Source organism: Leuciscus leuciscus, assembly GCF_965113295.1.
Source record: "Leuciscus leuciscus genome assembly, chromosome: 5".
Classification (NCBI taxonomy): domain Eukaryota; kingdom Metazoa; phylum Chordata; class Actinopteri; order Cypriniformes; family Leuciscidae; genus Leuciscus; species Leuciscus leuciscus.
In genome coordinates this window covers 40,655,800-40,778,727 of record NC_138729.1, presented here as the reverse complement: position 1 = coordinate 40,778,727, position 122,928 = coordinate 40,655,800, and the positions used below count along the sequence as shown (strand labels likewise).

General features: G+C 36.9%; 4 protein-coding genes and 2 long non-coding RNA genes across 52 annotated transcripts; 3 read left to right on the top strand and 3 right to left on the bottom strand.

The window, feature by feature from the left end:
• Positions 1 to 5,603: 5,603 nt before the first annotated feature.
• Positions 5,604 to 30,059, bottom strand: LOC309498661 (tRNA (32-2'-O)-methyltransferase regulator THADA). The gene is made up of 31 exons (XM_082169505.1): positions 29,849 to 30,059; positions 28,940 to 29,120; positions 28,758 to 28,844; positions 28,651 to 28,678; positions 28,409 to 28,557; positions 28,176 to 28,298; positions 27,962 to 28,082; positions 25,143 to 25,285; positions 24,975 to 25,059; positions 24,752 to 24,879; positions 24,340 to 24,537; positions 19,706 to 20,423; positions 18,736 to 18,888; positions 18,403 to 18,512; positions 17,184 to 17,344; positions 16,586 to 16,719; positions 16,303 to 16,461; positions 16,050 to 16,207; positions 15,328 to 15,462; positions 15,085 to 15,189; positions 13,938 to 14,138; positions 12,988 to 13,138; positions 12,652 to 12,889; positions 12,172 to 12,411; positions 11,788 to 11,989; positions 11,525 to 11,713; positions 9,889 to 10,136; positions 8,588 to 8,758; positions 8,140 to 8,406; positions 6,599 to 6,801; positions 5,604 to 6,389 (listed from the first exon to the last, which is right to left on the bottom strand). Exons 1-31 carry the CDS (start codon positions 29,977 to 29,979, stop codon positions 6,151 to 6,153), a joined length of 5,556 nt encoding a protein of 1,851 aa, XP_082025631.1. The 5' UTR covers positions 29,980 to 30,059; the 3' UTR covers positions 5,604 to 6,150.
• A 62-nt stretch (positions 30,060 to 30,121) lies between these two features.
• Positions 30,122 to 33,108, top strand: LOC309499207 (retinol dehydrogenase 14). Its single transcript, XM_082170377.1, has 4 exons — positions 30,122 to 30,347; positions 30,619 to 30,861; positions 32,249 to 32,551; positions 32,718 to 33,108. The coding sequence occupies exons 1-4, from the start codon at positions 30,227 to 30,229 to the stop codon at positions 32,975 to 32,977; spliced, it is 927 nt and encodes a 308-aa protein (XP_082026503.1). The 5' UTR covers positions 30,122 to 30,226; the 3' UTR covers positions 32,978 to 33,108.
• Positions 33,109 to 37,825: 4,717 nt separating this feature from the next.
• camk2b1 (calcium/calmodulin-dependent protein kinase (CaM kinase) II beta 1) lies at positions 37,826 to 103,396 on the bottom strand. 41 transcript variants are annotated; one of them, XM_082170265.1, is made up of 25 exons: positions 103,121 to 103,396; positions 99,355 to 99,449; positions 93,089 to 93,148; positions 92,918 to 92,972; positions 90,374 to 90,439; positions 85,060 to 85,132; positions 73,246 to 73,348; positions 73,021 to 73,104; positions 71,656 to 71,750; positions 70,452 to 70,574; positions 70,261 to 70,344; positions 70,138 to 70,180; positions 68,261 to 68,356; positions 63,406 to 63,443; positions 60,638 to 60,670; positions 58,237 to 58,305; positions 52,886 to 52,930; positions 46,811 to 46,859; positions 43,719 to 43,811; positions 42,959 to 43,099; positions 42,606 to 42,773; positions 41,136 to 41,211; positions 40,940 to 41,034; positions 40,616 to 40,850; positions 37,826 to 38,797 (listed from the first exon to the last, which is right to left on the bottom strand). In XM_082170265.1, the coding sequence occupies exons 1-24, from the start codon at positions 103,180 to 103,182 to the stop codon at positions 40,618 to 40,620; spliced, it is 2,079 nt and encodes a 692-aa protein (XP_082026391.1). In that variant the 5' UTR covers positions 103,183 to 103,396; the 3' UTR covers positions 37,826 to 38,797; positions 40,616 to 40,617. The 41 variants fall into 41 exon arrangements, with proteins under 41 accessions (XP_082026391.1, XP_082026380.1, XP_082026402.1 ...); XM_082170254.1 differs by lacking the exon at positions 85,060 to 85,132 and adding an exon at positions 77,611 to 77,683; XM_082170276.1 differs by lacking the exon at positions 85,060 to 85,132 and adding an exon at positions 77,611 to 77,683 and having other exon boundaries at positions 63,406 to 63,440.
• On the top strand, positions 46,869 to 50,367 carry LOC309499246. Its single transcript, XR_014206167.1, has 2 exons — positions 46,869 to 47,991; positions 49,218 to 50,367. It is a non-coding gene; the product is annotated as an uncharacterized lncRNA (long non-coding RNA).
• On the top strand, positions 79,694 to 84,811 carry LOC309499257. Its single transcript, XR_014206178.1, has 2 exons — positions 79,694 to 81,117; positions 81,192 to 84,811. It is a non-coding gene; the product is annotated as an uncharacterized lncRNA (long non-coding RNA).
• A 2,001-nt stretch (positions 103,397 to 105,397) lies between the features above and the next one.
• LOC309499147 (protein transport protein Sec24C) lies at positions 105,398 to 121,739 on the bottom strand. Of its 7 annotated transcripts, none has more exons than XM_082170228.1 (22): positions 121,547 to 121,739; positions 121,432 to 121,472; positions 120,874 to 121,126; positions 120,675 to 120,754; positions 119,581 to 119,649; positions 119,358 to 119,469; positions 117,887 to 118,014; positions 117,552 to 117,687; positions 117,358 to 117,461; positions 116,467 to 116,579; positions 116,140 to 116,331; positions 115,958 to 116,051; positions 115,744 to 115,848; positions 115,476 to 115,643; positions 112,566 to 112,662; positions 112,110 to 112,258; positions 111,392 to 111,530; positions 109,900 to 110,021; positions 109,161 to 109,340; positions 107,873 to 108,070; positions 106,324 to 106,413; positions 105,398 to 106,059 (listed from the first exon to the last, which is right to left on the bottom strand). In XM_082170228.1, the coding sequence occupies exons 3-22, from the start codon at positions 121,103 to 121,105 to the stop codon at positions 105,922 to 105,924; spliced, it is 2,646 nt and encodes an 881-aa protein (XP_082026354.1). In that variant the 5' UTR covers positions 121,106 to 121,126; positions 121,432 to 121,472; positions 121,547 to 121,739; the 3' UTR covers positions 105,398 to 105,921. The 7 variants fall into 7 exon arrangements, with proteins under 7 accessions (XP_082026354.1, XP_082026355.1, XP_082026351.1 ...); XM_082170229.1 differs by having other exon boundaries at positions 121,558 to 121,739; XM_082170225.1 differs by having other exon boundaries at positions 121,297 to 121,739.
• Positions 121,740 to 122,928: the final 1,189 nt, after the last annotated feature.

The window sequence follows — 122,928 nt, the reverse complement described above, 5'->3', positions numbered from 1 at the left end:
ATTTATTATATTATTATATATATTATTTATCTCTCTCTCTCTCTCACACACACACACACAAATAGTGGCTCGGTGGGTAGGAGGACAGAGCCTTTTCTGTATGGAGTTTGCATGTTCTCCTTGTGTCTGCGTGGGTTTCCTCCGGTTTCCCCCACAATCCAAAAACATGGATTTAAAAAAAAAAAAAGCCAGTAGGTGTGAATGCGTGTGTTGTGACTCAGAACTAAAGCCATGGGGAGGGTTGGGGAAAGATGAACCCACACTTATTTTATTAATTATTCATACTTTTTATATAATATATAAATATAATTTGATATAATAATATATTATATATAATAATTTAATTATAATTTCAAATAACACATATTCAAATAATATATTTTTTTAAATGACACTACTACTATTATTGTATACAATGTATAATCAATTATAATATACCATTATTATGATCATTAGTAATTTCATTATTAATGATACTACAGTTACATATTTTTTATTAGACCATCTATGAATTTTATAATGTTTATAATGTGTTTTGATTCCATTCTCAGATGACACAACCGGACCTCTTTCAGACATATTTCCTTAGCTTGGCAAATTACAATTTGAAAAAGTCATATATATGTTATTAGCATCTTTTCTGACGAAAGCTATGTGCCAAAAATGAGCTTTCACTCAACATGGGTTTGAAAAGAATGAAATAGGCCAAAACCTGCACACAAATTCATCACTACAGCACTATCAGTTCATTCACGTCATCTATCCTTGTTAAACAAATCTGACAGAGCAGAACTTCATTAGGAGATCAAGGAATATTAACAACGAGCGCCTCTATTATTTACTAGGAAACAAAAGGTCCCCTGAGGAGACACGGTGTTGATCAGTGATGACACAATCGGTGTAAGCTATGCGGCTGTCCTCTCAGAATAGATGGAAGACACATATACACACACCTGCTTTGGTCATAGTCATGCTCTTTTTGTTAAAAGTTTCTGAGCGGTACATGCCGGATAACTCTGACCTTTCCCTTTGTTTTAAGTGCGTTCCCTTTAAGTACAGTACACAACTTTATTAAATACAGCTGTCGGTTTTCAATAGTTCTGCACTGTTCAGCACAGTAAGATCAGTGTCATGTTTTCTGCTGAAGTTCACCATAAATCTCGAAGTACCATCTTGTTTTCTTGTATCAGATCAGAATTGTATGAAATCTTGGAAATTATGTCAAGGTTTTTATGGCATTCTGAAGCATGGAAGCAAGCAATCAGATTTAATTAGTGCAGATAGTTTACTTCCTTTCCATGGTACCGGTTAACTGACCCACTTTTATTTTCCAAAGTAATTACACAAAGTTTCCAAAGTAAAATTGGAGCCAGGTTGGCAGCTTTTTGGGGGGGGGGGGGGGGGGGGGGGGGGGAGTTGTGCACCCAAGCAGATGAGTCATGAGTGTGTAAGAAAGATTGGATATTCAACTGTCTCTGTTTTAAAGTTTGTTTATTATGTCTTTGCCATTTTTAACACCCAGCCCATACTCATGATTGATTTGGGAATCCTACCTGTTATGAAGTCCTGTTTGACTGGTTTGTTTTAAAAATGTTCTTTAGACAAAAAGAAAAAAAAGAGAACCTTTTGAAAGGTTTCAGAATGCAGCACACATGCATAATCATACTCAGGACAGTGAATAAACATGATAAAAAAATATCATGTTTACTCCAAAATAGAACTAGGGACAAACATGATTCATTATTCAAACATTATTAATTCAGCACAACTCATGTTCTGTCCAAAGATTCATTAAAATCAAACTGCTGTGACTAAAATAAATGACTAAACCAGCGTCACTTCTTCGTTCAATATTGGTGCTCCATGTAAGGCAAACAGGAAGTGAAATGAGGGTTTGTATGGCAAAGAAGGGAGATAATGAGTGGAAAAAGCCCAGACAAACAGATCCCTCTGTTGAGTCCTGTGAAAAGACTTCCGTATATTTCATTTGCACCCACAGGCATCTCACATTAAACAACTGTCTTTTAAAATAGATTGAATTGATAAAAAAAACTGAAATTATGAGCTTTTTTTTTTTTATGGCTGGTCAAGTAAAAAAAAAAAAAAAATCCTAAAACAAATTCTTCATAATGTTTTAAATATTTCTGAAATTATTATAAAATGTATATTTTCTTAAATAATAAAACAAAGACTTCACACAAGATTGCTCTTGCATGTTTTTTCAGTTTTTATACATTTTGAAATGGCCCCCTCCAAGAAATCCACCTTAATTTCCTCTAGACTCTAAAATAATCAATATGTCATGATATAATAAAAGCATTCATAGAGGAGTGCGAATCTCTTCAGCGTTCGCTGTAAAATCAGACCATCTGCTCCCCTGATGGCTACCGGGAGACCCAGCTGCGTCCTAACACTGTTCTGTGACACGCAGGCGTGTTGCACAGCAACTGAGTACATATTCCAGACATGAATCATCAACTAGCCCTGTGCTGAGGGCAGAAAATGGACACTTAACCTGGGAGACGAGCCTCTAATGTGGCATAAAGCAGGCACTATTCCCCAGCTAATATGGTAGGGCAACTCCAGAACATTCTCATTTACAGTTCCATGCTGGTGGAACGCTCTCCCCACCCTCATCCGGAATGCAGAATCCCTGACAACATTCAAAAAACAGCTGAAAACCAATCTCTTCCGTGAGCACTTAACCTTATAAAAAAAAAAAATTAAAAAAAAAAATTAAAAAAAAAAATCCTTTCCCTTTGAAACATCACTTATCAGGCTTATGCTACTCTGAATAATACCAGAACTTCGTATTTTGAGCACTTCCTGCGTTGTTGTTGCTTTTGCCTCTTTATGATGACTCGCTGAACTTAGTCCTAATTTGTAAGTCGCTTTGGATAAGGGCGTCTGCTAAATGACTAAATGTAAATGTAAATGTAAACTCTACTGTTGCCGCAAAAACCATTACATCACTGTTTGATGCATTTACCCCTGCAGTGGAAACCTGAGAAGAAGTGGCTTACGCAAAGAGAAGATGAGGATGAGAAAGGGGGTACAGAGTGAGAAAGAAAGATGTAAAACAAAAACAGTGGAATAAAACAATAAAATATGTATTGGACATAAAAGAAAGGATTAAGGCATGAAAAGGAATAGGTTCCACAGGAAAAAAGTGAACGAGTGCAGGTAAGTTCATACTATCAGTCCAAATCCAATTATTTGTGTATCCGATTGGAATCTGATCTAAATTATTGACTGTCCAGATCGAAATTTTGTCTCCCGTGGCAGTCTCTTGTTTTTCGGAATATCTTCATTAGTTTCTATGGGAATAACACTGCGTTGGTAGGTATACCCCAATAACAACAACAGCAACATGGAGGGATTTGAAAAACACATGTTGTCTTTTTAACTGGACTGCTATTTCTTCTGAGGCAGCAGCAAACATGTAGGAGGCTGGTATGCGCATTTATTCCGTTGTTTCCAGTCTTCAGGTTTCTATTATATTGTCATTTTCTGCTCGACCGGCACTTTGCAATAACACAACCCTGTTTCTGCAGCGACTTTCATTTTTCCGTTTTCCGTGGCGTGAGAAAGTGACAAACCACGCGCAATCCAATTAGAGCGGTCAGACAGAAACCGATTTACAGAAATTCGATTTGAATAGGATTTCGAACCACATTTGAATGTAGCTCAAAACACATTTAAAGAGAGAAAAAAAAAAAGAAAAAGAAAAAGAAATCGGATTTGGACTGACAGTCTAAGGCTAGGTTCAGATTTCAGCAAGTGTGAATGGCAAAAAAAAAAAAAAATCGATACAAATCAGTTTCGAGCTACATTCACATGTGGTTTGAAGTCTTTTTAAATCTGTTTCAGTCTGACTGCTCTGATTGAATTTAGCGTGGTTTATGTGACTCTCACGACACGTAAAATGTGAACGTCAGACGTTGTTATAGGAAATATGCTGAAAGTCTCTGCAGAAACAAGGTTATGTTGCTGCAAAGTGGGACGAACAGAAAATTACAATATAGCGGAGACATGTTTCGAAACTGGCGGAGACGACAGCACGGAGTGCTGAGGCTCTGCCTCATAAGACGCAGTAGTCTAGCGCGGCGGCTACACATTGTCATGTTGTAAATAAGACACCATCTGTATTGCAAACCCCTCCATGTTGCGGTTGTTGTTGTATGCCTACCAACGTCATTGGCATCATTGGCATAGAAACCAATGAAGATATTTAGGGAAATGCAAGAGCGGCATGGACAAATTGAATCTGAATAGTTGCGATACACAATGTGGATGTCAATCATTTTAGATCAGATTTCAATCAGATATAAAAATAATCGGATTTGGACTGACAGTGTGAACGTAGCCCAAACGAGGCTTAATTGCGGCTGCTGTTTGTGCATCAGGAGATGCTCTGAGGTTGGTATGAGGCAGCTTTAACCAGTTTGGGCTTTTGTAAAGTGTTATCACAGCCAACCATGCGCCACCACTCCAAATCGACTTGGAAGGCAAGCCTGCAAGGTTCGCAAAAAAGCATAACGTCTGCAAATCCTGTGATACGCAGAGAAGGAGATCAGAGGCGGCTTTAAAAAAAAATTTTTTTTATGGATATCAATGGAGGAGAGGCTTCAATACACTACTTGCTTTTGTGGGAAAACGGCTTATCATTTAATGGATCGACAGCCCATTGGCTAATCTTCAACATTCAATTTGGATTTATCTTTTTTGTAGAGTTTACACCAAAGAAAAAAAAAATGCTACTTTATAAGGAAAGTCACAGACAATTGCGCAACAGGTATGATTCAGTTTACGTTTACGACATTTTTATGGTACTATGGTACTAATGTCTATGGTAGACATTCATTTCTATGGTATCCGCAAACAGTGACTGTCGCACAACTCTGAACGAAATTCAATGACATCAAGGCTGTAATGTGTTTGGTTATCAAGGCACATGATCGAAGTTAGCAGTTATGCTTTCTCCAATAGAAGAGCCACAGACCCTCGTATCTCCCAATAATAAGACCATCTCTGACTGCACTTCACATAAAACCAGTGAGCAGGGTTGCCAGGTTTTAACAACAAAACGTGCCCAATTGCTACTCAAAACTAGCCCAATCGCGTTCCAGGGGGTAAAATCCACGTTTTTTGACGGGGTTCCTGCATTTCGGGAGTAAATATTGTGCTAGTGGAGTCTCTCAGTTTACAGAGATTGAGCACATGAGATTGGCTATCAAAACATCAATCAGCAAAAAAAAGCAGCACTTGATTTTCTAAACAGGACAGAGTATAAATGTTTGTTATTGGGGTTACAGATCAGTGTTAGACAGGGTTCTAAATGACACCATTTTCTTTGAGAGCTGCTGTACAGCACAGCCGAAATGAACTCTGTTCGAATAATTGAATAATTTTCCTGTTGTCACTGTAATGCTGCTTTGAAACAATTTTGTAAACCACAGCTTTACAGTGACAACAGGAAAATTATTCAATTATTCTAACAGAGTTCATTTCGGCTGTGCTGTACAGCAGCTCTAAAAGAAAATGGTGTCATTTAGAACCCTGTCTAACACTGATATAAATAAAGGTGACTTGACTAAAAAATTATTAAATCTTTATTTATTAAATATATAAAACACATCAATATACAGGCATATAAACACAGTTGATAAGGAATGGTTCAAAAGAGAGATTTGCCATATATATATACCATCCTCAGGGTGTTAAGTGGGTGCAGTCAAACACATGAACATGCATCCACATTCACAGAGACAAACACATGCTCGCTGATTCGTTGTGGCGCTGCTGTCTGTCCCCACTAGCAGTGTGCTCTATTTCAGAAATCACCAGCCATCCCGAAACAATGGCTTCTTTCAGCCGTTTCAGATTTAGATGTGCTACAGTTACAGAGCTACTGTCATCGAGAATTATCTGGAGTTGGTGTTTCATTTTGGCTGGTAAAGTAAACAAGCAAAGGTTTTCTTTATTGTCTCTCTTGTATTGCACAACAAAGGACTTATTCTTTTGAATAGCTGGCACTCAACATGACGATGAAGAGCCAGCTTTTCCGGATCAATAATGATTACTCAGTTTTTTGTGCTTAATTAAGCCTGTAACTGCAATAATGCAACCCTGATCTCTGAAGGCACTAGATTAATCTGTCCTTAGTGCATCAATGAAGACCTGAGGAAGGAAGACTCCATTTAGGACAAACCGTCTCTGAATATCCTGCAGGTCGGTGGATAAACTCAAAGGGTCAAGTAGGGGTCGTATGGAATCACACTTCTTGAGCAGCTGGAGTAGTACAATCGCCCTACTGAACAGGCCATAAAGAGCGCCATGGAAACGGGGATCTATTAGCAAACTCAGCCAATCAGGATTCAGGACATTCCCTAGACAGCAAATGAGAGACATAATGACATAATTAACATGTGTAAACGCACAACAACGACTACATACAAACCATAAATAAATATAACAGATCATATTATACGGTTTTGGATTCAATTATAAAAGCGCATCAGGAAGTTAATTATTGATAATTAATGGAAGAACAAGGAAAATAAACAATCATTATGGAAATCTGGTAAATCTTACATACCTAATTGAAGTTGCATACAAATTGTGAGATTCTCTTTGACAATGACTGCAGTGTTTCGGGCCCAGTGCTCAAGGTTCTTGGCGAGAGTGGAGGATTCTGGGTAATGTTTAACTAGATGCAATAGGTACGGCAACAGGCACTCTGAGATCACAGATGGCTCTGCATACACATTTGCTTCATCGCGCTCATACAGACTGCGGCATCTGACCAACAGAAAACACAAAAATAATGATGAGGAAAAAATAATGACAAAGGAAATCAGGAAGTTTCTATGCATTTCCTTTGTGAAAGCCAGGCAAAGTATAATAAAAGATATAAAGATTAAAACCTATATAAGATTTTTGAAAGCCATACAACAGTTCAAAAGTATGGGGTCAGTAAGGCTATTTAATTTTGAGAGAAGTTGAAAGTTTATTTTTGTTGTTGTTGAAAGAAGCACCTTAGGCTTAACAATAGGTGTGGAACAGTTCACAAAATCCCCGTTTGTATCACGGCTCTGTGGTCATGGTTTGCGGTAAGATTCGGTATACGTTGTTAATGTTTTTTTTCCTTTTTAACACTTTAGAAATACCATATTCGCATAAAATATATAGCCTTATAATCTACCATTAACAGTACGCTATTAGTAATAAAAAAATGAGCCAGCTTGATCTTAGGAATAGACACATTATTCACTGACAATCATAAATTAAATCTGTGAGATTCTGATACAGCGAGAGGGGAGATGTTCATTTCAACAGGCTTTTCAACTGTTGGCCTTAAAGAAATTGTAGCCTAGCTGAGATTGAGAACAAAAACACTTATTGTCAAATTTAAAGAACATGCTTTCTTGTCACTGTCAGTGCCTACATGTATTACACCGTGTCCTAATCATAGCCTGTAAAAAAAAAAAAAAAACAGCCGCGGCACGCAATAAAAGGTATCTTTTCCATGTTAATCCGAGTTTTTGTCCTAAACAGCCGCAACAGTGACACGTGACGATTCTGTTTTAGAAACGGGAGTCATCTAGTGACTTTTTCGGAAGGCGTTGTAATTTCGGAAAGCGAATTGAACGGTTCGGATTTTTTTCATGAACCGTTCCACCCCTATTTTTTTCTATTTTAAAATGTCATTTATTCCTGTGATGGCAAAGCTGAATTTCAGAAATCATTCTAATATGCTGATTTGGTGCTCAAGAAACATTTCTTATTATCAATATTAAAAACATTTGTGCTGCTTTATATTTTTGTGGGAACCGAAATACTTTGTTCCATTCATAAACCAATATCATCATTCAAAATAATTTATTAGAAATAGAAATGTTAACTTGTAGCAATGAAAAAGTCTTTACTGTCACTTTTAATTAATTCCATGCATCCTTGCTGAATAAAAGTATTGATTTCTGTCAAAAGGTGGTAGTGTATATTTAATAAAAACTCTCAAACTGAATGTGGTCTGAAAACAAGAAATAAAACAATGACAAGAGTAAACAAAATAATATGCACAAATAGCAATAATGACTGGCCTAAATAATGATCGTTTCTGTATGTGGATTGACATACTGTGTCTCTTTGGCCTCCTTCAGCAAAACATTCAGATCACAGTCGGGTAAGTGGCACACTAAGGCCTCCAGAGCACCACTTGCATCCCAGAATTCCTCCAAGAGCAGATCCAGCAGTGAGCGCAGAGCCTGGTTCACCTGCATGTAGAAGCATCTCCGGGGAGCTTCAGGCCGTCGAGAACAGAAGAGCAGAGAGGCGAAGACGGCTCCCTTTGCTCTTACCTGTGGACTCTCATCCTGAAGCAGGTAGATACCTGTGCTGATCAAGCTTCAAAATACAGCGGGATGAACATTTCAGATAATAAACAGCAAACATATCTAAATCCAAAAGCCTGGACTGTTTTGAGTGTTAAATATACCAGATGCACAAACCTGAGTTGCAATGAATCTGCTAATCTATGTCAATCGTACTTGCTATCTAGTTATCAAAGCACAACTCTTTATTATACCTGGTACTGAGCTCTGTGAGGATAAGGCTGTCCGCCAGGCTCCTGTTCACCACGGAGACGCCACACAGACACAGGGCCTGAGCACAGGATATTCTGAGGGCCTCAGGAGCTTCAGGACATCTGTGTTTCTCTAATAACTTACACCAGCGTAGGAGCAAAGACAAGTCCACACTGAGAGAGAATGAGAGGGAGAAGGAGAAGGAGAGAGAGAGTGTGTGTGAAGGGCAGGCAAACAAAGTAAAGATTGTGAGCTCCAGGAAATCCATGAGCCATCTGTACAGTCCCTTATGGCTTTCTCAGAAACAACAGTAAGTCGACATAAAATGGAACACACAATTTAGAAATGTGTCTATATCCCTTCTGAAACAATGTCAGCACCCACTTTTGAAGTTCATGAAGCATCACAACATACACTACCGTTCAAAAGTTTGAGTCAGTAAGATACTTTTTTTTAACAGATATTAATACTTTTATTCAGCAAGGATCCATTAAAATGATCAAAAGTGACAGTAAAGACTTTAACATTTGTAAAAAAAGATTTCTATTTTAAAAAAAATCCTGAAATTTTTTTAATCAAAGTTTCCACAGAAAATATGAAGTTATAATAAGAAAAGTATCTTGAGGACCAAATCAGCACATTAGAATGATCATGTGATATCATGGATCATTTATCAGCACAGAAATAAATTATGTTTTAAAATATATATATATATATATATAAAAAATAAAAAAATAATTGTAATAATATTACCGTTTGTACTGTATTTGTAATGAAATTAATACAGTCTTGATGGAAATAAGGAACTCAAAAACATTGCAAAATATTACTGACCTCAAACTTTTGAACGGTAGTGTATATAAATGGTAAGGCTTCTTATTCAACCTATTAAATATTGTTATTTGCTATTATTGCTGTAACATTTATTAAAACCCTTAAATTAACATGTTAACTATTGACAGGACTTAAGAAAGATTACATTGTTTTAGACGACTCTTAGGTAATGTTTAAATAGCAATTTTTCTATTAGTCAACATTATTTCCCCTGGCAAACAAGAAAGTAGTTTCAGAGGAGAAGAAAGATATTACATTTTGATGAAAGATCATGAAGATAAACATTTGTTTCTTTAGAATAACATGATGAATCATGCACAGTAAGACCAGAAATGTTCATTAGAAAAGTAAATTGGATCAATTTTGATGCAATGTTGACTTTGACAAGAAAAACTGAAAGGAAAACACATCAAAAATATCTAATAACATCAAGCTAAACATATTAATGCATGACATGATGTGAGTGTACCTCTGGGAGAGGAGCAGGCTGACTGCACATAGAGCTGTGGAGATCAGCACAGGTCCTCCTCTATCTGACTCCAGATCAGTAAACAGAACCTCCACACACTCCTGCAGCCATTTCTCCTCAAGCTTTGGAGGACAGGGATTGGGCAGGGCAAAACTTTCTTCCTCTGGGGCCATAACCTCAACAAACGCGGTCAAGAATGCTCCCCTATACTCCACGTTCTGATCCAACAGCGCCTTCTTCAGGTTGGCCTGCAGGTGATGGACAATGTTATACAAGTGCACCCTTTCCTGACATTATAAAAAAACACACACACCTAACTATTATTCTTGCAATCATGATATTTTCTTTTCTTTCGTATGAAGGGATTTATAAGGCATTAAAAGATTGTGGTATATTTCATCTTGTGACATGTAGAGCAGCTCCATTGACCTCATATGAGGGCTGGGCGGAAATCCTTTCCAAGTCCAAACCCAATCTGTTTTTAAAGATTACTGAATACAATGACTTATACGCCCCCTTCACACAAGAAAACGAGCAGTCTAATAAGATCTACAGCCTGATTTAAGGGCAGTGTTTTAAACAGCTCTTGATTGTTTTAATTTCCTTCAGTTGTATCTAGCTGACATTTGGGACTGGCTACAAGCCAATGATAGAAAGTAACACTTTAGCAGTACTTTCAGGGAAAATAAAACATATTTAAATAATATAAATTAATTTATAAATACCGCTGACCTGTACGGTACTACAGACAATGCAACAAAACAACCCAAACTTATCGAAAGCAGGCGACATAAAATGACTTTCATAAACAGTCAGACAGAGCTCAAATCAATTGAACAAATTGCAGGTGCATTTATAAAAGTTGAAAGATTTTTTATTTGACATTTTAAATATCGCACACTGGCAGCAAGCCTTGATGCGGTGGCCAAAGAGGTCCATCTACCTAATTTTATGTACAAATAAACTAGATGGATGTCTTTGGTCGCTGGACTGTCTTGCTGACCAACAAAAAACAGAGCAGATGGAAGGCAAGAATGCATCCTGAGTGAACAGGCCCTAAGTCCTAACTTAATTTTAAAATGGATTTCTGTGGACTTTAGGCCAGTGATTAGCTCAAGAAGAATATATTGTATTATAAGCCTCTTTTTGTAAAAAAGCAAATATTGACACACCACTGCTTGGGGTCAGTAAGATTTTTTTAAAGTCTCTTATACTCACCAAGGCTGCATTTATTTGATAAAAAATACAGTTAAAACAGCAATATTGCAAAATATTATTTGATGCAATATTAAAATATTATAAAACCATGACAGATTTTTTCAGGAAGTTTCATGAATAGAAAGTTCAAAATAACTGAATTAATTTGAAATGGGAATCTTCAGTCTTAATTGTCACTTTAATCAATTTAAAGGGTCCTTACAAAGTTAATATCTTTTTTTTTTAAATCGTACAGACCTCAAACTTTTGAACGGTAGTGTAAATGCAATTAATTCTCAATTGATAAAAAGGCTATATATTTTATCTGTGTTTTGTATTTTTGCATTAAAGTGTCATCCTACAGTAATAACATCAAAATCAACTGACCATATAGAGAGGCAGTGCAGTAGTATAAGTGCAGTGCTATAGTAACACTAACCTGCAGTGCTCTCTCAATAACCTGCTGTAGGTCTGTTCCTCTCCAGCCACGCCCCTCTATAGCACACTTGACCAATGAGAGCCTTACTACTGAGTTTCCATTGGCCAGACTCTGCCACACCTGACACGCCCACTCAGGATCCCCACACAGGAAATCCACTGCACTTTGGTGGAATGTAGCAGAGCCAACCTAAAGACAACACGTTACATTCACAATCAACACTATATTTCACTTGCTGTGTCGAACAGGACATGAAGGAGCACCTCTAGGATGTTTGGAGTCCTGTGGATCTCCTGCAGTAGTTGAGAGGACAGCCGAGTGAGGAAAGCACCAGAGCAGTGGCCTCTCATCAGACTCACTATATCCACATATGCCAGCCGCACCAGCGGGCACCGTTGCCTCGAAGATGCCAACCACAGTCTGGACTCAAACCTTGTCACTACCTCACTGAGAGATGACTGACTGCTAAACAAAAAGACTCAGATTAAAATTTTATAATCACTGATTATGACTACTGCTTTTAATATTTATGTTAAGATTTTTGTGCATTCAGTGAGACAAACTAATCACAAACAAATGACAAAAAGTGTCAAAATATTAAGCTTATGGTGGCGTTTCATTCATCGGATACACTCCTTTACTCTTACGTGTTTGTTTTCAGTGCCCTGGTCAGTACGGCTTCTATCTGTAGGAGTTGACCATGCACTCTGTTGTGACAGCACACAACGTCTTGTGATTCCGGCAGCATTTCAACCAACTGCAGGACAGTCGCCAGATATTCACTTAGCGGAACCATAGCAACTAGGGCTCTTGATGACATCACTCGTACACCATAGACTGGGCTGGCAGCTAGGAGGAACAGCGGAGGCAGAAATTCTGACAAAGCCCTGAGGAAAACACAAAGACACCGAGCAAAATTAGAAAAACAAGGAGTGGATATGAATTATTCAGAGGAAAAGGCATTTGCCAGATTTGAATATCCAAACTTTTGGGAAATAATACATCACATAAAAATCTTTAATATAATATAATATAATATAATATAATATAATATAATATAATATAATATAATATAATATAATGTATTTGGGTGTACGGATTGTTTGCATGACTGTGCACCATCATACCGTGTCTGTTCTTCAGCACCAGGCTGTAGTTTGGCAAGCAGAGTGAGCACAGGGTAGAGGGAAGGATGTAGGAGAAGGGTGGAATCATGCAGGTCTTTAGCTGCACTTTCCAGCGCCCCCTGGAGGAAGGGCTGGAGGGCTGGGTAGAGGTTAAAGAAGGAAGGAGAAGACATGCCGGAATGAGTGGAGCCCTCTCCACCAGCTGGCTGTTGACCTAACATTCTGGTGCAGAGAGAACCTATGACAAGTCAAAAGTGAAGATGAGGTCAAAGATCGACATGTGACAACTTCGCAATGGTTGAAATTAGAACAATAGTGAGTGTGATTGGCTCGTACTGTAGAGCTGCAGGGCTGCGTTCCTCATGGCCCAGCATGGCGAGCTGAGGAGTGTGAGCGACAGAATGGCCACCACAGGGGTGTACTGTAGAACAGCTGCACCCAGACTGGAGCCCTTCACCAGCGCTTGAAGGGTGTGAACGGCACACACCTGTGAGAGAAGCAAATTAAGGACACTTTTTTTTTTTACATGTTTGATCCAGAATAATTTTAGATATACATTACCATTTAAAAGTTTGGTATGTTTTTTTTTAAGAAATGTTACTTTTATAAAGGAAAGATACATTAAATTGATCAAAAAGTGACAGTAATTTTTTTTACATGGCTTGACAATAATTACATAAGGGCTCAACAATAAGGACTGCCTGGGGCCAGCGTGAACGATGCTTGGGACAGTTGACAGACGTGTCGGGCCAGTTTATCATTCGCTCGTGTTTTTAAGAAGTATGTTTCTTGTAGTTACCGACTGTTTACTTGTCTTTAATAATATTTGAAATTTATATTAGTTAGGCTAGTAGTTTTTGTTGTGGTATCAAAATTGGAATCAAGAATTGTGAAATTTCACAGGTATCTGAAATTTGGTGTCATAACCTTATTTATTAAGGTTGCATGGGTCAAATACAATGAAAACAATAAGTATTTTAATTTATTAATTTATTATTTGTGGTGAGGCCAGTGAAAATTGTCAAAGCAAGTACATTTTGGTCCAGTAGAAAAAAAATCCTTAGTACTGAGCCCTGGTAATGGCAGCTGAAAATTCATATTTGACATCACAGGAATAGATTACACTTTAAAATATATTAAAATAGAAAACAGTTCCTTTAAATTGTAATTTTCCGTATATTTTTGATCAAATAAATGCAGCCTTGGTGAGCATAAGAGACTTTTGATCTTACCATAGCCAAGCTTTTGAACTGTAGTGTATTTAATGGGTAGATCACTGACTGTACCTGTGGTAAGTCGAGGGTTTGGTCCCAGTCCTCGGGCACAGGTGCTTTGGCTGTGTTCAGAAGGGTGTTAATGGTGTGGGCCAATACTGGGCGAGATTTGCTAGAGTCCTCAGCAGCCAAGACACCCAAAATCAGCATAGGTAAACCGGCAGCACGCCGTGTCACTGACGTACTACGGGGCGACTGGAGAACAGAAAGGCCCTAGAGGGAGAGAGAAAGAGACTTTTGTTGATAAAGTAAAATCAAGTCAAATAAAATATTTCATGGTTACTTGAATAAATACATGGCTACTTAAAGGACAAGTTCGGTATTTTACACTTAAAGCCCTGTTTACAGATCGTATCTGATGAAATAGAACGGTTAAGATAAAAATTTGGACACATGCTCCTGTCCCGAGAATTTTAGGTTTATTTCGCTTTTGTGGACCTATTTTGCCAAACGCGTCACACCCGTGATTCTTCCGTTGAGCGCTTGAATAATAGACACTCCAGCCCAGTTGGTGGCGATAATGCACCTTTGCCAATTGCAAGCAAACCACGGGCATTTCATTGAATACACAGAAGAAGCAGAAGAAGAAGCGGCGGAGTAATACCGTAAAGGTGCTGCGGTCTCACAGCACGTCCTATTAAGTCAATGGAGTTGGACAAAAACTACGATAAAACCTGTTGGAATGCATCTTTTTCAGCGATTTTTGAGTGCACATATCAGTGAACACCCCTGACCACTCGGTGAGTTTCACGTCTTTGTAAACGAAAGTTTAATGTGTTTTCAGGACGGAATCTTCCAGTGCACATAGACAACCATTGTGGGGGTGGGGGGGGTGAAGCGAAATAAACCTAAAATTCTCGGGACAGCAGCATGTGTCCAAATTTTAATCTTAACCGTTCTATTTCATCAGATACGATCTGTAAACAGGGCTTTAAGTGTAAAATACCGAACTTGTCCTTTAACAAATAAACAAGTATGCAATATAATAGTCTTATAATGATTAATATAATTAACAAATCAATATATACCACTGAATAATATGAATGACTAATTTTCACATGTAAAAGCAGACTAAAGTGTTGTAGTTTGATATTTATTATGGTATTAACATTTCAGAATCTCATGAATCCCTAGTTGAGAATGAGGCCTGCTCTTCTACCTGTTGTAATATGAGGGGAGGGATCTCCTTGATCTCTGGATCAGAGCTGCATAGGAGAGCCCTGCAGAATTTAGTGAAGCCAATACAGCAGCCCTCTACTGCCCCCTGATGGAAGATGAGAGAAAAAGACATGATCACAAACAGACATGACATTACTGTGAAACAAAGTGTAGAAAAAAGGTGTTTTGGACATCAGCGTGAAAAGAGCAAATCTGACTTACTTAATGCATGAATTGTGCTTACCCAGTGTCTACATTTCAGAATGATGTCTTTAAACACTTTGGAAGCCATTCTGAGTTCCTCCACAGTCAATGCCAGTTCTTTACAGTGGAGTGACAGGATTCTCTCAACCAGGGAGCCCAGAAAAATACCAATTTCCTACCAGGAAAGTAGAGAATCACACATTATATCTTAGTTACACATAATAATACTCGTTGTAAGCTAAAAAAAAAACGTATATATGCAACCGTGTTATTTTAGTATCATTGAGAAACTATTCAATTATATAGTTAAATATATTAATTTTAATTTAGTTTTTTTTAGTAGATGAAGTTAAACTAAATGTAAAGGGGACATTTCTTGGCAACTAGCTGAAATAGAATAAGTTGATTTAAAAAAAAAGATATTTCAGTTAACATTAATTTTATTTCAAGTATAATTTTTTTTATGTTTTTAGTTTTAGTTATTATAATAACCCTGACACGCAATACTTTGACTTTTGCGTAATTTAGGTCTATCTCTAGTAAAATAACATAAAATAAAATATATATATTTCATGGCTCCTTTTGCTTCCTGTCTATCTACAGTAAAATTAAATAATATAACATAAAATATTTAATGTTTACTTACATTAATAAAAAGGGACACAGTACTTTTCTTCCTTTTGGTCTATATTTAATAAAAGAGTATGAAATAAAATAAAGGCTGATGTTCTGTTATTCTTGTAGATGATCGAGCAGCTTTACCTTCAAGGAGACCCAGCAGCAGGTCAGCACCAGACTATGTTCCTCAGAGAGCAACACATTCTCCTCTCCATCCTCATCAAGTCCCGCCTCATCAACCCCACCCTGACCAATTAGAGAACTGATTGCATTCCCCATGTCACAGAACGATGGAAGCACATCTGTGATTAAAAAAAAGTGTCCTCTGATGATAAAATCTCTTCAGGGATTTTGTTTCATAATAATTTGATAGATCACATCTAGAGTTTCAGCGTACCTTTCTCCTCTGTGTCCTGGTCTCCATACAGCACACCTAGCAGCAGTAGAGTGAGCTTTTCTAGTAAAGAAACAATGTCTCCTGCAATGCTGTGTGTTATTGACTCCACTAGGACCCCTGGCACCTCCAGCAAGCCCCTCTGCAGAGCGCTTACAATGCCTGAAGAGATAAAATACACTGTGGATTATTCTTATTTTACCATATATTTTAGATATATTAGTAATGAAACTTCCTCTTAGTGGTGATCAGATCTCTAAGTTCAGCTGGTTTTATTCGCTTCTACCGTGAATAGGTGTTGTGCGAGCTGCAAGCAACATGTCATTCCTGGCAGTGAGGTAATGGTGCTGCAGTTTGGTCAGAAGGAACGTGATCAGTTTAACTGACTGTTTCTCCCCCTGTTCAAATGCTCTATCCACCCTATGATACAGAAATGCACACACACACAAATATAATAAATATTCAAAGTTAAGAAAATGTTGACCAAGATTGACCCAATAATAAAATATAATTAAGAGCAATAAACAATAAAAATATTAAGAAGCACAACTACTTTCAACTGTGATAATAATAGGAAATGTTTCTTGAGCAACACATCAGCATATCAGAATGATTTCTGAAGGATTCAGAAGGAAGTAATAATGCTGGAAATTCAGCTTTGCCATCACAGGAATAAATTACATTTTAAAATCTATTAAAATAGAAAATAGTTATTTGAAATAGTAATAATATTTCATAATATTAGTATTTTTACTGTATTTTTGATCAAATAAATGCAGATTGGTGAGCATAAGAGAAAAAAAATTGAAGGCACCAAACTTTTGAATGGCAGTATATGTGTATCTTCTCATAATCAGATATAGAGATAAGAGATGTCTGCTCACTTCTGCAGTAGCAGTTTGATCATCAGTGCCCCCATCTGGGCCTCCTGGACCCGTGGGCTCTGGAGCAGCCGTTCGGCCTGGCTAAACAGCACAGCTGTGACATCATCAGGGAGAGATGGGGGGAAAAATCGGAGAAGTAGCTCTGCAGACAGCTCTCGGATCTACAGTACAGGGACAACATATCAGGCAACTACATATTACAGAACAACTGGGGCAAGGGTTTCAACTGTGCATAGAGTACCATTCGAAAAGTTTGGGGTTGTTAAGATTTGGGGAAGTTTTTTCTTTTATGAAGTCTCTCATTTCAGTCAGGACCACTATCATCAAATACGATTGACAATTAGCCTACAGTTTGGATTGGCGGAATGGATCTGTTAAGGGCAAGAACTCCCTGCGCATCCATGCAGCCTAGCATGGATAAGAGCAGCGAGAGCAGCAATAACCCCCCTTAGGGTAAACAGAACAGAACCAACATGAATGTATTGCAGATATCATTCATTCAAGATTTTAAAGTACATCATAATTTGAGAATTTATTCTGATTCAAGGGGAATCAGAATGCCAAATCCTGACTGACGAGAGGAGGAGCTGGGGATGGAGGAGGGTTATTAGCTCTTAGAGGGTTATAGAGAAACGCGATAGCTGCTGGTAATACTGAAGGAGTTTATATATGTATACAGTGATAGATGTCGTATTCCTATAGGTACACTTGGATCGGCTGAGCGTCAGCTGATGCGAGCTTGACTAACGTGACCTGCCAGAACTGACGCTAGGCTTGATGTTTACCAAGGTTGCATTTTATGTTAAAAAATACTGTAAAAAAAATTATATTGTGAAAAATAACTTTTTTATTTTAATAATATATTCTAAAATGTCATATATTCCTGTGAAGACAAAGCTGAATTTACAGCAGCCATTATTCTAGTCTTCAGTGTCATACGATCCTACAGAATTCATACTAATATGATCATTTAATGGTCAAGAAACATTTCTTCTTATTATCAATGTTGAAAACAGTCGCTTAATATTTTGCTTAATATTTTTGTGATATTTCAGGATTCTTTGATGAATAGAAAGCATTTTTGTTACATTGAAAGTGTCTTTATTGTCACTTTTGATCCGTTTCATGCACCCTACTGAATAAAAGTATTAATTTCTTTAAAATAAAATCTTACTGACCCCAAACTTTTGAACGGTAGTGTATATTCATTTTGTTTTACCTCATTGGTTGAATCCTCCAAACATCCAATCAGGACCAGCAGGTTTGACTTTGAGAAGAAATCCCACTTTCCCCTTACTTTAGCCCAGTTTATAAGAGTAGACATATTGGCTGAAAGAAGTAAAAAAAAGAATTAAAAAAAATACATCCCTCATATCATATCATTGTATTTAGCAATGAACATAAAATATCAATTTGAAGTTAGTGATCAATAATAGCTAAAATATCACGAATTCCACTAAATGTATTCAAAGGCACTTCAAAAACCTGAAACATATTATTACCCAATACACGATATTACCACGGCAAGTTTTTGTAAGTGTTGTTTTATTACCAGGTGGTTGTCCCTTCTTTCTGTCTGGACTCCAGGTGTCTGTGCATGTTTCCAGCACTGCAGACAGCAGGAGCAGAACAGTCTTCTTCCTCTGGTAGCTGCTGTCAGGAGTCAAATAGACCAATGACAACTGGGAGAGCCAATCAACAAACTCTTGAGGGAAAACACACACAAAATCCACACAATTTCACTTCTGTTCTATTGATTAAAAGTGCACTACATTTTATTTGCTAAAACCTTTATACCTAAACAAAAGGAATGATACATCTGACAAATGTTTAAAATTTGATTTATTCTACTTATGGGGAACCCTCCACATATGGTGGCGGCCATTTTGAGATCAGGTGAATACAACTGACTTAAAGGGGTTGTGACATGAGAAATAGAACTATTATATGTCAAAAGATCAAGAAAATTTGTTTGTATCATTAAAACATCCTAAGAGTTTCAAAGCTTAAAACATCCTCCTCATTATAAACAGCATTTATTTAACCAAACTCCAAAAATGGTTCGTTTGGATATTGTAGGATCTGTGACATCACATGGGCAAAAACATTTGCATATGAATGCCTCTAGAGCAAGACATTGATGAATAGATTCATCTCACCAAAAGCCCCGCCACTTAACAGCTGACACCACTAAAACGGATCATTTCAGGAGAGGGTCAGAATGAGGGTTAAAAATAATCATTTTTCTGCAAATATATTTGCTTTTTTGTGCAAAAAGCTTTATTAATATTATAAGGGAACCTCATGGGGCGTATTAAAATATGTCATGACCCCTTTAAATATCAGTAACCCCCTTAGTATCTGACACTTTGGTTTATCATTAATCATCATGGGTGAAGAATACACCTACAAACTTCTACAACGGCACCGGAAACGTTGATCCACACCAATAGGTGACCGTATGAAGTCAAAGACCATCATCAAATATAAAAATACATAACATTAAACAAAAAAATTCTTACCAACTCCTTCTTTAAGCTTCGCATCCTCTTCCTCTGTGAGCCCTTTTTTACTAGTATGACCCTTAACGCTTGCCATGCAACTGTCTCTTATTCTCACCAAGAACTTTCTCAGTGCTGCCTGAAGATGCTGACGGAACGGTGACGATTCGCTGTTGAGATTGAGCGGGATGAATTCTCTCAGAGAGGAATACTCTACTTGTGATGGGGCTTCTTTAGTCTTTGGACTGCAGCAGAGGAGGTTCAGAGCTGCAAGCCGAACACTGTCATCCAGAGAGGAGAGGGCAAGATGGAGAGTCTTGAGAGCATGGGGGCTGTCTGCACCCCAGAGGGAATGTCCACTTGTGATCCGCTGGGCGCTCATGACACAGGCCCATGCATGAAGGTGACCGGGAGCCGTGGGATCCAGAGCTGACAGCAGACTGTTAAAAGCACCTGGAAACACGCGTAGTGTTGATGGTAGAAGATGACAAGAGGCATTATTTTGAAGTAGAGTTAATTCTGAAGTCAAAGCCTCCAGGATGACTGGTTGCCATCGCCGAGCCCATTGATTGGCCAAGTCTTGGTCGGTGGGCTGGGGTTCTTGGGATGCATTTATAAAAAGCTCACGTTTCTGTTCCTGAAGGAGGAATTTGTAGACTTCTGAGGCACATGGAGAAAGGTGATTGTTGGAGAGGCATTTCAGGATGTGAGAGGGAAGGGCTGGATACAGCTCCAGAACCTTTTAAGTAGAGAAATTGCACTTCAGTAACATTTATTTACATTTTATACTGAAGGAAGATAAAAAAAGAAGAAGCTTATTTTCCAAATCATGTAGTATTTACCTAAAAATAACATTTCTTATATAAAATATATTTATTAATATATAATATATTATAATTTATAATGTATAATTTATATAATTTATTTTATTGAAAAAAGTTAATTAAAAAAAAGTGTGGGGGGGGGGGGGGGGGGGGGGGGGGGAGTTGTAGAAGTTATAGAAGTTTATTATTATGAAAAGTGCATAAAATACTATTTATTTTTATTTTTATATGAAATATACTCTACATTTTCCAAAACATGTTTTGCTCTAAAGCTGTGAAAAATCAAAGCCATAAATCTAAACATGTTGTGTTCCATATTTTAGGAAGATATCTTATGGAGACTTTCTTATAAATTAGCTTTCAGTAAGATTTAATTGGCTTCCCATTCATCCAGGTCATTTATAACTGTGAACTACGGTGGCCGAGAAGGGTCACAACACAAACAAATGCCACAACAACTACATATTCAGAAAACACCTCCAAATTCAGAAAACACATGCAAACGGCGCCACAACATCTACATAATCAGAAAACACCTCCAAATTCAGAAAACACATGCAAACGCCGCCACAACATCTACATATTCAGAAAACACCTACAAACGCCACAACAACTACATATTCAGAAAACAACTCCGTCGATTTCACATCACGTACACTGTAAACATTCACAGCACGAGCAAATAGGGAAACGATCTGCAAAGACACAACGGAAATGTTTCCAGGGGGGCCATAATCAGTGACGGCTAAGTAAGTGTTTCCAGAGCCCGTCTACGGCCTTATTAGACATTCTCTGGTGTTTCTCTTTTATTATGACAGACTTGTCGATGTGCTCTGATACCGAAGTGGTTTGCAGCACAAAACGGACAGAACATTTCAATCTGAAAAATAAATAAATTGTTCAGATATCAGGACAACAATATACAAACGCCGGTAATGCATCCATTTAGTGACCAGCGAGCTAGCCAGCTAGTTTCCAGCTAACAACGTTGGCAGAACGTTTAACAATTATCTGCGTGGACTAATACGTTATGGGGACAATAACTTAATATGTTGAAAACACACAAAACCACTTCGGTATCAGAGCACATCGACAAGTCTGTCATAATAAAAGAGAAACACTTACCTCTTGTAGCCGTCACTGATTATGGCCCCCCTGGAAACATTTCCGTTGTGTCTTTGCAGTTTGCAGTTCATTTCCCTATTTTCTCGTGATGTGAATATTTGCAGCGTACGTGATGTGAAATCGACGAAGTTGTTTTCTGAATATGTAGTTGTTGTGGCGTTTGGAGGTGTTTTCTGAATATGTAGTTGTTGTGGCGTTTGTAGGTGTTTTCTGAATATGTAGTTGTTGTGGCGTTTGTAGGTGTTTTCTGAATATGTAGTTGTTGTGGCGTTTGGAGGTGTTTTCTGAATATGTAGTTGTTGTGGCGTTTGGAGGTGTTTTCTGAATATGTAGTTGTTGTGGCGTTTGGAGGTGTTTTCTGAATATGTAGTTGTTGTGGCGTTTGGAGGTGTTTTCTGAATATGTAGTTGTTGTGGCGTTTGTAGGTGTTTTCTGAATATGTAGTTGTTGTGGCGTTTGGAGGTGTTTTCTGAATATGTAGTTGTTGTGGCGTTTGGAGGTGTTTTCTGAATATGTAGTTGTTGTGGCGTTTGTAGGTGTTTTCTGAATTTGTAGTTGTTGTGGCGTTTGGAGGTGTTTTCTGAATTTGTAGTTGTTGTGGCGTTTGGAGGTGTTTTCTGAATTTGGAGGTGTTTTCTGAATTTGTAGTTGTTGTGGCGTTTGGAGGTGTTTTCTGAATATGTAGTTGTTGTGGCGTTTGGAGGTGTTTTCTGAATTTGGAGGTGTTTTCTGCATATGTAGTTGTTGTGGCGTTTGTTTGTGTTGTGACCCTTCTCGGCCACCGCAGTGAACAGCAGTGATGCGCGGGTTGATCCGAAATGAGCGGGTGCCTGCGGTCACCCGCGGTTACCCGCGGTTACGAGTCATCCAAAAATATTTTTAATGATATTCGGGTCGCGGTCGGTCGGGTCGTTTGAAATAAAGATGCCAATTAAACCTTTGTAATTTATATAGTAGTATAGAGAGCATAAGCGGAGTGGAGCGGTAAGAATCTTCGCTCATCGCTCACGGAACTGTCCACCCCTCCGCTCCCCCGCTCATCAGGCCGCTCCGCTCATTATCGCTCGATCAGCGCTCAACGCAGTTTGATCCGCGCTCCACTCAAATCGCCCCCCGCTCGCTCCAAAAAGGGGAAAAAAAATCTACATGTAGCCTATATCACTGTAGCTTAGACCACAGCCTTACCTCCTAAAGAACTAATGAGCAACAACAACATTTTTCAAATAGAAATGTTTTATTTCAAATGACAAATTAGGCCTATGTAAGAAGGAATATAGCCTACACAAAGTCCTGTAAAATTAAACGAATAAATGGGCCTAATAATATAAATATGAATAACAATTATAACAAAAATATAGCCTACATAAAAAATTTACTATTAGGCCAGAATTTTGATAAGTTAACTTTTGTGCAACGCGCACGATTAAAATTTAAATGGGCTTATATCCATTGTACACACAAACTGCTGTAAAATAAAACGAATAAATGGGCCTAATAATATAAATAAAATTTATATAAACAAAAATATAAAATAAATATACATAAACGTTTTAAAAGTAGGCCTAGGCTAAATTAACTATTAGGACAACATTCTTATAACTGAACTTGTGCGCAGCGCGCAGGATTAAAATTTAAATGGGCTTGTATCAATTGTTTGCATTTTACGCTGTATTTAATTTAGGCTACACTTTAAGTTACCGTATTCAATTTGCTAACCTTTTGCTTTCTTCCCAGCGTGTTCACATATCACACTGCATGTTTTCGAGAGATGTGTCTTTTTAGATTCCAAAATTAATCTTTAGGCCTACTGACTGAAACGATGTCGTTTTCTTCTACCACATAATAGTTAGTTTTACACCTGTATGACTTCTTATTTTCCTTTTTGAAGTAGCCTACTTTTTGAACTCCATTATTGAGCCGAGTTTTGACTGAAAATAGAATCCATCTTGCAGTGATCAACAGTAGACTGAGTCAGGCTTGACTGAGCATGCTTCAGAATCTTGGTGTGCGCGGAGCGAAATTGGAGCGGGAAATAGGGCGACGCTCCATCCTTTTAAAAATGCCGCTCTGCGTTATGTCCAATATCCGCCCGCTTGCTCCCGCTCCACTCCGCTCACATGCAATTTTCTATGAAATACATAGGCCTACACTTTATTGGCTGAATAACTGGCGCGAACATGACGAACGAGCTCAGTCTGCAGGTAGAGATGGAGGCGGCAATAGAAAAGGTGAAGACTGGGGAGTGGAAGCTCCGCAAATACACAAACAGAAAGAGCAAAGTTGCCGAAATAATGAAAGATAATAACCAAAGTGCTGGCTTTGTCATGTGTATTTCTTGCTATGCATTTACTAGCCTACTTTTAAAAAATGCGGGTCAGGAAGCGGGTCGGGTACAATATTTTCTTTCTTTTTTTTTGCGGTCCGAGTTGCGGGCGGGTTAGTTGAAAACGTCGGTCGGGTATGGGTTGTTTATACATTGACCCGCGCATCACTGGTGAACAGTACAAGTGTGACTATTTTTTTCAGGAGCATTTAATCTTTTCGAATCATGTCCATGTTTGTGTGTGTGTGTGTGTGTGTGTAGCAAGTGCCAAAACCTTTACCAAGTTTCATACAATTTCGATAAAGTAAAAAATACAACAAAAAGTAAAATGTAAAATCGAACAGCACCAGAGGGTTAAACAAAAATGTTTAAGTTCTTCTTACCTTATCTGTTCCTGTGTATGGTAAAACCGCTGTAAGTAGTAAATACTTTGCTTTGGATTCCCAAGGCAGTTCTGACATCCTGTTCAGTAACTCCACATAAAGTCTTTTCTCTGTGTTCCCAAAGTGCGAACAATCCTTCTCATATATCTCCATAAGGAGACAGAAAGCACTGCGTGCCACCTCTGCAACACCATCCAACTACAATAAAAATAATAAAGAAAACACCAGCTGTATGGATGTTTTTATGTTTCTTATGGTTGATTGAATCATTTATTATAGATTTGTGTGTGAGTGTTTCTTGCCCGTGCTAAAAAAAAGCCCATCTAACCCAATACTTAGTGCTAGTGGTTTGTTCAGACCCATATACCTTAAAACAAAGAATATTCTGCTTCATAGTAAACAAAAGGCTTACCGGGCTCTCTGCATTACTCCAGATGATTTGTGTAAGATGCTGTTGGAGGTCTGAATCTAAAGGAGCACCAGTAACTTCCCAAACCTCACTGAGACACTCTTTCAGCCTCTTCAGCCAGATAGTAAACACTACAAAACACATATTCATTCAACCACTGAAATGGCTTTTGTCACTGCGGTCATGCACAGACCCAGTAATCTGCAGAATGACAGAGAGCTTGTACCTTGAAAAACATAGTAATGACAGTCAAGCTTTTCTTCACAAAGTGCTGAGATGAAGGGGAACAACCCATTCAAGAGAAGACAAGTCTGATAAAACAAAAGAAAAAGTAAGTAATTATACGCTCCACTTTGGATCATTCTTGGTGAAAGCAGTGTATGTGATTTCGTACCCGCTGGTTGCCATGGCGACTGATGAGAACGTCATTTCTGCAGCAAGTTAACAACCCCCTGCATACAGCCAGTCTGTCCACTCCGTCTTGACGTCTGGGACGGCAGTCCACCTGTAGCTCACCTAATGTCAATCTCCACGGTTCTGAGATGCACAAAATTCACATATTTTGAGAAGAAGAAGAAAAGAAAAAAGATTATATATATATATATATAAACTTTTATGTTAGATGTAATTCATCGATTTGACAGCTCTAATATACATATACAGTACAGATCAAAAGTTTGGAAACATTACTCTTTTTTTAAGTCTCTTATGCTCAACAAGCCGGCATTTATTTGATGAAAAATAAATAAAAACAGTAATATTTTGATATATTATTACAATTTAAATGAATGGTTTTCTATTTTATGCAAAGCTGAATTTTTTTCAGCTATTACTCCAGTCTTCAGTTCATGATCCTTCCGAAATCATTCTAAAATGCTGATTTATTATCAATGTTGGAAACCGTTTGTTTAGGCACAGCAGCATGTGAATAATTCACAGCAATTTTGTTGTCACCACGTCTTCTTAAAGACATGCAGAAAATTTGTCCAGAATACCACACCTCTGGAATCGAGTGTTTCCACAGCCTCATTCTGAAGTTCTCCTTCAAAGGAATGTTGTGCTGGTAAACAAGATAATGGATTACACATTTAGTGCTCCTTACTAAATACACTACAATATTGTAACCTGTAAAAACACATTTGTAACTCATTATAGTTATCTTAAGTCATGTTAGAGATTGTTTCATTATAATATTGATAAACTTATTTTTTTTCCTTTCGGACTACAGCTTGCTGCGATGCATTATAGTGAAAATGCAGGCAGATCACAGGCATCCACTGCAGCTGGTGATCTGCGATACTCAATCGTTTTCCCAAAATGTAAGCATGGAGAATTCACAGCGAGAGCTCTGAAGAGCAATCCATTATATTATCTATAATATACATTTATTTTTTATATTTATTTATTTATATAAAATGTAACCTTTCTTCCTGGAACTAACCTGTTTATAACTGTCTCTTCCATCTCACCATATAACTGGACGTAAGTGCCATATACAGCTTGTAACACATAAGGGTTTAGTGCTACTGGCTCAAAGCCAGGATGTGCTGTTACACAGCCCACTCCACCAATCTGGTCACACCTGTGTACTACCTACACAGCCCACTCCACCAATCTGGTCACACCTGTGTACTACCTACAACATGAGAATGTTTATTACAACTTTGTTAGGATGATTTATTTAATATTTGGTATGTGGAGGTTGTGTGTTTTTTCAGGGTTCGTACAAGGTGCTTAAAATGCTTGAAGTACTTAAATTTGACTTGAAATTTATGATTTATGAAATGGAACTTAAATTACTGAAAGACAATATATGTGAAATTAGTGTTTAATTTTATTGATAAAGCTATCTTTTCACACAAAATTATATCTTTATCAGATAGGCTGAAGCTTTAGAGCATGATACAGCTTTCATTCTTCAGGTCAATCATATTCATGATGTGGAAAATCTGTTTGAATGCGATATCTTTGTCATAGTAAACTTTCAATGGTTAAAGTTTCCACAGTCATTGCATCTGCTGCACTTTATTTTGTACCTTTTTGTTTATTTTTATTTACCTTATCTGTATGAACCCTGGTTTTGTGTATAGTACTTTAATAAATTAATTAACTGGACTTAAAACTCTGGTCTTGTCATATTTCATAGCTATACCTCGGGTATCTCCCTACAACAAACATTCTCTACCAGGGACAGTGAGCTGCAGTGCCCACAGGTGCACCTGTTGAGACAGAATAATTTGTAATTGTAGAGGGAGACTTGACATCTCTGTTTTTCACTTAATTATTAACACTAAATCACACCAAAATTAACCTAAATGCAGGGGTTTTAAATTTTTGATAGTTCGTTAGCATTTGCTATGAGCATTAGCCTAATTTAGCCATAAAGCTAATGTTTTACCACACTGGCCCCATTCTCCCTTGTGCAGCTGCTTCGCTAGCACTAGGGAGTTAAAGGGATACTCCACTTTAAAATGAAAATTCTGTCATCATATACTTACCCTCATGTTGTTTCAATCCTTTATGAATTTCTTTCTTCTGCTGAACAGAAAGGAAGATATTTAGAAGAATATCAGTAACCAGACAGTTTCTGGTCTCATTGACTTCCATAGTATATTTTTTTCCTACTATGGAAGTCAATGAGACCAGAAACTGTTTGGTTACTGACATTCTTCTAAATATCTTCCTTTCTGTTCAGCAGAAGAAAGAAATTCATACAGGTTTGAAACAACACGAGGGTGAGTAAATGATGACAGAATTTTCAGATTTTTTTTCAATAAATCCTGAAAAAAGTATCGCAGGTTCCAGAAAATATCAAGCAGCACAACTGTTTCCAACATTGATTTCTGAAGGATCATGTGACACTGAAGACTGGAGTAAGGAAAGATGAAAATTAAGCTTTGCATCACAGAAATCAATTATATTTTAAAGTATATTAAAATAGAAAACTGTTCTTTTAAATTAAAATAATATTTCACAATATTACCGTTTTTTTCTTTATTGTTGATCAAATAAGTTCAGGCTTGATAAGCATAAAGAGACTTCTTTCAAAAACATTAAAAATTGTAATATTTCACAAAATTACTATTTTAACTATATTTTTGATAAAAAATATATATATAAAAAAACCGTTACCGAGCCCAGGTTTTTTTTGCATTTAACAGTCTTTTAGCAGAAGGTTATATGGCTTTAACTGCAATTAAATACTAAGTTCACCTGTGTTGGTGATTTGCAGGAGACTCAGGGCAGCTGACCCCGCACACTCACTGTCTGACAGCGTGCTGAGCAGCATTGCAACCGCAGTGCCTGCCAACAACCGCGTATCTCTGCTGGAAACCTGAGACACACCATGAAATTACACAAAATTAGACTGCTAGACAAAACTTTAGATTTCCAAAAATATACAGTAGTTGCGACCACAAACACAAACCTCTCCTAAGATAATGTTCATCAAGAACTCCAAAATCTCTCTCACACTCATATTTACACTGTCCTTACTGTAGACCAACAGGGCCACCTGCCTTGGCAGCAGCTGAAACACCTGCAAACAAACCTGAGACACAACACAACAAGTCCTATGAGTATACAGATCCACATCAACTGTTGTTTCATTAATGCAGTAAAGCTTCAAAAAGGTGGGTGTTACAAGAACTAGATTTCGACCTTGACAGTCTGGTAGCACAACGGTCCATTTCTGGCTTCTTCATCTGACATAACAACAGGAATCAGCTCAGCGACTTTACAAAGCAGGGTGGTGCATTCTGTCTTCAGAACCGCTCGTCCCATGGTGCTGTCCTCCAAGAACATGCAGGCTGTCATGGGACATACACAACTATTACAACACAGCAGATATGACTACATATAAAAAGCTCTGTAAAATAGAAGTGAACTAAAGCACACGCTACCTATTTGAAGATCTTTTAATGAAAACACCTGCAAAAAAAAAAAAAGTGTGTTTATATATCAAAATTAATTGATTTAATATATGTTATATGTATATATTATTTCATACCTGTTTTAGATGCAAAAAGTTCTGCAGGTATTGTTTGACTTCTTCAAAGACAATGGAGTAGTTTATTTCAGCAAAGACCTGCAGAATCTGTAAAAACAGAGTTACGAAGGTGTTGTTTTAAGGGAAACCAACAAACAGGAATAAAAAAAATGATGTCCTATTAAAGTGAAGGTGGAAATTACTTGGTCTAATTTGCGGCAGGCAGATGAAATGGTCACTGCCTCTAACTGTAAGGCCAAAAGTAGCTGAGAAAATTGGTGAAGAGCAGCAGACTGTAAGGAATGAAGTGCTTCTTTTGGGATCTTCTGTAGGATCTGTAAAGCCTCCTCCAGGGAGCGCTCTCTGCTTCGTTTGCCTGTACTCCTGCCAATAAAAATACCATCTCTCATCATACATTTTGCAAGTGCATTACAATAAAATATGGGCGTTTCTTCAGATATGGGCTCTTTTTTGCATTGTGATTAATGGCATCTAGAACACTCTTGTCTTGCTAATGCTGATTTCATAATAGTGTTGCTTATAATTATATTGACTGATATATCAATTCAAATCACACAGAAACTTTTTATCAATTTAATACATCATTGCTGAATAAAAGTATTCATTTCTTCTTTTTTAAAGAAAGAAAAAAAATACTGACCCAAAACTTTTGAATGGTAGTTGATATTGTTCAGTAATATTTCACAATATGATGTTTTTTCTGTATTTTTGATCAAATAAATGCAGGCTTGGTGAGCATAAGAGACTTCTTTCAAAAACATAAAAAATAGTTATGTTTCCAAACATGGACTTCCAAACTTGGACAAGACTGGTACTGTACGTGTGTGTGTGTGTGTGTGTGTGTGTGTGTGTGTGTGTGTGTGTGTGTGTGTGTGTGTGTGTGTGTGTGTGTGTGTGTGTGTGTGTAAAATCACAAAATTAAGTAATATTTTGAAGCTTTAAGTTACAGGTTGGAATGACAGAGAAATTCAAAGCAGGTTTAAAGAGCCACTCATTCCAAATTAAATTAAATTAAATTTACTTTATCAAATCATATAACAACATTGTAAAATGTTATTAAATGTATCATCACTCCAACAATAGCTCCTTACCTGGCATTTTCTGTGAGCTTTTGCAAGAAAACCCTTAGCGTGTCTTTGACATCAGATGATATTTGATCCTCTAAAACGATAGATTTCATAACCGCATCAGCTTGCCCCAAAGAAAGGTTTATAATCGTCATAGTTTCGAGTGTCAGACTTGTCAACTCAAAACGGTTTGCACAGCTCCATGTGTAAACTCAATCTCATTCTACAGTGAGATACAGGGTAATCTACATGATTAGCGCACGCTTGCGCCCCCTACCCTCACGACTGTATGGTAAATCTAACGTGCGTAGCTAATGGCTACAGTATCAGACTGTGAACACAGTTTCTGATGCCACCGTTTAAATAGGACAGATTGTTTTATGCTGGTTTAGCTAACAGAGCATGTATCTGTTATATACTATAATATCCGCACTTTTGTGCTTTTTGATATTGAAATGGATGAAACGGAGGAGGTATTACATGGATGTGAAGAGGTTAGATGGAAAAACGGTTCTTATAACAGGTACGTGAGTACTTTTGACTTCATATCTCTGGCTATGTAGCATCTCTTAGTGTAACGTGATTGACAGTTTATATAGGTCATACAAGTAATATTTATTGTATGCCTTCTTTCCTTTGCATATTAAAAGCCAAACCTTCATGTAAAGCTAAATCGCATTGGTTATGATATGAATCATGTGTCACTTTGTGTTATTCTGGAATCTGGATTTTCCTGTATGGAAAGGCCATTCATTCCTATTATGAATGAGAGGTTTGAGACTTGTATGTTTCAGGAGGAAACTGCGGGATTGGGAAGGAGACTGCTGTGGCACTGGCTTTACGAGGTGCTCGTGTGATCATCGCCTGCAGGGATGAGGAGAAAGCGAGAAAGGCCGTGCGAGAAATCAAAGGCAGGAGCCACAATATGAATGTGCTATATATGGAGGTCGACCTGGCCAACATGAGGTCCATACGAGAGTTCTGCAAAACCTTCCTACAAAAGGAGAAGCGGCTGGATATTTTGATCAATAATGCAGGTGATGATTGATGATTTTGATGATTGATCTCTCTCTGTCTCTATATATAAATATACACATGTTCACAGTATAAATTAAGACTTTCTTTATGCATAAAAAATTATATATAACTGTCCCTCGCACAAAGATGATCATATTTTGGGATCTGTGGCATCTAAGGGTGTGTTCACACTTGTAGTTCGGTTCACTTGGTTTGTTTGGTCCGGACCAAAATACAAAACACTTTTAGTCCTGGTCTGCTTAGCGTTCACATTGGCATTTTTAACACCGAACCTAAAGGCACTGGGATATATTCACAACCTGATTGGTCAGCTTTTATGACGTATATTTTGCGAGTGAACTTACCGAACATCCAAAACGATGCTGTGTGCTGGGATAAATGTGCTCGCTGTATACGCGTAGCCTACATATGATGGTATTTTGACCAGCTGAGAACTCGTGAAGAGCTGATAAAATGTGTGAATGAGTCAAAACAGCGGCAAGAATCCCTCCGTCACACACACAAACGAAGATCTGCTGCGAGCAGACACGGTTCTGACGCCTGTACCGAACTGTGATGGGCAACATCGTGACTATGATGAGAGAAAATAGGTATGAGTTAGAATATTTTATCTCTATTTATTGTTCCTCGTGCCTCATTCTCAGTCTTGTTCCTTTTTCATGGATTGAAAAGAATTACAGGCCTGGGAGAGTCAGGAACATGAAGCCAATTGGTGTTCACCGACCTTCTCTGCTTTTACTTGCAAACATCAGCTTTTATACAAGGTTCAGGGGGGTGTAACATCCGACCAATGAGAATATACATTACATTCTTATAGAATGTGAGACAAGTCCATTTATGCCCACTATCCGGCTGAAGGCAGCCCTTTCGGGCCCTCTCTCCTACACAAAAAAAGGGACCCTTTCTAGGCTGCTTTCCAAGAAACACACTCACATACATAGTGTAGCCTACATTAAAAGAGATGTGTGCAGAGAAGCAAGAACTTCTCTCCACTCCTGTAGCCTCAAAGACCAAAAAGGAAGAAAACAGGGTGAAACAGAGATAGAAAAGTCAGGCTTATTAGATTTATCTTGCAGTATGCTTGAGCATTCTGTCCTTAGGGTTACATCTTGTGGCATCATGTCCCGTTTTTGGCTCGTTACACGTCTTTGGTCCGTGTTGCATTCATATTTCATTCGAACCGCACCAGAGTTAATTTGTAAGCGTGCTGAGACCCATCTTTTCAGTGCTCTCGGTCCTTGTTTGGTGCGCTCCAGGGTTCGGATGGCAGCGTTCACACTTATTCAAATGAACGGAGCAATGGAACCAAACATGCCAAGTGTGAACACACCCTAAAAGATTGAAGACCCCTGGTCTGAATGGCTCAAAATCGGTATCTCCCCTCAGGTATCCCCAGCGTTCTCGACTGGACCGATGACAACTTCTCCATGTGCTTTGGCGTGAACCACCTGGGCCACTTCTTACTGACGAACCTTCTCCTCCTGCGGCTGAAAGAGAGCTCCCCGAGCAGAGTGATCAATCTCACCTGCTCCAGCTACAAGTACCAGAGGCTGAACTTCCAAGATCTCAACTACAACCTGTTCCCGTTCTTCACTTACTGCCGCAGCAAGCTGGCCAACATTTACTTCACACAGGAGCTTGCTCGCATGACGGAGGGGAAAGGAGTGACTGCGTATGCCGTTCACCCTGGTGAGATATAAAATATTGCCTGACTTTCTCATTTTACAACTGTGAAACAGATTGCTAGAGTGTCCCTGAGTATGCGCAGTAATAATAGTGATCTTTACCTTAGCAAGGACCTCTAATTATCTGAGCTGATCAGTGTGAAGGTCATTGTGTCTTTTGTCTCTTTCAGGTTACGTTCAGAGTAGCTGGACCTCTCATTACTCGATTCTGTACCGGATCCTTGTGCAGGTGGTGATGTTCATGTTTTTTGTCTCGTGCGAGGCTGGGGCGCAGACGGTGGTGTATTGCGCTGTATCAGACGAGGTGCTCCCGCACAGCGGAGGATATTTCACTGACTGTCGGCCGGCTCCTCTGCGAGCCTTCGCTAGAGATTCTGGAGTAGCAAAAAAACTCTGGGAGGCCAGTGAGAGACTAGTTAAACTGGCCTGATTACGATTTACAGATACGATAGAATGTCTTTTTGTTGTTGTTTTCATGTTTTATAAGCAGATTCTTATGTTATTTATGGAACACAGTGTTGTGAGAATGCGATTTTTATGACAGACTGGTTTGAGTTTTGACTTTGTGTGTGTGTTTTTTTACAGCATAATTTATTTGGTTGTGACTGATGTGGTTATGAAACATGCAGTGTTGAAAGGACCCTTTTCACATTTCCGGGTTCTCAGAAGCGGAAGTCTTCATAGTTGGGTAAACTTCTATAGCGGTGAATGGGAGAAAACAGCAGATATCATTTTTGTATTTCCATTTGCTCCAATAGCAAATGTAAAAACCCATTAGCGTTTCCACAACTTTCCAAAAGAGGGAAGTCTTTGAAAAAGGGTCCATTGCCTACATTTTTATTAATTGCTTTAATTAGCAAAGACTGGAAACAGTTCATCACAAATTCCATTTAAGATGGAGGTTGGCCATTTATAAATGCAAACAAATCAAAGCCTGAAAGCACACAAATCTAGCAGAACCACTAATGTTCCATTAATGCATTTGGTGGACACTTTAATCCAAAGCAATTTACATTTTATTCATACATTTTATCACTTCATGTCAAAGGTAAAAAAAAACTAAAAAACAATGTTCATTTTTCCCCAGGGTAGACCTTTTAATTAAAATGTGTACACAGATTGAAAATAAAATTTAAAAAAGTGATTGAAAACGCAGATTTTCATTTGCAATACAGTTTACTTAGTAGTTTACAAATGTCTTCCTAAATCTTCTATGGACAGACTGATGCTGACATGCTTGCTGGTATGATGACTTCTACTCAAGCACAACACAACTTTCTATGATTTTTTTTTTTTTTTTTTTTACTTTATCCAGGCCTGGAAATGACAGTTTTAAAACTCCATAAATATAGAGTGCAACAGTCGGGTTCTGGAAATAATCATGTTTAACAGTGGAATTCATGGTGAAAAACGACATTTCCCATGATTCTGCAAAGGAATCTTAAATAACTCTATAACGCCCATGCTCTCCCATGAAGCACTGCAAGTCAGTCCCACTACGCCCTCAAACTATTTTAAATATTTGTTTACGAGTCATTCTATAATTTAGGGTACATTTCACATCAGTGTAAAAAATGATATGGTTTCAGTTTATATATCTTATCAGTGTAACTTATCTGCTAGTTGCAAAGCTTAATCATTAAACACCATTTTGATATTACAAAAAAAAATATTTTTCCTGGTTTGTCAACTATGTTACGGACAAACTATATTCCACTCATACACTGATTAAGATTGCTACATTTTAAGTGACTCAAATATTCATTGTTTTTTGGTCATAATGTGATTATTTTAAGACTTCTAAGTATTTTTTTTTTTTAAACAGTTACATAAATCTACTTTGAAAATCATTTTGATAGTTTCAAGAATGTTATGCAAAACTCCAGTCCGTGTGGATGTCAACTATACCCTAAAATATCAAAACCAGCAGTCTAGATATTTAAAATGTAAAAAAAAAAAAAAAATCATTAAAAACATAGCTGACAATGACAGTTAATCAGTTGACAGATATAGTTGACAATTTCACCAATTTGCCTCATAATTTCAGTGGCAGGCCTTGCCTGGGCAACCAAATGTCATTTTCTTGATCAGGTTAACATTTTAATATATATTTAAAATAAAAACAAAAAATATTGCAAACCATTAACAATGGACCCAACATAGTTGCCAATTAATATACTCCTTGACAATAGGTCATTGGAGATAAAATATAGAAGGAATTGCCATAATGCTGCAGAAGAAAATCACATCACATGATGCTGGTCGCATTGTTTTGTGAAAACCATTTGTTTGTTTTCGGGTGTTTGGTTAGTAACATATGCACATTAGTAACAGAATTTTTGCAGAAAATAATCAAATGAAGTATTTTCTTATTTTAATGAAAATTACATTTAAACTCAATTTATTCATTTAGGTTGTGGAAATAAATTTAATATAGATCATTCTGACTTTAACATTTATTATCCATTATTTTGAACTCAAGACCCACTTACTTCAAAATGCAGACATAGCAATAACGTAATTTAAGGGACACAAAGGCAATTTCAAGCAAACTGAAAAAATAGGGTGGATAAAATATTGGTGTGGGATTATTGTATGCGTCCTCTTAAATTGATAAAATAAGATTTTTCGGAAGAAAATTGTTTAAATTTTTTTACCCTAAATTATAAAATGACCATATTGTTTCTATATTTATAAAATCTTTCTAAGTGTTTAAGTCGATAGTTTTATATTTCCCCATCATCTGATTGTCATTCACAATGCTTCATGGGATTGTAGTTCTTTCTCTCATAAAAAAGCCACACTCTCTTCTATCTGTCTTTTTTTTCAAATACCTTTTTGCTTTATTTTTAAGTTGGTAATGTTGTGATTCACCTTTGGTGTACTGTAACTCTTTAACAAAGACCTTTTTAAATCCCTATGGAAAAAAAAGTTTCCAAAACCAAGGTCGCTAAAAAAGTGGATGGCCACTGTTGCAGTCTTTTCTCAGTTTTTCTTAGGATGGGGAACCCTTTCAAATATATTTCTTATCAATATTCAAGAAACATGCACACGATTCTTCAGTATTTAAATCATCTCATTTATTTATATCTTTTGAACACATTTGCTTAAGTCAGGGAATACACAGAGCATGTTTGAGAACAGAGCAATAACAAGAGTAAGAATCATCAGAAATCAAAGAGAACATTATCTTATACAGAAAAACAAAACTAACAGAGGGTTACTGTGAGAAAACTCAACTTCAGAGAAACTATCCGGTACTGTTTCCAATCAGAGAAATGACGTGACGGGTGGAATGGAAACAGTCCTGTGCTTCAAGACGGACAGGGTTGTTGGTGCAGGTGGAAATACTCTGGATCTCTGTTATTTACTGAGCTGTAAGTTAGTCGTAAAAGACTGATAAAAGTCCGAAACAATTGGCCATTCAGGTTTGGTGAGCATCCGCAAAGCACAAATAGCAGAACTATGTCACTGCCGATACAAATTTAGCTTAAAAGTGATTTTGAAAAACTCATGCATATTTAGCTAATATTGCAAGTGCTTCTCTGAAGTCAAGCAGTCTCATACTAATGAGTAATCTTATAGTCGTTAATATAAATATCAGTCACCCTGCATTGACAACAATGAGCTTAATACAAAAGCATGCCGTAGAAATATCACCATTTCCATAATCTTAATATCATCGACATTTTGTAGCTATAGTATTCGTCATTTACACTGCCATTGTCAGTATCATTTTGGGACAAAATATTATATAATATTTTATATATATATATATATATATATATATATATATATATATATATATATATATATATATATGCACTTAACAAAGCTGGTAAAACAGATAAGAGAAAAGTTTAGGTAAACCAGCATTCAATAGAAAAATGAAATCAAAAAGAGAAATAACACCAAACCTAGTGTTCAAGTGACTATCATGCAAAGAAATTCCAGCTGAAATGCAAGTAAACTACAGTTTCAAAACTGTGTGTCCTGTTTTAATAGTGATGTGCACTTTCACTCGTTAACATGTTTATTTTCATTGCTAAACACACAGAGAACAGTAAACTTTTTACATGCTGTTTTATTAATTTTTTTCGTCATTTTGTCTTTTTTTTTAAGGGAGTGGACAGGCGTGAAACTTATATAAACACAGGTGAAGTCTTGCATGAGATAAAGCATCCAAGAATGAGACGCAACTGTAACAGAAGCAGAACGCCGGAGCACAAACACACGTACACGTGCCTCACGGGGGTCGCTTTGTTTGGAAGAAGCCTTTTTGATTGGATTTGAAAAATTCCCTATTTTTATCCTCGTGAAAGGCGTTTCAGACAATTTCTTTCAAATAATAACAACAAAAAAAGATCAGTAGTCATCATCGATATGACATGTAGCTCAAAAATAGTGAGATTGACCATGAAACAAAGTGTGCGACGCACACAAACTTAAAAACCACGTAGAAAGTTGCGGTAATATAATCAAATAAATACAACCTGAGGACACAATTAGTATACGAGTCTATATAAGGGCAATAAAATAGTCACATGACCAGGTGATGATGTCACACTGTCACGTCCGTTCACCATGATTACAAGCCTTCAAAAATAGACTGAAACCAGCGTAAAGTTGCTCGAGGTGTGACGTACACTTCATAAACTATTTCTTACCATCTTCTGAAATATAAAACTATTGCTGCCGATTTTGACTACGAACCTTCGCATCATTCTTCAAAAGGTCTTCACACACCTTGCACTTTGCCCATCCAAAAGGGTAAACAATCTTTAAAAAGGATCCAAGGTAACAAATTTCACTCTCCTTAAAAGTCTTGCACACTGACGACAAAATATATATAAACTCTCAAAAATAGAATGAGTAATATTGATAATAGTTAACACCATATGTTGCAAAAAAATATAAATTATGAAACACAAAAAACCCCCCAAAAACTCAAAAGAGCAAAAGTATGCAACTCTGTACGCTTAAACCTACCAAATTCTTCAGCTTCTACCAAATTTCGTGAATTCATTGAACCAGCTGCTTTTTAATGGCCTCTAATAACTCTAAACCTACACTAAAACAATAGCCACTTTGCAAACAAACTGAATGATGCCATTGGACGTCCATATCTTTCCATAGTCCTAGAAAACACATGAGTGAGGAGGTCATCTGGTTTGCCTATGATATTGGCATGTTCAGCTGAGGTATGGTTTTTATTCAGGTTTGATTCAGTCGGTCCAACTGTAGAGGAGCTATTCTAATACCGCTGGTTCAGCTAAAAAAAATTAAAAATAAATTGCAACACTAACATCTAATACTAATTTAATGTCACAGGTTACATATAGAGCATGATTGTGGCTTTCCAAAAACCAGGAATTGCTCTTTCAATATAAAGTACGCCAACTGAAATCCGATGAATTATTTCAAATCTGTGCTAATGATGCGAGAAATAAAGCTGGAAGACCCCGAACGTCACGCCGTTCTCGATTAGGCTCTGGTGGGATCTGCCCCAAAACAGACACACATACCAACATATGTCCACTTACGTTTGAACACACATGGACAGACGCATCGGTTGGATGTGAATCACATTGAGAAGCCTGTACATAAACGCCGACCATTATTTCTCCATATCACCACGGAAATGGCCTCTGTGGATATACTGAAAATTCATGCTCTCTAAAAATGTTTAGAAAAGAAAAGTCTTATATAAATTAAAAATCATTGGCATTCAGAACATGAATGGTATAAGTGACAATTGTTTTTGTATTTAATACTAATAACAACAGTAAGAACAATAGTAGTAATAATAATAATAACAACAATTATATCGCAAATCTACACTTTAAATGAGGACGGCGATTCAGTGTAACATTATTCACACTGGGAAGGTGCGACGGAAAGCGTGGTGTTTCACAGACGACTCGCTGAGGCCTTATTATCCGTACTAATCAAAGACTGTCCAACTCCACACAGCACATGTGCACAACAGGGGGAGTCTCTGCACGGGTGTAAAGATACAGGGAGGGAGGGGGTAAAGTTGAAGGTAAGACAGAAGACGACGCACAAAAGTGATTGGCAGGTGAGGTGATTGACAGGTGAGGGGGCCGGACCCAGTGTGCAGACTCACAGACACCCAGCACTGGGCTCGCTTTCCTTCCTCCCTCTCTTCAACTCTCCCCCCTCCCTCACTCTTGCACTCTCCATTTCTGGCTGGACACTCTTGTTAAGATGTGGCTACAATGAGCTCAACCTGAGGGGAAAAAAATGTGTTGTTAACTGTGTGTCTTTAGTTTGTACAACAACAAAATTGTATCCGAGATATGCATACAAAAATACAGAGGAGCTAGTTGTCATAAGGGCTATGGGCCCTATCTTGCACCCAGCGCAATTGACTTTGTGCTCCGACGCATGTATCATTCCTATTTTGCACCTGCGCAAAGCGGACTTTTCCCTCCACAGAAGCACGTCGGTTAACTCCCGGGGGCGGTTCAGCGCAAAGAGGAGGCGTGTTCCGGCGCAAAAGTTCCTTCATGCTATTTTGCAGGTTTAGAAAACAATTGCGCCACTAACCAGGAAAAATTTTTTTAAAGTCAGTGGCGCGTTGCGCATGTTATTCATATGCTATTTTAAGGGCGCATGCTTGGCCATAATCAATGTAGCGTGTGCACAACGCGCACTTTGATTCTCTCATCTACACAGAAGCAGCAGTTTTCATTTTTGCAAATCATACATTATTACGATAGATAGATAGATAGATAGATAGATAGATAGATAGATAGATAGATAGATAGATAGATAGACAGACAATTTATTATAAAAGCATACATCTAACTTACACATTTACCCAAATTATCATACGCCTGTTTAACCGAAGTTAATTTGGGTGGGTTTCTCCATCCCCAATGTCCCTGACGAGAACGTCGGTCTCCTCGGCTGTGAACCGCTCCTGGTGCGCGCCTGGCAAATCCGCCGTTATAATAGGAATCCGCTTTAGAACAAGCGCGTCTGCTCTTAAAGGGAATGTGAGATGACGCTCTGATTGGTTTATTTCACGTTACGCCCAAACCACACCTATGAATAATGAAGCTACTTCAGACCAACCCCTTTTAGATTTGCGCCGGGCGCAAGAGGCATTTATCCCCCCCGGGAAAATAGCAACAGCGCCCAAGACCCGCCCACAAAGTTACTTGCGCTTTGCGCTTGAAACTTGCGTTTCAGATCGTTAAAATAGGGCCCCTTATCTCAGTACCGGAAAAACCCCAAACAGTGGTGAATAATAATATTCAAGGGACAAGACAACTATATAATGAAGATTTTAAGTTTTGTTTCCCCTAATGGGGCAAGTTGTCACATGTGCTTAATTTATTTTATGTTTACTTCTGTTTGCAATCAATTTGAATTTATTATTTTAACTTTTTCATTTGTGCTGTTTCTTGAATTCATTTGTTTCATAACTGTTATTACTGTTAATTGCAGAAAAGGCATTAAATAACATTCAATTAACACATTTTTATGATAATTATGTATAATTTACATTTTAAATAAATGTGGCTAAAAATGGCTTTAAATAGCTATAAGCACATCCCAGCCGGGTTCGTCACTTATTGGGGTCCCCTGGAAACATTTCCGTTGTGGTCTGTGTTATTTGCAGCGCGTTTTTGTATTTGGTTTTGTTGTGAACTTTTGCAGCGCGTTTCTGTATTTGGTTGTGTTGTGAGTATTTGGAGCATTTGTGAAACTGATGAAGATGTTTTATTAATTTGCGGGTGTTTTTCTATTTGTATGCGTTTTCTTCAGTTGCAGTGCGTTGAGCTCTCTTCCACCGTACATAAGAGACTTTCAAAAACATTGAAAAAAATCTTACCAACCCCAAACTTCTGAACAGTAGGATTTATATAATATTTTCTATTAACCTGTAATTTAAATAAAATCAACTCCTCGCCCCGATTGAGAAACTTTTTCTTTTGTCTTTGTTTGTGCTTTATCAACATGCAGTAACACTAGTGTTCAAAATACAAAAGTTCTCACTGATGACGCATTTGAGACCCATGTTATTGCCCAGGTGTACCTTCACTGGAGAGGGGCGGCCGGAGCTCCCGAACAGTGGAAATGGACATTTTGCCATTTGGAGTCCCGGCGATGCCACACCCTCGTCTCTTCTGATTGGCTGCTGCGCGGCCGGCCCTGCCCGTCCACATATTGCGTGAGGCGGATATAGGCAATGCAGGCGGCCTCCTCTCCAATCAGGTGCACGTGAGGGTTCAGGATGGTGGTGTGGATGGGCTTACTGTTCTTAGACAGCACTGACAGAGCAAAAACCAGCCACACTTTAGAACATTCTATACATCATGACCAACAGGGTAAAAGTGAACAGCAATTCGGCTCAACTTACAGTTCTCGAAGTAAAATCTGTGGAAGTCCATCCCCTCCACCAGGTTTCCCAAGGCCTCAGGTTCAAAGCAGGTGAGTCCAGGGTCGCAGATTTTACTGAAAGGAATTAAAATAGTTTCAGTGCTATAACATTTTGTATTTACGGTCAATTGTGGCTAAATAAAATTAAAAATACACCTCACACACAAGCAACTTACGCATAGGCTTCAAAGTCGCCATTGTTGATGGCCTCAATAAGCTGTTCTGTGATTTTGATGATCTCCTGTTTGCGTGCTGTAGGAGGAAGTCAAGTGTCAGGAGCCAACTTCTCAAAATTCTCTAGTACGAGCATTATTTGTAAGCAAAGTTGCGTCTTTTCAAACACACCAACATATACTCCACAGGTTTACTCGAATTCATTCAGCAGACTCGTTTCTAATATGTCTTGCTGCATCAGTACACACAAGCTGCAGTGTTAAACCAGGCAGAAGCACACAAATAAAAAACAAAATCCACCCAAACAGATTTCAGCCACCTACACTACATGATTTCACACACACCATTTCCTTTCCAGCTCTGTTAGTCACAGGACTAAAACAACTAAATACCACAGCTCAAATAACTGAAGGTTAAAATAACACTCAATCACTACAGGCACAATAAAAAGACTCTCCGTATAACTGTGTTTACATCTGATATTAAGATCAGTCTCAGATGGTCCGATCACAATTTGTCAAGGGGTTTGTTTAAATTATTTTAAATTTTGCATATAAGAAGTGTATGTGAAACGAAGCAAAAATAAATAGCATGTTAAAAAGTTTCCAAGGTTTAATGTGATCTTCATAAAACAAAAAGTTATTTTTTATTATTAATCAATCAATATATTCATATAAACTATACATTACATATGCACTACTGTTCAAATTATTTTAAATTAATCTCTTTATTCAAAATGGATGCATTAAAATGACCAAAAGTGATAGGAAAGACAATTCAAATGTCACAGAAAATTATATTTCAAATAAATGTTGTTCTTTTGAACTTTCTATTGTTCTAAGTATCAGTTTCCACGAAAATATGAAGCAATAGAACTGTTTTCAAAGTTATAATAAGAAATGTTTCTTGAGCAGAAAACCATAATATTAAAATGATTTCTTGAGGATCATGTGACACTGAAGACTGGAGTAATGATGCTGAAAATTCAGCGTTGACATCACAGGAACAAAATATATTTTAAAATGTTACTTTTTTTTTTTTTTTTACACTTTTACTGTATCAAATAAATACAGCTTTGGAAGCAATAAGAGACTTCTTTCAAATACATTTAAAAAAAATCTTACCAACCCCAAACCTCTGAACAGTAGTGTTTATATATTTTCTATTAATCAGTTATTTTAATAATACAACCCCAAATTGAGAAACTTTTTCTTTTGACTTTTTTTGTGCTTTATCAACATGCAGTAACACTAGTGAGAGACTCAAAAGTGCTCACTGATGACGCATTTAAGCCCCATGTTCTTGCCCAGGTGTGAGCGATGTGATCGAATGACCAGAGACATCCACACAGTGTGCATGTTAGTTCACTAGCATCATTGCTGCCTTTTTACACTCCCAGGAAATAAAAAATAAAAAAAACTCATGCTGCTGTGCCAGTAATGCCAGCACAGACACTGACACCACATACTCACAATGTGCTGAGGGCCGGGGGCTCGAGGATGGCTGGGCAGGGGAAGGGGAGGGGTGTGATGGGACAGATACTGGGGCAGTAAGGGCTCTGCTGGCTGCTGATGGCTCACTGTCTGTCTGGGGGACTGTAGGTCTGCGCACACTGCTTACTAGATCAGTCAAACGTGACACTGGAGTTTGCCGATGGCATTATTGCCAAAGGCAGATGACAGAAAAAGAACATGCATAAACAGCTAGTTGCTAGAAAACATGATGAATCAAATATATATTGAGTGACAGGTTTGCAATGAAGACAGACTTGGCAACTTCCTTTGTACAACCTATCTGCATACTGGCCCATCAGGGAGGGACTTACTCTGTGTGGGAATGTTGGGGGTCTGGGGAGTGGAGGGGGCAGAAACTACAGCTGGAGTGATAGTGTTTCCCCCCTCAGCATCAGATGTGGGCACCGAGCCCCGACGTACCACACCCAGCAGATCAGTGAACTTAGTGGCAGCTGTGGGCCCAGACAGGGCAGGACAGAAATAACAGTGGAGATGAGCTTAGAAGAGGAGCGGAACAAGGAATAGGAGTCCTGTGTGCAGTGGCATTAAAAGAACTGTTCACCCAAAATTTAAATCTATTTAATCATTTACATACCTTTATGTCATTTCAAACATTCAATACTTTTTGGGTAAGATTTTCAGTGAATAATGACTTAAATATTAGTATTTCCCTCACAAATCTACCACATAGCTTCATAAAACTTAAAACATAAATTATTATATGGATTGCTTTTATGATACTTTTATTGTTCTTTTTTGGAGCAAGGATGACAGAATTTTCTGTTTCTTTTTTTTTTTTTTTTTTTTATCCATTTAAATAAATCCATTTGAAATTGGTTAAATGATCGGAACACAGAAAACGGCAAGATTAGGTTTGATTAAAAACAATGAAGTTTCACGTTTACCAATGAGAACAGAAAGTAATAATCCTCACTGGCACTAATGGGTGAATATGACCATAATACTCATTTAATGGCACTGATTCACGTTTTAGTGCTGATCTGCATCACACACATGCACAAGGAGATGATGGGAAAGTGGGTGATGTCACTGCAGTCAGAGGGCACTTACTGAAGACAGCGGGGGAGGGGCCTGCAGGTATGTGGGCGGAGTCAGGCTGGGTGCTGGGGTTTGACTGAACTGAACTGTTATCTACAGCCTTTCCTGTGACACGCCCCCCCGACAATGAGATACATGAGACACAGAAAGCATGGGTCAAATTGATATCAATAAGGTTTTTGCAGCCATTCCCAAATCCATTGCCAGAGGAGCCAGATACCTTCATGTCACGTGTGGCGATTCCAGCTAAGTGTTACTTCAGTGTAGACGACAGACAAATTAAATGCAATACAAAGATCCAATTCTTAATCCATGTCTTTTTTCTGGCAAGAATCAAAAGATCCTTAAAGAAATAAGTCACCCAAAAAGGAAAATTCTATGAAGTTTGGTTAAGAGACACTTGAGCATTCCAATTTACCTGAGAAGCAAAACTGGACATAATATTGAGACTTGGCTTTAGATAATATATCTTGAATAATATGAATAATATGACTGTATTTTGTCTTGTTCCACTGGCAGATTTTTTTTATTTGTTTTAAACAAATCTCTCTAAATGTATTATTATATTTCTTAAGTTCTAACATCTATTTTCTGCAGTGCATGGAAACTGCTTGTATTAACTATGAATAGAAATAAAGCGAAAGAAAGACTGAGCAAAAGATGACCACCCAAAATTAATCAAGCAGTACAGTGAATTATATTGAAACATAAAACATTAAAACACAACAAAATAGACCAAAGCTTTAAAAAAAATCAACTCAATATACTGGACGATTAACAGTAAACAGCATGAGGACCATAAAGAGCAATGCTAGCAGGTAGTAGATATCAAGATGTTGATTCAAAACGCATATTCATGGATTGAAAATTCTTATTTACAGTCATAATAAATCCACTTCTTTTCAAACAACTGTTATTCAAACTGTTATTCCTTACAGTCAAGCTAGCATAGATGTTATAAAGCAAACCTCTCACAGCTGCGCCATAATTCAACACTCAACTATAGCAGCCAGATATTTCCCAGAACTACTTAGAAGTAACACACACACACAGACACACACACCCTTCTCACCGTCTCTTTTGTGTGATCTCGAAAACAAGACATCACGCTCCTGTCATGCACCATGTCTGCCCAGAAATTTGGCGGCAAGTTTTCTCCTCATACGCACACTCACACACATGCTCTGAAATAGCCAGGGTCTCTGTTTCCCACTGAGGTTAATTATAGCACAAGGTGCCCTTGTCTTGTTCTGGGGCAGAGAGATCTGACACAGACGCTGAAAGTAGGAGTGACACCATCCCAGAAGTGAGCACTGAAAGAGCTCAGCCTAAAACTTTTCACTAAATTTGTCAATCTAACATTAATGAACAATCTAAAATGTTTAGACTTTTGTTCATCCTCTACATACACTACCATTTAAAACTTTGGGGTCAGTAAGATTTGTATGTTTTTGAGAGAAGTCTCTAATGCTCACCAAGGCTGCATTTATTTGATCAAAAATATAGTAAAAGCAGTAATATTGTGAAATATTATTACAATTTAAAATAACTTTTTTCTGTTTTAATATATTTTAAAATGTATTGTAATCCTGTGATGGCAAACCTTATTTTTTTACTCTTCAGTAGCTACCCACCCATTTTTATGTGCATTTCAGGATACTGCATAAAATAAAATAAAAACTTGATGGAAAAGCCAAGATACGTATAAATTCTAAAAATGTGCATAAAAAACATATGCACTCAATTGAAGTGGATACATTTTTTATCTGACAAACTACGATGGAAACACATTTACTGTATAAATCTCTCGATGAGCAACAAAAATGTTTTGCCTCAACAGAGGATGTGATTGGATAACTGGACTAACCAGCGGACCAATGTCATTGCACAGCATCTCAAATGCTGGTTTGGTCATTCTGAAATGTCATCTGATTTGGTTTAATTCCCTCTCAGAAGTGTCTCATATGACTGCGCTCCCAAATACCGGGCATCCGAACACAAGATAACATGGCAGCGTTATTTCGTTTCGTCTGCCAGTTTATTGCGTTTCGAGGCGCAAGTATGATGTTCTCTTGAACACATCGGATGGAAAACACTGCTTTAGTCGCAAATGTTTTATGTGATATTCAAATTCTGCGCGCAAGTTAATTTCGCAACTTTGGTTGCAAACATAGCTAGTGTCACATGATACTTCAGAAATCATTCTAATATGCTGATTTGCTTCTCAAGAAACATTTCTTATTATTATCAATGTGGTAATATTTTTTTCCAGAAAATTATATTTTTTCAGAGGTTTTTAAAGAATCAAAAGTTTTGAACTAGATTTGAAATATAATTATAAATGCCTTTACTGTCACTTTAGATTAATTTAATGAATCCTTGTTAAATATAAGTATTAATTTCTTTAAAAAAATCTTTCTGACCCAAAACTTTTGTATGGTAGAGTACTTGTTACTCAGATCTGATCTTTAGGACTAACTGTTTGCACTGTAATTATGCAAAATCTGATTTTGAGTTTGTTCCAACAGTGTAGTAGACAATATCCCTATCTACATTGGTTGCCATAGCAACGATTTAAAGGGATAGTTCAACCAAAAATGAAAATTGAGAAATGATTTACTCACCCTCATGTATTTTCCAACTACGACTTTTTTTCTTCTGCGTAAAGATGATGTTCTAAAAAGATTTTAAGTGTTTTCTGTCAATTCAAATAATGTCAATGGGATCCAGTGTTGTTTTGGTCCCCACTGACTTTCATTGTATGGACAGAAACAGTTGAAACATTCTTCAAAATCTTTTTTTTGTGTTTGTGTTCTGCAGAAGCAAGCAAGCCATACAGTTTTGGAACAGCATGAGAGTGAGTAAATGATTACAGAATAAAAAATTTTAAGTGAACTATCCCTTTCACATCAACACAATGTGAAAAGACATAAGAAAGCAGATGACAGCCTGAATGTACTGAACAAGAATCATAAATTTTTTGCTGTTCAAACTACAAATAACTAATCAAAATTTTGCTGCCTGTCTGAATAAAACCATAGAACTCTTTGCTGAAGAGTTGCGTTGTGTGTTGCTCCATACAAATGTCGATTGTTGTGCCTTACCTTTCATTTCCTCGTCCTCCACGGTGGCATTACTGCTGTCCGACGACTCCTGTGGCATTCAGACACAGAGCACAAATCAGTTTGGCAATATATTAACATTTTTCAAAAAGAATTCCAACTAGTGCCAAAGTCCTCACTCTCGTTGCCATACACACACCATAAATTAACATAAACTGCAGAACTCTGGGGAATCACACGATTAACTAATCAATGATGCATGACAATGTCAGCACGACTGTTAGAAAAGGCTTGTTATTATAATTATTATAATCCTACTCACACATACAGGGATATTAAACACAAGCCACACCTGGCTTCCTGTGCTGAAATCTGAGAGATGGGCTGCGCTAATGAGAAGAATAATGCAAACGCTTCCACGGTCAGCATGGGTATGAAGAGACAGTAATACAAAACAACACATTCTTGGCCTCCAGCAGTCTTCTTCACTGCATACTGAATACACACTTATTCTGCCTCATGTGAATTCATGTTCATTTGGGTAAATATGATTTGAAGGGTCTTACTAAGCAGCCTCAGATTGTTTGGTTGAAAAAAACAAAAACACAAAGTGTGGATATGAAAAGGGAAGTTATGTCCAATCGAAGTATAAGCTATTTAGGAGTAAATGCATTATTACTAGGGTAGAGGCAATTATTGAAAGGTTGCATGATGTTCTAATTCTCGAAAATCATGAAAAAATTGTATAACTACAAAGGTAAAAGAAAATACGACTGAGACATTACATAAGGCCTCATAAGGCAGTGAGTATAAATCAGTGTTATTATTTATTATTAACTAAAACTATTAAAAATCATTTTTGGTAATAAAATAACATCTAAACCTTAAGAATTTGAAATGTAACCATGGGAACGAACTGAAGTACTAAAACTTCTTAAACTAAACTAAAATAACTCAAAGGCACAGTATGTAAGTTACGCTGCTAGAGGTCGCTAAATCAAAACTATAATAAAGGCATAATTTGATGAGGCCGTGAATGAGTGTGGAATCATGGGAGTTGTCTTCACCTCCACAGCTGATGGAAGGCAATCGGACAGGACTAAAGCACAAATCATGTTCATGAATAAGCTAATGTATTAAAGTTTTATTAATGCTACTGTGGTATGAAGCAGGCCGCTGCCGCTCCTTTTGCTTTCTTGCTTATTCATATTTTACCATTAAAGGTCCCATGACATGCTACTTTTTGTAGGCTTTAATATAGGCCTTAGTGGTCCCTAGTACTGTATCTGAAATCTCTTTCCAAAAATTCAGCCTCGGTGCAGAATTATAGCCACTTCAAGCCAGTCCCAGAATGAGCTTCCTTCAGACAGGCCGTTTCGGTGTCTGTAGCTTTAAATGATAATGAGGAGGAGAAAGGCGGCGCAAAGTGGAGGGTGGGTGTGGCCTTGACCATCTTGCGCAACGGTACCGTGGCGTGCATGTTGATATATTGCAATGGCACGAAGACATGCAGTCTTTCAAGCATTTCAGTTTGACCCAGAATCTGATCCAGATGGAGAAGCAACGGATGAAGAAGTTGCAACTCAGCGGCTCCAGCAGGACGTTTCCGAATGGTTAGTTTAAAAAATTATGTCTGGATACGGTACTTTATTCGGATGGTTTACAGTTATTATCATGTAGCTAACGCTAACCTACTGTTGCCTTTCCATGAGACATCTGTAACGTCTGTATTTATCTTATTACAATTACATCAAGCTCTGCGATCTTGAAATGCGGATATCACGCGCGCCATATAACCAACAGGAAAACGGTTATCCAAATAACAAAGAAATGTACAACACTCGCGTTACAGTGTGTGTATTCACACACATAAACTGCATAGCTGCATAGCTAATGTTACAGCCACATTCTACGTGTAACAATCTAGGTAACCATAAACAGTAAAGCAACACACTTATATATCATTAGTTGACTTACTTGTCCGAGGTGTGTAGCTGAGCCAAAGAGAGTGATCCAGACTTTAGTTTCAGACGTTCAGCAAGCCCAGCTCTGTATTGACCCTTTGGTGTTCATTTGTACATCCAATTATTGTGCAATTGTCATGCTTCGCTCGCTCAAAAGCCATGATATCTCTCGTGGACAAACTAAAATCGCGCGCGCGCGTTCCTACTTCCTAGCACATTTTCTCATGGGCGGAAAATATATTCTCTGGGCGGGCAAAGCAGAGACAGGGGAGGTAACATTTCCTCCTTATGACGTCATAAGGAGGAGATTCAAGATCAGCGCGTATGAGCCTCCATTTTCTCAAAGGCAGAGAAAGATAGCAAAAGCTCGATTTACACCGATTGAAATTTCTAGAAACTTGGGGACCATATACAGGCTAGGGGAACTCATATTAATGTTAAAAAACCTCAGAAAGTGAAAATTTCATGTCATGGGACCTTTAAAGCTCCGTTTAACGCTCGCCTCCTTACTTGACCTTGAACTTTGTTACAGTTACATTTGATCATTTAAATTCACATTATTTTATTTTATTCTAATGAAACGGCTGCAAGTGTTATGTTAACACTATTGTGCGTTCGCTCTGTGGCTTGTTTGAGACACTTGATGCACACTGCAGTACACTAGATCTATATTAGAATATCATATTAATAAAAGCTGTTAATTTTAAAATATATTGTATTGTGGAGAAAACGCTGTTTTATTGTTACTACAAATAAAGCTCTTTCTGATTTTGCCATGTTAGCCACTTAAAGGTGGGGTATGTAATTCTCTTTTTTGGCCATTTTTTCTAAATCACTTAAAATCCTATTCCTAACCCACTTACAGCCACTGAGTTAGAAGCACTGAAATAAAAATTAAGCAATTTAATCATCTGTGGAACGGGCAGGACTCGAAAAACTCCAGCCAATCATTTCCAAGACCACCTAGAATCATTGGACAGTAAGTGCGTCAATCAAACGGTCGTACCATCCCCCCCTCCCCCCATCCATGTCCCTGTTCTTTGAATGGGTGGAGTCAAAGGAAAGAATGTAGGGCCATTTGAGTTGTGTATTTTCAAAATCTGCCGGCCGTTTTGCAAATCACATACCCCACCTTTAACTAAATAGTGTTGTCTGATTAACTTTTTTGGTACAAACATTACAAACATGGTAAATCAAGAAAACAAGAGATTCAAACAATAAGACTAACCGGGTTGAGCTATATAACAATGATTAGTTTTCTGTCGATAAAGGTATCCAAACAGTTGCTCACCTGTCTAACAACAGAATTATTAGATAAACCTTGATTTAATCTAGATTTAGGCTTAATCCTTATTGGTGCAACCCACTAATTAAAGCGTCTATGGTGTTTCCATGGTTTCTACGTAAGTAAAACTGGAAATCGAGGGTAAGGCGGATATGACGTCATTGACAGGTGACGCAATGACATGGGACGTTACACTGGTTAAAATAGCTTTCTCTGGATTTAAACATAGTTGGAAACATTTGGAGTAATGTAAGTACAAAAGCCAATAAAATATATAACATTGTTCTAGTGGTTCTTGGATATTTTAATCCTAAAATCTTACATATTGTGCCTTTAAAGCTATATAAACATATTTCAAAAACAAAAATGTCCAGATTTAGCCTGTCATGTAAATAATAATGCATACTGTTGGACTATGCAGTTTATTGTAAATATCAATAAATTACTATCTTCACTAGATGATTGTATGATAAAAGTATGATTAAGCTTAGGTGCTGTATTGGGTCACCACTTGAAGTCCTAATGCAAGGACTCTGTTCAAGTGGAAGGATCACAATAAAATTCGTATTATTTTTTTTTTTCCCAAGTCCCCAAGTCTCCCTGTGGTAATAAGCTTTTAATGTTGTTTATATGTCTATGTTATGTTTTTAATATGCTTTAAGACAAACCATGTACAAATTCATAAGTCAACACTATCACTGAGTATTTTCTCCTTAAAACTGCAGTGAACCAAAGACAGTCTCAAAAAACGGTTTTAAATCGCTGGTGTTTCTGACGTCACAAACTACCTTGTAACCAATCACGTCAATGTGTGATCATCAACGAGTGGATCTCTGAGCTGGTGTGAGTGAGCGGAGGCAGGGCTCATTTGCATATTCATAGAACCGCGTATACTAAATGAAGCAAGGGTGTGGAGTTACATTCAAGTTATTTTAAGGTACGAAGAAAAAAAAATTCAAGGAAAAAAACATTTAAATATGTTAATATGTTTTAATTCGTTTTATCAAAGAAAGAAGGCACTCAAGGTCATGAAGTCACAGCTGAAAGGTGCAACAACTCCTTCACACACTACTGCACATTCTCTCGTACCTTATTGCTCAATTGAATGCATCGACAGAATGATGTCTCAACAGGAAAGGAGGAGGAGGGAATGGTCACCTGAGAAACGGGACCATGCACCTGTCACAGCGTAACCGTGGCGATCACCAAGGACACCAACTCTTGCTGTAAATAGGCCATCAGTATGTGGGGCGATATATTTAGGTGCTCCTGAAAAGACTTTTGTTCTCTCATTCCATCATCTACGCTGCACTACAGACCTTGTGACACATGTACAAAGAAAGTGGCAAACGTGGAGAAGTGGACAGCTTCCCACGCACAGCTCAGATTAAGCCCAATTCAGAAAACACACAGAACAGCAACCGCTGACAGAACAACCAGAGCGGCCCAGATCTAGACTTTACTACTGCCACCTGGGAAACTCAAAGTCTTGGTATGGGCTATGGGGACATGTGACATCGCAGTTTTTAGCCCTATTTGATTCTACATCCACTTGCCTCTGAAAAATCTTTCTAAAAGTTTTTCTTCTAATAACAGTGTGTAAATTTAATATGACCTCAGCATAATATTTTCTTTGCCTTCGAAATACAGGCACAAATCAACATTTACATTGTATTGATGGATAGTTAAACTGATAAACTGATAAATTAATATAAGGGATAGTTCACCCAAAAATTCTGTTATCATTTACCCACCCTCAAGTTGTTACAAACCTTCTCTTTTCTGTTGAACACAAAAGAAGATATTTTGAAGAATATCAGTAACCAAACAGTCGATGGTCCCTTTTGTCTTCCATAGTATGTTAAAAAGTCAGTCAACGCGGCACATCGACGGAGAAATGCATACAAGTTTGGAACAACTTGAGAGTGAGTAAATGATGACTGAATAAATTATTTTTGGGTGAACTATCCCTTTAAATAAAATCATTATTATTATTTTCAGCACAAACTTGCCTCTTTCTATTTAAGAGATGCTTGTAAATAAAATTAATAAATGTACAGTAATCAGAAGGCACAATTCCTAGTGAATACAGCCTGGGACCACTCACTTTAAAAGTATAAAAATATCCCAAATATAACAAAAATATTATATATATATATATATATATATATATATATATATATCCACGGATACATTAAACATGTTCCATTTTATATTTTTAAAAATCAATTAAATAATTTCTCTACAACTTACAGTACAAAATGCATTTAAAGAATGATGACTTTTTGTCAAATATATATCTATATTTTTAATGTTAAGGTTTTTCTTCTTCACAACTTGCACTTTCAATGTCTACCACAAGAGGTCCCTACGTCACACAGTCCGAAGAACAGAGACCTGAGACAGCAGGTTTAATATTCTTATCATGACACAGATTTCCAACTGTTGCTCTTCAGATTCATACTGCAAACATCTGATGTGTCAAGAGTCATTTCCCATCATCACGATCATTAATAAAAAACATAATTAAACAGACCGTTCATTTATCTCAAAACTGGCACATACAGAAAGGAGCGTCACACAAACAAATCTACAGTTCAACATGTCATGCGTTTCATTAGAGGAACACGCATACTCATTTGCATAGGTTTAGTTAAAACTTGTTAATAGCAATGTTATTGAAACGATTTCATAGAGTAGAAGAGCAAGTAAACATTAAACTTCAAAAGGGTCACGCGCGCAGCCAACGGGCAAACACACGCTCGGATGATGTCATAGTCTGTAGACACATTAGCAGAAATGCATTGTGGGGATGCAGATCAAACAGAGGGCGGATGGTGGGAAGGAAAGATGGTGGCGGTGGGGTACCTTAATCCCATCCACTGCATTATGGATGACAGTGGTCTGTGCCTCCTACAGAGAGACGGGGAGGAGGGGGTGGAAAAACATGAGGAGAAATAAGAACAAGAGAGCGAAAGAGAGAGAGAGAGAGAGAGAGAGAGAGAGAGAGAGAGAGAGAGAGAGAGAGAGAGAGAGAGAGACCGTGTGTGGGTGGATGGGTGTTTGTGATTGCGAACCCAGTAAAAATGAACAAACAAATTGCATGAAATGCATGAAAACCACCAGAGGCTCAACAACAGAGAGCTTCTGTCTTCATAAAACTAATGACTGCACATGTTAGGCTATGCTATTTCAAAAACACCAACTACGAAGTCAAATTAGCAATGTAACCTATCGCTTTCTCACTGAAAGTGAAACAGCGTGATTTTGACAGAACTACTGCGGATGCGTTCACAGCTACTAAAAACATGTTTATTTTATGCCGTCTCTTTTTGCAACCTCCGGAAACTTGCTAGCTAGACATACATCAGACCGCATGAATCTGTAATGCACAATTCTCTCTCGCAGGAAGTAACATTCCCTCACTGTCCAATCAGCAGCCTGCGTTCCCCATCATTATAAGGTATTCATTGCCATGACAACCATTGCTCAGTGCAACAGGCAAAAGTTACATGCTAAGGTTATGAACACAGAATCTATAAGAAGCTGCAAATGCTAACAAACAACTACTAAAAAATTGTGCTCATAAATTTAATTCAAAATTGCCAATTCATATCCAGGTATATATAGCCTTACGACAAATGGTGTTTTAATGGTGTATCTGATTCAAACTATAATAGCAAAAACAGTGTTAGCGTTAGTACAGTCCTGTTCAAACTCAATGGTTTATCTGTCGTCATTAAATATACATTTTTCAAAATATTAAAACATTTTAGTGAAATATTCCAAATATATAATATATTTTTTATATTGAAACGTAAATAAAAAGAGTATATATAATTCATCCTTTATTCAGTGAAATCTTTCGTCTAAATGATCATAAAAAAATAAAAAATAAATTATGATTATTATGATTAATAATCAATAATAATAATAATTATGATTATTCAGTATAATAATAAATGAATAATAACAATAACTATCTCACATTTAACATTGAGAATGTCCTTGGCTGTTTGGTAAAAATATTGGCTAAAACATACAAATATCACCTAGCCCTGCGTAACTGCACAGTTAATAGTAAAGCTAGAGTGGAAGCCATGAAACAAAGCACTAAGGCTAAAGTCTTTACAGAACATAAACACCTCCTCACTTCACTTCAAGGTTGAGTAACTATATCTGCACCATAAAACACGACACACACAAACTCCACACTGGCAGCATTAAAGGGCAACTATGAGGGATCCTAAAATATGTTGATGTATTAGGACACGTGTTGCAATAGCCGTATATGTTGGAACGCATGTAATGTTTCCATTAGGAGCTTCCTTCTTCAATGCTCAGGGTTCACTCTAAAACCTATTTACTGAGCTTTTACAAACCTTTACAAAAGTCTCCTCACAACATTGACTATCTATCTATTTCACTTAAGCATGTCATTAAACATTAAATAATCACATCACCCATTTACCCACAACCCTTGCATAATGACATACTGTTTTATTAAGTTTCCTGCCAGATCCATGTAATAAACAACCTCCATCATCCACAGATCAAAGCAGACACTGAAAGGCAAAGTGGCATTATGCAATCAAATAAACAACCCCATAAATGCGTGCTTAGAGAGTATAGTAATATATCAGAGAGTGACAGAGCACAACTGGATAAACAGAGCTTAACTGGGTCCATGGACAGATCCATTAAACATACTGTATAGGGCAGAATCTGGAATGGTGTGGCGCCTATAAGTATTTCAAGGGGTCAGGAACTACATTTTGTTAAATTTTATAATGTTCTCTGAGGTCCACTTATGTCATCAAGATTTTTACATCAAAAAACATCCTAATTTAGAAGAAACAAGCTATTTTCTACCCTGTTTTTAACCGTCTTCCAAACACTTCATTTTGAGGCGTGCCGCATCCGAGACTGGGAAGTAAACGCCCACTGCTATGATTGGGTAACAGTTTTGCATATTACAATTTTTCAACGTCCTCACCATGACACATGGAATTGTTTTGAAAAATATCTCGTTACATAGTTACAACATTCGCCAACAATGTGAAATATTTATGCGTATTAAATAACTCTTGGCAGAGGCAAATAAAGTTTTTACTTAAAGTAAGTACCTTTTAGTTTCCACAGTTATGACTGACAAAGGATGACTTACAGTGTTTCTTGTAAACGGAATTATGAATGAATGTAAAAAATTGTGTCACACTGTTTTTTATTTTTGACTATTCAGTTCATTCTTTTTGATAAAATGAAAAACGTATACATTATCATTGGCCGTGTCGTGTTTTAAATAAAATAAAAAGTGCTGTAATATAATTACTGATGAAAAAACAGATGTCGCTCACTGAAGCTTTTATTCAGGATTACAGCGAATGGCTTCGATCAAAGCAATAACAAAAGCAGTGTATCCGATAAATCCAAAGCATTAACCCCATAAATGCTGAAGTAAAGAACAGCAAATCACAACTATCACAAGTATTCAGTTTGACTGTGGCGCTACAGTATAAATACTTAACAGTAAAATACAAACTGTAACTAACAGACAAAGCAATAGTGACACATGGTAAAAACACTGTTATTCACACTTGTGTTGCGACATTACTGTTGGATCCAATGTAGTTGGCACTGCATTGTCTTTTATTTCACGCTCTCTGAAAAGCTTGCGTCGAACTGTCTTGATTAAAAACCAATCCACATTCAAATTAAGCGAACGAACGAACAGTGTCTTGCTGACACTTTCTGAATGGAACTTGGAAGTTCATCCACGCCTTCTTAATGTTAAGATCACAAGGATGGCAATGCAAAGACTGTGTTTTTCCACAACTTGGCACTTCAAAACATCTTGTAATCCTCAGAATATATCGCTCTATCGTTTTGTTGCTGGATTTATTCTGTGTTTGCATCAGTCTTGTATTTATTACATGACACGCGGAAATCGGTGGGCGGGGCTAAAGAGGCAATGATGTAGAAGTAGGCGTTGGTCTTCTTTTGTCGCACTATAACAAAATCCGAAACAAGTTATTTTCTGAGCTTGGTTTCAATAAAAGCTGGACTAATGAGGAAGATTTTGTATAGTACAATGACCTCTTATATGTCAAAAGATAAAAGTAAATGTGATTTCTCAATTCATGACCCCTTTAAATAAAGTCGCTGTTATTCTTTTCAGCGTTAACACGCCTCCTTTCACTTGGTGCAATTAGAATTGCGTACAAAAGAGTTTTATAAGAGATCCTTGCCAATAAAAATGAATGATGTAGTGTAATCAGCAGGCATTAGACATTTAGAATGTAACATTTAGAATTAAAACTTCTATTTCAAATAAATGCTGTTCTTCGAACTTTCTGAGATGCACATGTACACATGGGAACTGTACAGCTCAGGACTGTTAACATTCAACTCAACTGACATCAACACCAGGCCCAGTGGGTTTAAGCGAGGAACACCATTAAGGATCTCAGTGAACCAAACAACATCCACTTCTCAGCACTGCGGCCAGGAAACTAAGAACAGTTTAAAGGCTGATTCTAAGAGCCCCAGGAGGAGCTTCTATCCCCAAAACAACCCTGGTGATAATGCTGCAAAGGAGGTAGACATTTTGAAGCATCATTGTAAAATCACAAAAATAAAATCACACTGTGACCTTTATCAGTGTAGTGAGTGACCCCAAAAGTACTATTGATATGCAAGAATGTCATTACAATAGATAACTAATCATCAAACCATGAAGTGCCATGAGTTTTAGAAAAAAAGCAGTTTGTTAGGTTTCAAATTGATATTCTGTTCAAAATGAATGCATATGGACAACGTTCATCATTAATGTGAATGACATTCATCATTCTAATATATATAGACCAAGACTCCTATCGTATATAACACCAGATCATAACACTCCAATATAAACATTTATGTCATCATTTCCATATTAGATTATTCTAAGCATATTCTTTATTAGTGTTCATATTATCATTTCTATCTAGGGATGGGTACCGAAACCCGGTTCCAATAGGGAACCGGTTCCGACGTAAACGGTAGTAACGAGACCGAATAAGAACGAAACTTTCGGTGCCTGGTTGCGGTGCCTGACTTTTTTTTACCGCCCCCTATAAAACATCTCGCGGCACGAATGTTCCAATAATAAAACATCTCCAGTTAACCAGCAGAGCATTCATTTCGTTCGTTTGTGAAATAAGAGACAATCTAGCGCTGAAATGTGTTTTTTAAATCAAGTGATCAAAGTACTCGCTGCCGCTGCGATCATTGACGCTGATACAGTGTTTTCTTTTTTGGCTCGCGCACACCGCACTGTCTCACTCGGACGCGCGCTTCAATACGTTGCGAAAACTCTCTATTCGTTCCGGTGAAATCACGAAATGCGTCTCCCTGCTTGATATACAACCACTGATGAGCATAATCGGTAAAAAAAAAAAAAAAAACTGTACGAATGCGGATTAGAACCCAAAACCTCTGACACGCTTGACTAAAGTTCAAGTTCAGCTGCCAGTGTCGTGGTGGACATGGAAGTCTAGTATTTTAATGCCAACTGCAAATCTTGCATATCAAGTATATTTATATGAGGCTATACTGTGTGTGTTAAATATTTCTGCTCAGTGTCAGATATTTCTCTGTTTTAAAGTCATAATATGAGAAGACAAAATTTTGATCTTAACTTTTTAGTGTTTTATTGCATTTTGTAGTGTTTTAGGCTACATCAGTAGCCTATTAAACGGCGCAATTTTTCATTTAATCAGAAATCAGAAAATCTTTAAAGATTTAAGTTAATATTGTGTCCAGTTTGGACACACACACACACACACACACACACACACACACACACACACACACACAGGTATTCTTTTTTTTATAAAGTGTGTGTGCTTTCGTTTTCTTAAGTACCGGTTCAAGAACAATTTAAGCACCGGAACCGTTTAAAAAATACAGAGTAGGTACTGGTATCGGATAAAACCCAACCAATATCAAACCCTATTTCTATCCATTCCATGCTATTACTAGCTTTAAATTTCACAATTTGTTTTAGTTTTTTTACATAAAGGCTTGCAAAGGCGAGTAGCCAAAAAAAAACCAACTGACAAAACAACGTAAGAAAACTAAAATATATTCACAATGTACAAAAGAGTGAAGGTACAGTCACAGACAGAGGGGGAAAAGGAAGGAGTGGAAGAAAAGAAAAGGATTAGAGAGGTAAATACCAGAGCAGGAGAGGGGAGGTTTCCTTTGGGACTGGTGACTATGCTGTTTTTGGTGCTGTTTGTCTGGGGCTGTGCAGGGAAACACAACATACGTTCAGTTAAGAAAGGGTCAGGTTAAAAAGGAATGAGGGAGAGATCAGCATGCACATGTACACAAATCACACTCACACAAACACAAGAAGTAGGGCATGGTCATTATCTATTTTCTAAGGCAACTGATTGATGTAGAGCCAACTGCCTATTTACATGAAAACAGCATTATTCTTTGAGACCCAATGTTCTCTAGCAGCGAGAGGGAAGGGAGGGTCATTATTAAAGTCCATAAAATGCTTTTCACCAATTAGGCTTCCTAAACTAATCTATTATACCAATTAGCTACATTACACGCAGAGGCGGATTAGATATGGGTGTTTATTTATACTCTGGGTCCCTCAGGTCTCATGTCTATGGGCCTTTAGTGGTTTTGAGGTAGTTAACGGTCCTCTTTCCCTCACACAGCTCAGGCACTCATGCGAGAAGTGTCATTAGTACAGCATGTGCTTATGTGCGGGAGGTATGGTCAAGGGAGATGAATGAGCAGCAGCTCACAACTACAGGAACCTCACAAACATCAAATAAACCCACATAAACAAGCACAAACACGTCATTAAGTGACTTTGGCACTATGGGCACACATACACATTCAAATACATACTGTTCCTGATAAGTGGACAACTTGATGGCTAGCAGAATTCCTTAACAATTCCCAAAAACTTATTGCAGTAGGTCATGGATCTCCATGGAATTCCAACTTTATCCAAGTAAACGGGATATCGCCAGGAGGGACAACCAGGAATGTTATCCTCTTATGGGACCCACTCATAAGACAAAAAACAATACTGAGCACCAAGAATATAAGCGTCAATCCTGCAAATAAATATAAGGTGGGGAATCAAGCAGATACTGAATGAGGGTTTGGTGCAGTCAAACCCCTGGGATGTGCACAAACAGGATCTTCAGACATTTATAAGTAGGAAAACAGAGGGTGTTATTCTGCATGTTTATTCTATTGCCTACCTGAACAGAAAGGCCTGTCCTAAACCTGCTTTGGAAAGCTTTCAGAGTGGTCAGTATTAATCGAAATACATCCGATTACCAACATGCAGAATGAGACCTAGGAAGTAAGTGGTGTCCATGGGAGTTGGCTAAAATCATTCAAAGTAAAGAACAGGAGGAAGATGGAACAAAGTGTTGATCAGAAAATACTAAACAAGAAAGTGGGACACATTTACAGGGTCCAAGTGGTCTCACAAAGCCTGGCCTCTGACTAAACTGCAACAAGTCTTGTCCACAGTTTGTTCAGGCCAAGAACCGACCCACTTAGAAATTCGGAGACTGCCTGATTGACATGTAAAGCAATCTCTGTTAATTTAGTTTTTATGTGCCAATCAAGACTAGATGTGTGCCCCTAAGGCCCATTCACACCAAAGATGATAACTGTAACAATAACGATAAAGGCCTGGTATGTGTAATTTCAGGCCAAAACAAAGTTTGTTTGCAGTTTGAAACAGATTGCCAAAGCAAACTTTCCAAAAAAGTTATTTTCATATCTACAACTGAAAAACTGCTTGCTTTAAAGAAATCTATTGTATGAAGTGCTATAAAAATAAAGTGACACCATTTGACTAGAGTGCCAAATTGTAGAGCTAGTGCAAACATATCCACATCAAATGTTTTTTAACTACTGTTTGCATACTTCTTTTTAGCCCCAAGTGAAGAAAAATGTTTTTGCAGTGAGAATATCAGAGCCTTAACAATATAGCTTTAATAACCTTTCTAAAATGTATGAAAATAGCAAAGTCCATATTACAGCTATTATGATAATAAAACAGAGGAACATAATTGGAATCACTTTCAGAAATTTTTTTCCAGCTGATGAATAATGAAAACATTGAGAGCCAATCAGAATCCACCCAACTTTAAAGATCTCTAGCATTTAAAGACATAACTGCATTGCACACTTATAATGAACAACATTATCGTCCGTTGGTGTGCACATTAATATAGTTATTGTTATAGTTATGGTCATTCTTGGTGTGAACTGACCTCTTCCCTTGAAAGCTGCTTAAGTCAGCTGATCAGGTCATATGAATCAGGTGCTCAGTGGATGAAGTGTGGGCAGTCTGTAAGGCTGAGACTAAGATCCAAGATTTGTTGATCAGTAATAAACTAGCTAAAAAGAAGCATTTGTTTAAAATAGAACCATAAAGTATTTGAAAACTGAGTATATTTTATACTGGCCATCACAGCATAAATGCAGGATCTGAAGTACGAATTTAGAGGGAAGTGTTGCACATTATCAGGCAAGTGGAGAGGAAGATGAAAGAAAAATAGGAAGGTGTAAATTAAACAAGATTCTCACCATGTACTGAATGGTAGAGCTCGACTTCCGCTTCTAGAGAGAGAATGAGAGGGAGAGAAGCGTGACAAATGGAGAGAACTGTGAGACGATATATAAAAAAGTAGCCTGTTTGATAACTGTTTTCATCTGGGGTTCAGATAAAAGCATCAGATGCAGCCAGAGCCGAGTATACCAGCCAAAGAAAACTGAAGAATAATTTTGGGGTGTAGGTGAAGGTTTGGGTTTAGAGCAAGACAATATGTAGACTTCTTCTGTACAACAGGACATTTGTAGAAAGAGGAACAAGGAAGGGGTGGGTCAAGTGAAGGAAAAAGGAGAGAGAAACATGCAACTAGCAGAAGAATAGTTGAAGTGCACTTGAGGAATGATCAGTGTAAGCAAAGTTAACTGATCCAGGGTCACTTGTTCGAGACATATTCAAGATAGTTTCCGTTCTGAGATAATCTGGTCCTAAACCTGGAGCAGGGAAAACTTAGGAGCTACACAAAGTAGGAACTGATGTGCAAGGACAGGCAGGGATGCTGAGAGAGGAAGCAAGCACAGTCTGTGCGGTTCAGTGATATTTTTTGTCCTAAAAAAAAAGGGCAGCCAAGAACGAGTTATATTAAGCACAGAATGTTCTCAGAAGCGCTTTGGTTGAAAATGCAGCAGTGCAACTTCCAATCGCTGCAACGGCCGTATTAAAAAAAAAACGCCTCCAATTCTAAAGCAGAATTACATAACCAGCATTACTGCAAAGATTCAGACACAAAGTAAGGAAGTCAACTTCGAAAAAATAGTGACAGAAACTAAATAAAGAGCAGCTCAACATGATCTTTGGAGACGGAGCATAAAGGTGAAGGAAGGGGAGATTGAAGTAATCATGAAAAGGAGAGAAGAAATGTTTTAAAATGGCTGGAGGACGTGGGGGAGCCTGTTGCTAGGCGATGAGAGGAGCGATGTGCTGCTATTTTCGTCTCAGAGTTTCCAGGGTTTCAGAATCACGGCTATTCCTGGAACCAGAGTCACATTCCCTGCTGAACTATTTCTCCACTCACACACGCACACACACACACATACACATACATACACATGGAGATAGCAGGTGTGAGTCACAGAGGTGGGTTGTGGGGTGACGATGAAGTAGAAACAGGTAGGAATGTGTGAGTGTGTGTCTACAATCACTCTCATAAGTGTTAAGTGCAGTTCATCTCTGAAAATCCCATTTCATAAATCTAATTATTCTGGCTCGTGGAAGATTCCATAGATTCCTCAATGACATCACAGCCGTCATCGTTAAATCATTCTCCTAAACGTCTCCCACACGTCCACAGGCGCTGACGGAAATAAAACATTTATTTCGTCTCATCTTTCAGTGGAATCGCTGGCTCCATGACCGGATAGAGCTTGTTACGGTGTTTGGTAACACTCTTAGGACTACTAGAGAGCCCAGAAAATTCACTACAATACTCATCATGAGGTTCATTGCATAATCCGCACGCTATTTTTAAATTTTTGCACAAATGTGTGGAACTCTGTGGGATGAATTTAAATATGGGGAAATGTATTAAAGGTAGCTCTTATTGGTAGCTAAATAAATGTATATTATCACGTTCTAATGACTGCTAAAGAGTCCAGCAAATTCAGTGAAATACTCAATGCAAAAGCTCACTGCGTAATCCACATGCTATTTGTACACTTTCGCACTAATAAGTGGAAACCTGAGGGATGGATTGAAATATGGGGAAATGTGTTAAAGGTGGCTAATATATTCACATATTACCTAATCAGGGATATTTACCTTTTTACTCATCCTCATGTCAGTCCAAACTTGTGTTTTGTTTTACTTTTTTTTTTTGAACCACAAAAGATGATGTCCAAGCTGCTCTTTTACTTACAATGAATGTGGATGGTGACTATTGGCTGTCAAAGCTGAAAAGGATCAAAAAAGTATCTGGAGTCCATTAATGAGCTATATTACAAGTCTTCTGAAGAACTGGTAGACAGGCTTTGGAAGAGTAGTAATATAGTTTACAAGTCATATGCTTGACAGTCATTGGTCACCATCCGCTTTCATTATATAGAAAAGTGCAGTTTCAAGATAAGCTAATTTAAACTCTTTTGGGCCTGGTTTCACAGACAGGGATTAAGCCTCAGTTCAATTAGGACATTTAAGTAGATTTTTACATTTTCTTTAGAAAAAACATTACTGATGTGCATCTTGAGATAAAACAATGGCACTGACATATTTTAAGAAATGTCAGTGCAAGTTTCTTTCAGTTAAAACAGCTCAATAATGCATTTTAGTCTGGAACTAGGCTTAAGCCTTGTCCGTGAAACCGGGGGTTAGTTTTAAATGGAAAAATAAAACAGAACATATGAAGTCAAACCCTAAATCCTACCCTTTAAAAACAGAGATCTCTGAATATTTGTGATATTTTGGAATCTATCAGTAAGGTGAAATCAGTTTTGAGGAGAGGTTGACTAGATTTAATTTGAACAATATTTAAATACAGTTTAATGAGGTGATTTTAGGTATCAGTGGTCATGTTTTCAGACATTCTTGTTCTAACACACACACACTTCAAACACAATATGAACTGACAACACTTATGTACTGTATGAAAACGACACAATCATGCAACAAAGACGACACTCTAAACACACACAGCAAGCACCCACAGATTAGGCAGGGCGGAGAGACTGAGTAGTGAAAAGAGTGAAGGTACTAAGAAACCATATGGTCATGTCTGGGTCACAGAGGTCAGAAGTTCAACAGATCTTCTTACCTTAACGTCTGCTTTTTTGTTCAACAAGCTCTTGGCTGCTACGATGGGAGGAAATAAGAGAGAGAAGTTAAATCAGCAACACCATATTACATATTACAAAATGTAAATTAACCCGCCGGACAGGCAATTTACCCAGGGCTGTATTTCCTAAAACCAAACATAACACTGCAGATATTAATCATTCTAATAATCTTGAACAGCACAAGTAGGCCCAGACGGAATCTGCTTTTCTTTCTTTTTTCTTGGTTCTGCACTTATTTTTGAGGGGAAGAATTGTTAGGAATGGCTTTAAACATGGTAAGCCATTATTAATAAACTAAATACATAAATTAGCCAAAACTTTTAATAAACAAGCTCAAAAGAGCCTGGAGATTTTCAAAACTTTGTGAATGACAGGCATTCAGATTCTGCCGAAAAACCAAGAACTTTCTGCAAGGGTAGATTATGTGTTGGCCTACTCAGAACTCTTACTGATACAGCCAGATTTCTACCAATGACACTTTATAATAAACGTCATTAGTGAGTCTTTAACAACAAATTATATAATTCTTACTAGATCAGCATATTTCATGTTCAATGTTTCATGATACCTATTTGATTGTCCAAATCAAGTATTATATAAAATTAATAAAGATTTTTAAAGATTAAGATTTATTATAAAGCGTTACCCATGGCTGCTTTGAGTGAACTGTTCCTCATTGTCTAATTAATTTAAAAAATTATCATGTTTATGCTCTTTGTAAGTCTTACAGAAAAGATTGTGGCAGAGATATTCACTAAGCTATACATTTACATCCGCTTCCTTATCACAGAAGCAACTACAATTTTAAAATGAGCTTTTGTAGGTTCAGCTAAACAGTTTCTAAACAGAACAGTTGACCGAGGAACTTTTCAATCAAATTAATTATGATATACAAAAAACGTGATGCCTTTGGTACATTTGTGTATAGCTGTCACTGGATTTCAATCACAGTGAAACGTCTTCAAATCGAAGTTCAATCAAATCGAGTTACGATAATTTTTTATTTTTTATTTCTGAGTACTCGTGTACTTGCACCCATCCCTACCACACATTTTGAAGGGTGTCTTAGCACTTCTGAGGATAAGACTACTGATCTAGATCGTGTTCATCAGATCAGTTCAGCAAAAAGACTCTAATTCAGAAAAATTCTGTATTTCTGTAAAAAAATAAAAATAAAAAAAAATCCCACAGCTTTGTCACCAATAAGACTGTTCAGTGGACGACATGGGCTGACATTATGCATTGAAAATTAAATCGGTACAACCAGAGTATTTATGAACAGAGTATTTCTGGTCATAAATCGAAGAACAGGGTCATTCAAGGTTGGAATTTGACACAGATCCTCCTAGAACTGTATCTGGGCCACCAATCCATCCATCTGGTGGCCCAAAGAGATCAGTGAGAAGAAATGAGCATGCGTCCCTGTAGAAAGAGCAGGAGTGGTGAAGTAACATTTAATACTCTAGAGTGAGCGGAACTCCTTACCTTGCCATTAACACAGAGAGCAAGAGAAAGAGAGGAAGAGAGAATGGAGAGAAAAAGAGAGAGAGCAGTGGAGAAGAGGTCAAAAAACCAAAGTCTCGTGTGTTGTTTCTATGAACGGTGAAGCTAAAAAAACGGTCTGTGGAGCTGTATATGGGGCTCAAGAAAAAGAAAAAAAAGTAGTATGTCAACTTATTTTCAGTAGAGTCATCATTTTTCTCAGAGTTTATCTACATTGCAGGGTCAGAGTCAGCACAAAAAAAAAACAAGCAGCCAAATATGTTTGTGCCAGGATGTTTTTGTATAAGCAGTTTCACTACTCTACAACCTAGTCCTCTTTGAAAAATGTAACATTACATAATCAAATATTTTGATTAATATTTACATTAAACACATTTATTTATTAAATAAAGAATATTATCTCAATACAACAGAATTTAAATGCATCTTGTGTTATGTATAATAAACGCACAAGCAAAACTGAGCATTACATAGTTTTTCACTATAAAACATAAAAACTAAAAGAAAAAATTGTAGACATTTATATGCAGTTGATCCCCCCCTTTGCTGTTAGAACAGCTTCCACAGTCAAGTCAGTTAATTAGAAGCGGGAGTTCACATACTTGTATATAATATAAATGCATTCTCTTTTATGCACTGTATTAAAGTCAAATCAGAGGATTCGGAATGATCCAGATATCAGTCTATGTAGTGTAACTGCCTATAGCGCAGTAGTCTGTTTGCTCAGGCTGAGGGTAGTAGAGGATAACAGAGAGAGGCAGCACTACATAAATATTTGATTGCAGGCATGTGGAGGGAGCATCAAATATGAAGCACAGCCTTCACATTGAGCCACAGGACACGCTCAATGTACCAGCTCAACCCTTCTACCTCACTCATGATGCATTGAAAAAAAAAAAATTCAGGAAAAGGAAAAGCTGAAAAACATTTAAACCTGAATCATTTTCTGCACTCTCATGAAGGTAAATGGCAAAACACTGGCACTGGCTTCTCCTCCAGAACAGCTGATTGGATAAATCAAGAAATTCTAATTAATCACTTTTTTTTTTTTTTTGCTTAAATGTCAATGGCTGTTTGGTCGAAAAGATTCTTCCACTGACAGAAAAACATTATTTGAAACCATTTCAGAGCAAATAAATAAATATCAAGATAATACTGAACATCAACAAAAAGCTAAAAAAAAAACTAAAAAACTGTTTTAGCTACATTATACAGGCCAGTCCTACTCATAACACATCCAGTAAAATGTCTGGACAAAATTCACACCAAAAATTATAACTTAAAACAAAACAAAAACAAAACTATAACAATAACTTATATTATCGTCCACACCGATGGAGTTTTCTGTTTATTATAAGCGATGGCGTGCTATGAAACAACACAAATTGAATGTGTGGGAATAACACAGTGACCAAGAAAATGTTAAACAAATCAAAACTATCTTGAATTTTGTCTTTTGCTTTTCCTTCACTATCTGGTCTTTTTTTTTTTAAATACAGTCGTTTGACTGTGAAATTTGACTGTGACTGATAACAAAAGCAATGCTGTCATTCTCTTTTTCAAATAGTCTACAGTAATTACATATAAAAAAACACACGCTTAAAGTAAAAATAAGACCTTAAAATGACTACATTTGGCTGTTTGAGCAGATTGCTCATAAATTGATTTGTTTTGTGATAGATTAGCAAATGATTGATATCCGAGCTATCAGTTCTGGAGGAGATGCAATGAATGAAGAATTGTTGAAATAAGGAGCATGAAAAAGATTCAAAATTAAATGTTCTTGATCAAACTACAACTATAATGTTAAATTACAGGCATGAAGGCCCAAGATTAACTGTGATAAATTGTACACATACAATAGTGTAGTATATAGAACTATAAAATAACCTATAAAATAATCTACTGCAACTGTATACTCACTACGGCACCAATATGGAACAAAATTATATTGTTTACAAGTGTTTTCCCTTATATTGTGGATCCAGTATTTCTAATTAATGTTAATAGAAATTGTACATAATTCTACATCCTTTCGATATATGAAATGCTGGTTAAAAAAGGCTAAAGAGTGAAAAAAATAAAAAATAAAAAAATCTATATAATACAAAAATCTATATAAAACATTTTGATATAGTGAGTACAGTTGTCAAGAAGCTTTGACCATGCACAAGTGCACAAGATCCATTCAGCTCATCACACCCCCAAGTTAGTGAACATGCATTAGTCCAACCTCCCATGCAGCATTCAGCACAACAGCAGGCAGACTGTTCCACCCCCGGAAACAGGGGTGAACTTCAACTTCACAGACCATATTAAAAGACAGAGTTAAAGGAAGGAAGGAGGAATACAGAGGATGGAAGCGAAGATGGCTTATGGGTGTCAGATAAAAAATGGCAAAGAAAAGTGATGAGGAGGAGGAGGAGGAGGAGGATAAGAATAAACCAGAAAAAAAAAGTCAAAGGCAGTGATTTATGGCACATATGAAAGGAAGAAATGATGGAGAGAACAGGACTCAAAAAGGAGAGTGGGATGAATGATTTCATCATGCAGGGATCTTGGTGTAGCAATAAATAAAAGATGAATGAAATGATGATGACAGTGATGATGACAGACAGCTTAGAGGACCAATAAGTGGCTACATACGATATCAGACACGAACTGCAAGAAAAATGAAGTGAGTAATGACACGGGAGTGTGGAGGACAAGAAAGAAAAAGACACAGCAGGAAAGACAGGTAGAGGGTGAGTCATCGTGCACACTTTAGCCCCATGCAGAGACAATCATGGACTAGTGAGTGACAGAGAGGAAATAAGAGGATGATTGGGGGTTGATGTTTGAGTGATGTTTCGTTCATGAGTTCGAGTTTTCGTTATGAAAGAAATTGAAAAAAAGAAAAATGACACAGAAAATTAATTCATAAAACAAGGAAACCGAAAAAAAAGAAAATGGAAAGGGAAAATAAATGACTAGAGGAAATGATAAGGAAATCATAAACTGAAAGGAAGCGGAAAGAAAGGAAAAGGAAAGGAAACTGAAAGAAAGAGAACAGGAAATTAAAAGGAAAACAAAGGAAAAATGAAAGAAAAAGGAAAATGGAACTGGAAAGTGGAAGGAATTGGGGAAGAAAAATGGAAAGAAATGGAAACAAAAAAAATTATATGGAAATGAAAAGGGAAATTAAAAAGTATATGTTAAAGGAAAGGAAAATGAGAGGGAAAAGAAAAGGAAAAACAGTGATGTGCACTGTGTGAATAAGGGGATGAGGGGATGGGAGGAGTGTTTAGACAGAGAGTGTCAGAGGAATTAAGCCCAGCAGGGCGGCGCTACCTTGTTCCACCAGCCCTGCTGTGGTGCCTGCAGCCGCGGCTACAGCAGCCGCAGCCGCAGTGACCGAGGCGGGAGCCGTGGTCTGCCTGCTACCCACTAACACACACACACATACACACACCCACACACAATCACAAACAAATTCAGAGGGAGGAACAAAGAGAGAAAGAGAGGGAAGAGGAAAGGGGGCAGAGTGAAAGAGAACCATTTATTAGTCTATGGGAGAAGAAACTGTCAGTTATAAGAACACATCAAACCATTTTTTTTCAGGTGGCTCGTAACAAAATGATACCCACTTAAACAGGAGCCATATTGACATCTGACTCTGAATCAGAGGGAATCGTCCCTCCTAACATTCAAAATCACACATATTTATCAACGTCCTCTGTTGGACCATCATCTGAAGCGGTTAAAAGCAGAGCCCTGGCATCACAGATGAGATCAGAAGGCAGAATTTGCTACTATAACTACTTGAATTTCCATTAAGGAGATCAAATAAAAGAGAGCTGACAGAGAGATTATACGTTCAATGAGGAACCTATAAATGCATGCTATTTTGTATTATGCATGATATCTGTGAGGTCAGAGCTACATGAAAACCGCAAGCTGCGAGATGGAGAGGAAAGGATAGTAAGTAGGTGGTGGGCTGAGAGTAAGTGTATGCAGACAGTGGTCATGAAAAGTATGTGGACACTTAAACCACACTTAAAAATGTATGAATGTCTATACACTAGTTAATGGACTAAGTGGCACTTATTAATAATAAGTGGTAATTTGTAATATTTAAAATGATACCGAATAAACTAGACAAAATTTGTTTAATTTGTATTATTTTTCTATCATATTTGACCTATTGTAATTGTAATTTGTTTTGTTGTTTTTATTGCATCACTGTTTTTGAGGACTTTTTTTTTTTACTTGCATTAGTTAGCCTAGTACTCTGCTCTGGAATCAAAATTGGTAAACAGAAATTTCACTGGTATCTACAATTTAGACGTTTAAAAATGGTCAATTTTAGACAATTTAAAATAAATTACTCATATAAGGTTTTTGGTCACATGGCCCACTTATAATCGTATTAAATAATCATGATTACAATACTGGCCAAATAATTGTGATTATTTTGGTAAACATAATTTATCAAAAAATTTAAGTTAGTTCTGAGAAACACTCTAGCCATTCCCTCAAGGATTTTACAACTTAATTTTTTTTATGTGTGATCAAAAATACTGATTTTGTGGTGGTAATTTCGAGAATTTTGTGGAAACTAGCATGTATGCATGATATACAATAGTCATACATGACAGATAAAAATGCAGAAGGCTTGTTTATTTTTGTTTTAACAAATTTAGCCACACAATTTTTACACAAATTGATGTGTATTTGGCCATTTAAGCATGTGTGGCATGTTTCATCATCACACTAATGTGTCAATAGCTTTAAGCAGTTCTACGCTGTGATCTTTTGCTGTTAAATGGCAAATAATGCAAGAATGCAAAAAAAACAACTAATTTTGTTAATTTTGGATTGTGTTCAACAATCACAATCAATCTGGAGGGACTGTCTGCATCATTTGTTTTCAGGTACCATTTGTTTTGATGTCTAATACAATGACATTCAAATATTTTAATTGCAATCTAAGCGTCAGAATAATTTTTAGGACCCTGTATAGCATTGACAGTCTTGCCCACAATTCACTTTTATTGAGACCAAGAGACTTAGAACATTTCTTTGGCAGACAGCAGTCAACAAAGCACATCAAGACATGTGATCATACAAAGAACAGACTAATCAGAAAACACACAGATCCGTCAACTCGGCTATCCATTAAAACCGTTCAAAGAGTTAATATCCAGCTTCATACCCGAGTAACTTACCAGAGAAGTTCCGTGACACAAGCATGGTGGTGAGGATGGCCCCCTGTGAGGAGAGGGAAGAAATGTAACCTCTTGTGTAAAAATAAAATTGAGTGAGCATGTTTGTGTTACTATGAAACACACCTTGAGTTTCCTCCTGGCATTGAACTTCTTCAGGCATTCCACAGTCTCTTGTCTGTGCATCATGGAAGCCACAGTAGAGCGTTGCTATGGAAACAAATAGGGAAAAGATTTTGACTGTATCTAGACCTGCATTTTGCTGTATTTGTATAAGTGATATATATGTCTGCATGTGCATATCGGAGAATACATACGCAGACCCATGGGTGTTTGAGAGCTTCCTGTGCAGTGATTCTTTTGGTAGGGTTTATGGTCAGCATTTGATTGATGAGGTTTTTGGCTTCAGGAGTAACTGTGTCCCATTCTGGTGAAGGAAACTACCAGAGAAATAAAAAAGATATATTATTCTATTATTCAGATGTATTAATAAGCTACAGCTGCAAATCTTTGTTGATCAAATAAACCACCAGTTGGAAAATGCAGTTTCTATAACGTGTGCATCTCTAAGAAAATTTTACTTTACAGAAATAAACCACCTGTTAAGGTCCCATTTTCTGAATTGAATGCATTGGCAATATGCAGAAAAAAATTGCCCTTTGAAAAACCCATATCGGCAAAAACAAGTATGAATCAATGCTCCCAACAAAAAAAAACGAATAAACATTCTTAATATTATATTCTGACTATGTGATGGTGAAAAAAGTGTTTTTATAATGTGAAAATCAATACACATTTATCACATTTTCCTAAAGGTGCAGTAAGAGATTTCTGAGAAACGCTGTTGAAAGTGGAACGTACCGAGCAGCAAAACACACTTGTAGCCAATCAGCAGTAAGGGGCGTATACTCATTAGGGGGGAGATGCGTGTGTTGCAATTGTTTGTGAATTTGGGAGCGGAGCTATCAAGACAGTGGTGTGATCCTTTTGGGTTAGGGCGTTTTTGTTTTGGTGATTTCAAATATCAACAGCGTTTCTCAGAAATCGCTTACTGCACCTTTAAATACAGTATTCTAAATAGAATTTCTGCATTCACATTTAAAAATGCTTTCATAGAATTATTAAATCAGAACAAATATCAATCTAGACAAACCAGTACCAGCAGCAGAGAGGTGGGGCAACACTCAGACACGTGATTAATAAAACTTCTTTAACACCTAACCTAACTTCAATCAAAGAAAATATCTCTTATGAACCCTCCTGCCTACATGAAACATTTATCAGACAAATATGTTGCACAAGCTAGATGGAGTGGGAACATCAAAATGTCACGAGTACATCAGATGGGACACGTGTCAGAGAAGCAAGAAACAACTGCACGAGGACTGTATTTTTTAAAGTGCATCCTTCAGTACATACTTGGAAAACAATAAAGCTTGATAAAGAGGGGAAAGAGGGGAAAGAGAGAGAGAGAGGGGAGGGGGGAAGCGAGGTACAGAACTGAAAATATGTAAAACTTACATCATAAGCTCCAGCTTTGATCTGTTGGTAAAGTTTGTGCTGATCCTCGTCCCAGAAAGGTGGATATCCAACCAGCAGAATGTACAGAATCACACCTGAATAGAGAACAATAACAAATAAAAATAAATGATTCTGTTCCAAGTGCATACATAAGCAACCTTTTTAAGGTTGTTCCATACAGTATATGTCAGGTAATATAATTTGTACTATACTCAAAAGCATAAAAAAATACATTGGACAATGAATCTGAAACACCTGGTTTTCAAACACAATAATTTATTAATATGGTTTAGGGCTTCTTTTTGCAGCCAATAAAGCATCAGTTCAGTTCGTCTAGGGAATGACAGATAAAAGTTGGCACCAATGAAACTGACATTTGGCATTGGCACGAGTGACCAAAGGTTTGGCTATAGCAGCCTGACCATGAATATTAACTTTGTGGAACTGTTTTAGTGGAAACAGGAGAGTTGAGGTACGCATTAAATTTAGCAGTGATTTGGGCAGCTGGGGTTCTAGGTTTTTTTTTGGATACAATCCGGGTTTGTACCTGGACATCCCTTTCAGACAGCTTCCTCTTGCACTGACAATTACTTCTGTTGGATGTGGTTAGTCCTGCGTGGTGGTATGCCGATATTACCCTGGATACCATAGCTCTTGATACACCACAAAGTCTTGCTGTCCTGGTCACAGACGAGCCAGAGAGATGCGCACCAACAATGTGTCATCTTTTGAACTCTGATATGTCTCCCATTATGTTTTGTGGAATTGCAATATTTTATGTACACCTGCGCTATTGCTCTGCTAATTCAACCTTCACACTCTGCTCTTACTGATTGAATGTAAAAAATCAGTGGAGATTGGCCACAAGGCTGTGCATATATAGGCGTGAAACCTCCAACACTATACTGGCCAGAGTTTCAGTTTCATTGTCCAACCCCTGTAGATGAGGATGCAGAGTCTCTGTGCTGTTGTTTGCTAGTAGGTTTAATTAGTGTTGTGTAGGTCGACTAGAAATCCCCAACTCTCATAAAACATTTATGACTTCCTGTCTCCGTCACTGAAAATCTCTGTATTTGTGAATATCCCTTTGGGACCCTGCTGAAAAAGAGAAAAAAAACTAAGCAAACCAGCCTAGAACCGTTTCCGAATCCTAGTTTGCTTGATCTCCTATCCTGGCCAAGCTGGTTAAAAAAAAAAAAGAACAAAAAACCCTCTTGGGCTGGTTTAGGTTTTTTTTCTTCTTTTTTTTTTCAGCAGGGAAGGTAGACAGCAAGGCAGCTCACTTAGTTTTGAAGCACAGCACAGAAAATCTCTTTGTCTCTTCAGAATTAGCATGTCCTTGTCACTGTATTTGAGTTTATTTACCACAGGCCCAGATGTCCACCGGTTTGCCATATGCCTCCTTCCTCAACACCTCAGGTGACAGGTAACCTGGTGTCCCTGCAAATCCTATAAAATACAGTTAAGCACACACTCTTTCAGATAATTCTGCTGCACCAGTAAAATGTGACTGTAAAAGTAGTAAGCACACAAAAGATAGAGTCGTGTGGGCGTGTCTCAAAATCAAACTATATTGCTATGATTACATACCAAACCATGCCTGCTGGTCTCCCTGCACCTCGATGGCCAGTCCAAAGTCAGCCAGCTTCACAGCAGCGTTCTTGCACTTGCTGGCCAAGAGCAGATTCTCTGGCTGTGGGGAGAATCAAGACAACATTTCTCCTGCCTTAACACACACCTTAAACACACACAATCACAATAACAAACACACTGTGCATGCAAACACAGACTACACAACAAGAATATATAGTCAGATATCCATCACATGTTCAAATGTAACAATACATACAAACAACCCTCAAAATCTGATTCTTTGAAATATTAGTTGAATGTTGAGTTTGGTTGACGAACTTTCCTAAATGAAGGATGTGGAAAATACGTTTGTCTTCACTGGCAATAAGAGTGTGTGCGCATGTGTGCGTGTTTTTCTCCCGACTGACCCAGATTATCTAGCCTCATTATTCTCTGTCACTGATGGATGCTAATAATGTGATATCCCCTCTAGTGCCTCCTGATGCTTCTGCTAGCACGCACACACACAACACTATCTTATAAATCATAATGCTAGTAACTCTGATCTGTAAGGGCAGGCTAACAAACCAAATACAGTCACACACACCTTCACAAGCACTGCACCAGATAGTCAAATCTCAAGCAGCTTTTCCTGCATTGCAGTATCTGGTGGATCTAGCATCCACTTCCCTCACTATCTGATTCACAATAAAGACTGCAACTAAACTGATCAAAACTGTGATAAATAAAAATATACACTAACCATTTAAAAGTTTGGGGTCAGTAAGATGATTTAAAAATAAAAACAAAACATTTACAGAAAAATACATTTATAATGTTACAAAAGATTTTTATTCCAAATAAATGCTGTTGGAGTAATGAAGTACTGACTTATATATTAAAATAGAAAACAGTGATAGTAAATTGTAGTAATATTTCACAATGTTAGCGTTTTTACTATATTTTACATCAGATACATGCAGCTTTGGTGAACAGAATTCTTTCAATAATATAATTTTTTTTAGCGAGACCTCCTTCTTTTAAGTAGAGATGTGTAAGAGACTGATTCAAGCCAATAGCATATGCAGAATGATCTAACATTAATGGTAAACAAAATCCAATGAAAATCATCTGCTGAAGTCTATATAGATCTAGATATTAGCTATGGTGGCAGACACAGTCAACTTAGTCTCAAGTGCTCACAGACTGACTTAGACTGTTCCCATACAGCAGCCCATCTGCCTATACTTAATATTCAAAAATATTATTGATCTGACTGTACTGACGCTGTTGAATGAGAACTGAACTGAGCTGGACGATGAGATAATTTTTTGCAGAACTGCTTTATAGATTAAATAAACGAATTAAATAATTTATGATCTTTACAACGGAACTGAATCAATAAGGAACTGACTTCAGCTGAACAACAGCAGAAATGCATAATTTTCCTGTTATAACCTTAAAGCTGCTTTGAAACAATCTGTATTGTGTAAAGCTCTATATAAATAAAGGTGACTTGACTATACATATATATGGACGTTAAAGCTATGAAGCAAATGTGGCTTCTAAATGTTTCATTTAGAGCCAGTGGATATCTACTTTTTTACATTGTTATCCTTGTTCCATAATGCTCATTATCACATCATTATCACCATCCCTTCATTAAAATTTCCTAGATTTTGTCTCCATCCTCAGAAGAACTCGTATAGCATAGCTAATGCAGACTACTCCCCCCCCCCAAAAAGAGGTTAAACATGTACACTGCTGAGGGCTGGAACACCAGGAGCTAATCCCAGCCTTAAATCTCAGCAGTGGGAGGATTTTTGATGAACAGCACCCTCTGAGAACAAATCCAGCAAAGAAGATCTGCCAAAAATCGCTCTCCAACACTCTTTCACGAACGTTTAACCTCTGCAGAGAAATCCACGACTTGACTTCCTAGCAAAAATCTCATCAGCATGGGCACAGCCAAGAAAAAAAAGTACATATATATGCACACACACACACAGCTGGGTACACTGGTTAAATTAAGTTTTCTTGTTTAGCATAGGTGTCGATATACGTGTCCTGTGCTATTGTGGCTGTGTGCAAGATCGCTGCTCTTTTCTGCAGTGGCATTCCTGTCATGTCCACTCAGAGTCCCGCTGTGGAGGAGCGCGTGCCCCGGGCTTCCATTCAAAAGGGCACTCCAGTGTGGGTAGACACAGATAGCGTGAAACCAGAGTGCTGGTACTGTCGGAGTAGAGTATGGAGCTGACCGTAGCAACACCATTTTTAGCTTTTACCTTGTTTCTTTTTCTGGATACTGCTATATTGAAACTGAAGCATAAATCTAAACCTACACAGATCAAATCTAGTGATACACTGAACATTTTGGCAACCAAAATATTCAGCTGAAACAAACACAAAAAGAGTTTTCAGTTTCAAATCATTGACGCACACAGTAGCTAGGTTTCCATCCAAACGTGAAGCAAATCTTTTTAAAGGTCGCAAAAAAACAAACAAAAAAGCAAACAAATGCGAATTAGGTGCGTTTCCATCAAGTTGTTTGAACGGATGACGTGGTATTGGTAACCTAGTATTAACCAACAGTAAATAAAACAAGGCATCCATAGAAAATGGAGACAGGACTGCAATAAGTTACAATAGGGCAAGTTATAAATTTAGGCCTACTAGCAGTGCAGCTTGCAATCGCTAAATTAAATGCTACGCACAGAAGAAAAAATGCATAATTTTTGATGAAGGCACTAGCAGCAAGAGCATTACAACATTACAACAACGTCGAGCCCCATACATATGGGAAAGACAACGTCAGCAGGATTTTTGGGAGGCATTTTACTCAGAGGCCACATTTGAAACGTTATGCAACATTATTGACACCATTTTTTTTAACAGCCATGGGTTTAATGTTCACTACGTCAGAAGTTATTCGGCAAATGCGTTTACTTTGCATCTCCCATTATTCGCATTAACTCTTTTTCGATCAAGTCAAAAACCACCTCAAGCAAGTGTAAAAACTTTTTTGCGAATTAAGGGATTAATTAAATTATTAAAAAATTTGCTGCTTCACACGTTTCTGAAGCGATACTTCAAAATGCGCATAACAGGGTGATGGAAACATCGCTAGTGATGTTTCCTGATGATGCGTTTTGACTGTTTCAGTATCTTAGATAAGATGTAAAAGGGAAACATGTCAGCAGTGTGGGAGCACTTCATCATGACCAAAAATGATGGCTGAGTAGCAACATGTAAAATTTGTTTTATTATCATCTGAGCACACAACACCCTGAAAAGCATACCGAGTTCAATGATCCAATTACCCAAATTTATTAACCAAAGCTTTATTTTCGGTTTTGGTCTTCGGCGAAATTAAAACTTGAATTTATTTATATAAATCGGTCAAAGCACAAAGTGCAACGTTTTGGTCTTTGAATAACTACGTTTTTTATTTTTTTTAAGGATTTGTGATTTGTGAAAACCTGCAGATAAATGGGCATTTATAAAATGACATTACAAATATACAGTAGTCAAGAGTCACAATCAAACCACTTATACATGCATACGAGACATACAAACAAGACATACAAGCAAACCACTGTAAGAACTATTTATGAGATTGTAAACGACAGAAAAACATGCAGCATGCATTCCGAAACAGTTTCTAAGCATCACCCTCTCCACCGACAAACCACAAAGCGTTAATTATGTGTTGCATGGGAGCTTTTTGGCAGTTAAGATAAGCATCCTAGGCTATTTTATGGCCGGTTCGAACTGTAATCCAACTGCAAAGCATGCTAGATAGTGTGACACTAGTGGAATTATTTCTAACAACAACATGTCGTGAAGCACACTGCATTTTAGAGAAGGTCAAGGGTCACAAGGGAGCAGTCAAATGGAACTGCAGTGAACTCAAACCTGGACATGACGACTGGTCTGGGACTGGGACCCTGATGTCTACACTGACTCTATGGGCAATAAGAATAATCTAGAAGGTTAGAGTTACATTGTCGTGGTACATTAAATTTGGTCTATTATTATTAGCACTACAGACGTATTAGTGGAAGCACTTTTGAAGTGCTTGATCGATAAAGAAAAATCAATGTCGCTCTTTAAGTCAGGCCAATTAGCGCAGTCTTAACTGAACATTCATGAAAGTGAATTTATCACCAGCAACACACACACACTAGCGCTATCACTGTGTGAGATCAGACTGAGTTCTATTGCAGAGTCTTTTTACTCATTTTCACAGAGAGACCAAAAGCTCAGTCATCTTCAAATCGACACAGCGATAGGCACAGATTTCTGCAGTACATACCAACTTTTATGAGCACATGCACGTTCACACACTTGAAGGACAGCGATGATATCACAATCGGCACTTACCTTCAGGTCTCGGTGCACCACGCCCATTTGATGGCAGTGAAGCACCGCCTCCAGGATCTGCTGGATGCAGTGACTGCATGCAAACAGCAGGGGGCGGAGGTTAGTCTGAGCAGCGCTACAGTCCCGTGCACAGGCCAGGGGCGAGGGGGATTTGGGGCAGGTAAAAATGTAAATGGGAGGGGGCAGGGCATCTCTCTAGACTCAAGCCTTGCCTCCATGTAGCTAAATATAAGCATAAACAGAAACCCTTGAAACCGCACTAATAGTTAGACAGCAAGAGGTGAAAACTTAAGTTATATATACAGTGAGGAAAATAAGTATTTGAACACCCTGCTATTTTGCAAGTTCTCCCACTTGGAAATCATGGAGGGGTCTGAAATTGTCATCGTAGGTGCATGTCCACTGTGAGAGACATAATCTAAAAAACAAAATCCAGAAATCACAATATATGATTTTTTAACTATTTATTTGTATGATACAGCTGCAAATAAGTATTTGAACACCTGTCTATCAGCTAGAATTCTGACCCTCAAAGACCTGTTAGTCTGCCTTTAAAATGTCCACCTCCACTCCATTTATTATCCTAAATTAGATGCACCTGTTTGAGGTCGTTAGCTGCATAAAGACACCTGTCCACCCCAATCAGTAAGAATCCAACTACTAACATGGCCAAGACCAAAGAGCTGTCCAAAGACACTAGAGACAAAATTGTATGCCTCCACAAGGCTGGAAAGGGCTACGGGGAAATTGCCAAGCAGCTTGGTGAAAAAAGGTCCACTGTTGGAGCAATCATTAGAAAATGGAAGAAGCTAAACATGACTGTCAATCTCCCTCGGACTGGGGCTCCTGCAAGATCTCACCTCGTGGGGTCTCAATGATCCTAAGAAAGGTGAGAAATCAGCCCAGAACTACACGGGAGGAGCTGGTCAATGACCTGAAAAGAGCTGGGACCACCGTTTCCAAGGTTACTGTTGGTAATACACTAAGACGTCATGGTTTGAGATCATGCATGGCACGGAAGGTTCCCCTGCTTAAACCAGCACATGTCAAGGCCCGTCTTAAGTTTGCCAATGACCATTTGGATGATCCAGAGGAGTCATGGGAGAAAGTCATGTGGTCAGATGAGACCAAAATAGAACTTTTTGGTCATAATTCCACTAACCGTGTTTGGAGGAAGAAGAATGATGAGTACCATCCCAAGAACACCATCCCTACTGTGAAGCATGGGGGTGGTAGCATCATGCTTTGGGGGTGTTTTTCTGCACATGAGACAGGGCGACTGCACTGTATTAAGGAGAGGATGACCGGGGCCATGTATTGCGAGATTTTGGGGAACAACCTCCTTCCCTCAGTTAGAGCATTGAAGATGGGTCGAGGCTGGGTCTTCCAACATGACAATGACCCGAAGCACACAGCCAGGATAACCAAGGAGTGGCTCTGTAAGAAGCATATCAAGGTTCTGGCGTGGCCTAGCCAGTCTCCAGACCTAAACCCAATAGAGAATCTTTGGAGGGAGCTCAAACTCCGAGTTTCTCAGCGACAGCCCAGAAACCTGACTGATCTAGAGAAGATCTGTGTGGAGGAGTGGGCCAAAATCCCTCCTGCAGTGTGTGCAAACCTGGTGAAAAACTACAGGAAATGTTTGACCTCTGTAATTGCAAACAAAGGCTACTGTACCAAATATTAACATTGATTTTCTCAGGTGTTCAAATACTTATTTGCAGCTGTATCATACAAATAAATAGTAAAAAAATCATACATTGTGATTTCTGGATTTTTTTTTTAGATTATGTCTCTCACAGTGGACATGCACCTACGATGACAATTTCAGACCCCTCCATGATTTCTAAGTGGGAGAACTTGCAAAATAGCAGGGTGTTCAAATACTTATTTTCCTCACTGTATATATATATATATAATACAATTGCGATATTTCTACAATTAAGACATGGAAGCAACGCTTTGTGCCTATTGAGAGTTCAAGAATATTTCTTTTGTCAACATATAATTAATAATAATAATAATAATTCGTTACATTTATATAGCGCTTTTTCTGAGACCTCAAAGCGCTTAACATAACATATGTAGGACCTGTTCTATTAAATCACTGCAAAATACAAGTTTCACGAAAGAAGTTTCCTATTGCTTTTCCAGCCAGCCTACTACAGTATGTACCTTGAACAGCTTTAATTTTTAGTTTAATAAAGGGAAAAAATATATTCTGAAGAACTGATCTCAAAATGGATTTGAGATCTGCTCATTCAAAAAAGCCCAAAATACCACAAAACTGCATTTTCATACACTATCATTCAAAAGTTTGGAGACTTCTTTTAAAGAAATTAATCATTTTATTCAGCAAGGATGCATAAAATTATCAAAAGTAAAGGAAAGACTTGTATATTAACATTTCTATTTTAAATCAATGCTGTTCTTTTGAACTTGAGTAAATCAACATATTAGAAGGAACATGTGACACTGAAGACTGTGGGTCTGAAAATTTGGCTTTGCCATCACAGGAATAAACTACATTTAAAAATATATTAAAATAAAAAAGTTATTTCAAGTTGAAATATAAAAATATTTCAAAATATTGCTGTATTTTACTGTATTTTTTATCCAATAATTGCAGCCTTGGTGAGTATAAGAGATTTCTTTTTTTTTAAATTACAGATCCCAAACTTTTAAACGGTAGTTTAAAAAAAAAAATTTGTTTAATGTGCCCAACACGTGCACACATTAAAAAAGCCTTCAAAATGCAAAGCAAAATTTAGATAATAGCCTAAAACCTGTGTGTGCCAAACTTTGCCGTTTTTGCACGTTTACATGATGTAGCATTGTCATGTATGTAAACGTATTAAATATAGAATCGCAATATATTAGACAAAAGTCAACCACACAAAATATTTCAGATATTAAACAGTCAATTTTTTCAATTACAAGTCCATTTAATCAACAACATTGCGGCAGATTTCTATACCCGCTGGATTCTGCTAATTGCTGCTTTCAGCTCTACTCTTCTCCTCCCTATAGCAGTAAAAGAGGCTCTTAGAAATTAAACCTTTATAAAGTAAATCATACAGAGCTGGATATCTATGCAGTCTTTGATCAAATATAGTGACATGAGAGTGTAATGTATGTGTGTTGGTTGCTATGCACAGGTACAGCCTACGCCTGGGCAAAACCTTAGGAATGATGGTTTTGGTATTTAACAGCTCAAACCCAGATCCGACATCCAAGTGATAATACACTGAGGGTCACTGAGGTCGGGAGGTAGAGGAAAAGGCTAAATCAATTATGTAAATCAATTAATATTGTAAATGGCTCTCTAGGTCAAAGCTATTCCAATATACAGCACATGCCTTGAGTCCAATCTTTCAATGCTGGAAGAAAAATCCCTAAGATGGGAGTGTTATAGCTGTGCTGGAATCACACAGCACATGGGGGGTTGAACAGTAAGAGGGTTTGCAAGCTAAAGTGAGAGAAAGCAGTGTGTGTGTGTGTGTGTGTGTGTGTGTGTGTGTGTGTGTGTGTGTGTGTGTGTGTGTGTGTGTGTGTGTGTGTGTGTGTGTGTGTGTGTGAAGGTCATGTGATATGGCGCAACTGTGAATGACATTAACTAAAGCTACAAATTTACTTACACTAGCATTTAAAAGATTGGGGCCAGTCCTTTTATTTTTTTATTTTTTTTATAAATTAAAATACATAAATATTTCAACAAGGACACATTAAATTGTTCAAAAGTGATAGTAAAGTAATTTATGATTTAACAAAATATTTGTATTTCAAATAAATTTTTTCTATACATCAAATAACCCTGACAAAAGTTATGGCTGCTGAAAATTCAGCTTTGTCATCACAGGAATAAATTACATTTAAAAATATATTAAGATTGAAAACTTATTTTAAATTGCAATAATATTTCACAGTATTCCTGTTTTCTGTATTTTTGATGAAATAAATGCAGCCTAGGTGACCATAAAATACTTCTTTCAAAAACACTCAAGAATATGATCCCAAACTTTTGAAAGATTGTGTATTACCAAGCATCAATACACATCAATTCAATTATTTCAATAGAATTATTGTTATTCATTTTTTCTGCACAATGAAATGCCTTTCAGGTAATTAATGTCAACATTTGCATGAGGAGCAAATTTATATGTAGATTTTTTCTTTTATCTTAAGAAATCTAAAGAAAAGGTCAAATCACTATATTAAGATGTAAAATATTTTGCAGTCTGGCTTCAGAATTTGTGCCATTTAAAGGCATCAAAGCTCTAAAACTATTAGACATATTATTTTCTCTTGGAATCAAGCTTTGCTTCTGACACTGTCAATCTTGATGTCAATTTAGTCATTCCAATTAGTATTAACTAGACCCTTTTATCTAAAATGATTTGCTAATTTACCATCAAATTTTAAAAGACTGCAATACATTTAAATGAAAAACATTTTAATCTTCAAAAATATGATTTTGTCATTCTGTCCTGCCCTACAAAGGCAAAACAGTATAAATGATTAGAATTACATAAAACTATTTAAAGCGATCTATTCTTAATGACCACATTTAATCTTTAATACAGCGCTTTGAGATGCATTTCAGATAGGGTCAGTGCTGCATAAATAACGTTATAGCTGTGATTATTATTATCCATGTGCAGTGTGCACTGCATGAGTTTTCTGGCATGGCAGTAAAGTTCAGGGCTGTAAATTAAAGTGCTGCATTTGCTTTCTAAATGTCTCCCATTAAAAGACCACGGAGCATGACATATGGTCACGGCAAGAGTAAGACAGAATGTCTCTGAAAAAACATTTCTGAGAGTGAATCTGTCTGTTTACTCTGCCTTTAAACGTATGAGTGCATATATGGATATATTAAATATCCATATGTGTGCATTCATCATAGTGTGTACATGTGTGTGTGTTTCTTCACACCTCCCCCAGTGTCAGCTGCTGATCATAGCTGGTCTGCAAGAGAAGATGTGTGTGTGAGTGTGAGTTTGTAGGGGTGAGACAGGAAGTGTCAGTGTGTTTCAGAAAAAAAAAACTCCACTCGAAAGAACTGCTGTGGACATTAAAACGTCTAAAAATGTACTGAAACTCACTTTGCTGTCCTTTCTAATATTAGCTTTATTTCCTGTACTAACATCAACGTTACAGTATTTGAGTCTCTTCTCCCACGCTTCATTAACCTGGTTAAAACCAGACCATTCTCAGTAGTAACTGAGTTATGGTCTGGCAAAGCTTCATTAATAACTCATTTCCAAAGGGGCGTCACCAACGGACATCGCTCAAATTCCTCTGGGCGCAATTGGATAGACCTAAAACCAACCAACGTCATCGTGTAAAGCCATATGCTGCGTCCCAATTCGCCTAAGTTACACTACGCCATAAAAGTATGTACTCTTTTTGTGAAGAAAAGGTATTTACTTTTGAATGTGTAGCAAAAAAGTAGGCAAGCTTTGGGACATACTACTTCGTCATCTTTATCGGACGGATCTGTCGCGTGCATCCTGTCACTTAAACTGCCCTGTCAATCATCGTGTCACAGTTAAAATCCTCTATTAAATCTAATTTAATTTCCTACCGTTTCGGAGAGAAATGTAGTAGCACGTTCATCTGCCAGTGGGTCTTTCATGGAGACTGTCCTCATGTGTTTGCAATTTGAATATAATAATGCATTTAAAAGTTGGTGCGCTTCACCAACAGACGTCGCTCAAATACCTCTGGGCGCAATTGGATAGACCTAAAACCAATCAGAGCGATCGTCATTGTGTAAAGCCCGCCTCAACGTTTCTGATTGGTTCCGCGATTTCGACGGATTAGAAATGGGCTTGAATGAGCTCTTTGCCAGACTACTTGCAGAGCAAAATCTAAATTTGCCTGAAGTTGTCTGGGTTTTCCCAGGCTAACGCTTCATAAGCTAGAGAAGCAATTTAAATGGCTAACTTTTTTTGCAAGAATCTACACTGAGAAGCAAAATAACAAATCAAAAAAAACGATATTTGTGAAATTTCATTAAAACCTAGCATTGTTTCAAGTAAGAGAATGACTGGTAGTTCATGATACTGTTCATCATTCAAGTACTAAAAAGACTACTGAAACTGAACTCTGGGATACTACTGTGACTATAAAACAAGATCAGCTGCTATAATATGTCTTGTGCTGAGCGCATGCAGACTACCTTAGGACCCTATGATTTCTGCGATGTGGAAAACGAGGATGGAATCACAAAATCCAGTCATAAAAATGTAATTTAATGCATCACATGGAATGTCATGGAATTTGGATTTTTATTTATTTATGAATAAATCAGAATTAGGGCTGTACACTTAATCAAATCGCAATATTGACTAGTGTCTGTGAATCTTAAAGTACAAAAAGCCATACGAAATCTGCATGTTCTGCATGTCTGTGTGAATAAGTGGACCGGTGCAGTTTCGTCTAGTTCTAGTATACAGTTTTAAGGAATATCACACAATTTTTCATGTTTTAATTTAAACACTAAACCTCTGTTGTGCAGCGCTTATTTTGCCAAAAATATGGAAGGAATTGTTCAGTCCATTTTAAAAGATAAATTAAAATGATAAAGTTTTTAATGCATTCATTTGATTACAACCTTTTTTTAATAAATTGGTATTAAATCATAAAACACAGAACCCAGAAAATTACAACAGACAAAAACAAAAACATTTCATAGGACATTATCATTGTTAAAAATGTAATAAATTGTTAAATAGTTAATTGTTTTATGAATTAAGTTGATTACACTTAATTTTTTGTTTTTATAAAATGTAATCAAACCAAAAATGAGAACAAAAACACAGAAAAAATTAAATGAAATTTAGAAAAAAATAAAACTGATTTCATAGGGCTCTACGACGTCAGTCTTGACACAGAAAACATGGTACATAACGACTATTTTAACATACAGTGATTTAAGGATGTTTATACAAAGAACCACTATGAAACTTTAAATACACATCAGAATTTAAATATAATTTAAGGGATAGTTCTGTTATCATTTACTCACCCTTATGTCCTTCCAAATCTGTTTGACTTACTTTCTTCTGTGGACATGCAAAGAAATGCATACAGGTTTGGACCAACATAAGGGTGAGTAAATTATGCCAGAATTTGTATTTTTGGGTGAACTATCCCTTTAAAAGTAATAGTTGAGGAACAAAGAAAAGAAACTAAAGACCTCATAAGCAAAAAAAAATACCCATGACACCTTAAGAGTTCTGATCATCTAAACAACAGCATCAAGCTAAAGATCAAGCGCAAGAAGTAAGGATTCGGGAGGTTTGGGAAGGCAGTCAATGGATTAGGGGAAGCCCATGATGCCATACACAGACAAGACAGGCTACAACTACAGACACACAGACAGGAGCAAGCAGGGACGAACAGACGGGCCATATACAGGCAGTGTGTGAGCTACATACTGACCTTCAGGTCCCTGTGCACTATGTCATGTTGGTGAATATGATGGACACTGTCTAGAATCTGATGGATACAGTGACTGTGAAGACAAAACGGAAGAAAAGAAAAAGGAGAGTGGGGAGAGGGAGGGAATGAGAGGTGGGGGGAAATGTGAGGATGGATAGAGTGAAATCAAACGATTGACGGAGTGATGGCAGTGCATTGAACAAAAGGAGCAGAGATGATAGAGAAAGCAAGGTGACGGGTTGAATGATTGATATACAAGAGATGGGAAGAGTGAGGTAAACAGGAGAGGGAAGAGAGGGATTAAAAGGAGAGAGGGAAGTGAATGATGGAAGTGAAGAGACAAAACCATTTAGACATGAGACACACAACTGTCAACAACAAGAACAAGATCAGAGAGAGAAAGAGAGAGAGAGTAGGAGAAGGGAGGTGAGGAGAAACAGGTGTAGTGACTGAGTGTGTGTGCGTGTGTGAGTGTTAAATCTGAAGGATGTGAGAATAAATGCTGGTGTGGGGATTTACAACAATATAGTGTCTTTGAAGAGCAATTACACATACAAACACCATACACACAAATATATACATAGGTTTGGGATCAGTAAGAATTTTTTTTTTTTTTAAAGAAGTCTCGGTAACACTTTACAATAAGGTTCATTAGTTAATGTATTAACTAACATGAACTAACAATGAGCAATACATTTGTTAGAGTATTTATTAATCTTTGTTAATGTTAGTTAATAAAAATACAGCTGTTCATTGTTTGTTCATGTTAGTTCACAGTGCATTAACATGTTAACAAATACAACCTTTGATTTTGATAACGTATTAGTAAATGTTGAAATTAACATTAACTAAGATTAATAAATGCTGAAGAAGAGTTGTTCATTCTTAGTTCATGTTAACTAAGGTAGTTAACTAATGTTAACTAATGAACCTTATGGTAAAGTGTTATCGAAGTCTCTTATGCTCACCAAGGCTGCATTTATTTGATCAAAAATGACCATTTTCTATTTTAATGTTTTCAATTATTTTTTACTCCTGTGATGGTGAAACCATTACTCTAGTCTTCACTGTCATATGATCCTTCAGAAATCATTCTAATGATTTAGTGCTCAAGAAATATTTACATTTAATCATTTAGCAGGCGCTTTTATCCAAAGCGACGTACAAATGAGGAGAAGAACAGAAGCCATCAAACCAACAACAGGGCAACTATATGCAAGTGCTACGACAAGACCCAGTTAGTCCAGCACAGTCCAGACTAGTCTGGCCCATCTGTCAGCAAGGTTTTATTTATTAATAAAAAAATAAATAGATAGAATAGAAATAGAATAGAATAGTAAGTGGTAGTATTAACAGGTCAAGTGTTTAGCCGTTTCTTGAAAGTAGGTTGAGATAGGCAGGTCATTCCACCAGCAGGGATCAGTCCAGGTAAAGGTCTGTGAGAGTGATGTTGTGTCTCTTTGGGATCACCACGAGGAGCCGTTCACTTGCAGAACTCAAGCTTCTGGAGGGCGCATTAGTCTGAAGTAGTGAGCTTAGGTAAAGGGGTGCAGACAGAGCCAGTGGTCGTTCTGTAGGCATTATCATTAACAGTTCATATTTTTTCAGGATTCTTTGATAAATAGAAAGTTTTATTTGAAATACATTTATTTGAAAATACAAATGCATTTATTTGAAATACAAATATTTTGTAACATTCTAAATGTCTTTACTGTCATTTATGATCAATGTAATGGATTCTTGTTTAATAAATGTGTTAATTTTTTTAAAGAAAAAAAAATCTGCACTTCCCCCAAACTGTAGAGTGTATGTATATGTATTATGTATACCTGACCCAACATAATTGTTCCAGTGGGATATAAATACAAACTGTCTAATATATTTAATAATTCATGTATGTGTTTATGTCCACCTGCTCAGGGGAGTAACTGTAGTACACAGCTAAGATAAAAAATAAATAATCTGAATAAATGGTGTGTGGGCAAAATTCAACCAACAATGTGTCCTTACTAGGCACAATGTGACAAGTTTCCAGTGAATTTTTTTTCCTGTCCACATTGAATGTGAAACTACTACATAATTTAACACAATTACAGCCAATCAGAAAACATTTGATGTTTAATGTACAGTTATGACAAGTAGGAATTAGACTATTGAGATTTCACAGTGGGCGGAGCTAATCAGCACAACGCAACAGAAATATATGTGTGTGTGTATGTATGTGTGAGACAGTTTGTATAAATGACCCCAAATTTCCAGTTAATTCCCATAATTCTCGTTAAGTTTACAACTTGGAACATTTCCAAAATTCCCCAGCTTAACTTCTCATGGAAAGTTTCTCAAATTTACCGGAAATTATCCGCTCCTTTGCAACCCTAGTTATGACAAAAACATAGGATTTGAATGAAGAGCATCTTGTTACACAACTTATCTCTGAATTCAGTTTTGCAAGGATATAATTCTTAAATCTAAATTGTAAAGTCTGTGTGTGTCTGTGTGTCTGTGTCTGTGTGTGTGTTTCTATATACTCTATATATCCATATACTATATATCTGTAAGCAAAACTACAAATGTTTGAATAGACTAGCTTGACAAATAATATGTATAAGAAACGAAAAGTAAAGTCCTTTCGCTGATTTAAATCACTAAAGCTTGGGCCCGTTTCCATTCACATTAGCATCATACTTTCTGTCACACATCCAACAACAAGAGCCACAACACAGTGGAGAAGGTGTCAGTGACACCATCACACACAGAATGAGAGAGCTAGAATATCTGAATAAAAGACAGAAGGCAGACAGAAAGAGAGAGAGAGACAGGTGGAGGATGGGAGGAGGGGAGAAAAATGAGGCCCTAATTACGTGTGTTAATTGGAGCCCTAGTTTCTCCCTCTCTCTGAGGAGGCAGGGGGCAGTGCACGACTGCAGGGCTTCACAAGAAGAGGGGCGTTTAGAGTGAAAGAGAGAACAACAGAGATGGAAAGAGAGAAAGAGAGCAAGAGGAGGGACAGACAGCAGGTGTCTGGAAGCAGGTCAGCAGGAGATGAGCATTAGAGAAGAAGCTGAGATGTTTCCCTGCATCCACTCCTACAAACATTTCATTTCTCTGTCAACTTTACAACTTTCTAATGATTATAGTGGTAAATGATAATTGACTTCTAACTGATATTTCTAATAATAATTTTTGTAAAAAAAATATTTGTATTAGAATTTCCCATACCAAACAATATTTAAATAAGAAACAGATAATAATGAATATTTATAAATACATGTAATAATAATTTTCATATAAAAACAATGCTGTTTATTTAATATAATAATAATAGCCTAATAAATATTATTGTTTATTATTATTATTATTGATGTTGTTGTTGTTGTCTAAAATGTAAGTTGTATAAAAGCAATATCACCCTCAAAATTTTGTTGTGATAACCTGCACTTTGTTTGACAAGGATATCTAGGGAATGGAAGCTAGCACTTGATTCAAACAGACAGTTATCGGCCTATAATTTCATCTCAAGAGGCCTCTCTGTGCATTATATAAACCTATTATAAGAGCCCCTGTGCAATATAGTACATGTAATTGCAGTAATTACAGTGTAAACACATCATATAAGTACACTTTAAAAGCGTAAACTGCCCTTTAGCTCAGCTAAAGTGTAATGTGGTAACTAACAGATGGGTCATGGGCACAAATACACATTGCTCAACTTTAATAGTTGTGAGAGATCAAGACAGTGAGGGTCAGTAACTGTGGTTTATACATTTTAAACACTCAAGATTGAACCTGCAACCATTGATAACAACCCAGATCATAATATAATATAATCATCATATATAATCAGACACCTGTATTAGGGATGTGCACAAGTAACCAACTAGTTGAGTACTCGTTCTGCACAGACTATTTCAAATGAATGCTGTTGTTGTTCACTTTGTAGCACATTATCCACAAAATATTAAGCAGAACATCTATTGTCAACATTGATGATAATGAGAAATGTTTCTTGAGCAGCAAATCAGCATATCAGAATGATTTCTGAAGGATCATGTGACACTGAAGACTGTAGTAATGATGCTGAAAATTCAGCTTTGCCATCACAGGAATAAATTACACTTATAATATATATTTTAAAAAAGTTATTTTAAATTGTAATAATATTTCACAATATTACAGGTTTAACTGTATTGAATCAAATGAAAGCAGACTTAAAACATGTCTTATATTTAGATGGAAAAAATGTAAATATATACTATGTTTACACACTAATCTATCTATCTATCTATCTATCTATCTATCTATCTATCTATCTATCTATCTATCTATCTATGTTATGTTTTTGAAATGTATGTATGTACGTACGTACGTACACACACACACACACACACACACACACACACACACACACACACACACACACACACACTCAACTATACATTGTCAAATGTCACACATCTAAAATAAACCTGAGATTTGGTGTCAATAGTGGCAGTTTATGTATCGTCTCTTTAAACTTTTACCACTTTTACCAATTACCAGGCTGGCCTTTACAGTAACTGCTATGCCACATCCACCACGCTAACAATACCATGACACAAGCACTGGGTAAAATAAAATAAAAACACAAGAGAGACTGCCCAAATGAATGTGTTACACACAGCCACAGGACGTACACAGGGAAGTCAGCATGAATTACATACTATATGGGCTGCACCACAGAGGTGATAATGCTCAGGACTAACACCTTTAACTACATACAGCAAACTCTGGTAACTAGCACACAACCACACACTCACACACTGTGGAAAGGGATCTGTAGAGGATAGCCAAAAAATTGCCTGCAGAAAGGCTGTGTCTGTGTTTGAGCAGGTGTGTGTGTATGAGAAGGAGAGAGACAATGCATGATGAAAGGACAGAGATAGATCAGTGGAAAAAGACATATCTAAACAAAACACACAACAACAACACTCTAGAATTGTTCTAGAGTGTTGAACAATGGCACTTTATATAGTTCACATAAAGCACCTGAACTACACACAACAGCATACAGTTAATTTCCTCAAACAATGTTAGTGTGCAGTTCTGTCTTGCCACCTTTTTAGGCTAAAGGCCACATTTCACCCTAGAGTGTGTGCTGGAAAAAGAGCAAGATCTTTGTGTTGCATTGTGGAAGATGGCATTTCAAATAGCATCTCCAAATGCAAAACAAACTAACAGTGAACGTGTATGTGGTGGTGCCGGGTGCAACAAGCTAGGGCCAATGAGAGAGAAGAAAGGGAAGAAGAGAGGAAAACATTAAGAAAAGTATTCTTACCTGGCATCTGCTTCACTGTAGTACTCTCTGGCTACAATGTCCTCAAACAGTTCACCTCCAGTCACCCTAAAACACAGGAAACAAGTTCACCCTGGCTATTTGCTAATTCAAACAGAATTCCTGTTCTAGTGCAAGTCTCTTCCTCAAGCTCAGTTTCCATGGAGACGAGAATCCAATGCAAAAAAAAATCAGGAAAGATGGCATGATTTTGGGGAGGCATTAAATGTTTTTGATTATAGCCCTTCTGATATCACTGCACGTTTAATATATAAAGATTAAAGATTTAAAACTTTATAATGCATAATAAATAAGAATGCACCGATGTATTGGCCGATACCGATAAAAGCTATTATTTTCACTATCGTCATCGGCCGATTGTATAACAACAGCCGAAGATCATGGCCGATTATTACATATCAATCAAAACCGTGCAACTGACTGTAACTCATAGTGTCAAAGTTAACAGGACAATAACTGTTAAAAAATATGTCAAAGTAGAATCTATTTGACCCTATAAGACACCTGTAGTTCCCTGGTGGTTTTCCCCTACACCGAACATTTTTTGTAGTGCATGCATCTCCTATCCAGTAATCAAAAGAGCTTTGTGCTTTGTTACTTTGATAAGAAACAAAGTCTCAGCTTTCAAATTCTGTCCATTTTATCACAAAATTCAAACAAAAAATGGTGTTTGATCCTCTTAAATGTGATGTGACAGATCACTGTGCGCCTCAGTTCAAACTTCTTGCTGCAGAGCGGAGTGCAAGTCTTTTTTTCAACTTTAAAATAATAATAGCATGAAAAAATATGCATGAACATCAAAAAGGTATGTTGAAAGATAAAATTCAACTTACTGAAATGAATCATGTCTCGTAATCGCTCAATCAGTGTTTCAACAGCGGAAAGACGTTGATTAAACAGTTTGTGAACAATATGTCACTTAACGTTGCATTTACCTCAGGAAAGTTATCCAATTTTCACAGTTCTTTAGTTAGCTATAAAAACACTAGAAAGGAGCTTATTTACACAAAGTATGTAATTATTTAAGGCAAATTTTTATGAGTTCCTTGTATACAAACATTGCAGTGTTTATTTGAGTGTAATTATATCTGAAAATAAATAGCTGTTCAATATATAACAATATATTAATTTTAACCTCTAATATTATAGTAATGTACCTAATGAGAGGGTTCCCTGTAAGCATTAGCTGGAGATCTTTATTCCTCAAGAAAACCGAACTATCGCTATTACGGTACCGGCAGATATCATTCTGAATAATCGCCTATTGGTATCGGCAGAGAAATTTAGTATCGGTGCATCTCATAATAATATACAGTATTCTTCTTATTACATGTATTATCAACATGTTTTAGTTTACTTGTTGCAAGTTATAGCTCATGAAGCCTATGTATTTTTAAATGGATAGTTCACGAAAAAATATGGCTTTTGAAGACTTGAAATACAGAACACAAGTGTTGTTATTGTTAACTAAAACTCAAAATATTACGTTTTTGGAACCTGAAATAAAACTGTATTAAAAAAAAAACGTTAAAAAACTTGAGCTTGAGCGATGAACATGCTGATTGGTTGAGTTCATGCAGCATTTTATTTCAAACACCATTTTTAAAAGTCTGTTGTGCGTGCAGTAAGAGTTGTTTGCTATTCGAATCAACAATGTTGAGTTTAAAAAATACGACCACTGGACCGACGACGAGGTTCAAGCTTTATTAAGCGGAGGACGAAATCCAGCGGGAACTGGAAAGTCGCGCACAGTCCTACGTCACTGGACTAATTTGTCTATTCTTCACGGTACTTTAGACCGCGATGGAAACGCAGACAGCAACTGGTCTAGGGGAAAACAAATTCCCTGGGACAAATTGCTCTGGGTAATTTCGGCTTAAGTTTAAGGTAAAAAAACTCAAATGAAATTAAATCAAAACTGAAATAAAACTAAAGCTGAAAATGAAAAGTGAACCAATACAAAGGCTAATTGAAAATATTATTAACAGTATATACTGTAAATAATACTGAATGACACTGCAGAACATGTCATAGTGAATGTACAACTTTATGTTCCTTTTAGGAGTTTGACAGCCACTAGTTACTATCCACTTTCATCAGAACAGCAGAAACTCCTCTTTGGAAGCTCCTACTTACGATTTAGAAAAAAATCGACATTAAAACGTAATGTACATTCAAGCAATTCTGGTCATAAAATGAATGTGTTTGCCAATTTTAACAACTTCCTATGATCAATAACAATTTGTGGGGTGCATGTGTGCTCATCTCATAAATACGATCCAACGTTCCAACGTGACTTGAAGGCAGAAGTACTCCTTTTGCATTCATACAGTGTCGTGAGCGTGAGCAGATGATGACAGCATTTTAAATTTTTGCGTGAATTATCCTTTTAACAGAATAAAAGGCTTCAGAGGCACATAGCATATGAGGGATGACTCATTTTAAGATGCGCTGTTCCTCACGTCAAAGCTCATTTGATGACGGGAAACGGAGGAATTTTCTGACAGGAAGTATACTGACACTTACAAATCAAACAGTAGGTAGTGGAAGCCCTCCTCTGATATACTGTCATGCAGACGAACTAAAACAGAAGAAGAGAAAGGAAATGAGGTTTATGTGGCTGTAGGGAAATAAATCACACAACATCCACCTAATATAATTTTTTGGGATTATAACTGGAGAGGGTAAAAAGCTCACCGATATTGGAGTGTTTCAGCAGACGACAGATTCGAGCTTCTCGTTCGAGCTTCTGATGGTCTGAGGGTCAAAGACAAAAGCACACAGGAAGTGTTGAGCAGAAATGATAAAACAATGAACAGTGTGATATTAGCTGTAAAGAAACAGCCCGGTAAGGATGCACTAATAGTGAAATGCTGGCAGATACTGATAAGCCTTATTTTATTCTTATTTCTATGTCATAGCTGCATATACTAAAATATATAAAAAGACAATTTTATTTGGTGTAAAAAAAAAAAAAAAAAAAAAAAAAAAATGTATTCCTAAATTTACTTTTAATTTTTTTTCTTTTGTTTTAAACAGATATTTATTTTGAGATCTGTCAAATCTAACCTAAATATAAAAATAAACAAAAATCAAATAAATGTACAATATCTGTCTATACATCTCCAATACTGATTAATATACTGACGTTTGAATAATAAAAACTACTACATAGTCCATGACTGACATGGTACCAATATACAGTGCATCCTTACCCAAGAGCAATTCACATACTGTGAAATATTGGGAAGAATTTGAATAAAACCATGTTCAAAATAAACAAAACTTCAAAACTGTCACAGTGGTCATAGCTCCATAGATATAGAATATAGTTACAGGCCATGTTTCCATTGGAAATGACATCATCACATACCTGATATGCCATCATGTTTTTTTAATTACATCATTATTATTTCCTGTGTCGGGTGTTGAGCATTTGGCGCAAAAACATGAGAGCTGGCAGCAGTCACAAACAATAAGCTTGTCACGGTTGGGCTAAATCAATGTCCCAGATCTCATTCAGTCTTGATAAAAAGATAAGTGCGGCCCAGAAATGAGAGTGGCTAGATAGAAAGTCAACACAATGTTTTACTTCAGAATGTCCAGATTAGATTTAAGGTTCAGACAGTGAAAGAGAAAGCCCTGAACTAATATCCAATCTATATTTCTCCTGATCATAAGCCTGAGGAGCTCAACCATCTATGCGTATATCTATGTAACATATCTATATGTAAATCTACAAACCTCTCGATATAAGCCCTAGTTATTGAAGAGCGCCAAACTGGCCCATCTGGACACAGAACGCACTGCCTAGGATAATGGTTACAATAATGAGGACGCTAATGATGATGATGATGATGTGCTACTGAAAAAGAGGAATAAATGCTCCATGCTTGAGAAATCAACAGAAACGGCACTAAAACCCCATCAAGCCCCAGATGGATAAGGGCAATATAAAACGCATGTCTTAAGTGTATGATTCATGCTTTAAAAGGCCGTCTAATGTCTCACCAAACTGATAGCAGCATAAAATGCCTCAAGACGCATCAGTGAAATTTAACCCAACAGCAACACATGTAATTAGAAATCAGCTTTCCCTAATGACAGACACGGCTGAAGGAGACATCAACAATTTAAATCGTTAAATGTTAAATGTCTAGTATCTGTATATTGTGCAACACTAAATAGGGGATCATTTGGAACCTTGCAAAATTGCAACGCTGGGCATTAAGGTCTGCAAAATTTCACAAGTACTTTTTTGACATAGTAAGTGAAAGTTTTGAATTCACAACATAATTCAACCAGTAAGGGTATAGTCATGAACACTTCATGAAAAATTCCACTTTTTGACCATTCAACCATTCAAATACTATTATAAACAATCATATTAACGTATACATTTGTAAAATATAGGCCTAATGTTTAATTTGAATACCACTTAATTTAAAAATATACATTTAATATAATATATAATATTACATTTTACAGATTCACCATAGTTCAGAAAATCTAGGTTGGATATACGGTGGTCCCAAACATTATCTGGACAATTATGAATTGTGTCTTATGAATGTCATTGCAAGATTGCACGAAATATCTAACCAAGTGGCAAATAAATGGCTTTTCCCAGAACTAATTTCATTTTATTGAAACATTTTTCTGGTGACTTCTCCACTTGACAACCACAAATATCTATTATACACACATTCACATATTATGTAGATACAAATATCCATCTATTCTGCTAAAAATAAATAAATAAAAAACAGGTTTTGTTTGAAAAATTTGCCTGTGCCATCTTTAAGATAAATGACACTTGGATTGATCCTTTGTTATGTAATGCAAAAACATTCATCCATTTTTAAGTGAAAAAAAAAAATTTTTGCGGAGGCCACTGTATGATGTATAAACAAAAAGTGTCATCTAACCTTTAGCTGACATTCATTCCAACTGACACTCAAGGTCACACAGTTGAGTTTCATATGAAGAGCCAATTAGCCTAGAAGTTTTATTTTCCATTTGATCACCTTCCACCTTTATATACTGTTCAATATTTTATTGTCCCTATTCTCAGCCTTGCCATATTTTATGATTTAATGGCTTGGCACTGCCTCGTCCTACTCATACTAACCCCTATCACAGAGATGGGCTACTATATTGGCTATTAGCCGGGTCTGGAATCCCACCCCCTTTGTCTGACGCTGATGTGCGTTGACCTTAAGCTCAGCTGCTGGGCATACTCTGAGTTATACACATACTCATGAAGCTGTCGCAACACTAGAACGCCAGCACCAAACACTGTCAACCCAGCTACGAAGATCCGCTCTAGCTAATGAGTTCCCTCCAACGAAAATGGTCTTCCTGTATCAAATTTAAATAAAAACTTCACATCACTACACACTTCATTTCCGAGACCAAGTATCTATACTTCGAGCCAGGTGAAAGTAATGTCTTGCTAGTTAAACATTTTGGTGGTTTGTCATTTGTCAAAGAAATTTGTCTCAAAGTTGGCATGAAATGGAAATTCATCTATTTTCTAAATGCATGTTACTGATCTTACTGTGAACAATTGATCTGCCTCCATCCAATCAACAACTGACGGATTGAACCAAGTCACCGGCCTACATTTTTTTTCTTTTCGTCAATTCGTTTCACTCGGGTGTACGTCACAAAAGATCTGTCGCAACATTGCGATTTTAAGGAAGCTTGATTTTACATGTTTCTCACGTCTACATAAGATGTGTTCCTTTAATGCTAATGACAATGGTCTCAAAAAACAACATGATTGCAACATGATTTACACGATTACGGCCATCTGAATGTGTGTGGATATAGCTGTGATACTTTAAAGGGAAAGAATTTAGTAGACGCTACTATTGCGTCTAACTTAGAGTCAACTGTACAGTGCAAAGTGCGCAAAATGTACAAGTAAAGAACGACATGCTAAAAATACAAAAACTACTTTCGAAAAATCTAGATACACAAATCACATCTCATGAACATATTTGTGCATTTTGCAAGGGTCATGACCATCTCTCTGGATCAGATGAGTGTCTCGTGCTCCAGGCATGTAACTATGCTTGTTCTCTCCCTCTCTTATGCACATGCACACACAGCTGCCAAGTGCCAAAGGTGCCTTCACTGTCAGCCCTCTCTTTATGTGTCTTTCTCTCCAAGTCATTCATGATGATTCCTTCACTCTCTCTCCCACTCATTCTCTTTCTGTATATCTAGGTCACATTTCCTCTCTCATGCCCATCCTCCTTCTAACCCCCTTGACAGATCATATTGTTTCTCTCTCCTCAGATTGACTCTCAGCCTAAAGACAGTCACTCCTAATCTACATGACCCACCGCAGCGCCATCTTTTGTCAAATACATGTCAAATTGAACACTGTGAACATTTATCATCCTTTACTTGCTTTTTGTGACAATATGCTACAATAACACAAATCTACAATAAAAGAAAAGGGCTAGGTTGACCTGTCAAGAATGTCAACATTGAAAATAAGAAGAAATAAGAAGAAAAGCACACCAAATCAATATATTAGAATAGAATTAAAACAGTGATTTTAAATTATAATATTTCACAATTTTACTGTTTTTACTGTATTTTTGACCAAATAAATTCAATTGGTAAGACTTCATTCAAAAATATTTTTAAAAATCTTACCAACCCCAAACTTTTTAAAGTTAGTTAGTGTATATAAAAAGAACACACACACAAAATTAGGTTTGTAGTTTATTATTTTTATGATTTTGTGGTAAAATATGACCTGGTTTTATGATGTTTTTTAAGTGTTAACATCAAGAAAGATAACACTTCAAATACTAATCCTAAACCATATTAACCAAGATGTCTTTCCTTCACAAAAAAAATAAAAATAAAATCAATCAATTCTACATTCCCAACCTTGATTTGATTTCCTCTAACCACACAATCACACAGCAATATGTTTCTCCACACGAGCTGTATTTAGAAGGTTGTTGGGCCTATTTTAAAATGGTTTTCAGCGTCTGTGGAATCAAATACATGTCAAGTGCTTGTTCTCCACATTACACATTCTCACCACAATGACCACACAGCCAATGGAGGACACGATGAGGATGACACTTTGGCAAAGCAACTGCTGGCTTCAAGTTTCAGAAGGGAGGACAGAAGGGCGTGAAAAGATTTACACCCCTCAGTCAAAGGCGGGATGTCGTAAAAACTGAATCTCTTTCTGTCATTTCACTGGTGTAGTTTCTCTCACATTGACATGGTGTTTGAATATACCTTTGGCAATGACAGTAACCATGGAAGGAGATTTAATTTAAATATAGTTATCAGCATGCTGTAGAATTTTAAATGTCCGTTGAATGTACTAGGATTGTATTTCTGAGCGTTTAAAATTTGGTACTGACAAGGTTTTTTGGACATGGTACCATGATATCTTTCGAAATATGCTTATGTCAATACTGCAGTACATTAAAATATAAATTATTCAGTACAATAGTGTATATTATATCAAAGTACCATGGGCCTCATTCACCAATATCTTCCTAAGAATTTTCTAAACTTCCTTAGAAAAGTCAACGTTGGATTCATGACATGTTCTTAAACAACAGGATTGTTTGCACCTGTGTTCTTAGGATTGATGAATCCCACGTCTTCGTAATTGAAAGCGTGTGCCAGTTGTTCCTAATTAGCATAAGAAAACGCCCCGCAAATTCCCATATAAGGACAAGACGCTTCAGGGCCGTGTGCAAGAAAAGTTCATTCTCAACAGGTAAATGCCAAACGAGGCATAATATTTGATTTAATCAGCTTAATTGCTGATGTAAATTGCAGTGTTAGTGTTTCTTTGCATACTATTTTTTTTTTTTTTATGATCAGAAATACATTACAGTAAAATACTATCATTGTAAACGACTGTAGAATTAAATAAAATGCAGTAACCAATTATTTGGAGCAAACTGTCATCACTCAAATGTGCGTAAGAGTGCTCTTGAGTGTGCGTAGGGTTTGTTCTTAGCTAAGAACAAATCCAAGATAAGAAAACATTAGTGAATGTCAGAGTCTTCGTAAAAAGTGCGTAAGTGGGGTTTAAGAACACATGTCTTCGTAAGTACGGTTGGTGAATGAGGCCCCATGTTACTACAAAATAATGTCATCACTGCATAAGGTCAAAGTCCCTTTAAGATGTTTAAGTGTTATTCTATGGTCTTTGATATGGAGCTGCCACAAGAAATACATAATCTATTTTCTAAATGTATCTCAATAATCATATTGTGAACAATTCATTCACGCACATTTTATTATTCAAAATTTTTAAGCAAAATGTCAAGGATAGAAATTGATGGATGGAACCAAGTCCCTGCCCTAAATTTTTTTCTTTTTCGATAATCTGTTTCTCTTGGATGTTTGTCACAATGACATTTTGCTCCTTCCATTATATTGTGGCTTTAAATTACTAATGTTTTACATGTTCACACTTATGGTTGCAAAAAACTTTCCATGGGAATTAAAGGGAATATATGGAAATTGTGGGAGTATGAATGTCTTATTCAACATTCATACTTTTTTGTTGGTCAATGACAGAATTGAACTCACAAACAAATCAAAGTCAAAAAGAAAATAATGCATGTCTACTTACGACCAAACAAAATATATAAATATATATATTTGTATCTGATACAGTTTGTATAAATTATCCCAAATTTCAAATTAATTCCCGTAAATTCCCATAATTCCCATTAAGTTTCCAACTTGGAATATTTCCAAAATTCCCCAGCTTATCTTCCCATGGAAAGTTTCTGGAAAATTAGCGGAAATATTCCGCCCCTTTGCAACCCTATTCACACTATATATTAATTGTAAAATTGTTCCTAAAATTAAAACCCATCTGGTGCATTCACCCATCATACTCATCTGTTAAGAAAAACATTCAATACGTTTCAGAAAATTTGTAGGAATTGACTCACCTCTCGCGGACAGTTTTTTGGTGTTGATGATTTTGGCGGCATATTCTTGGCCTGTGCTCAACTTCACACATCGTCGCACCACTGAAAAAGCTCCCCTGGGGGAAAAAAACATAATTGAGAATTTAAGTATAACTTAAGGTTCTGACAGTACAATAGCAGAACTGCCATAATAATGCTACGTGTTGACAGTGAAGTTTCTGCTGTATAAAAATTAAAAGGCAAAACATCAAAGACCGCCTCAAACCCTGGCAGCTTGTTTGGAGTTTCTTTTTACCCTTTCAGGAGGGAATAAACAGAAGCAAAGAGAGTAAAATAATGGCCTTCCATGTTAAACACAGCAGATTATTTATTTATTGTAAATGTCCTTACATCACGCTGTCGAACTCTTTTGAAGGCTGACGTCACTAAAACGAGAGCTAATTCTGGCAGCCTGTATTAATAAAATATACTCGACTGGGTTTGTGGTATATGAATAAAATATAGTACAGTAGGTTTGTCTTGATAAGTTCTCACAACTTATGCAGAGTCAGAAAATCATAATGGTGAGAAAAACATCTGGGCCTCAAAAAAACTTCTACATTTACGCAATAACGCAAACTGATGTGATGTAGCTGAGGTGTGCATGTCATCACACTCAACTTATGTTATTATGGCAATGTTTATCATACATGGGTCGTGATGAAATACAAATAGTAGGTCTGAATGATTTGGGGAACAAAATCTAATTGCAATTTTTCAAAAAAAAAAATTGTGATTGCAATTTTAAAAAACAATAATGATGACAACAACAACAATAATAATACCACTACTACTTATAATAATAAATGATACATTTTCAATATTTATATTACAATAGTAATATTTCTTTTGTTTAATATTTTCAGTCATTAATAATAATAATAATAATTGTATTATTATTATTACTAATAAAAAATAATAATAATAATAATATTAATAAAAAATATTAATGAAACATATTTCACTGTAAACTTAAAAAATCTAGTATTTAAGAAAAATACTAATAGTAACTAACAGTAATTAACTAACTAACAGTACAAACACCTAATAGTTCTTTTCAAGAGTTAAACCATCAATTTTTTTATTTTGGTGGAAAACCTCAGATGGTTGGTTAGTGCAAGATGCGTTCCCAAATACACGTTTAGTGACCCAAACACACAGCGCTTACAGAGATGAGTTTGTGTGGAGCAGCATTTAATGTTTACTTGTCTTAAAAACACCGGATCATGAGCTGTTCACATGTAAACGAACACAGTGCTCTGAAACGTGGAGCACATATTTAATTCAATAGCAGCCTTTGGAATTTAATAATCACAATATTGACCCTTACTTTATTTTTCTCAATATCTCTCTGGTCTTTACGTGAATTATGCATCGGTGGCATAAAAAAAATACTTAAGTCATCAGATTTCTTTTCTTTTTTAAATTTCAAAACCAGTGCCAATCATGTCAGGGGTCGTCTCTAGGCAGAATTTAACATGCCACAGTTATCCTTAAAGTGCTCTTCAATGGAACCTGTTTTTGTCAGGCCAGTTCAAGCCCTTAGTGATTTATAAGGGCTGGATGTGTGTTTGTGTGTTTGGGGGGGGACACAAAGACTCCAGCTCCACCTCTCTTTGCATTACTGGGATGACTGGAGCTACTGGGTAAAAAAAGAGAGGCAAACACACAGGTCACAAGCGATTCTGTACTACAATGTGCTGTCAGAGATCATGTTCAACGATCTGCATATTTCCACTGGTTTGAGCAGAAAATTGCTATTTGTTTTCTGCTAAACTCCAGGCCTGAGGGGTGGCAAGACCCTCATCAAATGCTCCTGCCCCTTCAGATCTGTGAAAGCATCACTACGTCTCATCATCTTTGCTGTTCCTTTTTTCTTCCTGTCTCACCATTCACTCATTGTTCATGCAATACCGATTCCCAGAGGGAAGGATTTACATTACCTCTAAATTCAATCCCATATCTGAAACTGTGAAATTCAAAAGTCGACAAACGGGTAGTTTAAACTAAAGAGATGGTCAAAACTGGGCTGCTGTGCTCTTACACATAAAGCACCCGCTGTCCAAACTCAGACTAAAGCAACTATTTCTGCACATAAACAATATGCGTCTCTTGCTAAACCAGCCTATTTTGACGCCTCTTACGAAGAATGATTTCCTGAATAAATTTTATACAGTGTAATAAATAATAATATGTGGATCTGAAAGAGACCATCATAGTAGTGATGGAAAGTCTTTTTCTTTTTATTAGGCCAGATAGAATCGTTATTTTAAACCGGTTCTTTGAAATTCCAGAGTGGATTAATTTATTACATGTGCAAAAACATTTCAACAAAGCCATATCTTACCACATATTGGTCTTTAGTATGTTCTTCTGTTTAAATGTTTTATGAATAACGGTATTACATTAATCAATTTAGTTGTTAGTTTGATGCAGCCCATGACCATTTACCTCATAAAATAGTGTATTTTAGCTCATAAAAGCAATTTAAAAACAAAACAAAATATAATTTGAATTTGCAGTATACAATCTTAAAATTCGAATTTAAAGGGATAGTTCACCCAAAATTTTGAATTCTGTCATTAATTACTCACCCTCATGTCGTTCCAAACTTTTGTTCATCTTTGGAATTGGAACACAAATGTTTTTGATACAGCTACGCAACTGAAACTCACGCTTCAAAAAGTTCATGAAGAGATTCTAAAACTTATCCGTATGAATTGAGCGGTTTAGTCCAAATTTTCTGAAGAGACTCGATCGCTTTATGATGAACAGTTTTAATTTAGGATTGTATTCACATATAAACATTGATCAGAACATAAACAGAAGCTAAAACAGAAGCTCAACAAAACGTGCTTGACGCGCGAGAACAAACTTCATTGGTTCTTGTGGAAGCTCTAACACGCGAGAATGAACCTCATTGGCTCTCACATGTCAAGCAAACAGTTTCCGTTTACCATAACTGATGTATGTGATGATTATAAATGTTTATATGTGAATAAAAGCCTAAATTCAGTCTGTTCATCATATAAAGCGCTCATGTGTCTTCACTTTAGGGTGAGCTATCCCTTTAATTAGTCATCTTGGCTAAAAATACTTGAATAAAATGTCATTTTCGAATCTGCTTCTGCATGTATTGGTAAACATGACATACAGCCACGTCGCAAAAATATTTCCAGAACGTTTTATTTGTTGATATTTTTGCTAGCCAGTTAATGATATAAAGTGATGGTTCACTCGAATTGCCGATATTCGAGTTACTTTGAGAACGTCTCGGATTCAATCAGATTCGTGAACAAAATAGTTGACTGGTTTTCTGAACCGACTCAACCGATTCCTTGAGAAGCAGCGATTAGATCACAGCATATAGTACAGATAAAGCATCATGTTAAGTAACTTAGACATGTCAAATATAACCCAGCGCAAACAGACATGTAGGCTACGTGCATTTTTACTTTTACATTTGAACATGAAAAATCAGCTTGTGAGGCTAACGTTACTTCACTATAACATTTTAAAATCTGTTGTTTTTAACTCATATTAAAGGGTCTGAGTGGTGGTCAGGTCAGCGGATCTTGGCAGGACTTGCTTGTATCTATCTCCTCCCTCTGTGACAGCACGTTTATCGGGGCACCACCACGCCTCGAGTCTGCTGTCGGTTTGCTCTCCCAGTCTTAAAAATATCACCATGCAATCTTCGTGCAGGACACTTCCACACATGCACAATCGTTAACCGCGTGATACTCACTTGCCCAGCTCCTCGTACAGCTGATATTCATCCGTGAAGCGCGTACATGTAGTCGTGGCCATGTCTTCCCGTCACGGACTCGGACACGCTTTAAGAATAAAAAAATGTCCTAGATTAGGCGAGCTGGAGCGTCCGGGATATTCACCTCGATATTGCGCTCAAAAAAAGCCTGTTATGTCTTGAAATGACAGGTTAATGGTGTGTAGGGTAGCGTGTGTGCTGACAGCGGGAGATGGGTCTGTCTGCGGACTGCAAGAGAGGGGCAGGAAGTGGGCGTAACTTGAAGTTGTCCAAATCACACAGAACCACACGATATGTCAAACTCAAAACGAGATGTTGTAGGCAAGATGCCAGCTCGTAGAGACAACGGTAATAATATTTTCCCGAGATAACCGTGTAAATCGAAGTGTATAGTCATTTTGCCGCTTTTTACACTGCAGCAAGGGCAGAGCAAAGCGTTTGGAACTTTGAGCTTGTCAATGTCGCTGAGTGTCCCCCAGATGCCACCAGCACAACACGTAGTAGATCGCCCTGGAGTGGTCACAATTTCCATTATTAAAATGTAAATGCATGTCACCTAATAGATGTAAATGAATAGAAGTCGCCTAATTAATTGTTTTCTATACCAGTTTACGACTGTTTCCTCTTTGTTTTTTGTGCAGCTGTGGTGCTTTTGAGTGACGATTCCTCATTTTGTCCTTTAACACTCATTGTGTTGCCTTTCAATTAAAATATTTTGTTATGGGTGTGCTTGTTGTTCATTTGTCTCAAAAGTATCATAAGATTTGTTTGTCAGCGGTGCATTTAGCTGTTCATTAGTGCTGTTGATATCAGTCAAAAATTGTAATCATCAGCAAATCAGGCATACAGTAAGATGTTTAAAATGATTTATTTTATAAAAAGAAAGAAAGAAAACAATACATTGCAATACATTATCAGTACCCTGACACTAATGCAGATTGCAGCTTGCTTTACTTTACTGGATACCAAAACAAGCATTTCTGTTCTTGAACAGCTAAGAGTCAGTTTAATCAACTCTAGTATGTTCAGTTTATGTTAAACTCGTGCGAGAGCGATTCAAACGCATACAGAACTGTCTGTTCGCTCTAATTGCTCTCGCGGTGCTTTGATATCATACACCGACCGGTCTGTGCAAGCTCTGCTTCAAGTCGAAAAATACAGTGAGCAACTTGAAGGGGGCGTAACTTGAAGGGGGGCGTAAATTGAAGGGGCGTGACTTGAAGTGGGCGTAACTTGAAGTCTTGCAGGCTGCAGACATATTCTATTGGACAGCGGGCGTCCTCACCCCCGCGCTATGCTCCAATCGCCTGCCTTCAAAATAGACCGCGAGAGCGCGCTGACAGCTGACTCACTCTCGCCACCTGTCGGCGGACAGCAGAACTGACGTGCGTGGGCGCGCTGCTGGTTTACTGTTATTGTAACTCCAAATAGGGACAAACCATGAGGGGGGCTATTTGTATTTCGATGAGCTCTTACGTAATCGTGATAGTGTCCTGTAAAGAAAAAGAAACACTGACTCAAATAAGGCACCGAAGATAGACGAAAATAATATATTAAATACATGCAAATGTAGGCTATTTAGCGTTTCGAAATATATACGTATACTGTATACTGTATATTGTTGTTTTATTTGTATTGTATTTATTCTGTAGTAATTTGTGAAGCACTTTGAGCTTCACTATGTAAGGCACTATACAAATAAAATGTAATATTAATTTTATGTGCATGATAGGTCGGATTAAATGCTGTCTTTTACATGCACAAGGATAAATGTAAATGCTTTTTCCACAGGGTAGGCTATTATTTTGAATGGGTGTTGACTGACATGCTTTTTGTTGGCTTCCTCTGACCTTTCACATGTAAATGCCATACACAAAGTCATCATCTTGTGCCTTCAATTCTACTCGTTCTATTATTTTTACTATTATTAAAAAAAAGGTCAGATGCATTAAAACATTTTTTTGGCTAATGGTTCCATCATGTTTACCCAGCACACATGCTCATTTGGATGTGTGTGTGTGTATTTTCAACCATTAGATAATGAACATGGACGCCCACTCGGATATTTCATGTACAGCTCAATGTCAACATCATTAACCCCAATTATACTAATTAGATTTGGTATCTGACTCATTATGAGTGTTTCTAGCTCTTTTTCAGCTCTTTGTGGAGGAGGAGCAGAAATTCACAAGAACATACATTGGAAAGAAGATCAATGCTAAAGAGATTCAGCAGAGAATGATTCCGAGCCAAGCACAAATTTACACTTATTTATTCATTCTTGGAGAGAAAAGTATTTTCTTCATACAAAACAAATAAATGATTAAAACTGTAATGTTATGATCACATGCTGATGGCCCAATGAAAAATATCAGTGACATTATCAAAAATTAAATATTGAGCTGCAATGAAACCAAAAATCCAATGAATATATTATTGCTTAAAATATTAATATGTACACTCTAACTCACCGCCAGTTGGGCAAATTCATGAATTCAATACAGAGTGCAAAATTCATGACTCAAAGAGCAAATATTACATTTATAAATAATAAATATAAATAATAAACCACACTTCAAATACAGATTAATTAATCACTGAGTCTTTGATTGGAGTATAGAACAATATTCTGAATAGAACAGTATTCAGTCATTCTGAGCCCTTGAAAATTAAAGGACTAATCTTAGTATTCTGTGTTTCTCAAAGGTAGCAGTGGAGCTGAACTATCACAAAATGCTTTACAAATATTCCAAGACAGCCTTGGCTATAAGAAGAGACTGTCAAACAATAAGACGCAAAGCATTGACATGAAGATGAAAAAGGAAATCGGCGTAAGAAGCTCCACCGTTAGGACTCTTGTCCTCCACCAGGAGGCGCTGCAGAGACTCCTCCTCACAGCTCTCGCACACCAATTTCAGCTGAACAACAAACACACTTTATATAAATCAAACTATAGATTATATATAAACTATATACAACTATATAAATCAACTATGACCACAATAAAAATATTTCAATACCACAATTGAAAGTGGAAGGAAAAACTGTTTGACCTAATAGGCCTACTGAGGTTTTAGCTGTGCCGATTTTTTTGTCACAATAAGTTAATTCTGTGTCCACTCCTGTCAGTTCCTGAATGAAACATTCTGCAAATGAGGGGATGAGGGGTGTGAGTCATTCACCTGGAGAGTAACAGCTGCCGAGGACTGCAGAGAGCATATGAGAGCTCTGGTGCTGACGGAGAGGGAGTTCTCAAGCACTGGAAGATTGATCTACAGAGAACACACGACACACACACAACACTAAAGTGAAGTCAAAATCACAAGTGTGTCCTGCGGCGAGACATGCTGTACTCCACCTAAACCACTTTAAATTCTTGTTAAATTATTACACAGCTGTTTTTGTAACACTTTATAATAAGGTTCTGTAGTTAACATTAATGTATTAACTAATAATAACAATGAGCAATAAATTGCTTACAGTACTTATTCATCTTTGTAAATGTTAGTTAATAAAAATCCATCTGGTCATTGTTTGTTCATGTTAGTTCACCGTGCATTAATTAATGTTAACAAATATTGATTTTAATAACATATTAGTAAATCTTGAAATTAATATTAACTAAGATTAATAAATGCTGAAGTATTGTTCATTCTTAGCTCATGTTAACTAAGATAGTTAACTAATGTTAACTAATGAACCTTATTGTAAAGTGTTACCGTTTTTTTTTTCTAATAACTTTAGAGATTATATATATTTTGACTTTAAAAAATTTGTCACTCAAAGTAAACTATTTAAGTGAACTGATTTTCACTTAAAATCAGCAAAATCAACATTACACACAACCATGTAAAAGTTTAGGGTCAGTAAGATATATCATTTTTAAAAGGTAGAGAAAGGCATATACAGTAATTCATCATAACACCACAATATACATAATTTCCCAGCTACATTGCTAAAAGTACCTGATTTTTCATTTCATCAGAAAAATAAACCGGGATAATCTGGCTTCTCTTGAGACTCCACTGCTTTGCAGCAGTTAATATTATGCTAAAGCCCAGGTTGCAAGGTATTTGCATATAAACAACATTAAAAACATGATTTTCACCACAGGGGGTCTTTAAAATCTGTTTACCTACTTTATATAATATCATATCCTATAATTTTTTTTTTTTAAGAAATAATACTTTTATTCAGCAAGGATGCATTTAATTGATCAATAAATACAATATTGAAATTTAAAATAAATACATTTATAATGCTTCAAAAGATTTCCATTTCAAATAAATGCTGTTCTTTTGAACTTTCTATTCATCAAAGAATTCAGAAAAAAAAATTATAATGTTTTCAAAACTGATAATAATAAGAAATGTTTCTTGAGCAGCAAATCAGCATATTAGAATGATTTCTGAAGGATCATGTGACACTGAAGACTGGAGTAATGATGCTGAAAATTCAGCTTTGCCATCACAGGAATAAATATCATTTTAAAATATATTAAAATATAATAAAAACTATTATTTTACATCGTAATAATATTTCACAATATTACTGTTTTTACTGGGTTTTTTTTAATCAGACAAATGCAGCCTTGATGAGCAAGAAATACTTCTTTGATTCAGATTCTCCCCCAGACGAATTGCTTCATTTTATCCATCAGTCAATTTGGACAAAGTCTGTTAAATGAATAAATGCAAATGTAAACGCCAACTCAACGTGTCCTTGTCTCACCTCTCCAGATGTGAGGTAGGAGAAGGAGTTGGTGTTGAAAAGCTGTAGAAGAGTATGAGGAGGCACACAGCTGCCCACCCAAAGGAGCAGTGCCAGTGGGCAGTAGATCAGATACAGACCCCCTGGATCCAGACTAGAGACAGTGCAGCGCACGGCTTCCCCTAATGATGGCATGTTGGCATTATCAGCAGAGACAGACTGCAGGGGTGAGAAGAGAAAACACAGAGACTTTGGCGTCATCATCCATCAGGAGTGAAAGCATCAATATTTTAGGTGGAAGTTAGTTTTGGATTTAAATGTGACATGGCTTTTCCTTGCTTTTTTAAAGTTTGGTGTACTTCAGTAGACCTTTGTAAATTGTAATGTTTCAAAACTTTTGACAGGTACTGTATGCAGACAAACTTTCATGGCACAAAGCTCCCATTTCAGCCCAACAAGACCATTTATTATAGAAGTGTTTTACAAAAAGTGCTCCTATAGGTACAGTTTTCATCATGTTCGATACTGAATATTAATCACACAAACCCCTTTATCTGAACCTCTCAACTCTCTACGGACTCGCATATCCGCCGTGTTTGCAGTTTTTAAACACTTTGTAGTCCTTATTCGAATTCTCGTCCAACGCACAATGGGTTGTGGGCAATATTAGCCGTTTGAGTGTGTACAGATCTTTTCTCTTTTGTAATGTCTCTCAGCCATCTCTCTTTCTACAGTCTCTCTTGAAATCTCCCTCTTGCTCACTCTCTCTCCTCCCCCATCATAAGTGGACACACCATCTACTGCTGATTGGCTACAAGTGTGTTGTGGTGTTCGTCCCGATCTACTTTCAAAAGCGTTTCTCAGAAATTGCTTACTGCACCTTTAAGGTGAGCATTAGATGACAGCAAAGGAAATCTAAAAGTAAAAATAAGCATTAAGCACAATTAAATATTCAATATTGGCTGATATAAATCCAATATTGATAATATATTGATAAGTTATACTGATAAATTACAAAATAAATCTATAATATCAGTTAACATTAAAAAGGTAGTAATATATTGTGCATAACCAATTAAAACTGTCTTTGGTGCCAGAAATCTTGACATAATAAGCAAAAAAATGCTATAAATAGAGAGAGAGGGAGAGTACAGTAGATGCATTTATTGCTAGTGCCGTGAAGAATGTGACATCTCTAAATCCCACCATGTGCATAACAATCCAACTGAGAATTACTAATTCTTACAGACAGGTCTCATTCCACTGACTAATTTGGATGAACAGAATGTTCTAGATGTCTGTCTCTCACCAAAGGCAGAATAAGTGGGTAGAACTGAGAAGCAGTGCTCCGCGTGTCCATGGAGACAATGAGGCTACGCAGTTGTAGACGCTGATGTACAGAGCTACGCAGCCCAGGCAGCAGCACTTCACTCTTGCGCAGACTGTTAATGTAGGCAGGTACGGCCTTCAGAAACTGAGGAAGCACCAGCTGACAGAAAAAAGACACACAGAGAGATGAGAATGACATTCAAGACTCCATTATCCAAATGAAATAGGATTCACTTAGAATGGCTTCTCAGAAATATTATCTGTGCCTCCACCAGTAATAAGGCTAACGAATGGTAAAGTTAATTGAGATCAGAATATAACAGTATAGAAGACTGTCTGTCATCTCCTAAAACTGTATTTAACCCCCCTAAAAAACTCGAAGAAGACTTCACAGGTCTAAAATATCTGATTAAGCTGTAATTACACAATTCACTAATAATTGTCTAGGGCTTTTTGCACAAGCAAGACAATGTGACAAAAAGGTTACCATTAATTTAAGCAATTAAAAATTGGTATGAGTTGGAATGAAAACAGCTAGAGCTTGTTTTTTTGGGTTTTTTTTTATTTTATTGGTATCACCTATCATGGTTTAATATTTGACAAAAATGATTGCTCAATCTGAAAGTGTATGATAAAAGATTAAAAGCAAATGATTAAAAGCGTGTGCTGGTCCAGTAACTTATGAAAGAGATAAAATGTGAAATATGTGAATAACTAACCTGTCCTGGGGACACAGAGGAAGTGCAGCTGTGTTTCCTAAAGCAAGCCAACATCTCAGTAACCTCCGTCTGTAACTCCTCCCGCAGGGACTGCAGTGGAATCTCCAGTGCTAACGAATACACTGACTCGCACACACATTGACAAAATAAAGTCAACAAAATTCAATTATAATCAAGAAGACTAGGCTCGGTGAAAAACACAACAACTGATCACACACGGCTAATTATTTATAAGTGAATTTCTATACAATATTCATGTATTATGTATTATTTATACACTACAGTTCAAAAGTTTGTGGTTGGTAAGATTTTTCAATGTTTCATTTGATAAAAAAAAATACAGTAAAACTATAATATTGTGAAATATTATTACAATTTAAAATAACTATTGCATTTTATTATATTTTAAAATGTCATTTGTTCCTGTGAAGCTGAATTTTTAGCATCATTACTCCAGTCTTCAGTGTCACATGATCCTTCAGAAATCATTCTAATATGCTGATTTGCTGCTCAAGAAACATTTATTATTATTATCAATGTTGAAAACGGTTGTGCTGCTTAACATTTTTGTGGAAACTGTGATATTTTTTTTTCAGGATTTTTTTGATGAACAGAAAGTATGAATCTTTTGTAACATTATAAATGCCTTTTGTCACGGCTTTCAATTTAATGCATCCTTGCTGAATTAAAGTATTATTTCTTTAAAAAAACTAAAAAAAAACAAAAAAAATTATAGGATATGATATTATATAAAGTAGGTAAATAGATTTTAAAGACCCCCTGTGGTGAAAATCAAGTTTTTAATTTTGTTTATATGTAAATACCTTGTAACCTGGGCTTTAGCATAATATTAACTGCTGCAAAGCAGTGGAGTCTCAAGAGAAGCTAGATTATCCCGGTTTATTTTTCTGATGAAATGAAAAATCTGGTACTTTTAGCAATGTAGCTGGGAAATTATGTATATGTTATATATTATGGAGTTATGATGAACTATATGCCTTTCTCCACTGACGTTCTGAGTTATTCAAAGCGTTTCTAAGGATACTGTCTGACTTGGTTTGTGTCTCTGTCACATGGTTTGTGAAACATTAGCAACACATTATTAGCTGTTTGATAACATTGTCAAGCAAAAGGCTAATTATATTATTTACTGTTATGTGTCTGACATTGTGAAGAGCGATACCATTGCGCAGCATTTACTACAGTAACTTGACTAAAGTTGGCCGAGTGGATCTCTGAGCTGGTGTGAGTGAGTGGAGGTGGGCCTAATTTACATTTTTTTTTGTTGATCCACGTATATTAAATGAAGCAAGGGTGTAGAGTTACTTTCAAGCTATTTTAAGACATGAATACTTTTTTTTTCACAGGAAAAAACATTTAAATATATAATTTTAGTGATCAAAGATGAGTTTTAAGGGATCAAATGATTGATTACAGCGGGACTTTAAGAATGTTGTAGGCAGATTAGTCACAGCAAACACTGTTTTTATACTTTTCTTGCAGTAGAATGTGAGGAGCGTCTCAGCTTGGCTGCTTCTAAAGGTATCCAGCAGTTGATGGGAAGCAGAGAGAATTACGGTGTGTACCCGAGTCCTGTTCTCTCCAGAGGAATTTATGTATGACAGCACAAACTACACCAGCAGAGGAGAAGGGAATTAAACAAATTAATAACAATAAATATAACAGTTGAACAACACACCAAATTGTTTATCATATCCATTACTCTCAGATAAGTATAACATATTAAGGATGTTTTCACACTTGGTCCTATTCAGGGGTCACTCTGAACGCGGTTCGTCTCTCTTACACAGTTTGGAAGCTGTTGAAGTGTACGTTGTGAATTAATCATTTTAAAATAATAGAGATCTGCCAGAGGCAGCAGCCATAATGAACAGCGAATTTGTACAGAGGCATCCGATGATCAAACTACAAACTACATTGGAATTCGCGAATGTGAAAAATCAAGTGAGCCCGGACTGATTTGTGTTCACAATGGACATTTTTAGCAAACCGTACCGTTATCTGAAAGCAAACTGCACTCAGACCACCTCCCGAGATGGTCTCGGTTCGGTTCGCTTTTAAGGGGTCTGTCTGAGATCGTTTGGAGTGTTCACATATGGGCCAAAAATCACACGAACTGCGCTCAGACTAAAAATGGCCAAGTGTGAAAACACCATATGATTTATCCAATGACATTCCATCAATCCAACCTGTATGGCTACACCCCTTGTTTCATCCAAAGATTTGTTGTGAGTGAACTCAAATGCCAGAGCTGTGCGGCAATCAAACGCTGCTAAGGAAACACAGCAGGAGTCGGGACCGGCGATGATGGTGCCATAGCAACCAGATATGCGCATCTCTGCAGAGAAATAGCGATTGAGATGCTAATAGACCCACCAGCTACATCTGGAATTCATGCAATGAATTCATGTTACAATCAAAGTGATTCTCAAGTATTCAAATGATTGGATACAATGTAATGTTTTATATAGACTAGGACCCACATATATACAGTATGCTCTATGTCTAATATTATATTGATTACATTAAAAAAAGTATGTTAAACTACAGTCTAAATTACATTTGGTTGGTTAAAAGTCCAATTTAGTCACAGTCCCCCTCTGGAATCAGGGTATCTAGATTCTATCAAATGCCCCTTTGATTACCTTTACTGACAAAAACTCTGAGTTGAACTTTGAAGGCCATCTGCATGTTCACACATCTGCTCAGATCAGTTCGGAAGCGTTCCTGTTCCATCTCTGACTGCAAAAGAAAAGTACACGAAAAGATTTATGAAATGACACAGTTTGGGCATGTTCACACTGCATTACATACGGTTGTCACTACTCTTCTGATAAATCGTGTTCTCTTCACACAGTTTAGTTATTTACAGGAGTGCCAACTGCATTCTGACCATGAAAACTTCACTCTAGAAAAATTCAGGTGGTGATAACTGTAAATACAATAAATCTGCATAGTGTATATAACCAAACTGAATGACTAGTTGCTAACATAGTGATGCCACACTCTTTTAGTCACTGACATGTTACTAGAAAGTTACAGAAATAGAGGTACACTTACACAACCGTTTATAAGTTTAGGGTCAGTAAGATTCATGTAAAAAATAAACAAATACTTTTATTCAGACAGGATGCATTACATTGTTCAGTGAAGAGATTTATGAACTTTCTATTCCAAAAAAAAGTCCTTAAAAAAAACATCATGTTATCATGGTTTCCACAAAAAATATCAAGCAGCACAACTGTTTTCAACATTAATAAGAAGAAACGTTTCCTTCTTTCTAAAAAAAACAAAAAACAAATAAAAAAATAAAAAAATAGTGATAACATTTCAGTTTTTACTGTATTTTAATAAATCCAGCCTTGGGATTGACTCCTTTATTCCATACATACATAGAATTATAATTTTAAGGATTCACTCTCACATTTAAATGTGAAAGTCAAAAGCACATACTGTAAATGTTTTAGAAAACCTGAACATGAATACTGAATTTGTTTATGAGAAAAAAGAAATATAGAAACAAAGAGAGAAGAGAATATATAACAATGTAAAAATATCACATTACACAAAATATATCTGACAGCTCACTAATAGTTACATAGGAACTATAATAAACGAGAGTATAAGTAAGGAATAATTGACGACAGGCCGTTGAATTATTAGAAAAATAATGCACACCTGAGGTGGTAATGCGGTCACGATGCGAAGCGGATGTGCATTATTTTTCTAATAATTCAACGGCCTGAAGTCAATTATTCCGCTTATACTACAGTTACCACACCTCGAAGTATTTATGTAGACATAAACACACCCACCAGATTATGTATTTCAAGACGTTTGTAAAGTTTTTGTCATTAAAATGCTCTTGTATGTAGGACTAATTTCTTACGCATCTAATCCCACACCTCCGTTGCTAATTCCAAAACGTCATTTTAGAGTTAGTAACGAAGGTTTGAGCCGCTGATAGCAGACTAATGCTGAGTTAGGGTTAGGTAGAGTTAGTAACGAAGGTTTGAGCCACTGATAGCAGACTAATGCTGAGTTAGGGTTAGGTAGAGTTAGTAACGAAGGTTTGAGCCGCTGATAGCAGACTAATGCTGAGTTAGGGTTAGGTAGAGTTAGTAACGAAGGTTTGAGCCGCTGATAGCAGACTAATGCTGAGTTAGGGTTAGGGTTAGGTAGAGTTAGTAACGGAGGTTTGAGCCACTGATAGCAGACTAATGCTGAGTTAGGGTTAGGTAGAGTTAGTAACGAAGGTTTGAGCCGCTGATAGCAGACTAATGCTGAGTTAGGGTTAGGTAGAGTTAGTAACGAAGGTTTGAGCCACTGATAGCAGACTAATGCTGGGGACACATGACTAGCTGACACATTCTCTGACTGTTTTCATCGACTGCAGCAGATTTTAAACACCAACTTTGAACACAGACTGAACGCGCTGAACACGCGTTTGAGCATGATCAGTCATAAGTATCAAATTACATTCATTATGCAGTTATTAATGCAGTTATTAGAGAGAGATGTTGCAATAATGAGACAGAAAAGCATGTGCGTCAATATTATTATTTATTTATTAATTCAATTCGTTTTAATTCATTCGTTCATTCTTTTTTTTCTTCATTATTGACAGATGACAGTAGACTATAGCCAAATAAATGAAACACAAAGCCCTTTTAACAAGTAGGCCTAATCAATAATAATTTATTTGTTATATTATCTGCAATAAAAATCCCTGCTGCAGGACTATCCATTTATTTAGCCTATATTCGGGTGAATTTTCTATTGATTATAGATGGGACTATATACTTTATTTATTCAAATTAAACTGCATGTTTCTATTGATTGTGAAGCTAGACATTGAAAATTGCAGATCAAGCGCATGGGGCTAAATGCTTTTTCTTGTTATGAATTGTATCCTATTTTCCATTATTACAGTTGACTACGCGAAGTGATATGGAAATGGAACTGTAATGCGGTCGAGACCTGCCTGGAACTACTTTAGCCGTGCGTTTCCCTGAAAATAATGCACACCTTAGAACGTTCGTCAACCAATCAGATTCAAGCATTCAATGGCCCTGTAGTATAATACTGTATACTATACACTATATACCGTATAAAAAAATACTATAATGAAAGATAACTAGGATGTAGCAAAGAGCTTGATGATTCTACACATTTCCAGTGAATCTTAAATCTGTATTATCTGTTTACTTGTCATTTGGCAGACATTTTTCATTCAATATTACAGTACACTAATTGCACTAATTGTCCTCTTGGAGCAGTATACTATGAAGCCCAGAAACCCTAGTGGCACACCTTATTCCAGTTAATTGGACTCTACAAAAACTTCGTATTAGCAGCAGAGATTTTTAACAAGTACCAACCATTATGACATTCCAGGCTTATTCTCGAGGTAGCCATTGGGTTGTTTGGAAATTTCAATTCTGTGCAGCAGTTTTAGAGTAATTGGGCTCTAAGGTTTTCAGACAAGCTTCTTCTGTCATAATAGGTCACAAGGGTGTAGTTGATGTCAACAAAGTGCACATGGCATTTATTACCTGTAGACTGTCATAGCAGATGAGCCCACCCCCTGTGAGAAAGGGGATGTGCCCTGGCCAAGCTCCGCCTACTTCTTGATGGGAGAACACAAACATGTGCACGCTGCAGCCTTGATTGACACACTCTTTAGCCAACGAAATCGAAGAATCTGGTCCTTGGAAAATGGACTAATATGAAACCAAGAACAAGAAGAGAAAGAAAACACTATTTGATAAACCTCAAAACTAACGATATAGACAAACAATAATTGCATGTTCTTTAACTCACCTTCACTTTACTAGAGCTGAAGAATCCAGAGGAGCTTTTCTGATTTGTGCCTTCAGAAAAAGGTGAGGAATGAAATATCAATAATTTGCCAGGAGACCCTGAAGCCTATTGAAATGAGAGATAAGAGATTAATAAAACAACATTTGCTGCAACAACACTGAATTTTCCAGCAAGGGCATGTGCATGTATTTAAGAATCATGTTAAGGCTCTTACCTGAAGAATCTTCAGTCCTGCAGAAACAGGAAGCTCTTGTGAGCTGGATCTGTTTTCCAATTCAGGATTGAAAAGTGCAATTTCCTGTAGAACTCTGTCCAAGAAGAAGGTATTATTTTTTAAATGTTTGACTTTTGTATTAACATCACATTTTATTGGTAGAACAACTGCTATGTGAAAACCTCTCAGCTATGTGTATGCAGTCTTTCAGTGGCACCAGAAGGCCCTCCACCACAGGAAGTTCCAGCTCCTCACAGTCAGTGATGACCATCATGTGGGGGCGGGACAGAGCTGGGCTCAGGTTATATAGATGGATCCGGCTGTCATAGGTCATCAACCCCACTCGAAGATCTGATTGGTCAGTTTCATCAGGCCTAAAACAATGAGACAAAATTCACATGTCATTTTACTTCCATAATGAGTTTAAATGTAAATGAAAATGTAAAGAGGGACTAGATTTTAAACTACTGGACTAGATGGTGAAAATTGTAAATGTTAATGTCCCTTACCCATTTAAAGCTTGCAATTGAGAACTAATCTGATGACAAATGTAGTCTAGCTGTCCCGTTCTCATTGCACTGGCAGAAATATCTATCGCCATCAGCAACACAGCAGCTTTGCCCTGTTTAGAAGTGAAAATGATGAACTAAGAAAAAATCTGTCTGGATCTGTCAGATAAAACTGAAATTTGTATGTGCATTACTGTTCAAAAGTCTGAGGTCGGTAAGATATTTTTAAAATGTTTTTGAGTCTCTTATGCTCACACAGGCTGCATTCGTTTATTAAAAATTACAATAAAAACAGTAATATTGTGAACTATTAACACAATTTAAAATAACTGCTTTGTTTTAATATATTTTAAAATGTAATTTATTCCTATGATGGTAAAGATGAATTCTCAGCATCATTACTCCAGTCTCAGTGTCACATGATCCTTCAGAAATCATTCTAATATGCTGATTTGCTGCTCAATCAATGCTGCAGTTATATAACAGTTGTGCTGCTTAATAATTTTGAGGAAACCATACTTTTTTTCATGAGTACTTAGAAAGTTCAAAAGAACAGGATTCATTTCAAATAGAATTTTTTTGTGATGTTATAAATGTCAATTTAATGCGTCTTTGCCGAATAAATGTATTCATTTCTTAAAAAAAAAAAAAAAATTCTTATTGACTGTATATATTATATAAAACATGATCAGCCTTTGAACTAGTTGTTTGTATTAATCCTGACCATGACTTTTTGAACTCCGGTTTCAAAATATCCTTTCCTTTGTGTGAGATCACGACAACATACAAATACTGATGTGTAACAGAGCAAAATCAGTAACATGGTACAATACAATAAATTACAATCAAAGTAGAACGTAACAGAGAAGAAATAGCAAATCCATTCCTGACCGTCTGTTTCTCCAGGATCTCATATGAGCCAAGACTGAGCTCAGGTTTTTTTTCCCAGTCAACACGGCGGCCCTGATTAGTGGGCTGATAGAAACGCCATGACACTATGAGAAAAACAAATTTTTGAGCCAAGATGGCAGGACATCTGTGCATAGCTTTAACCTGAGAATGACTGTAGGTCAAACAAGACATACCTTCGGTGAGTTTGTCACAGAAAGGACAGTAGAATCTTTGCCCGCAGTCCTGCCAGCTCATAGCAGGGCTCATGAAGGCCCCGCAGTGCACACAGCCCTTAACACAATCTCCTGCCTCACACACTGGCACGTCACGCTGTGGAAAACATTCACAAAACACATGTAAAAGAGTAGTTCATATTTAAATGACTGAGGACCATGTGAATGTGACAACATGACTCAAACCAACCCAAACCAAATAAGACAAATAAAAGTGACATTTTCTTTAGGATATCTTTTTCATTTTGAACACCCCTAAATACATGTTTTCTGTGTTTGTTTTTTTCCATACATACTTCTCCTCTCTCAGGCCTGGCCAGCGGACACACGATTGCACCCAGCGGGAGATGAGTCTTCTGAGCTGACTGCGCCTCCACAGGGAAGCTGTAGGTCGTACAGCGGATAAAACGAGATGTTGCATTACCTTGTGAAGCAAAAAAAAAAAAAAAAGTTAGTATACATTGTGTTATACAATATTAAAATTTGTTTTCACTTATAACAATCTAAGGTTTTGTTAATAAGTAGTTTTTAAAAAGTAACCATGTACAGTATTCTTACAATTTCTGCCTATTTTGCCATTTATGCCGTATAATGGTGACATCTTTTTTCTTTAAATTGGTGCTTCATGACTAGAGAAAACAGAGAAAAAGGGCTGTGGTGTTCCACTTAAACAGCCATAATGCACTGGGCTAAATCCGGCTGTCCGTGAGTAGGGATAAAAAGAAATGTGTCGATTTCACAAAAGCCCTGATAAAGATTTATTTTTGGCATTTTTGCCATCATTCAGATAGCAGTTGGAGAGAGGACAGGAAGCGAAGTGGGAGAAAGAGGGGGGCAGGATTGTGAAAGAACCACTAGCCTGGGACAAACCTGGGTCGCCCAAAGTGCAATTGCACTGTACATGTCGGAGCGCTGCCATGAGGCTATTGGCTCTGACAGGGCTAAGGACATTTGCTGAAATAAACATGATATCTTGGTGCAAGTAACATGAAAAAAGACTGCACATTGTTCATAAACTACTGACACTATAACAATACAAAGTTGAAAATCAAATTCAAAACATTTAATGCTGTTTGCTCCATATAAATTCTAATACTTTTTTTTAATACTACTTTCTCAACAAAAAACAAAACAAAAAAAAGATCAAAACATGGTAACTTTTTTTAACTATCAATGGACAGTGATGCTTTTTGGTGTAAGATGTTGTAGTTGGTCGAACAGTGTCAAACAACACTAAATGTTTTGAATTTAAATGATTAAAATTGGTATTAGTAGTAGTAATAGTAGTATTTAATAATATTACTATGCTTCATTAATATAATAATGATTATACTAAACAGCTAATTAATATTTTAAGGATTTAATAATAGGAATAATTATTTCACTCATTATAACCTTTAAAAAATAGCCTAATTCAAAAAAGAACAGTAGAGCTGTGATGGAAAGCATACTGTGTGTTACTTTGTCCTAGTGTCAGCAAGACTCCATCATTAATGTGCTGCTGTATTTATGAGATCGAAAAACAGCATCTGTGTTTGAGATAAGAATGTCTGTTTATAGGAGCAACAGCTGTCAATATTTCTTTTTACCTTTGTGTGTCTGGCTCCATCATTGTCTGAAAGTAAGTTAAAGTCAATATAATGTCGACAAAGGTACAACAAAAACTGTTGTGATAAGAAAAGAAACCAGATGCATCACATTTATTTTTTATGCGAATTTTGGAATGAAGTCAAAAGATGTTGATAAATTTGGCAGGAGTGATGGTACCTCTGTCCTCCAAGGTGCATTGTGTTGAGGAGAGAGGAGGAACTGAAGATTTGGACTCTGAAACAAACACTTTCCCTTCCCACTGGATCTTGTCCTCTTTAATCACCTGGACCTGTACATTTAGGAGACATAGGATACACACAGAGACAAAACAACAGTGATGTAATCAAACCTGAGCTGTCTTGATGGAAGCATCACAGAATAAGAAGGACAGTTCATTTACCACACTGGGTAGAAGCTGAGGATCCAAGCCGTACCGAGACTCCGTCTTAGAATTTGACACTGGACTCGTCTGACAAAAGAAAGGAAAAGAAAGTGATCCTTTAGGAATTTCAGTACATATGCTTCTATAACAGAGGAGACTGAGACCATTAAAACAATGCAAATGTAATACTAAATATCCTCAACCACATACAAGCTATACTGTTCACACTGTTCAGCCATTCGTTCTCTCTCTTTTTGAGGAACAAGTTTGATTGTGAAACTTTTCTTTATCAAACTGAGGTATTAAAGTGACTTATTTTGATTTCCAGAAATGTTCTTATGCTATCTGTGTTGTGATGCCTTTTTTTTTTTATTAATTTATTTTTATTTAAGCACTAAATTTGTGATAAAAGTTAAGACAGATGCTTACACTGTCACTGGTAGAAACATTAAAAGATTTTAAATAAACTAGTTTTTCTCTTATATTTTACAATATGTAATTATATAAAAAATACATGTTAATATTTCTTAAAAGCATCTAGTTAAACACCGTCCAACATATTTTACTAAGAAGAATTTAATCCATTTAAAAAAATTATACAATGTAGAATTACAGTGATACATTTAATTTAAATGCATATTATTCTAAAAAAGTATCTTGCAATTCAGCCTGAAAAAGTATCACAGGTTCCAAAAAAATATTAAGCAGCTCAAATGTTCAAATCAGCATATTATACATTTTTCTGAAAAATTAACATGAATTTTTGGGATCATGTGACACTGAATATTAGAGTAATGGCTGATGAAAATTCATCTTTGCATCACAGAAATGAATAATATTTTAAAGCATATTAAAATAGAAAACCATTATTTTAAATTGTAAAAATATTTCACAATATAAAAAAAAAAGTCTCTATTTTTAAGAGACTTCTTTCAAAAACATTAAAAATAGTAATGTTTCCAAACTTTTGACCGGTACTGTATAATATAAAGTATAAGGAGTATAATATTTGAATTACTTTGCGAGTTATGAATAAATTATAATAAAATAAAAAATTATAAAATAAAGTGGTACAATATCCCCCGATCTCCCCTACATTGTCATGCTCTCACTGGTAATGACTCTGAGTAGCTTCTCTGTGGCATCCCTTGAGTCGTCATATTGGTGATCTCAGGAACAGGCCTAAACACATCTGTGACAAGAGAAGACCAAAAAAAAATTTATTTTAATAATATATATATATATATATATATATAAATATATTTTAAAAATATTTTTATTTATTAAAAATCAAGGGTCTATTAAGCGTACCCTGGCGGCTTTGCTGTGAGGGGTCCCAGTACAGTGACTGAGGCCGATGACCTGTGGTAACTGTTGTATTGGCCATCGGGGTCACGCTCACTGCTGCACTCCGGTGATCTGGGTAGTGATATGGAGGAGGTGGACAGCTGGCTGGAGGCATGGTTGGGGTCCTGTGGCTCTGTCCGGCCCATGGCTGCGGTGGTGGATGGGTAAAACTCTGGTTTACTGCAGGAACCTCCATTCCATGACCAATTCAGCCAACCTTTATAATCAAAACCAACATTATAGAGCAAAGTCATTCGATTTCATGAAAATCCCAGATTAAGCCCTAAACTGCAGTATGTAGCCTTTCTGGCATGACGCACTGCAGCCTGTCAATAAAAGCTTTCTATAGATAACAGTTAACGTTACATATTCGGTCTATTTACATACTGTATCAGCCATGTCAAACAGTGATCAGCTGATCGTCCGCATCACACCAGTATGAATGTGCTCCTCCCCCGTCGCTCGTATTCAAGCACTTACCTATTTATTTGATTGCTGGGTACTGAGAAAATGGAAATTTACCGTGTTATGCGTCAGGTTAGGAGATTTCAGCACGAGTCGCTCTGTAATTGAGGGAGATAGCCAGTTTTAATACGGAAATACGGGTACTGATGCAGAAGTCGGTCGCCTGGGTTACCTTCAGCTCACATTAATGTTTGTCTTCAGTTCCGTCACTGCTTAGATGGTAGAAATCTCAAAACGCATAGAAACATAATGAACATGGCATTTCAGTAGTTTAAGAGGCCCTCTGTCATCCGTACTAAAAGCATACCGTATTCAGTATGTCCTACGCGCACAGTGAATACTGTAACGTTACGTCTCTCATCTAAATTGTCGTTGCAATATCATCATTATCCCCTCAAGGTGGCAGCACTGCGCCACCATTCATCAAAGTGGACTTCCCATTGATATAAGGACAGAAAATACTTTTTAATTTACTTTACACTGTGTAAAATGTATTCAGAATCTTTACTAAAATGAATATGATCAACATCAATCAAATATTTCACTGAATCTACAAATCTACAAACGGTCCAACAGATTTATGTTGTTTATTTAAGTTCAGTGATGAAAAGTGAGTACAAATTTGTATGCCCTCTAAAATTTGGTTAAAAATATTCATATTGTTTTTAATTCAGCTGCTGTTTAAATATATTACAGAACCCAGCACAATGGCTTGATTATATCAGCTCATTTTTACAAATTAAAATTTTTTTAACCTCCAGATGAACCTGAATTCTTCCAGATAAACTTAAATCCTTTAAAAGTTTGTAAATACACAACACAACCACTGTGTTTACATAATACTGGTTTTATTTAGGATGAATAGGCCTACAGCTCCTAATACAGCGTATTGTATGCACACATACAGCATTAACCCTTTAATGACCCAGGAACTCATTCCACCCTCTACCCTATCCTCTTTTTTTTCTTTTCTTTTTTTATCCCTTCAGTATTCCTTAACTTTTCTGTTATGAATTGTGTGACAACAAGAAAAAGTGAAAAAATAAATAAATACCTTTATTTATTATGCTGTATAGCCTACATGTGGTTAGTGTGCAAGCAAACTAATGGCTGGTGTTAGATAAGTAAAAGTGTACAGTTTCCTATATGAACAGTGTTCCTCTGTGCAGTGCATATGTTTCACAGCCAGTTGTGTTTTAATATATCAATTCAGTGCAGAGGTTATGAATCCTGTTCTTTAATTGGCAAGATCCGAATGATAAGTAATGAATAAAATACCAAAATATAACACAATATATTCAATTGCATTATTGTCAAATCGATTCTAATCAACATATTTTGCATATGGGCAATCCGAGGTATGTATTAATAATTTGCAAAATGTACATGAATTTGAGGGTTAATGTGCACATAAAGGCCAGCTATTTATACAGCGGTTCATCATTTGGAATAACACTTGTCTAAAACAAGAATGGAGATGGAGGTGGAGGTGGAGGTGGAAGTAAATATTTCATCTGATCTTCTGCATGCCCTTAGTCCACTGATGTAATATTC

Bases quoted from the DNA above. Each gene is read 5' to 3' on its own strand.
- LOC309498661 (XM_082169505.1), bottom strand. From the start codon at position 29,979: ATGACGATTATAAACCTTTCTTTGGGGCAAGCTGATGCGGTTATGAAA. The intron at 25,286-27,961 runs GTGAACTTAGTA...TGTGCATCTCAG, and splicing joins CCTGCAAATCACCAACACAG to AACCGTGGAGATTGACATTA. The intron at 24,880-24,974 runs GTACAAGCTCTC...TGTGTTTTGTAG, and splicing joins TCATTACTATGTTTTTCAAG to TGTTTACTATCTGGCTGAAG.
- LOC309499207 (XM_082170377.1), top strand. From the start codon at position 30,227: ATGTATCTGTTATATACTATAATATCCGCACTTTTGTGCTTTTTGATA. The intron at 30,348-30,618 runs GTACGTGAGTAC...TGTATGTTTCAG, and splicing joins AAAAACGGTTCTTATAACAG to GAGGAAACTGCGGGATTGGG. The intron at 30,862-32,248 runs GTGATGATTGAT...ATCTCCCCTCAG, and splicing joins TATTTTGATCAATAATGCAG to GTATCCCCAGCGTTCTCGAC.
- camk2b1 (XM_082170265.1), bottom strand. From the start codon at position 103,182: ATGGCCACGACTACATGTACGCGCTTCACGGATGAATATCAGCTGTAC. The intron at 90,440-92,917 runs GTAAGTGTCAGT...CCTGTGTTTTAG, and splicing joins CACTACCTACTGTTTGATTT to GGTGACTGGAGGTGAACTGT. The intron at 70,345-70,451 runs GTATGTATTCTC...TTGTTTCCATAG, and splicing joins TCAAACACCCATGGGTCTGC to CAACGCTCTACTGTGGCTTC.
- LOC309499147 (XM_082170223.1), bottom strand. From the start codon at position 121,105: ATGGAGGTTCCTGCAGTAAACCAGAGTTTTACCCATCCACCACCGCAG. The intron at 119,650-120,674 runs GTGAGAGCATGA...TTCTTTTGTCAG, and splicing joins GCTACTCAGAGTCATTACCA to ACGAGTCCAGTGTCAAATTC. The intron at 118,015-119,357 runs GTACCATCACTC...TTGCTTCACAAG, and splicing joins ATGCACCTTGGAGGACAGAG to GTAATGCAACATCTCGTTTT.